Source organism: Vulpes vulpes, chromosome 2 (genome assembly GCF_048418805.1).
Source record: "Vulpes vulpes isolate BD-2025 chromosome 2, VulVul3, whole genome shotgun sequence".
Classification (NCBI taxonomy): Eukaryota; Metazoa; Chordata; class Mammalia; order Carnivora; family Canidae; genus Vulpes; species Vulpes vulpes.
This window is the reverse complement of record NC_132781.1, coordinates 72,648,917-72,793,095: the sequence shown is the minus strand read 5'-3', so window position 1 is coordinate 72,793,095 and position 144,179 is coordinate 72,648,917.

The window sequence follows — 144,179 nt, the reverse complement described above, 5'->3', positions numbered from 1 at the left end:
ATTCTCTGATTTCTCATATAACACCATGGAGAGACCCAAAATCTGTTTAACTGCTTAAAGTTAAAATCAAGATTCACACAGTGAGTTATGAAGCTGTCTATATGGGGCACTAATGAAGCTGCCAGGAAAAAAAAAAAAAAAAAACTCTTAAGTCAAATTCTCTTTTCCCTTTAAAAATAAAACTTTAAAGCTATTTACAGTTAATATTGGCAGAAACATAGGAAAAACTGACTCCGTGGTTTGCCCTTTGTGAATTTTCAGTACTAACCAGTCAAAACGGAATAAAATATTATGCAATGTTAGGACAACTCTAGTATAAACCAAGGGGCTCTTCGATTTCATTCACACAATTTCAATTTCTAGAGTCTGAGTGTTTTTCAGATACCGTGATGATAGGCCAGATTTTCTCAGTATCTAACTACTCAAAGCATTCCCTTTAAACAAGTTTGAAAGCTGCATTAACTCTCAATGCTGTAATTTCCCCAATACTACTCTAGTGGCCTAAAAGGCTATGCAGCTTTCCCATATATCTGTCTTTCTTCTTGAAGGCACAAGTCCCATCAACCTTTTAGCTGCAGGAGATTTTGCTCACGTAAATTCTCCAGGTGTTTCCCAGTTTATTGCAAATTTGTAAAAGGTCTGAGATCTATGCACATATTTCCAGCATAACTGTTGCTCAAGAGTAGGCAAGATAGTTTTTAAAAATCCAATTCGCAGTGAAAACTTTTAGAAGATTTCTCATTAGGATAATGCCTAGCTTTCTTAACAGGTTGTGTGATCATTTGTCTAGTTTGCTAAAGACTGTCTTGATTTAAGCTTATTATGTCAGCATTATCATTAATCGTGCCTCATTTACTCTTAAGATGTATCCTTATTGGGGTGAAAAATTATATGGCATCATTATATTGTGCCATAAAAGACCTGTGATGAACTGACCCTGCTTAATACTTCAGACTCATTTTCTATGTCTTCTTCTATCACTACTTCTGCCTTCCAGCAATCCAGCTAAACTTCTTGCTATTGCCTGTGAGATCTTCTCTCAACTTTGTGTATTTGTTCATAGATAGATCACCTTCCTTCATGCTCCCTTGCCAGTGGCTCACCCTTGCAAGCCTCTCTCCTTTTCATGAGATTCTTACCAGGTTTTCCAGGAGAAGCTTCTATGCCATGTCTCCCTGGAATCTTCTATCTATTTCCCTGGTTAGTGGTATTATCTTTAATAGCTCGTCCTTGCACCTTATGTATGTTCCATATCTCTCTCATGGTGCATATATTGATTTTCTATGTCTGTTTACTGGAATGTCTCTCTAGGACATAGCAAAGTTTTTGAAGTCCAGGATGTCTTTCTTTGTACCATAAGGCCCTAAGTCCTAGAATATAATTAAAGGTTATCTCATTTTATACATGAATATGAAATAAATAAAAATGGACAATTGTGTATTTTAAAATTCATAGCTGTATTATGCATTAATAATAAAAAGAGTAATCTGATTATCTAATTCTATCTAATCTTCTGAAAATAATTGCTTTTCATCAGAATTGATCCTGGCTTGCATCACTTTTAATGAACTCAATATAAACATCTGGATTTATACTATGCAATGGATACTTTAAAACATTATTACTGACTTTAAACAGGGATTTTTTCAAAACAAATTCCTTTGTTAGAATTTAAAATAGAAGCTAATTTTCAAAATGTTGACTAATATGCTATTAGCAGAATACACTCACCTTAAAATGAGACATACATATTCAAAGAGAAGTATATATTTAAGTAAATGTCAGTATTATTTTTATCCACAGAATCCACAACTCTGACCATTCATTTGTGTATAAGTCAAAATGATTTTTAGAGGATGTCTACATGGCCAACTAGCTTCATATAAGCTCTGAGAGTCATTCCAACTATCAATTGGATTGATGTTTTCCAATCAACATAGTCCATCAGTCCCCAGGAAGGCATGGTGGGCAGCTTGCTAGAGGATTAGTCTTTCCAATCACTGTGTGATTGGAAAGTTCCTTGTGTACTTTCTGTACACAAACTTAAGGGAGATGTTTTAACAATTATTATGCTTTCATAATAGCTCAGAATTGCCTGCTACTCTGAATGGTCTCATTCAGTATTTTTTCAGAATTCAAGCCTTTAAAAACTGCAACAATTAATATGAGCTGTGGAAGTCTGTGATGTGATATACCCAAGGGTTAGATACATCTATTTATCTGTATCTACATCTGTACAGGGAGATAGATCTATCTCCACCTCCTAGGATATCACATCACAGGTTCTCTCTCTCTCTCTCTCTCTATCTATCTATCTATCTATCTATATATATATATGCATATATATGAATATTTCCATATATGAATATCTCCATACAAATATCTTTGTACATGTCCACATTATAGATCCATATGTATGTCTCTGCATAGCTAATTATTTTTAAGTTCTGCTAGTTGGATATGTTTGTTTCCATTTTATGAGGGAAGAAATGAAAGCTAAGTGACAATAAGATATTTTTCCAAAGGCAGAATTAAAAAAAAATAATAAAAATCCCAGCTGAATTGGGATTCAAACTTTGTCCATCTTCATTCATGATTCTATTGTATTTTGTCAACTATGTGAATTATCTCTCCTATTTCTTATATACAAATCACTGTCTATTAATGAAGGTGAAGAAAAAAATGTCTAAATCAATTATTACTAAGTCTAGGAATTGTGTATGGACACATAAAGAATAGAGACCCTCCTACATTATAATAATATACTTGAGATATAATTAATTTTCCAGAAATATAAGGAATATTTGAAAATTGCCCTACTATCACTTTAATGTGATTCAAGAGTCTGAATAAATTATTGCTCTGTGTATTACACCAATATGCTTAGAGATTCCTGAAAAAATAATTAGATATAATTTGCTCACACAAACCCACAGCACTTTAGTGAACACGAAGACAGATTGAGGAGAACTGTAAAAACCGTAGAATATACTTAAAACAATCAGATTCATCCTTTGTTCTGGCTAGAACAATGACACTGTGTTTGAGAGTTACTCATATTAAGTGATGGAGTTTTTTAAAATATCTTTACCCTTAGCAGAATATTTCATTTTTATCCTTAGTTTCTCTTTGCTTCTTACTTACTCTTAATTTGTTTTATTGTAGAATAATTTCAAAATTACAAAAGATTGAATTCAATTCAGAGTATTCTTTTTCTGAACCATTTGAGAAAATTTGCTGAAAATAATGCTGTATCATCCTTGGGTTCTTTCATGTGGATTTCCTTAAACAAGTACAATCTCCTATGTAACCACAATTCAGCCATCAAAATGAGGAAAATATCAGTGATGCATTCCTAACACCTTATCTTAAAATTCCATTCATGTCTCTCCAATTGTGCCAATATCCTTTATCACAAAAATTCAGTTCTAACTAGTGTGCTGTATTTAATCATGTTGAGGTTCCATCAATCAGGAAAAATACTGAATTTAATAGCCTTGACACCTTTTGAAGATTATAGGCCAGTTATTTTGTAGAATGTTCTTCAATCTGGGTTTGTCCAATGTTTCCCCATGTTTAGATACAGGTTATACACCTTTCGCAGGAAGGGACTTCTTATTTCATCTTATCAGGTGGCATTGCTTCATTTTCTTGTTACTAAAGAGATCTTAGATCATTTAATTTGGTTCCTGTGAAGCTCTTCCTTCTTCTCCCCTACTATGTACCAACATCCACTGTCCTATATAGATACTCTCCTCACAGCCCTCATACTGTGACCCATCACATATAGCTGACCCCATGCGAATGCCCCCTTCACCTCAGTTGGATTCAGACCCTCTCAGCTGGGCTGCCTCACTGTATGAATGACCTTATACCTCTCAGTCTCTGGCTCCTGAAATGGCACCTCTCTTATGACATTTGCCTTTTTACCCCATTCTGGTCTACTTCAAACACTCCAAGTTGACCTGGCTACCTGCCTGGGCTTAATGCCCTGCATTGATGTTTTTAAAAATCTTTAATAGGTTTTGACATTTCACAGCAATCTATCCCCTCTATGGAAGCCCTACTTCACTCTGCTTGGATTCTGATGCTCTGAATCTGGCTATCCCCTGATCCATGAAAGCTCTCCTCACTATGCGTGGACTCCATGATCCCCTATGGGGCAACTCTCTACCATGGGGACACCCATCCCTCACTTGGGCCCTGACACCCCATTTTGAGCTACCCTACTAGTCAGATGCTCGCTCTCACTCTCTCTCTCAAGCCAAGCCAGCTGCCTTTCTTATGTATTATTCTCCTTGACACAATAAAGCTCCAACACCTTGCATGACAGTCCCTGTATTGTCACCCTCATCACCCTTCTCAGGCTTTTACACTCTCTGCCAGCCCTTCTTCCTTGCATATTGGATGCTATTCTTATCCTATTCAAGATCTAGCTGCTTGTGCTGGGCAGCCATCTTATATGAATATCCTTTCATGATGCACAGGCTCTGCTACTGTCTACTAGGCTGCCTCTTGTGTGGGACGGCTTGCACACTAACTTATGCTCTGATACCCCATGCCAAGCTGTGCTTCAATCCCCTTTAGAGACCCTTTCTCAGCCTGCCTGTACTCTGACACTCAGCTTTGGACCACCCTGCTCCCCATACCTGCATGCAGTAATGCTTACTTTATTCCATCTAATTCTTTTGGATTGAATTGTTGGGAAGGGAAGGGAAGGGAAGAGGAAGAAGAAAGGGATTAATGCTCACTTCTAATTTATTTATTTATGTTATATCTTACTTAAATGCATAAAATAACTTAAACCTTGCTTTAAAATTACTCTTGGGGAAAAATAAAGAAAATAAACAACTTAGTTTTAAGTGAGCTATATATAGACTCAAATGCATTACCATGATGTTCAACAATTTGTGTCAGAAAAACCTATTTATCAGAATAATGCCTTACAAATTTATAGCTCCAAAGATGATTCAGATTTAAGTAAGGTTCTCTTGGATAGAGGCCAGTTTTCCTTTTAAATCTCTTCGAACCCTTACCTCAAATTTCTTAAGAAAGTCACAAGTTCAACTTCCACTTCACAGTATTTACTCATGTGACACTGACAAGAACTACTGATTTAAGAGCAAAGAGCAGTAATAAGCAGAATGAAATAATTAGTGATAAGCAGAAAAAGATAATTATCCCGAACATTTCAAATATCATCTCTTTCAAAAGCTACTGGATCAAATGCTAATTTTTTTGAAAAAATTAAGTTTGCATTTTATCCACTTGCAGAAAGAATATAGGCCCATTAAGTGTCATTCTATAATGGAAATGAAAGGTCATAACTAAATTGGAGACAGGCTTTTATCCGTTAATGTGCAGATAGCAGCAGCACCTGCTCCATCACTGCTATGAATCAGCATGAGGAATTCCCATTAGACTGAAATGACAGCAGATTCCAATCAACATGTTGAGACCTATCCACAAATTTTATGTATTTTTGTGCAGAGAAGGAGTAAATGTTTAGGAAAATAACTTGAATTCTAAGAATACTAAGAATTCTACTTGTGAGATCACAACTGTCTCCTCTCAACTCTCCACTGATGAATATAGACTGTCCCTATTTCAGCTCCTTCCTTCTCCTTCTTCTATAAGCATGTACCAATATACTTTCCTTAGAAACAAACTGTTATGTTTATTTATTGGTTCAGAACAAACCACTCTAAAGCTTAGTGGTTAAAAGTGACAAAAGATGCAGTGCTTACTCTTTTTTTGAAATTAAATGCACACTCTTACATTGTGCTCTCATTCTAATTTTTTAGGATTAACTCTGAGGATGATCTCAAATTTTATACTCTAACTTTGGGCTCTCTTCCAAGTTTGATTCATATTCCAATGTCACACTGAGACTGTCACTGTCCTCCTGTCACCACCCTTCTGGGATTCTGTACTTTCCTTAATTCTGTGCTCTCTTATTAATGACATTAAATCTACCAACTGCTCAAGCCAGAAATTCCATCACTTCCATTCTCACAACTGATCAGTCACCAACGCCTCAAGACCTTAAAAGGCTTCTAAAAATATACCTGTTCTTCTATATTTTACATATGTGTCCTGGCCAATTGGCTCCTCTTGTCAGTTGGAAAACTTCCTAGCTGATCCCTGTGTCTACTACCTTCTAAAATCTACTATCCACTACTATCCACTGAAATCTACTATCCACTATAAATACCCTTAAAACATAATTCTCATTGTTTTAACTGCTACAAGTTTACAAAGGTAGCTTTAAAAAGTAAGCCTAGGGATCCCTGGGTGGCGCAGCGGTTTAGCACCTGCCTTTAGCCCAGGGCGCGATCCTGGAGACCCGGGATCGAATCCCACGTCGGGCTCCCGGTGCATGGAGCCTGCTTCTCCCTCTGCCTGTGTCTCTGCCTCTCTCTCTCTCTGTGACTATCATAAATAAACAAAAATTAAAAAAAAAAAAAAGTAAGCCTAGAAGACTTGGCGTCACATGGATACTCTGCTATCTATGATAGTTAATCTTTCATTCCCTGTGGCTCTTCTACCTCCTGCTAGACATGCACCCTAATCAAGGTGCAGTGGGTAACAAGCTTCATTCCTTTCCCCAATCTCATCCATCAAAGAGAACCAAAAGGACTTTTTTTTTTTTAATTTACTAGAAATAACTTTGGTGCTTCTTTAACACTTCTGTAATGATTTTTTTACAACATTTATTAGTCTGTCTTGTATTAAATTTACTTCTTACTATGACTTTCTCATTAGTATTATTATTATTTTATCTCTATAACTTTCCCCTCAAGCCTCTATAATGGTGAATCAGTCATCTCAGATGTTCAATATATATTAAATTATAAAATGTGATTATAGGATTTATGACAAAGGTGACCATGCATTGGGATGTGGAATGGATTGACTTTTTAGTAAGTGGCACAAAGCAAATAGGTGTTCATGTAAAAAAAAAAAAAAAAAAAAAGAAAGAAAAACAGTCTTCACCTTCACTTCTACTTCATTATATAAACAGCAAATAATTTGTTTTTTTATAATAAATTTATTTTTTATTGGTGTTCAATTTACCAACATACAGAATAACACTGAGTGCTCATCCCGTCAAGTGCCCCCATCAGTGCCCGTCACCCATTCACCCCCACCCCCCGCCCTCCTCTCCTTCTACCACCCCTAGTTTGTTTCCCAGAGTTAGGAGTCTTTATGTTCTGTCTCCCTTTCTGATATTTCCCACACATTTCTTCTCCCTTCCCTTATATTCCCTTTCACTATTTTTTATATTCCCCAAAAGAATGAAACCATATGATGATTGTCCTTCTCCGATTGACTTACTTCACTCAGCATGATACCCTCCAGTTCCATCTACGTTGAAGCAAATGGTGGGTATTTGTCGTTTCTAATGGCTGAGTAATATTCCATAGACTGCAGATCTCAGGGTAAGAGTAAAATAATAGGCTTAAAAAAGAAAGCACTGGAGAAAATCTGCATAATCATAAAGTAGGCAAAGATATATTACACTATGCAATAAACACTATCCATAGAGATTATAAAATTATATATTGAGCTGTGAAAAAAACACTATTAAGACCATGAAAAGGTAAGTAATAGACATGGAGATGATTTTTGCAATCCATGCATCTGATAAAGGATTTTATCCTGAATATATAAAAAACTATACTACGAATTTAGCTAAGAAAAAAAGAAAAAAAACAGCCAAACTAATAGAAGAGTAGATAAACTACTTGAATAGGTATTTCATAAACCAGGATATCCTAAGAGGGCTGGGACTGAGTTTTATTGTGCATTGTAGGTATCCACAAGACTATGGTTCAAAATACCAAGTTTAGATGAGGTAGAAAAAAGAAGACCCCCCCCCCCAAAAAAAAGGAAAAAGAAAAAAAAGAAGGCTCATGTATACTGCTAAAGGGACTATAAAATCATCAGCCATTTTGAAAAAAAACTGTTGGTGATGTTTTTAAAATGGCACTATAGGCAAGCTGTAGTGCCCAGAAATTCTACTTCTAGGTATATACCTAACAAATATCACCAGAAGACTGGCATAAAAATGTTCACAAACAGCACTCACAGTAGTCCCAATCTTGAGTTTACCCAAATTCCCACTGGTGAAACTGAGATATATTGTGGTATAATCTCACAGTTAAAAGACATACACCAATGACAATGAAAAATCACATCTACACACAACAATACGGATGAATCTTAAGAACAAAGAAGAATGAAATAAGCCAAAGAGGAACTTGTGTGATTCAATCTGTGTAAAATTCAGAAACAAGAAAAATTATGCTTTTATTATATGTCCAGAGTTTGGTTACCTTTGGGGGAAGGTTTGTAACTAGAAAGTGGCATGAGTAACCTTCTGGGATACTAGTAATATTCTGTATTGCTTTAATTTTAGGTGTTTTTTATTTTTGTTTTTCATCTGTGTACACATTACACGGATGTGTTCAGTTTTCAAAAATTCATAGGTATATACTCTTACAATTTTTGTGTCTTTTAATATGTATGCTTTACCATAAAAAACATTTTAACATTTTACAAAAAGTTTTGCCTGCATGAACATGATTATCTAAAATATATAAATAGATATTGATCTGAAAACTATTCTACTATAATTACAAATTTTAGCTATATGGTTGCAGTAAGAATTAGGAAAGTGGAAATAGTGAAGAGTTCTGGGAGAACTGGAACGTCATTCTAAATACTTGAGATGTATATTAACTCTATGGGATGTTTTACCTTCCAGAAGAATGAGGCTATATTCCTGTCCTTTAGTTAATTGTATCTATACTGCAAGCCTAAAAAATAAATTGATTTGAAGTCTTAATCTCAATGTCCGTTAGTGACCTAAAGAATATATAATATACTCTAGTTACTTTACATATTGCTTTTAACCTTAATTTCGTGTTTGAACCTTAAAAATATTATCTATTGATTGATAACATAGACTGGAATTTGACCAATAACCAGGAAAATCTTGACAATTTTTTTTTTTAGAAAATAAATAATGAGTACATGAATTTATCTACTGTCATTTTAATCTTCGTTTTAAAGATTTCTTGAATTGGAATTTGTTGACCTCTTCCATCTAAATATCAGTTAAACTTTCTTTTAAAAAAAAAAAAAAAGGAGGGGGATCCCTGGGTGACCCAGCGGTTTGGCGCCTGCCTTCAGCCTAGGGCGTGATCCTGGAGTCCTGGGATCCAGTCCCACCTCGGGCTCCCTGCATGGAGCCTGCTTCTCCCTCTGCCTGTGTCTCTGCCTCTCTCTCTCTCTGTGTGTCTCTCATGAATATGATACACACATACATTTCTTTAAAAAAAAGTATGTGTGTATCACACATTTTTTTAAAGATTTTATTTATTTATTCATGAGAGACACAGAGAAAGAGAGGCAGAGACACCGGCAGAGGCAGAAACAGGTTCTCCTCAGGAACCTGGTGCGGGACTTGATTCTTGGACCTTGGATCACCCCTGAGCTGAAGGCAGACTCTCAACTGCTGAGCTACTCAGGCATCCCAAACTTTCTAACTTTATAGTGAATTTGTATAAAAAGTAAGATAACATAGTGACAAGTTAGGGTAAATATACCCCATGCTTTAATCTCCATACATCCTATTGGCACATCACAATGAAATGTAAGAAAAGGCGTTCAGAATCAAGGAAAGACAGATATAATTAGTAATAATAAAATATAAGAAGTACCATTAAAATATATCCTTAAAACAAGAAATTAAGTTTTATACATAATCAATAGATTGGCAGTATACAGTGAAATCGAAAGTTCAGAGAATTACTTTTTCTTATAATCCCTGAATGTAATTTTTCTCAATTTTTTGACCCTCAAAAATATATTTTTTTAATTTTCTACTTTTGATCATCTTTTTTTTCTATTAGTTTCAGAGCCACTAAAAAAGCGGATTTATTTATAAGGGACATATTAATGTCCCTTATAAAGGAAGTTTCCAAAGAAAGTAAAGATTCTTTTCCATCTAGAAGTCAAGTGGATAAGTAATATATTTATTCTAGTATATAATTTGGTTCTAAGAATTCTTATAATCTAGAAGATTGGGTTTTGGAGGAAGAGAGGGAGATAAGTTTTAACCAGTTTAACTTCTCCAGATAAACTTACAATGTTCTGGATCTCTGTATGCCTCAGAGAGTTGTATAAGCTCACAAGTTTCTGTGTCTGTGCAGTGTGTGTGTGTGTGTGTGTGTGTGTGTGCATACACATATACTTCATGCATTTATCCAAATACCTATGTAACTACTAGTGTAATATCCATATCCTTTAGAAATGGAGAGAATCCTTTCTTTATCATTTGCCCTTTTGATGATACAGCCTGGAAAATATTCCTTAGCGTATGCCTAAAACAGAAATGATGGACAAAATGTAAAAAAAACTAACAATCATTTCTGATTAGTAAACCTTTAAATTTTAGTCCCAGGTTAGCTGATAGGATATTAAGTGTGGCTAACTCAGAACTCTGTTTATAAAAATTTTCTTCCCATTTTCCATCCAAACAAAATTCACTTGCTACTTTTACCAAATTTTACCTTAGATTATAGATTCAAAGTTAGTGAAAGCAAATTCCAGTGGAAACACAAAGTATTTGTGTGACCATGGGAAAGTAGTTTAATTGCTCTGAATGGATGTATATGGTTAGCCCTATGCTAAGCATTTAACACCACTGAACTTCATTTTTTTAATCTATAAAATGTTAATAGTAACAATTAGGATGTAAAAACTTTTTAGAGTTCAAAATCAACATTATCAAGGTAGCTATTATTATTAATATATTTAGCCTTTAAATATTTTCTCTTGTTTATTCTTCATAGGCATATGAAATATATAAGAGAATGACTAAGAAAATGAATGAATTGGGGCACCTGGTGGCTCAGTTGGTTAAGCATATGCCTTCTACTCAGGTCATGATTTCAGGGTCCTGGGAGAGAGTCTACTTCTCCCTCTCCCTCTGGCTTGCTTGCTCTCTATCTCTCAGATAAATAAAATCATAAAAAGTAAAATGAATAAATATAAAGTACACATTTAAGAAATTATAGGGTGTTACTAAATATCCTGTTTTCTTCCCTTCATCCTATTATTCAAAATACTGAGTACTTATCAATTTTTAGCTATTATGCCCATACTCTAGTACTATTAAGATAAAAATAAAAATTCCAAGTCTAATAGGGAAAGCAGACAAGTCAACTAAATGTTGTAATGCACTACAATACTCGTTATGATAGAAATATATGTGAATGGCATGGCCATGGAGTAGAAAGATCTGAAATAGTGAAAGAGAAGTGAGTCATCAGGGAAGGTTTCTCAGAGGATGAAAGGCCTCAGAAAGCAAGTATGGGTTTGGATGTTATTTGAATGTGTAACAATGATGCAAACCTGCAGTGGTTTAAGTGTAGAGAAAAACTGGATAAGTGGCACTGGATTTGGTCTTCTGCTGTATGAGGATTGGTGAGAAATGTCAATGGGAACATCAACAGATGTCAAGTCCTTTAGAGCATCTTTTCTCTCATGCTAAAAAGTTTGTGAATTCTTCGCTAGGTAGTAGGGACCCTTAGAGAAGATTGAATCATTGGGTGATATGATCACATATGCTTTTTTTTCTTTTTAATGGAAGAAGGGTTTATGGTCAGAGAGAGAGAGAGAGAGAGAGAAGGAGAGAATCTTAAGCAGGCTCCGTGCGCAGCACAGACCCCAAAGCAGGGCTCATTCTCATGTCCCTGAGAACACAACCTGAGCCAAAATCAATAATTGGACACTTAACCAACTGAGACATTTAGGCACCCTGATCATATATGCATTTTTAAATAAGATACATCGTAGGCAAAAAAGTTCTAGAATTTGTAGATGTATAAATCCTTTAATAATGTATATGTGTGGGGATCCCTGGGTGGCTCAGCAGTTTAGTACCTGCTTTTGGCCCAGGGCGTGATCCAGGAGTCCTGGGACCAAGTTCCACATCGGGCTCCCTGCATGGAGCCTGCTTTTTCCTCTGCCTGTCTCTCTGTCTCTCTCTCCCTCTCTCTGTGCATCTCAATGAATAAATTAAATCTTAAAAAAATGTATATGTGTTACCAAATCATCACATACACTTTAAATATCTTACAATTGGATTGTCAATTATACCTCAATAAAGCTAAAAAATACAAGGGTTTAAACAAATGCTGTTTTAATGGAAATTGCTACAAGGCATTGACAGTTTTGTTAGGGAATTAGACATTAACATTAAGCAGAAAATAAGGATTAAGCAAATTATTAAAGAAGATTGTCCAAGTTATTAGATTCCCATAGCTGAAAGAAATTAAAGAAGCAAGATAGAAACAAAAAATAATAAATATAACACTAATCATAATTGATTTTTTCCTTAATGAATGAATACCTGTTTTACCATTGGATTAATAATAAACCATAGATGGCAATCATGGACTTAGTGTACAACTCTCTTGAATATCCTGTTGTGTTAAAAATGTAAATATGTAACTAATATTACAAGCACTTATACGCCATATGTTCTCCCTACTGAGAATTCAAAATAAGAAAAGTATTGCCTTGATCTCTGCAGAACAAACTTTTGTCTACATGATGGATGAGAAATAGTTGCCTCTTGAATAGTTCATCTTAAATTAGTTCATCTTAAATTGGTGAACTAATTGTATTCTCTGTAAAATTACAGCTCCTGCTCCAAATAATATTAGTCAATTTAAATGAGTAGATTTTTGTCCTTTCTGACTCTTAAGAGAATAAAATCAGTCTTTTCAGATAGAAAGATAATGCAAATATAATGGTGAAACACTAGAAATATATTGAGAAGTTTTCCTGTTTTACATGTTCAGAAAAAAAATCTAAACAATCACTTGCTTTCCAGAACTCCTTCATTATTTTTGAAAAATTGTAAATTGGTGACTGTGTGGTAAAATCATTTACAATATACAATACACAAATGTTAGGCTGTGGAAGAGTAAGAATGGAATAAAATCATCTAGTATGCTAAGAATGACATGAAACTTAAATTATTTCCCTCACCTCCCTTTGAAACGAGATCACAAAAGGTTGTGGAAAGCCATGGAAAATACTAAAATACAGATCAGCAGAGCTGAGACATGACAAGTAAGAGGCAGATTAAATGATATCTTTGAAAAGGCCAGTTCTTTTAACAAAATCAGACCATACAGTCATCTGGTTTCATATAGATATTTGAATAAGGAGTCAAAAAAAAAAAAAAAAAAAAAGAAAGAAAAGAAAAAGAAAAACAAAGAAAGAAAAAAAGAAGTCCAAACCATTAGCTTATTCAGGCTTTCAATTTTTTACAGCTTGTTGAGTATAAATTACATATTTGCTGCTTTAGTTTGTACTTCTCTAATAATAAGTGCAAATTTGAGGTTGCATATTTTATGTCCTTTAACTTGAACTTCTGTGAATTGTTTAGTAATATCCTTATAATTTTTTGGTTTTGCCTTCTTCTTAAAAATACATGATTTTTTTAAAATATTATAGATGGTAATTCTTTTTTTCTATCATCTACATTACACATTTTCCCCAATCTTATCCTACCTTATTTTCTTTGCTATATATTTAAACATAAAACTTTTTTTTTCATTTTAGTCATAGATGAATACTTTTTACTTTATAAATTCAGGGTCTAACTTTGAGATAACTTGTCCAAATATAAGCACCCCAATTTTCTCTTTATATTTATATTTAATACTCAAGAATTTAATTCTAAGTGGGCTTACATCGATATTTTCCATCTGATTAATCAGTGTTCCAGCACAAATTATCTCAAATCCATCCTCCGCCTATTGAATTAAATTACATACATGCACATATGGATATATATGTATGTCAAGTTTTCTGAGATATATTTCTCAATTCCTTAGCATGTTCTGCTGACATGCTAAATATTTGACTTTTCTATAAAAATGCAATTTTGATCAGATTAAACAGGCTTTTTCATTTTCCTCTTTTTCTCCTCTTTTTGTGGTTCTTCTTCATCACAAATTTTTCCATAAAAAATTTTAAATGTTCATGGACATAGCTCTATGATCATCTATTTGGATGTCTTTCAATGATACATTTTAAATCAGCTTTCTAAATCCCTTGATAGTGGTTGTCCTAAATAAGTTTTCCATTTCTTGTGTTAATTTCATTTATTATCATTTTGTTAGGAAGCCAACTTTTCCATTAGTTTTTCTAATTCCTTGCTGTAGTGGATATCTGTGCTGCTCCAACCAGTCCTCTTATTCAGGGACAACAAAATTATCCAGCACCTTCTAAAAATTGACAGATATTTTCTTCAGTATGCATTGCCTTCAGACACAGGAAGCTGTCTTGCTGAAGTTTATGTTTCTTCTTATGAATTGATGGATGACAAGTACTGGGTTGAAGCAAGGAAACAAAGTCTTAGCCCCTTTGTGTTAGTTTGGACAATTCCAAAGGATCCTCCCAGATTTGTAGCCCCACATAAGATTGGCTTCAGCCTCAGTGGCAACTGCATTATGGTTCAGCTTCTCCTTCTTTCCGCTTTCTCCTACGTTCCCCACTTCCTTGCACTTATATGTTCCAAGACACACTTAAATGAAGCACCTATGCACAACTTCAATCCCAGGGAATTTAGTCTGATGCATTTGGAACCTGGAATGGTCCTGAAAAGTAGAATATAATATGGGATTTTGAAGATAGATCACTAACTCCCCATTTTGCAGTGAGGATCTCATCTTGATAAGTGGAGGAGAAATCACACCCAACGACTGTTAAAACTTTTATCAGTGGTGATGGGATAATAGCATAAAGAGATGTACCAATTGGTACAATGTTAATAGCCCTTGATAGGCATCAGGGGAAATGCTACCTATAAGGAAAATTGACATGAAAGTGATTGTTGCCAAGCAACACAGATTTATTGGAAATTATCACCAATTCAAGCCAAAATGTGAAAGAACAAGAGCCCGTTGGCAGCCATAAAGGAAATCCCAATCTCCTGCAGAAAAGAAAGCTAGGCTCAGGATTAAAATCTAAATGTAATAGATCTTTAGAGAATTAAGAATTCTCAGTCCTGACAGCTGATGTCAAAATCTAGATCTAACAGAGAAGGGGTGAAACATTAAACTTCAGTTAGAGATATCTGTTAATATCCAAAGGAGAACCTTAACCTCACAGATTACCCAGGAACAGATAGGCCTGCAGATATGGCTCACTATCCCTTTGAAAGATAGTAGTATTTCCCTACACACATATCTTGCTACTTAAAGGTTATGAGTTAGGGTACCACAAGAAAATTATTTTTAGAAACAAATGAAAGACATTATACGATTGAAACATATCATTAAACGAGTGAAAGGTATTATACGAAAATTTCTGTTAACTTCTTGGCACCTACTTCCACTTCCTTTTCTGGAAACCAGAATCATAGCAAGTTTCAAATACTTTCAATGCCTTTCTCAGGCTATACCAGGCCTACTAAGTGGGGTTATGCACTGAATTTTTGAGATAGCTGCAGGATCTTGCTCAAGTATTCCAGTAGGAGAAGAGAAATAATATATGGGACTAGATCCTAATGTTGCTGCCTCAAAAAGTAGGGAGGAATCAAGATGGATAAGAAAGAGCTTATTGATAAGAGAACATCATCCCATGGAACAGGATTTGGTGCTTTGTCAAGGACAAATAGTGTTTGCAAGATGACAAGATAGATCTTTGGAACTTGGAAAAAATATAGAACATACTAAGTAAAGATGAAATATTAAGTGTAGTGGTAGATAGTAGAAGATGGAATCCAAAGCTCAGAGAGGCGAGCATACCAGAATAGGTACACTCTGGAAGGCTGGGAAAATGATCAGCTGTCAAAGCTCTCTAAGAGAAAGGAAAAGACCATCTGTTTACCACCATGGTAAGGAATATATAAGTATCATTGAGTACCTCTCTGGAGGCCATGGCTAATAATAGGAGATGCTTTTATAAAACAGGATGTCCTGATAGCAAAGAAATGATAAGACCCTAAATAACAGAAGGCAGGTGGTGGCACTTATCTATCAGAAGCAAAATGATTACAAATATTATAATAAACAGCAAAATCAGAGGGTAGCCATTGGGGGCTGTCATGCAGAAAGACATCAAATCATTAAAAGGACATGGCAATCCCCCAAGGCAAGACAGATGGGCAGCCAACAAGAGGGCTGTTTACTTTATATAATGAAAAAACATCAAGGATGAATGATCAGGAAACTGAAAACTCCAGTGAAAAGTCATTGTCTCTGGCTATGTTTTTAGATCTGAGTTATTTCTCCAACCTGGAACCCTTTGGACTAAACAGGCCCCTTTGAGGAAGTACCCTGCAATACCATGGCATATGCATTGAGAAGTTGTTGCCTTTGTCTTTCCACAAAGGGAATTATGGAAATTTACTCAGGTATTAGGGAAAAAGAGAATACTCAAATCTTTCAGAAATTATTAGGTGAAGATACTGCTTTGACATTGTTACCTAGGACTCACAGTGACATTTGGATCCCCTACTAGATTTGTGTCATATATCAACATATGAAAGCCACCCACTCATTTTCTCTCCTTTCCCTTTATTCTCTTTCACTAATTTTTATGTTCCCCAAATGAATGAGACCATATAATGTTTGTCCTTTTCCAACTGACTTACTTCACTCAGCATAATACCCTCCAGGTCCCTCCACGTCAAAGCAAATGGTGGATATTTGTCATTTCTAACGGCTGAGTAATATCTCATTGTATACATAGACACATCTTCTCTATCCATTCATCTGTTGATGGACACCGAGGCTCCTTCCACAGTTTGGCTACTGTGGACATTGCTGCTATAAACATCCGGGTGCAGGTGTCCCGGCGTTTCACTGCATCTGTATCTTTAGGGTAAATCCCCAGCAAGCAATTGCTGAATCGTAGGGCAGATCTATTTTTAACTCTGAGGAACCTCTACACAGTTTTCCAGAGTGGCTGTACCAGATCACATTCCCACCAACAGTGCAAGAGGGAATGCTACAGAATTTTTGAAAAAAAAGTTTCTGTTTTGCTCCTCTGCTTATTAACATATTAATCCTTTGACTTTATTTTTTTCATCTTTTTAACTTCAAGGCTCTGATCTAGTTTACTTTTATATCCATGAAATACGCAAAATTATATGTAATTATAAATTTATACTCCCAAATCATTTTAGAAAACTGGGACAAAAATTCCCCAGGAGGAATTTTCAGACAATTAAAGCATTAAAGAATCATAATTTAATATTAGGGAAAGGATGAGAGGTCTAAACATATGCATAATATTCAGAATGTGCTGATTCATTTTCTCTTAGCTTGTTAAAATTTTTCATGGTTTATATTTCTATGTTAAGTAAAATCTTGAAAATCATCTTCCACTTATTTCTCTATCCAGTTCGCTCTTATTTCTATGTTCAGAATAGTTATATAAGAGTTTGGCTATATTTACTTATTCAAGATAAAATACTAAGTGATCAAATAAGTACTGAAATAAAGGATGGATTATGAAATGAATGCCATTTGTTTGTAAGTCGGTATTAACAAAGTTAATTTTATTTTTACTACAAGAGTATTAGAAATGAGCCTACTTGTTACTATTAGCAAATAGTTACTTGCAATTAAATTGAATAGTAAGTTAACGGTGTGCTAGGTTTAGTGAATGTAGTATTCTCTATCTATGCACAGTATTGAATTTTTCTGATTATAAAGTAATATGAGCTAATTGGAGAAGTGGACACTATGGAAAATATACCAAGTATAAAAATTAATCAGAACCTATGGACCATCTTAATAAATATTTTGGCATTTTTCCCCAGTGTTTGTATTTGTGTGCATGTGTATATGTCTGTGTATATACAGTACTTTGCATCTTCTTTTAAGCATTAGATTATGAGCATCATATCCTGTCTTTAAACACTATTTGAAAATATAATTACAGGAACATCTGGGTGGCTCAGCAGTTGGGCATCTGCCTTCAACTCAGGGCGTGATCTTGGAGTCCCACATCAGGCTCCATGCAGCCTGCTTCTCCCTCTGCCTGTGTCTCTGCCTCTCTCTGTGTCTTTCATGAATAAATAAATAATTTTTTTAAAAAAATATATATAATTATATTAGAGGAGTGAAAATATATGATACCATAATGATGAACACATGTTATTATCCATTTGCCCAAATCTATGAAATATACAACACCAAGAGTAAACCCTTGTGCAACTATGGGTTTTGGCTGATTATGATATATCAATGTAGTTTCATCAGTTGTGATACAAATGCATGACTCTGGTGAGAATGTTGATAATGGAGAGGCCAAGCATGTGTGAACCCAGGGGTATATGAGAAGTCTCTCTACATTTTCTTCAATTTTCCTGTGAATCTTAAAATTCTCTAAAAAAAAAATTAAAATAATAATAATAAATTTTACCTAGTTAAATAATTTATACTTTAAACATATTTAGATTGTTTTCATAATTTTATTTATTTTACCTATTATATATACCTATTATATATAGGTATTTAAATTTTTTCTTGGCATTCTGTTTATATCTTTATAATCATATACTTCAAGAAATAATACTTTTCATGTGACAAATATATAGAAGTGGAATAAATGAACCCCAAATGAATCAGGTAGATACTTTGACCACATTACAGAAACATGCTGCAAACGTGTTCTAGAAAATAATTCAACCAGTTATCTCCCAAAAAAAGAAGTTTCAGAATTATGTGGGATTAGGGTAAAATACCATGAAGTTTTCTCCTCCGCTTTTATGTATTATATGGCCTATGTCTGCCCACCAGGCTGGCTTTGTTCCCAGCCTGGCTTCTATCAGGATTTTAAGAAGACTGCTAGCGACAAATAAGGTAATGTGCTTTCTTGTTCATGCCCAAAAGAAGACAGATCCCAAATCATTCAAGCTAAGTCATATTTTTTACTCCTGAACCAATAACATTTACCAGAAGGAAGGCCTAGAGGTTGTTGATGACCACAACAACATAAAAAGAGAGAATTATAATCACAGATTTTGCACAAACAGATCCCACTGCCTGAGCACTTTTTCCCAAGGCTGTCACATTTCCTCCTCTGTATTACTCAGATATGGATTTATTTGTTACCCATTAAAATTGGTATTTCTACAACTTCTTTTCTAGGTGTCCTACCACAACTAACATTTCATGTTATATTGATTTTCATAACGCATTGCTCTTTAAATTCACATTATTTATTACTGTATGTACATATTTATTTTCCATTTTATTTACTAGGTTGAAAGCACTCTGTATATATCCCTTCTACCAGAATCCAAGCAGCTTAAGATATCTTTGCCTTGATAATTGCTGCATTTCTGGCTTCTGACACATGGAAGAAGCTCAAAAGATACTTTCAGAAAGATAGAAATTAAAAAAAAAAAAGGCATGCCAAAAGGAGTAGAAGGAGAGAAGGAAGTGGGAAGGGAGAGAGAAAAGAAGGAAAGAAGGAGGAAAAGAGAAGAAAATGTAAGGAAAGTTAAATGCATGAGTAACATCAAGACAATTCTACTTCTCTGGCTTTCATCTAACTGGCCATATTAGTACCTCTAATGTTATTATAATGGTTCATTTTATGTGTCAACTCTACTAGGCTAAAGATATCCAGATAGCTTATAAAAAATTATTTCTTGGAGTTTTTGTGAGCATATTTCTGGAAGAGAGCAACATTTGAATCAGTTAACCGTGTAAACAAGATCCTTTTCACCAATGTTTGGGGGTGGGGGAAGACTTATTCGATCTAATGAGGGCCAAAATAGAACAAAAAGACAGAGGAAGGGTGAATTTTGTCATGTTGAGCTGCAGTATCCATCTTCTCCTGCCCTGAAACACTGGAGCTTCTGATTCTTGGGCCTTCAAATTCCAAAGCTGACACTAGCACCCCTCCTTCACTTCCCACCCAGGTTTCTAGGCCTTCAGCTGGATTGAATTATATTAACTGTTTTCCTGATTCTCCAGTTGTAGATGGCATATCATGGCATATCTCAGCCTCCATAATTGCATGAGCCAAATCTCATAATAGATCTCTTTTATATATATCACTATTGGTTTTATTTCTCTGGTTCTGGTTATCTGGATTTTTACAGCTGTCTATTGCTGTATAACAAATTATTCCAAGACTCATTAGCTGTAGGCAACAAACACATTTATTATCTCAATAGATTTCTGAAGCTCAGGAATCTAGAGTCAGTTTAGCTTGCTGTTTCTGGCTCAAAATCTCTCTTCAGATCTCTTTGACTCTGAGTCAAATTGTCAGTTGAGATTGTAGTTATTTATCTAAAGATTTTATTTATTTATTTATTTGAGAGAGAGAGAGCAAGCTCAAGTGCACAAGTAGGGGGAGGGGCAAAGGGAGAAGGAGAAGCAGACTCAGGGAGTCTGATCAGAAGCTCAATCCTAGGACCCTGGGATGAAGACCTAAGCCAAAGGCAGATGCTTAACTGACTGAGTCACCCAGGTGCCCTGAGATTGTAATTATTTAAAGGCTTGCTTGGGACTTAGGGAACTGATTCCAAGCTCACCATATGGCTATTGATAAAAGACTTCAGTATCCTACTATATGGGGTTTCCATAGAACTTCTCATAATGTGGGATGCCTGGTGGCTCAGTGATTGAGCGTCTGCTTTCCACTCTAGGTTTGATCCCAGAGTTCCAGGATGCAGCCCCACATCAGGCTCCCTGAGAGGAGCCTGCTTCTCCCTCTGCCTATGTCTCTGCCTCTCTTTCTGTGTCTCTCATGAATAAATAAATAAATAATCTTAAAAAAAAAAAAAAAAAGAAAAGGACTTCTCATAATGTGACAAATGGATTCCCCCCAGAAATGTAATCCAAGAAAGAAAAAAAGCAAGTTACCAAGACAAAAGACAAGGTGACTTTTATAACCTAATTTCAGAAGTGACATAACATCACATCTTTACATTGTATTATTCTTACAGACAAACCATAGGAAGATGTGATAGAGGAATACACAAGAGTATGTGTACATAGAGGTGGGGATCATTGAGAATAATCATGAAAGTTAATACCACAATATACTCTCTGCTTCCCAATGATCCTTCTTAATTGATACTAAGTCCCACAAGAGAGTAATCCTATTTTAAGGTCAATTCAATGCCCTGAATCCTGTCATCAAATCAAGTCAAGGGTCAGATGTAGCTTTTTTGTTTTTTGGATTTTTTCTTTAAGATTTTATTTATTTATTCATAGAGACAGAGAGAGAGAGGCAGAGACACAGGCAGAGGGAGAAGCAGGCTCCATGCAGGGAGCCTGACGTGGGACTCGATCCCAGGTCTCCAGGATCACGCCCTGGGCTGCAGGCGGCGCTAAACCGCTGCGCCACCGGGGCTGCCTAATGTAGCTTTTTTGATATAGTCTCTCAAGTGTAGTTCTTTAGATAAACTTCCTCTCATTTTGTAAACCTAGGAACTAGGGAGACAATACACCACACACACACACACACACACACACACACACACACACACCACAAACATATCACAGTAAAATAGGCCTAGGATTTTCTCCAGAAATATTCCTATCTAAAAAAAGAAGAAAATGATAGGCATATAGGAATAACTTATCCATAGCAGATTTGAAATCTAGCTAGGAAACTTTTGGATACTCCTTAATGAAAACTCGATCATTCTTCAGCTCAGGAGTTATTTTCTATGGCTGTTAGTTCACATTCTAGAGGGATGTATCCTTTTTTTTTTTTTTCTTAAAAAATAGCACATGTATGGAGGTAGTTTTCTGACATGCTAGTAGAATTCAGGGCTTGCAACAGCTCCTTTTCCATTTGTGCCCTCCTATCTGTGCCTTTCAGTCCAGGCTGGTGGTGTTTCTGCTGATATAATTCTTCTAAAAACTTCTCAGGTATTCTGGAAGTCTTACTGGTATTCATTCCATTTGACAAACCCACATCCACAAATCAACTTTTGCCTTCTTCTGTGATAGCTGAAGGATAGCACCCTTAAGCATCTTAGAAGAGCTATTGTTTAACTGAGAGACCCATCAAGCATATCTTTAAAATCCTTTAAAGGGTGTTTTCTGTTTCAATGCTCTAAGGTACCATCTTTGATCATTCTGAGATTTGAACAAAGGATTTTACAGTCACATCCTCATCTCATCTTTAAACTACAGTTTTCGAAGAGTGTCTTGAATTTAATCTTTGCTTCAAAACAATTTGTTATTTTCAGCATCATTTGCCATCTGTAGAGGTTGAGAATTTTTAGAACCATCAAGTCCTGTTTCCTCTCTGCTTAACAGTCTTTCTCTCAATTTATCTCTCTCATCTCACACTTTCCTCGAAGCAGCATAAAGAATCTAGGCAGTATACCTTCAATTCAACACTGCTTAGAAAACTATTTAGTCAGGGGGCATCAGCTGGTTAAGTGTCTTCCTTGGGCTCAGATCATGATTTCTGCATCCTGGAATGGAGCCCCACACTGGCTCCCCACTCTGCAGGGAGTATGCTTTTCCCTCTCCCTCTGCCTCTCCCCCTACTTGTATACCTGTGCTCATTCTCTTTTTCTCAAATAATAATAATAATAAAAAACCCTTAGTCAGATTGCCCTGTTAATAAGGCACATTTTCTATCTTATTAATTCATGGAGGCAAAAGATGGCTAAAATTTCTGCTACTATTTTAGCAGTGATACCCTTTCTGGAGTTTTTAAGGTGATTTTCTTTACCTTCCGGTAAGCTCATACTGGCCACCTTATCAAAGACTATGAGGCTTCTAGTAACAATTTTTTCAAGGTACTTTAGCCTTCAACTTACCCTGTTCTTACATGGCTGCCCAGTTGCAAGGAGACACCTACATTTTAGTTTTAATTATGACAGTACTCTAATCTTGGTACCAAACTTTGTATCAGTTAACTATTTCTAAATAAACTCCAAAACTTCATGGCAAAAAATTTACAAATATCCATATTTTACAATTTAAATGGGTTAGAAATCTGGGCACAACTTCACTGGCCATGTTTGATTCAAGGCCTCTCAGGCAGTAGCATTCAGTTGAGGCTCCAGTTCCCTGTAAGGAGTTGACCAGAGAGTATGCTTGTAAACTCATTCATACAATTGTTTGCTGACCTTGTCACTTGCTATAGGGCCTTCTCAACAGATTGACTTACAACATGGGACTGGGGTTCTCCTAGGGTGAATGATTTCAAAAGAAAATGAGAGTATTTAGGATGGGAGTCACATTTTTTAAAATAAATTAATTTCAGAAATTACATTCAATTTCTTCTGCTATATAATATTCATAAAAGTCAGTCAATAAACTTTTACTCAGTGGAAGGTATTATATATCTTTTACTTAGTGGAAGGTATATATATCAGTGGAAGGTATTATATATTATATATATATATATAAAACAGGAGGGGATACCCTTGGGTGCCATCTTAGTGGCTGTCTACCACAGAACTTATCCAGTTTAACGATGGTCCAGGAGGAGGTACAAACAAGATATGCACAGTTCAAGAGTCTCATGGGACAAAAAGGTTAAGAATGAGCAGCTAGATATTTGGGGTAGGGGGAATTTTCCTTTTGTTCTACACATATGCTTTAAAAGTTTCTTCTTTGTTTTAAACTCCTATAGTGTCTTTATTTGTGTGAGAAACGTAAGTGTCCTAGGAATAGCTCCTGAAGTTAGCCCTGAAAGCAATCTAAAATATCCCGGGAAGTCAAATACAGAGATGGTCTTTGCAATTTTCAGTTGTGTTAGCACCTAAGAATGCAATTTCTATTGTAATTATCATTTATTTAATGTCAATATTCACAAAACACTTCTGAACTTCATATCCTTATATTTTACTCTATGGGATTTAAGACAAAATATAAAACGTACATCTCTGACTTTTTGCATTCTAATATGTTTACTCTTTGTTCACAGCATGACCTGTGCCATTGTGTTTTTTATGTTGTTTCCTCAGCCTGGAATTCTCCCCACACTTGCCACATAATATCACATCCTACCTGCCCCCAAATTTTGTACATAGGTAACTCTACTAATCTAACTTCTGCTCATCCTTTAATCTTTATTTTAAACATGATTTCCCTTGGATCCTAATCTGTGGGAACATTGCTAAAGAGCATCCTTAGAGATAACTGAAAAGGCTTTGAGTTGTTTTTCTTAAATGAGCTTATAAATACATACTAGAGGACTCTTTAGAATCTACCACAACCCTAGAGAACTTTATTACTTTTTGTTTGGTTATAATATTTCTTTTCTCATTCTGGTTGCTCATGTATTTCCTCAACTTATAGAAAGCAATCATTCTTCGTCTTTTTTTTGCCAATATTAGAATGATGGAAACGTCATGTTGTTTGCTTTTATCCCAGTCTTCTTCGAATGCCATTATTTGTGCCAACTGTAGGCAAACAAGAAAGACTTAACTGCTAATTTGCATTCAAATAAGCTAAAATCCAAATATTTGTTTATTCTGAAATTTACCAAAAATCTGTGTCAAATAAATGCAATAGAATTTCAAGAAAGCAATGAAGAAAAGAACTGTAATTTCTCAGTAGACATAAGTCCAGACTTACATGTAGTATTTACTAATATTTACTTACATTTAGTATTTACCATTAAACTCACCTGGCCCAGGTTTTCTCACACAGTAAGGATACTCTGAACACATACATACATATTACAGTGGTTTGTCCAACAAGGTCCGAGAATTTAAGCATAGTGACCAGGTAAAATGTTCTCCTTTTACAAATGTATCTATGTGGGAGGACTTTCTTGAAGTCCTAGTTATAGCAGTAACTCCTTCCCATCCTAAAAAAATATGACTACGCCTATATAAGGAATGACATGTGAGAATGCCACGTTACCCAAGAAACTGATAAACATTTGACTAATTGTGAACATGGATGACCTGCTGTGAATAAATGAAGTTTGATTTCACCCATTCATTCAGATCCACTGTTAGAAAGTGACAGGGAGCTACTCATATATCCAATGTGATTATAATCTGATAATTTACTATGATTAGGAGACACAAATAGTGGTCCTTTAACCAACATCAAAATATATGTAAAACAAATGTTAACCTAAGTAAGTATACTAGCCGCGATAGAATGCATTTATATCTGAGTCAAAATGGGCTAGTAAATGAAAAATTCAGTTATAGCAACTGATAGAGAAGGACTGGAGCTGTGCCCAAAGTTTCATATTGTGTGACTGCCAGGAATGAGGGCTGGGGAAAGGAAATAGGGAGGGGTTGGGATTTCTGAAAATGCTAACAACATCTGCAAATAGGCAAAAAATACAATATTTTTAGGTGCTTAATGCACTCATATATGGTGTAATTATGAGTATCTGCAATGAATGGCCATATGCAACTCATTAATGAACTGAAATGTATTAGAAAAAAGATAATAATTTTCTGTTGTTTTCAACAGAGCATGCATTTTTCCCCATAGTTGTATCTAAGAATATCTCAAATAAAACTTATAGCACTCTTGAGTCCTGAGAAGCAGATTAAAATAAGTCAATATGTTGTGTATAAACTTCAGAATTATCTTAAACAGTTATTTATAGCCTCTAATACAATGAATTGCTCAGTGCTTGTCAAGACCTGATAATTATTAAGGAAATTAAATATGATATAAGAAGACTAATGAAAATGGCAAGAATAACTATTGGGATGAAGTAAGCAGTATCAGACTTAAGTCGTCAGCACATCACATATCTTTTTGGAAGAATACCATAAATCAGTGGCCCATACTATGACATAATTAAAGCCAGAGACATTGATGGAAAAACACTCCCCCTCCAAGCCTTGTAGGCCCTGTCAGAACACAAAGAAAGCCAGACAAGCAGTGCTTCAAATATTTATATGATAGCAAAACTATGAATAATAAAATCAGACATGGAATGTAGCAAATTTCCCTAATTTCAAATTTTTATTTTTGCCTTTATCTGCATAAAGTATCTATATTATAGAAGTATTTTAACTTCAGTGCAAATGTCTTTTTGCAGGAAAATTTGAAAGGATATTTAGCATAATTTTGAAATATTTAGTACTTCTTTGAAAATAAGAACTCCATATCTAAAGGGGAAAGGAGAAAAAATGAGTGGGAAATATCAGAAAGGGAGACAGAACATGAGAGACTCCTAACTCTGGGAAACGAACTAGGGGTGGGGGAAGGGAACGTGGGCGGGGGTGGGGGTGACTGGGTGACGGGCGCTGAGGAGGGTATTTGATGGAATGAGCACTGAGTGTTATTCTATATGTTGGCAAATTGAACACAATAAAAAATAAATTTACAAAAAAAAGAACCCCATATTCTTCTCCTTCCATATAACTTTTCATATTTTTTACTTGCCATAATTAGTTGTTTAAAAATTCTTATCATTTATGTTGTATATGTAATAATTATTATCATACATTATTAGGTTACCACATAAGAGTTATAAAACTTTTAAAATTTATGTTAACTCTTTTTTCTTGAGTGAATTTTTAAAAAAATAGCTCAACTCCTACTTTACCAGGATATTTAGGTTAAATGATCTGCAACATCTTGAAAACACAATCATATACATTACTATCTATACTCAAACTTTACAGTGAAGTCATATGTCAGGAGCAAGAGAAAATGATATAACTTAAGTATTGGATGTTGATTCTGGTATAGCAGAGAACACATATGACCCAGGAACAATTATAATTTTTGTCAGTCAATAAATGAGACAAACAACTAATGCCTTTGTAGTAGTCCATAAATTTAGAAACTGCTGATCTTATTAGAAATTTGCTGATAATATTGAGGAAGTATCTTCAAAGTAAATGAAGGAAAGTATCGGGAGGTCATTGTTTTAATTAGTACTACGTGAAAAAAAAATCTTTGAGGTAGGAAAGTACAAATTAAATGGAAGCTGTTCTCAGAGTTGCTTAAATTCTGCAAAGCTCTCAATGCTACACACTAGTGTCCTAATTGTGATTGGGTAAAATAATCTTAATTTAATGGAATGGGGACATATTTGGATGGACCATGAAGTATGCCATATGTTAACTAAGTTTTCATTATCAGTTTCTTTTAGATTCACCAGAAACATTTTCTTTAAACATACTCTTGGCTTGCAAAGCATGAATTTCCAGTTAGTTGTCAGTTTTATGGCTTACTGAAGTGGGAGTTTTTTCCGATAACAGTGGCATCAAGGCAAACTGACACAAACCAAATGCACAAAGAGAATGAATGAGCATAGATCTATATGTTGGTCTTCTACATCCATTAAAAATAATAAGAAAATATCATTAACTATTTAAATTTTTCTGCTATCTCAAGAATTCTTGGTTTGCAGAAATTTTTAATCTAATATAAAAATATATTTTTTTGCTTGATATCTTAGAAGTCTTAGACTGGTAGAAATATATAATTTGAGATAAAGAATACAAATTATTTTGTTTAACTAAAAGTGACTGTGTAGTCCTCTGACATAGGGAGAAAGCCATTAATTAGAAAGAAGCCATGTACAGAGAAAAAAATTAATTTAAATATAATTTAAAATTGAGAAACTAATATTAAAGACTAATAAGGGCATAAAAATGAATTTACATTATATGCATAAAATTAATTCCATTTCAATTTATTCCAAGTAATGAATGAATGTATAAAGAAGTTAAAGCTAAATAAGAAATGGTTACATTTTCTCAAACATTGAGATGACATTGAGTTTATTTATAGTTTAGGAAAATATTTTAAGAAATTATTAACTTTTCAGTGCCATAGGAGACACTATTTGTGACTTTAACCACAGGCCTCCCTAGTCCATATTCCTAAGCTTGCAGGAACTTAGTGTTGCTCAGGTGTCAGGCACAAATGAGTTCAGAGAAGACGAGATCTTACCCAGTCTTGGGGAAAAAAATCATAATTAGTCTACGACACTCATTGCAATATCACACCTTTTGGAAATAGTTGCTCATCCTCAAAGTCTTTATTTTGATGTAATTGTCTGTTGGAGGATAAGTGTCATTTGGGATTCATTTGACCAAAACATCCACATAAAGAAATACTGAATGTGTTTGTTCACTTTAGACACATTATCTTTTCCACTTCTCAGACTCTTGTTTCTTACTTCTTCCATTTCAACTGTAATCTAGCTGGATTCCCAGTATCTCTCTTATTCCACTAAAATTCATCGTCTTTACAGTTGACTGAGCAAGATATTAAAAATGCAAATCTGATCATGTCAATCCCCTGCTAGAATTCATTCAGTCACTCTCCAATTATCTACAAGACCCAATCTTCACCTTTTGAAAGGAAATCCTCTAATACTCCTCCCCCCCCCCCCAGGATGGTCAAAACACCCATTTTCTACTATACACATCAAAGTATGTGACTTCTCAGGAGAATGAGTCTCTTGACTACTGAGGTAATTTATTTATTTCTCTATGTTCAGTACACAGGCAGCACATATAACATAAAGGAAACATTAATACTTGCAGAATAGTGGAATTAATGATGTGGCTATAATTATTTAAAGGGAGCTACTAACTTCCATTGTGAAGGTTTAAATAGATCTCCAATCAACAAGAAAAACAGATTTTGTGACACATCATTTGTCACAGCATGCAGTATCATCTATGTCTGTGCTACGGTACTTTAAAATCATTTCACACTCAATTCTGAAGGCAATTTGAGCATTATCCAACTTATTGTGAAACTGTAAGGGAAGATCTTGAGCTTCAGAGATTTTGACTCCCTTCAGAGACATGAGAATCAGAAAGGAAATGGTTACCTTTCATCATACTTTTCTACACTTTCTTTGCTAATATAACTATCTCATAAGTGTTAGCTTCTTAATATATTTTGGCCAATTTTTGTTGAATTTTTGAGATACTTGTACTGTGCTTCATTTTGTCTTATGCACCTAAACCTGAAATATATCCTATATTCCAAAGAAATTACATCATCTGTACTACTCTTTCTCCTAACTAGAAAAAAAAAAAAAAATATATATATATATATATATATCTTTAAGTTCTCCATAGATTGTACAGACATCATGGAAAAAAGAGGTAGCAAAATACTAAAATACAGTGAGTCACTGTTTTTAGAGAATACAGTAAAAGGAAACAAAGTTACCTGTCTTCAGAACAATTACTTATTACCTGTGTCACTATGCATCTTTTAGTGTTGGTTATTCATTTTTCATGTACTTCCACTAACTGTTTTTCAAGATTGTCTTATGATTTCTAAGTAAAATTTAATGGTATTTTACTTTAATCTAATTATAAGTGCAAATTTCAGTGAGTTTTTATAAAATAAACACACTAGAGAAACCACCATTATGATAAAATATTTGAATGTTGGCAGCCCTCAAGAAGACCCTTTGTGTTTTTTGGAGAGTTATTACTACACACAAAAGTAAATACTTGCCTGATTTTTATCACCATGGATTAGTTGACATATTTTTGAACTATAAATAAATGAAATCCTACGTTATGTCATACTTTACGTCTGATTTCAACAACTTAATATTACCTGGCAAGATTTATATAGATCATTAAAGGTTGCAACATTTTTTCTCATTTCTGTATAGTATGCATTGCCTAACGATAACACAATTTGTTTATTCATTTCACTTTGAATGTCTCTTTCCATTGTATCTAGATTGAGGCTAATATGAGTAATCCAATTATAAACATTCTAAAACATGCACACACAGATTTTAGTTTAAGATTGGACTTATTGGGTCATAGGGAATTCATACATCTAGTGTAATAGAAAAAGATAAAGAAACTACACAAAGCAGTTTGTGTCAATTTTAACACGATGTATATAAATATTCAATTTATTCTACATTTTGATAACAATGGCAAAGCTTCCTTTTAAAATTATAGCCCTTCCTTTTAAGGTAACAATCCAATGTGGTTTTAATTTGCATTTCCCTGGTAACAGTTGTGGTTGAACAAAATATCACACGTTCACTGCCCATTTGAATTTTTTTTTTTTTTGGCTATTTGAATATTATCTTTTCAAATATATAAGTGCCTGGTCAACCTCTTCCCTATTTTTGTTGGATTTGCTTTCCTTTTGATATTGATATGTGGTAGTCTCTTATGTTTTCTGTATTTGAATCATTTGTCAGATGTATGTTTTAGAAATTATTATTGTGATTCTTCGATTTGCATTTTCACACTTAATGATAAAAAATCATAGGTTAAATATATTTCAATGTATCTTTCTTTTTCTTTATAGTCAATACTCTTTTGTCCTGTTTAAGAAATCTTCGCCTTCTCAAGGACATAAAGATATGCATGCACCTATGTTTTATTATCAGTTTTTTTTCTTTCCAATTTATACGTACTACCTATTTAATATATATGTACTCAATGGTACAAAGTAGAACAGGCATAGAATATGATAGCCACAGTCACTACATTTATTTAAATTAAAATTAATTAAAATTAAACATTCAGTCTTCCTGCCTAATTTTTCTAAATATGAAGTACTTCACAACAGTATGTGGCTAAAGGTACCATATCAAGGAGATGTAGAATGTTTCCATCATCAGAGTTTTAGGACTGTTTGTAAAGAGTCACTCCCCCCCATAAATATTTAATCAGTCCAACACCATTTATTAAAAACAGTATTCTTCCTAAGTTCACTTATGATGGATATTTGTCACAAAACACCTGTCAATATATGTGTAAGTTTATTCTTGGGTTCTCTATTGTGTTCAACTAAAATATTGTCTATTCTTATGATAAGACCACATTCTGTTTATTACATAACTTATTTTAATATCTCTGTTAGTATAAAGTTTCCAAATGTGTTTGTTTTCAAGATAGTCTGGGTATTCTTAGCCTCCTGCATTTCCACAAACACAGGACATTTGCCTCTCTCTACAATCACCCACAGAAAAACTGTTTGGGTTTTGCTGGGGATTGCAGTTAATCTAAAGATCAATTTGAGAATAATTAACATCTTATAGTATTTCATTTTTCCAACCCATGGACTTTTCTTGCCTCTGATCTTGAAGGAAAGTTTAGTGGTTTTTTGTTTTCTGTTTTTTTGTTGTTGTTGTTGTTGTTGTTGTTGTTGTTGTTTTGCCACTAAACATTGTAACCGACACTGGAATTACTCTGTCCTTGTCCTACAGTCCTTACCTTAGCATAGTGGTCCATTGGAATTCCAACAGCCAATATCTGTATAGTTAATAGGGAGGGTTTTTCTATTAAAAGTTGCCAAGCCTCCCCATTTGGTAGGTTTCCAAATGCAGGAAATTAACACCTCAAGGAAGAAGCCCTTTAACCACTTACTGAATCACAGTGGTATATAAATACTCCTTTTCCCTGAGGCATGTGTTTGAAGCATTTCCCAGAGTTTCCCCTGTTGAATAAAGCTTCAAATACCCATGTAGTAGCCAGTTCAAAAATATCTTTCTGGAGTTCCTTCCCTGTATTGATCTCCCTCATTCTTACTGGTGTTCACTACAACACCAAGTAAGTAAATAAACTACTTCCCATTTACCTCTGCTTTTGGTTCTGAAGCAGTGCAAACCAGGGGAAGTGAGATTTTTTTCCTCCTATTTTTTAATAGATTTAAGAAATGTCCTTTCTATTCTTACTTGTTAAAGAATTGCTTACATTCAGAGATCTTAAGCTTAAATGCTTTCCTCCTTTTTATCCTGTCAATTTAGTAAATTACTTTGATTAATTTTCAAATAGCCAGGTAAATTTGTATTTCTGGAATAAATGCAAGCTGGCCATCAGGCATTCATTACTTAATAAATCACATATTTGGGTTTGCTAATATTTTCTTAGGGACTTTTGGTTCTGTGTTGAAAAGATATGTCTGTAACTTCCTCCTTGCAATGTTTCCTTTTTTTTTATTTTTCCTTCTTGTCAATGAAAGATCGCACCAAATGAAAAAAAAAAAAAAAAAAAAAAAAAAAGCAAGGAAGACATTGCTCAAGGCTACTTCCATAGAGGAAATTGAACTCAACTCCATGAAATAAAAGGAACAAGAGTTTCTAAGTACCAGTGCATTAGTAAAAGTGTACCGGAAGACATCAGAGAGACTGGTCAATATGACTAGACTATCTTGTTTACTAAATTGGTATTGAAGATAGGCTCCTATAGACCCTGCTATAGACCCTGGGAGTTAGGGGCATTATCTTTCTTGATGATTTTTTTTTTATGATTTTGTTTTAAAGGAATGTCTCCCAGGTCCTTTGGAAAGACATCCCTGTGCTATAAACTGACAATAGGCTGGGAGAAGATTTGCATTTTAAAGGGACAGAGAAAGGACTGGCAATGGCCAGTTTTCTAAAGTACATTTTCTAAGGGAGAGAGCCTTCAAGAAGAAACCTATTTAATGTTTAGTTAAGCTGAAGGGACAATGGAAACTTCAGGTTTAGAAACTTCTCAGATTCTTGCCCTATGTGTCTCTTCTTTTGACTGGTACTAATTTGTATCTTTTTGCTATAATACAAGTATAATAATTAGCATATCTTATTCTTTGGTTCTGTGAGCCCCTCTACAAAACTGAAGATCATTCTGGTTCCTTCAAATTTTCAGATGGAATCGGAAGTCTTGAACAGACTAGATAACCTGGAGCATTGTTGCCTTACTTAGCCATGAGTTTAGCTAGTTCCAAATATTCAGATTAATCAAGTATTTTCATTCCACCCACCTTTATTAATATATTCATTTTCATTCTTTTAACTTTTCTTTTAGTGATTACCCTAGACTTTATAATGTGCATCACTGACTAATCGGAGTATTCTTTTTACATCGGGTCTATTAGTGATGAGTACTTCATTTATGCTTCACATTTGAATATATCTTCAGAATGTGAAAATATAGGTGGATCTGATTTTCTAACACTATTTGAAACATTGATATACCAATTGTCTGGATTACATTTTTTTTCTTTTGAAAAATCAGCTACATTATAATTCCTGCTTATTTGATTGTAGTATGTTTTTATTTCTGGCTTCATTTAAATGATTCTCTTGTCTTTCATTTCCATGTTTCATATGGTATGCCTCAATACCATTATGTACTAAAACTGCAGTAGGTGACTGATGTCTGCCTTCTGTGACTGGCTCGTGTGATCTAAAGGAGGTATCAAAAACAGGAAGAAGCAGAATATAGTTAAGCAGAGGCATGCAAGTAATATTTTTAAACAATCAGATACAACAGAAACATAATGTATTAAGATGACCTAACGGTCTTTCTTGAGTCTATGTGAAAATCAGAAAACCCTAATTTTTATAACAAATTATACCTTGTGACGCACGGGTATTTGAAGTGTTATTTTCAAGCATTTATAGTCCTTTTCCCCTTTTGTATAGGTAATCCCCTGTAGCTAACAAGCTTTGGAGCAGTTTTTCAGAGCAATCTGAAGTACTGTCTCCCAGACTACAGTCTTTGGTAAGACAATGAATAAAGGATTTATTAATCTACTTTGAGGTTGTCTTTCTTTCGGTCAACATTGTTTTTGTTGTAATTTTATTGCTCAAATTTGTAGTTCTTTTTATATCTGTGGATTGATATTTTTGTTTACTTTGAAATATTTTCAGCTATCACAACAAATATTGTTACTTCCTCATTTTTCCATTGTTCTTCCTATTTGGGGACCCCAAATACTTATAAGTTTTTTTTTTTTTTTACATATAAGCTTTTATCAAATTCCTATATACATCCCTTATATTCCTTTTGATATTTCCTATTTTTCCCCCTTCTGATCTATTTTTCAATTCATTGGTTTTCTCTATAAAAGGTAAAATACACACCAATTAAGGAGATAAGGCCTTTCAGGCTATGAGACAGAGAGCACATTCATTAATGAGGATCATCTCAATCAAAGGAGGAGGAACCAGAGCGTTTTAGAGACTAATTTACAAAGGAAGTCATCAGCGAGTCTTATAGGCAGAAGAGTGGTAGCTTTATGTGAGTCAATGAGAAAAATTGAGGTTGGGTCTTGGGATATATGAAAACACAGTGGTTCTCTTTCATTTGCCTCTCCTCAGAACACAAAAGTACAGTGAGATTTTTCAATTTTCACCAGTTTCTGGGAACATTGGACTTCCATAAACTTCAACCCTGTCATCTCTAGCCATGTTTAATAGACTTGATAAACTCATATATTAAATTGATTTTATCTACATTGTTTCCCAGTCCTAGTGTACGTATTTGGTTTTTAAGTAGATTTCAGTTTTCTAGTGAAATATGGCATTTTGTCATTTGTTTTCTTGAACATTTTAACCATAGCAATTTCAAAGTGTCTGTTATAATATTAAAGAGGAGCAAAATTTATCACCCCAACATATACCTCTTTGGCATATTGATTATCTTAAGTTGGTTATTTTTAAGAAAGAGCAGGCACAGGTGAAACTTTGAAACCTAAGAAATCACTTTTTTATAAGAAAAGTATTTATAAAAGAATTCTCCATTTGTAAAAGTGTCTGTCTTCCTCTCTATCCCAAAAAAAGAAGAATGACTCAACTCTTACAGAGTATTATTAATAGAGAAGACATGGACTTAAATCTACTTAACAACCATACCCTGTTTACTGTGCTTTTCTTGGTAACCTCCCATAACTGACTCTGCATTCACATTATCTTCCTTTGCCTCTAGCTGAAAATAGTATTTAAGGTAATGGCCATTTTGGAGAGTTACTCAGTTTACCTTGGCTTCTCCCTTGTATGCAGGGGGTATATATATTATTTAGACTTTTGCTTTTATCCTATTAATCTGTCTTATATCAATTTAATTATTAGACCAGCCAAAGAACCTAGAAGGGAGGAAGAGAAAACATTTCAAACTATATTTTCTATGGCTAGGTTTCTATTTTCTTTTTTTTTTCTTCATGGTACTTTCTTGGTGTGGTTGGTAATATTTTATTGACTTTAGAAAAAATAATGAAAGGCTCTTTAGGAAAATATTGTCATCCCTATCCTCTTTGACAATGAGTATGGAGAGACTGCCTGTGTCAAGGTAGATGTCCCATCTTTACAAGACTCACTGTACCTTTATTTTGTTTCAGTATCTTCAGAAAGCTTCAGGTTTTTACTATGGCCTCTCTTTCTTGACCTCCAGATCAAATCATAAGGCTCCTAACACTTCTCTGCACTTTTAATTTACTGTCTCCTTAGATCCTTCACCTTCTGTTTTTCACAGATTCTCCATTACTGCCTTCCTTGATTGAGCCTCCCTTCTTGCAAGGATCTTGGTTCTGGAGCATTGGGTGCTTTGTCACCTTATGATGCTATGAACTAAAACTTTTTCTATATTAATTTACGACTACTCTTGTTATTCTTGGCAGAAGCAATGCCTACTACAAGCTACTCCATCATAGCCAACAGAGGAAATCTGCTTTCACTTTTTTTTTTTTTTGCTACTTTCCTTAGTTTAAACAGAATTGTCTAAAAAATATTTCAGAGATATATTGACCTGCAATTTGTTTTTACTATAGTCGTGAATAACTCTTGATGATTGTGCTCAAGCAGATTCATTAAAATCTCAAATTGTATTCAATCTTAAAAAATAATCTGCAGAATCATATGATTTTTTTAATAACGTGATTTAAAAAAAAAAAGCAAACTGCTGGCCTGAGAACAACAATGTCTTTTTATAGTGTATGGTTGTTTTCATTGGGTTATTACTGCTTCTACCCATGAGTAGAACTATTATGTGTTTTGAATAATTAAAAAAGATCTGTTGCTTGTTGATTTTGGATTAGTTTGCCTGACATATTGAATTAAATATTCAGTTAGTGAATGACATATGGCATTTTTTAACTGAAACATGGCAAATATGGCTTTCTTGGTGCACAGACCTTGTTTTTGACCAATTTTATAAGCTGTGCAGGATGAGTGAATTCAAGAATAGATTGTTCAAGATTTATAAATCATATACATTCAATGATTGTCTTTTGCCACAAAGTAAATCTAGACTCAAGGATAATAAATATTTATGAAGATGAAACCTTTTCAGAATTCTAAACTTAGAAGCCATATGCTGGCTAACTGTCTCATTGTAACTTTCTTCTGTCTTTGTTAGTTTGATATTTCCAGTTTACAACATTTTTCATGGCTCCTCACTAGCTCAATTTTATCTCTTGCTGTCAATAAGACCTGACACATGAAAAATGCACACCACTGTGATATACATCAATGCATTAACTAATCCACCATGTATCTTAACATTATTATACCTTTATGTTAAATAAATAAAATTTTATGTGTGATTCCTATTCTTAGAGAATTTAGTATAAAATTTTATCTTTAACACTTGGGTATTTCCCCATATTTCAGTTTGTCTAAAGTTTGTCTTTCCTCAAAAAAAGAGTGGAAACACAATCAGTAGAATCATTAAATGTCATTTCATGTAAATAGGTGGAAACTGATTAAGAGTGAAGATAATTTGAAAAAAAAATTTTTTCTCATCTTTTTGGTAAAACTCCATTGGTAATGATGATGGGAAATACTAGATAGAGTCAAGAATGATTCTGAAGATGGGGCAATGATCTACATTTTAAACTCTTTGAAGGTAAGGATTTTGACTACAGATCTTCCTCATATTTTTCATGTAGCCTTATGCTTTGTGCATACTAGAAGCTCAAATATATGTTTCATATTTATGAATTGATGTTTCATCAGATGTCCTTAAAACTTAGCTATAACAGACACAATAAAGGTAAGTGGTGGGCAGCCTGGGTGGCTCAGTGGTTTAGCGCTGCCTTTGGTCCTGGGCCTGATCCTGGAGTCCCAGGATTGAGTCCCATGTCAGGTTCCCTGCATGGAGCCTGCTTCTCCCTCTGCCTGTGTCTCTGCTTCTCTGTGTGTGTGTGTCTCTCATGGATAAATAAATAAAATCTTTAAAAAAAAAAAAGAACAATTGGTTCTCCAATACTCCTCACTAGAAGGGAAATGATTTTTGAGCTTACTTGGTTTCTATTCTTCCTGACTTACTCATAGGAATCTTACTTCCAATGTGGTAACTTTGTATTGTGTCAATTTTGCTAACTTCATTTCTCAGATTTCCCTTTCTCAAATGGTTCTGGGTGTAGTCAGCCATAAGAGAAACTTGTGGAGTTTGGGAGGCCAAGACCAAAATGAATATCTGGAAGGCCAAGACCAAAATGAATAGCTGCCTTTTTTTTTTTTTTTTTTAATATTCTGAAGGTCAAAGTAGAGCCAAGGCCTTTAACAGGTCATGTAAATTTGTTGGTACAAAGAAGCAGTTGAGCCCTCGGCTTGTGAGGTTCTTGATAGATCTTATGCTTCAGCCTCTGCACATCATGGCCATGCCACATGTGCAGCTCATTGGTAAAGTATGCCCAGATTACAGCATAGATTTCTCGTGTCATTAAAACTGGAAACAGAAGCAATGAGCAGCAGAGGTGGGTTTTACTTTGTTTTTAATCAGTTTCATCTTGTTCCCATGGATTCCTGTATATCTCATAGGTTCCTCATTATCCTTATCAACTAAAGTTTGTCTTTCCTCACAAATTGACATCCAATATTTCTTTCCATATCCTGACTTTGATTTCAAGTCTGACATCAGTTGTAGAAGCAACAGCTTTAAATAAACCACATAATCTTCTCTGATAATTATGTAGAGGCTAATCCTTATAATAAGTCACTTACTCTATATCACTCATCATGGTTCTTATTCTCTGATCAAACCTGAAGTCATACAGAATTGGATGCCACAAGTGGTGTAAAGGGATCAGGACCTTAAGAATTAGTTCTCTGAATTCGTTCTAGGTTATACAGAGTTGTTTCTTTGGTCTAGTTTTGAAAACATTAATGACAGTTTCAAGTAGTAATTGGGTTGGTGGTAATTCATGGCATACCCTAACAAAGAGTTATTTACGTTACCATCTGGAGATATCTGTAATCAAGTGCTTCAGAAGGCAAGTCTTTGGATGGCTATGTAGTTGCTGTCACTGAATTCAGTAGTAAAAATAAGAGAATGCAAGGGGGTTGGTTGGTTTCTAAATATACTAGTGCTTTGGGGAAATAAACTGACAAACTTAGTACTAAAATCTCCTCTCAATTTTGGGTCCAGGTAAGAGACTTGAACACTTCTATTATGTCCTAAAATGAAACCCTTGTGTTTCTACCCACAGAATTATGATTTTTAAAAGCCAAACTGAAGTCTTATCCTACAAGTGAGTAAATGACAATGCAAATTACATTTGTAACATCATGGGTATTTTTTAAATCAAAATTAAAGCATTTATTTGGAAGAATAGGGACCCTCAAAATTGGTATGGATCCTTATGAGCATAGTCTGTTGAAGCTGGGGACTTTGACCTCATAAATTATCCTGGAATGCTTTTACCATTAAAAATGGATTTATCTTCCTTATCAAGAGGTAAGTTTTTCTTTGCTTGAATAACCTGTAATGGCCTCTTCTGAAGTATTTGAGTTGTAGGAAACTGTGGATACTCCTTAGTAACTATTCCATCACCGCTTATTGTTTCTGAACTTATAATTAGATTCAAGTCCTGGCAGGGCAGAAGAGGTGAACCCAAAAGTATGACACATGTGAAGGTACAATAAGCATCAAAAGAATTGTAAGACTTTAGCTAATTTGTATTAGCAGAAATTCTGAGAATATGCATGGGGAAATTCTGAACCTATACCAGTATATAAACAGAGTGGAATAAATATAATGTTGGACCGGGATGAATTCTTTCATATGAACATAATAAAGCAGAGATTCTGTTTTAACATATTATGATGGGCTAAGAACAGTTTTAGCATTGTTCTTAGGAGAGCAAAACAGATCAAGACAGAGAACCAAAGGAGATGAAATGCTAGAACTTCCTTGGTATAGTATAGAAGGTATCTAAGCACATAGGATGTTTGAAAAGCTATAATGAGTTAGTCATATAAGGCTTATTTATAAATTCTCCAACCTTATACTAACTGCTTTCACTGAGAGGATACAGAGGAGGCTCCCTTTATCAAGATGGTAAGAAATACATATATGAAAGAAACTTCAGAAATCTTAAGAGTTCTTTGGTGTCTGTTCTTTGTAAGCAGAAGCTAGAGGAGCTGTGACTGCTCTGAAGGTTTGTCAGGTGCAATTGCAGTTCTACATATTGCTGTGGATCTGCTGGGTCACCTTGTTGCCATGGAACTGCAGCCGGGCCTGAAGTTCCTCCAGTTGCCCTGAATCACATCATTCAAGTTCTTCAAGTCTGAGCCAAGTGGGCATGTCATTTCTTGGTAAAGCTTTTCTGCCTATCATTGTTATTATTGAGATTTGAGTGAGTCAGAGAAAGATGTGGTTTCCAGTTTGAACTTCTTAGTTCCAAATGTCAGTGTCTTCCTGAGCTCCCTTACTTTGTGTCCATCTTTTCCGACCAGCTGCCAGATAGCTGACTTCCATCCACATCAGACACAAAAACATCAATCTTACATACAGACTTTAACTAGCTCCAAAAATTTTATAAGGTCTCATTTCTACTACAAATTTCTTCTACATCATTTGTGATTATTCCAATTCTCTGATATACCCTTACTGAGCCTCCTTCTATAACGCCGAAATACAGGGATTATACAACACACCTTCTCTTCACCATCTATAATTATAATGTTAAAATATTATCAGGGTGCTTCAGTGGTTCAGTCGGTTAAGCATCCAACTCTTGATATTGGCTCAGGTCATGATCTCAGGGTTATGGGATCTAGCTCCCATGTTGGGCTTCACACTCAGGGGTGAGTCTATTTCTCTCTCCCTGTCTCTCCCCACACTCACATGCTCGTGCTCTCTCTCTTTCTCTAAAGTAAATAAATAAATCTTAAAAAATTAACATTATGTAATAATTACACCTAAAATAATCAATAGTTTATTTCTGTCTCTGTGAATGTGTTCTTGTCTCTAAATGCAATCAGAAAATGTGGCTGAATCTATTCCAAAATAAGAACTATAACTAGGAGGAGTTGCTGCTCATGTTAGAGCAAAATGTCTCTTTGGGGCAAAAGTAATGAATAGGAATTCTTGATCACTTTTAGTTTTATAGGCAGTGATGATTAGGAGTCATCTTTATACATACAGATGTCCATTTTATGGGTAAGTATGTATGAAGTGTTATATTTGAAAAGCAATTTGATGAAGATAAAACATCATTTCTATTCTGTAAAGCCCAATGAAAAAACAGAAATGTGACCAGGAATATATTTGGATATGGCACAATTGATAATTATTGTTCTCCATCTTTTGCCCATGATCATATACCAAATGATGACAGGTTAAAGTTCTTAAAACTACTGGAATTGGGAAGGCAAAGAAGGGAAAGGTTAAGGTGTGGACTGGAATGCAATGCTGGTTGGGAAAACTGCAGGAAACCTCTTTTTGGGAAACTGGGAAATCAAGTGTGGATCCTTACTTCCTCAATTTTCACCTAGTCATTTCTCCTTGGATAGGCTAATTACAATTATTGCCAACTAAATGGGAACTCCCAGAATTTGTTTCTACTATCTAGAATTCTAATTAATCATAGACCTAAACTTGTTCCCACTCCTATTGAAACCAGATTAGATAACTACAACCAAGTGTTGCCAAAACACAACCAGAACAAGGAGAAATTTGGATTGTTCAGCTGTTGTTCCCTTACTTACCTCTTAGTAAGCTACCTGTGTAGACTCATGCAAGTTAATGAATTAAGGTCCAGTAATCTGAACCCAAATTTTCCAAACATTTTTTGCATTATGATTGTGGTTCTTTGTAGTTGATTGATCCCTTCTCTTGGGCATAATCTTGGATTACCAAAAGGACTTGGCCATTTAATATACTGAGTCAATAGAAAAAAGAACAAAATAGTGGATGCTAAAAGTTTCTCTCATCCCATCTCACTCTTCTTCCTGGGAAAAAGATAATTTACCTCCACAAGGGTAAAAATGGACTTGCTCCAAAAGCATCAATCATTACTGAAAAATAATTGCCATGAGTGGTTACAGAACCTACTTGAGGTTTCCTGACCACAGAAGACCTTAGCTGGGGAGGCAAAAAGATTTAACATTAAATCATGGTAAAATTTTTAAATTTTAAATCATTACATAGGACTGCACATTTTAAATTGCTAAATTGTGATAATGTTTTCAATTTAAAATTGCTGTAAGACTTTCTTTTCCTTTAGAATCACCAGATAATTACTGATGCTTCCTGACATTTTACCCAAGAGCAGGGAAAAAATAATTCCCTGAAGTAAATATTTTATAATATCCCCCAAGCCATTCTTACTTAAAGTCCTGGTTAACTGTTAAATATAAACCCATTTTTATTTTAAAAAAAAAGTATGTAATTTTACATGCATGCATACATGTATATATCTGTATCTATATCCATATATAGAGATTTGCATACACACAAATAGATCTATATATATATATACTCCCTCCTTCTCTCTCTCTCTCTATATATATATATCTGAGATATAAATATACATATTTATACATTCTCAGTTGAATAGCTAAATATTCTTTGAAATTTTTTCCAATTTATTTAGAACAGCATAGTGTTTAAAAGCTCAGATTCTAGTAACAGAGATTCTGGTTTTGAATACTAACTCCACAATTGAGTGAAGTCACTTAAGTTACTTAACTTCTCCATGCCTCAGTCTACTCATCTGCATGTTGGGGATAATAATAGTGACTATTTCATAAAGTAGTTGTGAAGACTTTAGGAGTTAATTAATTTAAGATCTGAGAACAAGTACCTGTCACATATTAAACTCTGTATGTGCAACCCTGTTTTATCTGAATTTTTATGTTTTTTTCCCTATAAAATAAAACGAATTTCATTACATATTTTTTTAAATTACATATTTTTTTTAAATGAGGGATTGTAGATTTGGTTCACAAAAAAAGGAAATTAGTGCAATTTCTTTGCAATGTTTAACTATATCTCTATTGTTCAAATTTGCAAGAAATGCTTCCTAAAATGGTGGATACCTAAATAACCCCCTAGTCTGCAATATTGGCTGTGCTAATAAACCAATTGGTCTCTCAACTGACACACTTTGAATTTGAATAACATTTTACACAGGAATTTGATTTTCCCAGTAATATATCTAGATAAAGAAGTTATTTGACATTGCATAAGTTACAAGTGAAACAATTACATAACTGAAAAGATCAGTGTTAAGACAAATTGCATCTGAATGAGAAGATAGCATCAACCTGAAAGATGTTTTATCCCTTAATAGACTTAACAGTGAAAAATTATTTTGGGAAAGAAAGATACAAATTATTAGTTCTACTTTGAATGCCTTTTACCGAGAGGAATAAAACAAGGTAGAAAAAGAACAGGTATAAAAATTTAGAAGAAATACCCTTTTTGGATTTTGTATCTTTGAAATTAGATTAATCATCTTTAGTATTAGTTACCATTATAAATAATAAATCTACAAGAACTAGAATGTGAATAATTTAAAAATATAGAAAGATTTAGGTATAGTTATCATATATTTGTAGATTTCTCAATATTGTTTTATCTATTCCTATATAGTCAGCTAACTGAAATCCATAAAACTACATTACAAAGGTAGATTCTATTAATTAGAAATTCATATACAAATATAATGTATCTATTGAATTCTATTATTAAGCTACACAGTAAGGGAAAGAAAGTATGGAAAAAATAATGAAGTCATCTACATATAAGAGTATGTTTCACTGGTTTCTTTTTTTCTCTGAATAAAAATTAGAAAATCAGGTCACTGTGTGTGTGTGTATCTGTGTGTGTGTTTCACTTACATAATCTTATACACTCCAGCTAGAAGTAGTTTGCTTAAAATTTCCTGTCCATCTAATAAATCCATAATACATTCTCTTCTCTATCTCAGAATAAATGAAATGTACTATGTGAGATCAATTTTATTCATTGGAAGGGGAGAATATGTAATTTACAACATTCACCAGCCAGTTGGGTTCCATTGTAGGAAGGAGTAGGAAAAATTATAGTCAAAAATTCCTTCCTCCATATTATTTCTGTTAATAAATATGGTTTAAACACTTGACTCATTTTTCTAAGGAAAAATCATTTTACATGAGATTAAAATTGCAATTCAAAATATTAGAAAAAAGCAGCACAAAGATTTTAACCTATAATTTCATTATGTAATACAAGGATAATAGAAGTCAGTGAAATTAAATGATGGATTTGCCTTAAGATTAAATGAGTTCCTGACATTAATCTTTATTACCATGGCTGATGGTAAATTATCAATTCCAAGGACTCTTTTTATTGGACATAATTATTCAGATTTACCAAGTGTTTCTAAAGAAGTTATCAAATAACTTGTTCAACCTCACTGTTGTAAATAATTAGGACAGGATAGTTTTCAGCCAAGGAAATATAAAAAAAACAAACAGAGCACACAGGAATGTCTGACAAGGTAATATGCCCATCAAATCTATAAACTTTTCTGAGGCACTGAAAAATTTCTATTGTCAGCACGGTAGTCTCTATTATGTCTATATATAGATATAACATTACTTTAAGAATGAATAGATCAAAACACATATCTAAGATATGCTTTCTTAATAGTGGAATTAGAGCTAATAGAATTGAAATATTTTTGAAGTAAATAGTGTTAAAATGGACAACTCAATAGAATTTGAATAGAAAAAAAAATGCATTATTTTCTTTTCCTCTTGCCCATAAAAATAGATTTCAAGTTTTTGGAAAATTAATCTTACAAATAAAGTTTGTCGTTGACAAGTATTCTGGTAACAACATGCCCTCTTGCATTCATCCTATCTCCACAGCCTAAGAAAAAAATGGATATGACTTTCTGCCTACATATACAGAAACATCATGATCTTTAGAATAAAAGCATGAACATACACAGGCACTGTGAAAATTTGTGGCAGATGAAAACAAAACGACCCGAGAAAAGAGGTTGAGTCAAATTATCAAATAAAAGTGAATTAATTCTGATGAGGTTAATTTTAATGATTGAATATTACTAACAAAGTGTATTTTAAGACAGGATAATTGATCCTCAAATGACTCATAATGTGTTGTTAACTTCCACAAACAAAAGCATTCTTAGATGTAAATAACTATTCCAGGTCCTGCAGAGGACCCCTTTGAGATTCTGATTCTCCAGTAAACTTTGCATCTTCTCCAGTCTGCTGTGATTTCTCAGTCCTCTGAATTCCCAAAACACTTTTTATCTTTCCCATGCACTTGTAAATGAATCATAGATGACAGGATGGCATTTATTTAAATCATGCCATACTAATTTAATTTCCTGTGTGTTCTGTTTTGCCTACTAGATATTAAACTTCCAGACGGCATGAGTTGCCTCTTACCTTTTGTATTAGGGTATCAGGGCACATATTTGGTTGCTCATGGTACTTCCCTAGCTTGTATTATACATACACCCTCGTTTTTTTCTGTATTCCTTCAAAGAGTAATGTAAAATTGAAATCAGCTGGCACCTCACTAAGTACTAAGTACTCTGGCAGTACTAATGTGTCTTAATTCCAATAACTTCAGAAAAAAAACTGCTGAATGCACATGTGTGAAAATTATTTGCCTTATTTTTAAAAAGAATTAATTAATTAATTAATTAATTATGAGAGAGTATGTGAGTGGGGGAGGAGCAGAGGGAGAGGGGCAAGTTGACTACATGCTGAGTGTGGAGCCCCATATGAGGCTTGATCTCACAATCCTGAGATCAGAATCTGAGCCGAAATCAAGAGATGGATAATCAGCCCACTCAGCTAACCAGGCACCCCTGCCTTATTTTTTAAGACAACTTGCTCATGGCATTTTATGCTCTCTCTCTTTAGCATCTCTTCTCAAATCCTATAAATTTGGGGGAAGTAGCTCAGATATTATCCTCCAGAAAGCCTTCATTAGTAATCATTTCCCTTCCCCAGCCTTTGCTAGATGCCTCTCAGATATGCTCCAGTACTTGCTGTGTATCTGATAGCAGCATCAGTCTGCGATGTGCAGTCTCTTACCCACTGTTGTGATTACTTTTCAGGCAAGACCTTCACTCCATCCTATGGCATGACACATAGTATCTGGCATTTCGGGACTATGACACCTCTGCCTAAAATGTGATTGGGGGGGCAAGATGGCAGAAGGGTAGGGTCCCCAAGTCACCTGTCCCCACCAACTTACCTAGATAATTTTCAAATCATCCTGAAAACCTATGAATTCGGCCTGAGATTTAGAGAGAAGAGCGGGAACGCCATAGAGAGAAGGGTTTTCCCTTCTAACAAGGTAGGAAGACGGGGGGGAAACTAAATAAATAAATAAGAATGAAGTGGGGGAGCCCCCGCTGCGAGGAGCCGGGCTAAGGGAGCTTAGAAAGCCTCCAGGACAGGAAAGCCCAGTCCCGGAGAAGCAGCAACTTTTAAAAACCTGCACCGGATTCTTCCCGGAGGGATAGGCGCTGGCAGGGACCTGGCTGCACCCCGCGGCCAGCTGGAGAGGGCGGGGGCTGGGTGGGCCTCGGGGAGGAGCCGGGGGTCGGGCGGGGGCTCCGGGGGGGGGGCTGCACCTGCTGCCTTCGGAGCCGCACCCCGGGAGCGCGATGCCCGTGGGCAGGCCCCGACCCCAGGGCTCCGGGGACACGGCCGGGACCCTGCTCCCCCAGGGGCAGGCGGAGGCGGGGAGGGCCCAGGACAGCGAGGACGCTCCTGCCCCGGGGCCCCCAGCTGTGCAGGGCAGCGCCCCCCGCCCCGGGAGCACCCAGGCCCCTGCGGACGGGAGACTGCGGTGGTTCCTGGGGAGCTGACTCCAGGGCTGGGGACCTGGTCGCCGCCGGTGGTGGTGTCCCTCCTGGGGTCACCCTGTGCCTGGGGGGGCGGGACCGCCAGGGAACAGGGGCCTCACGGGGTGAACAGCTCCCACTGGGCCTTGCACCTGGTGGGGGGGGGGGGGCAGCTCCCTCAGGTGCACACACCTGAGAACCAGCACAGCAGCCCCTGCCCCAGAAGACCAGCTGGAAGGACAGGGGAAGAGCAAGTTCTGGACCGGGCAGTGCTGGGAAGCTCCAGGGAAGTCGAGGGATTTCAGTATATAGAACAGAGGGTACCCCTCCTGTTTTCTGCTTTTTTGGGGGGGGAGGGGGAGGGTGTTTGTTTTATCTTTTTTCTTTTTTCTCTTCTTTTTTCCTTCGTTTTCCCAGTACAACACGTTTTTAGCCCCTCCGCACTGAGCAAAACGACTAGAAAGAAGAACTCACCACAAAAGAACGAATCAGAAACAATACTCTCTCCTACACAGTTATAGAATTTGGATTACAATTCGATGCCAGAAAACCAATTCAGAAGCATGATTATAAAGCTACTAGTGGCTTTGGAAAAAAGCATAAAGGATTCAAGAGACTTCATGACTGCAGAATTTAGATCTAATCAGGCCAAAATTAAAAATCAATTGAATGAGATGCAATCCGAACTGGAGGTCCTAACGACAAGGGTTAATGAGGTAGAATGAGTGAGTGACCTAGAAGACAAGTTGATGGCAAAGAAGGAAGCTGAAGAAAAAAGAGAAAAACAATTAAAAGACCATGAGGGAAGGTTAAGATAAATAAATGACAGCCTCAGAAGGAAAAATCTACATTTAATTGGGGTTCCAGAGGGCGCCAAAAGGGACAGAGGTCCAGAAAGTGTATTTGAACAAATCATAGCTGAGAACTTCCCTAACTTGGGAAGGGAAACAGGCATTCAGATCTAGGAGATAGAGAGATCCCCCCTAAAATCAATAAAAACCTTTCAACACCTGGACATTTAATACTGAAACTTGCAAATTCCAAAGATAAAGAGAAAATCCATAAAGTAACAAGAGACAAGAGATCCTTAACATGTATGGGGAGAAATAGTAGATCAACAGCAGACTTCTACACAGAGGCCTGGCAGGCCAGAAGGGGCTAGCAGGATATAGTTAGGGTCCTAAATGAGAACCAGGAGCCAAGAATACTCTATCCAGCAAGGCTCTCATTCAGAATAGAAGGAGAGATAAAGAGCTTCCAGATAGGCAGAAACTGAAAGAATATGGGACCACCCAACCAACTCTGCTAGAATATTAAGGGGGTCTCTGTAAAAGAAAGGGGAAGCCCAAAGAAATAAGCCACAAAAACAGGGACTGAATAGGTATTATGATGACACTAAATTTATATCTTTCAATAGTATGTGAACGGGCTTAATGATCCCATCAAAACACGCAGGGTTTCAGACTGCATAAAAAAGCAAGACCCATCTATTTGCTGTCTACAAGAGACTCATTTTAGACCTAAGGACACCTACAGCCTGAAAATGAAAGGTTGGAGAACCATCTACCATTCAAATGGTACTCAAAAGAAAGCAGGGGTAGCCATCCTCATATCAGATAAATTAAAGTTTATTCCGAAGACTGTAGTAAGAGATGAAGAGGGACACTCTATTATACTTAAAGGATCTATCCAACAAGAGGACCTAACAATCATGAATATTTATGCCTCTAATGTGGAAGCTGCCAAGTATATCAATCAATTAATAACCAAAGTTAAGACATACTTAGATAATAATACACTTATACTGGCAGATTTTAACGCGGCACTTTCTGCAAATGACAGATCTTCTAAGCACAACATCTCCAAAGAAACTAGAGATTTAAATGATACCCAGGACCAGATGGATTTCACAGATACTTACAGAACTTTACATCCAAACTCAACTGAATACATATTCTTCTCAAGTGCACATGGAACTTTCTCCAGAATATACCACATGGGTCACAAATCAGGCCTCAACCAATACCAAAAGATTGGGATGGTGCCCTGCATATTTTCAGGCCATAATGCTTTGAAACTAGAACTAAACCATAAGAAGAAGTTTGGAAGGAATTCAAACACATGGAGGTTAAAGACCATCCTGCTAAAAGATGAAATGGTCAACCAGGAAAATTGAGAAGAATTAAAAAAATCATGGAAACTAATGAGAATGAAGATATAACTGTTCAAAATCCTTGGGATATGGCAAAAACAGTCCTGAGAGGGAAATACATCGCAAAACAAACATCCCTCAAAAAATTGGAAAAAACTCAAATGCACAAGCTAACATTGCATTTAAAGGAACTGGAGAAAGAACAGCAAATAAAACCTACACCCAGAAGAAGAAGAGAGTTAATAAAGATTTGAGCAGAACTCAATGAAATGAATTAGAGACCAGAAGAACTGTAGAACAGATCAACAAAACTAGGATTTGGTACTTTGAAAGAATTAATAAGATAGATAAACCATTAGCCAGACTTATTAAAAACAAAAGAGAAAAGATTCTACTTAATAAAATCACGAATGAAAAAGGAGAGAGACACAACCAATAACAAGGAAATACAAACGATTTTAAAAACACATTATGAGCAGCTACACGCCAATACATTAGACAGTCTAGAAGAAATGGATACCTTTCTGGAAAACCACAAACTACCAAAACTGGAACAGGAAGAAATAGAAATCCTGAACAGACCAACAACCAGGGAGGAAATGGAAACAGTCATCCCAAACCTCCCAAGACACAAAAGTCTGGGGCCAGATGGCTTCCCAGGGGAATTCTATCAAATATTTAAAGAAGACACAATACCTATTCTACTAAAGCTGTTCCAAAAGATAGAAAGGGATGGAATACTTCCAAACTTGTTCTATGAGGCCAGCATCACCTTAATTCCAAAACCAGACAAAGACCCCACCAAAAAGGAGAATTACAGACCAATATCCCTGATGAACATGGATGCAAAAATTCTCAACAAGATACTAGCCAATAGGAACAACAGTATGTTAAGAAGATTATTCACCATGACCAAGTGGGATTTATCCCCAGATGCAAGGCTGGTTCAACACTCATAAAGCAATCAATATGATAGATCATATCAACAAGAGAAAAAACAAGAACCATATCCTCACAATAGATGCAGAGAAAGCATTTGACAAAATACAGCATCCATTCCTGATCCAAACTATTCAGAGTGTAGGGATACAAGGAACATTCTTCAGTATCTTAAAAGCCATCCTGAAAAGCCCACAGCAAATATCATTCTCAATGGGGAAACACTGGAAGCCTTTCCCCTAAGACCGGGAACAGGAACACAGCAGGGATGTCCACTCTCACCACTGCTTTCCAACATAGTACTAGAAGTCCTAGCCTCAGCAATCAGGCAACTAAAAGAAATAAAAGGCATTTAAATTGGCAAAGAACAAGTCAAACTCTCCCTTTTCGCAGATGACATGGTACTGTACATAGAAAATGCAAAAGACTCCACCCCAAGATTGCTAGAACTCATACAGCAATTTGCCAGCGTGGCAGGATACAAAATCAATGCCCAGAAATCAGTGGCATTTCTCTACACTAACAATGAGACTGAAGAAAGAGAAATTAAGGAGTCAATCCCATTTACAATTGCACCCAAAAGCATAAGATACCTAGGAATAAATCTAACCAAAGAGGTAAAGGATCTATACCCTAAAAACTACAGAACACTTGTGAAAGGAATGGAGGAAGAGAGAAAGAGATGGAAAAATATTCCATGCTCATGGATTGGAAGAATTAATATTGTGAAAATGTCAATGTTACCCAGCGCAATTTACACATGTAATGCAATCTCTATCCAAATACCATGGTCTTTCTTCAGAGAGTTGGAACAAATCATCTTAAGATTTGTGTGGAATCAGAAAAGACCTCAAATAGCCAGAGGAATATTAAAAAAGAAAACCATTAGCTGGGGGCATCACAGTGCCAGATTTCAGGTCGCACTACGAAGCTGTGGTCATCAATACAGTGTGGTCCTGGCACAAAAACAGACACATAGATCAATGGAACAGAACAGAGAATCCAGAAATGGGCCCTCAACTCTATAGTCATCTAATATTCGATAAAGGAGGAAAGAGTATCCATTAGAAGAAAGACAGTCTCTTCAATAAATGGTGCTGGGAAAATTGGACATCCACATGCAGAAGAATGAAACTAGACCACTCTCTTGCACCATACACAAAGATAAACTAAAAAATGGATGAAAGATCTAAATGTGAGACAAGATTCCATCAAAATCCTAGAGGAGAACACAGGCAACACCCTTTTTGAACTTGGCCACAGCAACTTCTTGCAAGATACATCCATGAAGGCAAGGGAAACAAAAGCAAAAATGAATTATTGGGACTTCATCAAGATAAGAAGCTTTTGCACAGCAAAGGATGCAGTCAACAAAACTCAAAGACAACCTACAGAATGGGAGAAAATACTTGCAAATGAGGTATCAGATAAAGGGCTAGTTTCCAAGATCTATAAAGAACTTATTAAACTCAACAGTAAAGAAACAAACAATCCAATAATGAACTGGGCAAAAGACATGAACAGAAATCTCACAGAGGAAGACATAGACATGGCCACCAAGCACATGAGAACATGCTCCACATCACAGGCCATCAGGGAAATACCAGTGAAAGCCACAATGAGATACCACCTCACACCAGTGATAATGGGGAAAATTAACAAGACAGAAAACAACAAATGTTGGAGAGGATGTGGAGAAAAAGGAACCCTCTTGCACTGTTGGTGGGAATGTGAACTGGTGCAGCCACTCTGGAAAACTGTGTGGAGGTTCCTCAAAGAGTTTAAAATAGACCTGCCCTACGACCCAGGAATTGCACTGCTGTGAATTTACCCCAAAGATACAGATGCAGTGAAACGCCGGGACACCTGCACCCCGATGTTTCTAGCAGCAATGTCCACAATAGCCAAACTGTGGAAGGAGCCTCGGTGTCCATCGACAGATGAATGGATAAGGAAGATGTGGTCTATGTATACAATGGAATATTCCTCAGCCATTAGAAATGACAAATACCAACTATGTGTTTCGACGTGGAGGGACCTGGAGGGTATTATGCTGAGTGAAATAAGTCAATCGGGAAAGGACAAACATTATATGGTCTCATTCTTTTGGGGAATATAAAAAGTAGTGAAAGAGAATAAAGGGGAAAGGAGAGAATATGAGTGGGAAATATCAGTGAGGGTGATGGAACATAAGAGACTCCTAACTCTGGGAAATGAACAAGGAATAGTGGAAGGGAGGTGGGAGAGGGGTTGGGGTGACTGGGTGATGAGCACTGAGGGGGGCACTTGGCGGGGTGAGCACTGGGTGTTATGCTATAAGTTGGCAAATTGAACTCCAATAAAAAAAATAAAACAATTAAAAATAAAAAAAGGATTATAAGATTGCCAATGGCAAAAAAAAAAGAATTCACACAATTTAATATTAGAAAACAACCAATCTAATTTAAAAATGATCATAGGACCTGAAAAAGACATTTCTCCAAAAAGAGATACTGATGGCCCACAGCTCCATGAGAAGATATTCAACATCACTAAATCATTAGGGAAATACAAATCAAAACGACAATGAAGTATTTCCTCACACCAGTCACCATGGTAGTATGTATGCATGTATGTATGTATGTATGTATTTACTTTTAAAGATTTTCTTTATTTATTCATGACAGACACAGAGAAAGAGGCAGAGACACAGGCAGAGGGAGAAGCAGGCTCCCCGCAGGGAGCCTGATGTGGGACTCAATCCAGGACCCTGGGTCACTCCCTGAGCCAAAGGCAAAAGCTCAACTGCTGAGTCACCCAGGTGTCCACACAGTGGTAGTATTTAAAAGACAAGAAATAACAAGTGTTTAGTTGTAGAAAAAAACGAAACTTTGTGCACTGTAAGCAGAAATGCAAAGTGGTGCAGCCAAGGTCAAAAATAGCATGGAGTTTTCTCAAAAAAATTTTTTTTTTCAAAAATAGAAGTACTGTATGATCCTGTCATTTGACTTTTGGTTATTTATATGAAGAAAACAAAAACACTAGAGACTCCTGGGTGGCTCAGTGGTTGAGCGTCTGCTTTTGGCTCAGGGCGAGATCGAGGGTCTTGGGATTGAGCCCGGTATCAGACTCCCTGCATGGAGCCTGCTTCTCCCTCTGCCGGTGTCTCTGCCTCTTTCTCTGTCTCTCATGAATAAATAAATAAGATCTTTAAAAAAGAAAAAGAAAACAAAAACACTAATTTGAAAAGATATATGCACCTTTATGTTTATAGCACTGTTATTTACAGTAGCCAAAAATTCCAAGCTCAGCTATCACACACCAACAAGGTAAGCCAGCAGATCAGCAACAAAATGCACAAGCTTCAGTAGCATCTAGCACCTAAATCAATCCTCAGTACATAACAGCCTTGGTCAACTTAACCAACTTTAGCCCAGCATCATATGGAAGGCCATTCTGGAAAATATAGTTCAAGTTTACCAATATTGATACAGAACAAAACCAATACTGCCCACCTCTTGGCAACCTGAAATTCATAACCATCACTATTTTTACTTGAAATAAGGACATAGCAAAATCTTGCTTCTGCATAGTGTCTTACAACCTAAATAAAATGAAAAACACCACAGTCTCCCCAAACAAATATACACTCTTTTTATCCATGATCAGTCTGCTTCTACTTGAGTTGCATTCTCCTTTAATAAACTGTACCTAAAATACACATATATAAGGTTGACTACTATTAATATCTTATAGCAGGTAGGGAATGAATATTTTTAGAAAGTGGTAAAGTAGTTATTTAATATATGCTGAAATGTTTTGAGATCCTCTGCATTGAAAAACCATAAAATATTTCTGAACAAAGATAAATGAACTTCTTTCACCTACTTCGGGTTTTTCACATCTGGCTTTTTACTCTCACATGACCACAAGAGCTCTTGACATGATATTTGACTTGATTGACTGACTTTTTAACTTTCAGGATGCTGCAAAAATATAATTCTTCAGATATATCATTTCTAATAATAGATTTAAGTACCCTGCCCCTCAAATTACATTTTCTCATTAAGCTCTGCCTTTACATTTATCCTAAGTTGTAATTATATTTATTCCTATATTGTCTTGCATAATTTCTCAAAGTTGAATGTAATTTTCATGGAATTAAAAAGAATACTTTTGGGGGCACGTGGGTGGCTTAGTGGTTGAGTGTCTGCCTTTGGCTCAGGTCGTGATCCGGAGTCCTGGGATCAAGTCCCACATCAGACACCGTGTGGGAAGCCTGCTTTCCCCTCTGCCTATGTCTCTGCCCCTCTCTCTGTCTCTCATGAGTAAATCAAAAAAATCTTAAAAATGATAATAATATTTTTCTGGTTATATATAGTTATACACAAAGGCTGAAACATATTAGGCTTGCAAATATTTGCTGAAAGAATGAAGCCAAACTCTTCTTCTCAATTCATCTTATTTTTTTCATATATTACAAGCTTAAAATCTATTCACTTAAGACATACGTTTCATGACTTCTCCTCACTTACCTTCTGATTTTAAAGACTTTAAGACTTTTTTTTTTTTTTAAGACTTTAAGACTTAATGATTCATCCTCACTCCCTTTTATGTTTCATTTCTCATCTTCTCTCTGCCATTGTCTTAGTTCAGACCTCATTACTTCACTCCCATTTTATTAAGTACACTATGTAGCAAGAAACTCTTCACATACTTTCATCTAGTGTTGCATCATCCAATGGGTAAGCTGTGGATACCACAAAAAAGCAATAAGCAATAATAAAGTTTTTTTTTTAAGGATGAAAGCATTTTCTATATTTCTATTTGATGTGTTTGTACATTAGGCACAAAATGTTTTAATTATCATTTTTTTAAAGATTTTATTTGAGAGAGAGACAGAGACAGAGAGCAAGAGTACGGGGAGGGGCAGAGGGATAGAGAAGGAAATAAGCAGACTCCTTGCTGAGAGCAGAGCTCTATGACTATGGGGCTCAACCCCAGGACCCTAAGATCATGACCTGAGCTGAAGTCAGATGTTTAACAGATTAAGACACTCAGACCTTTGCTTACCAATTTTTGGAATATAATATAATAATTAAGACCGTGTTGTCAATAGTTACATTGTCATAAGTTGAGGTCGTGATTCTGCCTTCTAATAATTGTAGCGTCCTTTGGATCCTCATAAATTAATCCATGTAAAACATTTAGAAGAGTGCAAAGTGCACATAGTAAGTGTTCCGTAAGTTTTGCCTACATTTATTTATAATTATCTTTTTATTTATTTTATTTTATTTTTTAGTTCCTAGGATTTTACTTCCACCTTGTATGTCATGGCCATATCTTATAAAATAGTCCCTTGGTAGGGTCTCACAACATTCAGAAATTACCTCTTTCATATTCTATTGCAGTTATCTCTTTATTTATTTGAATCTCCATTAGATATGAAAACCTCAAAAGTAGAGATTCTCACTTCAATCAGGTACTGTTTCAAAAATGAAACTTTGCAATTTCATCCCACTTGTAACTAGCAATTTCACTGATAGTACATCAGGCAGGACTAAAGGAATCCTGACATGTAGGATGAAAAAAAATTAAAGAGATAAATAGCATCTAGAATTGATCCAATTTAGAAAAGATAATCCATTTAGAAATTGAAGACCATATTAATAAATACTTAATTCTGGAAAGAAGTTAAGCAAAAGGTTAGGAAAAAAAGATATAGTAAGGGAGGTGCTCATATAATCTGCTAAATAAGAATGTGTTGTTTCAGTTCTGTATCTGTCCTACCTGTCCACTCTTTGGCTTACCATGATTGCTCAGTACGTTCTCTCCAGCTTTGGATGCCCTGAAGTATTAAAAAGCATGTCATGTGTGCAGTAGATGTTCATTAATGTTCATCAATTTTGGGAACTGGGGGCAGCCCCAGTGGCTCAGCAGTTTAGCGCTGCCTTCAGCCCGGGCCTGACCCTGGAGACCTGGCATCAAGTCCCACATCGGGCTCCCTGCATGGAGCCTGCTTCTCCCTCTGCATGTGTCTCTGCCTCTCTCTCTCTCTCTCTCTCTCTCTCTCTCTGTCTCTCATGAATAAATAAATAAAATCTTTAAAAAAATTTTTTGGGAACTGTGTTATTAAGCGGAATTGTTCTTTCTCTAGTCATTAATTCCTATCCATAATAAAATAGGAAATGAATTTAAACCTTTAAAGGTGTGTATCTCATATATGTAATAAAGTTTATGGTCCATCATTAATTCTTTCACATTTACTCTGCTGCTTCTTCATGTAAGTTGCCATCTTTAGTTATTGCATTTGATAATGAAGATTCATGTCAAAATTTATAAACAAATCTGAATTTAGTAAAAAAATATTGGCAGCAGTTTTGAGCTGATTTTTTTCATGGAAAATGTAAATTCATATAAGCCATATGAAATAATTTAACATTAAAAAAATAACATAATGAGCTATAACATAATGAATAATATGTTGATATATAAATACTTCTAGTAAATTATTTTTGAAAAAATAAATATTAACCATAATTATAGGTTTTAATTTATTTAGAGTATGCTGACTTTTGACAAATATAGGACATTATACATTTCTTCTCATTTTTTCCTTGAGCTAGCAAGCAAGTATAGTTTTTGTGTTATATTGTTTATTATCTATAGCTTACTACTGGTTGTATTTATTTATTTTACTGGTTGTATTTAAAGCTTCATGACTTAACCAAAGTTACAGAATATATCAGTAAAGGAACTATGATTAAAATAGTAGGCTTTTATAAATGGAAGCCTGTGTTTAATGTTTACCTTAAAGTATACATAATCTAAATCCATTATTCATCCATAAATCCTGAAGAAGAGAAAAAAATATTCTCCAGATACTTTCAGAGTAATTTACAGAGGGTTTTGAAATTTACAGAGTTTTCAGTAATTAAGTGCAGATGACTGTCCTGTATTTATCTTCATTAGTCATCTTTAATGCTAAAATACTTTCACTAGGGACACATTTTGGGGCACACAAACCCTAGGAACCCTTTAAAACCTAGGAACACAATTTGGATGGAGACATGGTTACTTGTCTCAAGATCTGAGCTGAAAAATAAGCCAAAAGAAACATTATTCACATTGAGTAAAAATGGTGCATGTAGATGTATCTATGCAAAGTGTAAGTGAAAGAAGAAATGAGCTTGCCAAGATGCTGATGGTCTAGATGATATAACTAATGAGTTTTTTCTGCACTCCTGGAAAAGGAAGTGTTAAGAGAAAAAAAAGAAAAGATTTTATTTTAGTCTAGAAAAATGATATGATAAAAGCCACAAAGACAAGTTTGCACTGTCCCTAGTCTGTGCTGAAAAGAGTATGAATATTAATTTTGATGTAATAAAATTTGGAGTAGTATAGAGGGAGATAAGATTGGCAGGGTAAACAAGAAACACATATTTAAAAACCTCAAAAATTGTTAGAAAAAATACTTTAGCAATGTACTGAAAAAGTCAAAGATTGACATGAGCCAAGCAATGTTTTAGAGAAAACACCAGTAAAAAGTGTGTTAGATGCTTGACATGCCTGAATGGCTCAGTTGGTTTAGCATCAGACTCTTAACTTGGGCTCATTGTCATTGGATCAAGACCAGGCTCTAGCTCTGTGGGGAATCTACTTGAAGATTCTCTTCCTATGTCCCTGCCCCTCTTGTGTGCTCTCTTTCCCTCTCTCTTTCTCCATTAAATAAACAAACAAACAAATAAATAAATCCTTTTTTTAAAAAGTGTGTTAGATGCTAAAATTATTCTGAAAGTTTTAAAAAGTGTATAAGGAAAGGATGCTAGCTGAACTGGATGGGAAAAGTTGGAGTCAGGACTAAGTCATTAAAATAGGCTTATAGATAATGACAGAAGTCTATGCAATAAGGATGAGAAAATAATCCGTAGATATACTGAATAAGAGACAATGCCTTATTCTATATTAGGGTGAGTGAAATAAAAATAATCTATCCTTTTGAGGCTGGGTAACTAGTAATGGGTATGTCAACATAGAATCTGGATTGTGGAAGATGACAAATTGAGGTGATCCTAAGGCACTCAGGTAAAATATAAAGTTGGTGAATGACATTAAGTTATCTCCAAAGAGGTAAGATATCAAGTCATACAAATCAGTTGGCTTTATAGTGCCACATATACCAATGCAAGGAGAACAAAGTGTATCGGATACCTTTCCTTGAGTTCTACATCTACATCACTAGTTCAGTGATTTTTCTGAATTATTGGCAAATGTGACTACTCCTTCATTCCTTATATCATAATTTCATATCTTTCTAATCCACAAAATTTGCTAGATCATATCAATAGGCTCTCCAAAGCTAATTAAATTATGCATCTATTTTAACATTAGATAAAATAGGACTCTTTCACTGATTGTATATATTTTCTCAGCTACTCAAAATGATTGTAGTAGGTAGAAATTATTTTACAATATTTCAGTTCAATATTCCACTTCAAATATTAATTTTAGTAAGGGTTAGTAAGATCAAGCACAAGTAATGCTAGAAACCTAAAATAGACATGAAGTATTGTTGTATTGCTCTTCTTGAACTTCATAAATATGTCTTAATACTACATTTCTCTTCATGTATTCTGAATCTCCTTTACATATTATAATCAGTAGTTCCTAGAGGGCGTGTACCAAGTCTTAGTCTTATAAATTTCCAATTATTAATACAATACCTGTAAAAGAGTGGTCAATCAGCTTTTTTCTTTTTGATAATAAATTATGAATGACAGGGTGGTTAAAAAATCAGAGTAATATTCTGAAATCCTCACATAAGCAATTGTGGTTGAGGAAGACACTATTTTTAGTCCTAGTCAGAGTGCTTTAAGTTTTCTAGCTTAATTTTCCTTGAACCATCGTGTCTCCAATACTAAATGATGTTAACCTTGATTTGGAATATTGTTTATCTTTTTACTTGCCTCCCTATGTTTGTTTGTTTGCTTGCTTTTGCCTCCCTCTGTTCTAATACCCTTGTGAAGTAGTAAGAGAAACACATGCATCACAATCTTGAATGCTTTTGAGTCAGTGCTAAAGATTGTAAACTGCCAACAAAGTTGAAAAGATTAAAATGAGAGAATATCTCCTGGGATAAAACAAAAACAAAAACAAAAACAAAACCCAACCAACCAATCAACCAACAAAAAACACCTGGAAAGTGGCATTATCCAATCTCTCCTGATAATATTCCTCTCACTCTGCCACTACATATATGTAATGGATGTTAAATCAGAAAGAGGTGGTGCTTGAGAGAAGCTTATTTAACATTCTTTATGAAGGAAAGTCTTCTGAGCTAAGTTTTGGGGGAAAAAAACAAACAAACAACAAAAACAAACTTCACACACATTTGAGACAGGTGTAGGGCCTTAGATTGCTCATGATCTCTGAAGGTCTATTGCTGTAAAAGGACAATAAAACCATCTATACTAACAATTGCTAGGTTGAGTTTAATTCTAATATATTTTTAGATTTAAAATGATCACAATTAAAAAAGAAAGTGACAAAATAGTGACAATATTTCTATTACCAAGAACCATAAATATTGATAGAGTGGATAGATAAATGATGTGCAGGCATATGAGGAAGGTGGTGTTATCTTGCAATTAAATAATCTGAATTTTATGGGTATTCAAAAAACAATGCTTCAGAATCATAGCATGGAAAAAACAACCTCTTTCTGAGTTATCTTTATAGTTCTAGATACATTTAATTTAAAACACTGAAACCACTCAGACTGGTAAAAAAGAGAAAATTAATTAATTCATATTTGTAAATTCCTACCATATACTAAGTTATTTAGACATTTGATAACATAGCCTCATGTAATGACTCAAAAACATGTAAATTACACAATTTTTATGATTGCCAATATATTGGCTGCATCTCCACGGAAATTAATTTAGCCAATAACAATGTCGTCTAAGAAATTTCATTTTAAATAATCCAATCAATGGAGATTCCATTTTAGAATTTTTAAAATTGTTATAGTTATCTGATAATTCACAAAAAAGTAATATAGAGGCTTTCAAAATCCTGGACTCAATTTAAATTACTAAAAATTTTAGGCTATCTTCTGAAGCATTTTAACTACTTTATACAATTTATATTAAGAGAGATAGCAGTTTTTAGTTGCATTGAGATTGTAGAAAATAACTAATATATTTTAAATAAACAGAGAAGGACCTTTTTACCTAAAGAGATATTATTTTAACTTCATATTTAGAGGCTAAATGTCACTTATTTACACTTAGACAAAAAAGTTAAAAAAATATAGATAGGTTGGAGTACTTAAGGTTCTCTTTAAACTCTTGCAACAAGATGCAAATTACTTTATTCTATGGTTCACCAAAATCATGTATCTCTTAATTAACAGAAAGCAAAAACAGGATTGGTTACTCTGTTCAAAAAAGCAAATGAAGAATTTTCTCTATTTGAACATTAAATTGAGATGTTCTATTTAAATAATGCTTTTTTCACAGACAGCTCAAAGCAGTTTACGTGTGCTGTCATCACATATTTTAGACTTTCCATTAATTAGGTAGGACATGCACCTATTATTTCAAGTTGCTACCTGGGTAAGAAAGGACACTGTCATTGGTAATAATATCACAACTGGTCCATTCTTGTGTAGAAATTATTCTGGTGTAAAAACACATTTATTTTGTCCCTTTGCAACATGAGTATTTTCATGTTATTCATCATATGGTTCCCTTAATTTACTAGGGGTATGTTTATTTTTTAAGATATTAAATACCATGTCTTCCTGCTGAAGACTGTAATCACTAAAAGAGTTCATTCAAGCCATAAATTGCTTATTTGTAAGCAAATAGAGCAAATTCATGATTTCAGTTACCGCTTTGGAATACAAACTAAATTGAACTCATAAAATTTTCTGCTTCCTATAAAATAGAGCAGTATAAGGTTATTGAGCTGTAAGTAAAAAAATACTATCAAGGAAACTTAGTGCAAAACGTATTCCCTATGCATATGCACATCTGCCTCCACATAAAACAGAGATTTAGAGAAGAGGGAGACTTGATAGTGTCGTATATTTATGAAAAGAATATTGAAGATCAAAACATAACTGGGGAGGGTGGTTCAAGATGGCAGGGTAGCAAGACTCATCTCACATCAATGAATAGATCATCCAGACAGAAGATCAATAAGAAAACATAGTGCTTAAATAACACAGTAGATCAGATGGACTTAATAGATATATACAGAACATTCTATCCCAAAGGAATAGAATACAAAATCTTCTTAGCCATGGGACTTTCCTCAGGATAGATTATATGTTAGGCCACAAAATAAGTCTCAATAAATTTTAATAATACTTAAATCACATCAAATATATTTTCAGAACATAATGGTATGAAACTGGAAATCAATCACAAAAACTGAAAAAAAATCATAATATGTGAGATTAAATTACATGCAACAAACAGTGTGTCAGTGAAGAAATCAAAGGAGAAATTTAAAAAAATGCTTTGAGACAGGTGAAAATGAAAATATAACATACCAAAATCCATGAGGTGCAGCAAAGGCAGTTCGAAGAGGGAAGTTTATAGCAATAGAGGCCTATCCCAAGAACAAGAAAAATTTCAAACAATCGAACTTTACACAAAATGGAACTAGAAAAAGAACAAACAAAACCCAAAATTAGTTGTATGAAAGAAAAAGAAAAAGAAAATAAATGGATTTGAGACTAAAAAAATCAATAAAATAGATCAATGAAACTAGTTCTTTGAAAACATAAAATTGATAAACTTTTCACTTGACTCAGTAAGAAATAGACATTTCTCCAAAGAAGTCATACAGGGGGTCAACAGACACATAAGAAGATGTTCAACATCACTAGTTATCAAGGAAATGCAAATCAAAACCACAATGAGATATCACCACTTATCAGTCAGAATGGCTAGTATGAAAAAGATAAGAAATAACGAATTTTGTGAACATGTGGAGAAAAGGGAATCCTTGTGCATTGTTGATGGGAATGTAAATTGGTGCAGCCACAATGAAAACAAAATAGGGGATCCCTGGGTGGCGCAGCAGTTTGGCGCCTGCCTTTGGCCCAGGGCGCGATCCTGGAGACCCGGGATCGAGTCCCACATCGGGCTCCCGGTGCATGGAGCCTGCTTGTCCCTCTGCCTGTGTCTCTGCCTCTCTCTCTCTCTCTCTGTGTGTGACTATCATAAATAAATAAAAATTAAAAAAAAATAGGTATCTCTCAAAATAATTTTAAAACCTAAAACTCAACTCAGCTCAGCAGTTGAGCTCTGCCTTTGGCTCAGGATGTGATCCCTGGGTCTGAGATTGAGTCCCACATTGGGTTTCTCCCTCTGCCTGTGTCTCTGCCTCTGTGTGTTTGTGTGTGTGTGTGTGTGTGTGTGTGTGTGTGTGTGATAAATAAATAAATAAGGATATTTTAAAAAAACAAATAAAACCCTTATTCAGATAAGTAATACATTAAAAAATAAAAATAATATAAAAATTAAAAACAAAACAAAGAAACAAAAAGCAGAATTAGATCCATAAATTAACACAAAGAATAAACTGATGATTGTCAAAGGGGGAAAGAGTGAGAGATGGGTAAATGGATGAAGGGGAGTGGGAGATACAGGCTTCCAGTCACAGAATGAATGTCATGAGGCTAAAAAGTACAGCACAGAGAGTATAGTCAAAGATATTATACTAGTGTTCCATGGCAGCCCCTGGGTGGCTCAGTCGGTTAAGTGTCAGATTCTTGATTTTGCTTCAGGTCACAATCTCAGGGTTGTTGGATGGAGCCCTGAGTTGGGCTCAGCACTGAGCATGGAGCCTGTTTAAGATTATCTTTCTCTGTCCCTCTCATCTCCCCCCAACCCTGCTCCCAATCTCTCTCTCTCTCTCAAAAAAAAAAAATGGCATTGTATGGTGGCAGATGGTAGCCACACTTGTGTGAGCATAACAAGGTATAGAATTGTCAAACCACCAAAGTGTGGTTTCAAAGTGTCAAACACACCAGGTGTGTCAAACCACACCTGCAACTAATGTAGCACAGTGTATCAATATAATTCAATAGAGATAGAGAAAAAAAATGGTAGTGGTATTAAATCCACCATTAGATTTGTAGCATGACTCCTGGTTTTACTGTTTTCCCCGCCTTCTGATATTTGCTATAGCAACTTTTGTTACTGTTTGTTTGTTTGTTTGTTTGTTTGTTTGTTCCTATTTTTAGTTGCCACTGTTCATTCCAGAGAGGAAAAATGATGGAGAAATTCTGTGGATACCTAATATATTCTTCCTCTTATGAAGACATCTGATGAAAAGACATTTGTTTACTCGCTATATTCATTCAATAGACTGAAAAGTGTCTCTCCTCTGCTTCTAACGTCTATTTTCCTATGCAGAAAGTTCAATACCTCTCCGTCTCCAACCCATCTCTCACTCTGCATAAGAGGTGATGGGAAAACATGCCAAATTGGTAACGCTTGGAGAACAAGTTGGTCACATTCGGTCTACCCTCCGCCTTTCTTATCCATGGCTCCAGCCTGCTTGCAGAGAAGAAAACTATTCTCCTTTCAGACAAGCCCTTACCCACCCTTGACATCTACCCTCGCACACAGGAGACTTCACTGGTCTAGCAGTCCCTGTGATTCTGTGAGTGAATTTACATACTTGTAGCGTGTAGTAGGCACTTAATCACATTACAAGCCCTTTCTCTAGTATTTTAGCATCCACAATTGTTGACATTATAACCCAACTTTAACCCTTGTATTCCTTTCCATACTGTTATTTACTCAAATACCCATTGATTCCAAGTGTGTTGTGTTAGGAATCACAGAACATGATAGGTATTGTGTTAAACATCACAAAACGTATGAAAATTATTATAGACCATTTAGTGTGCATTTGATAAAATTCTAATAATCAGACACTGTGTTAGATATAGATAGATAGATACATGCCGAGATAGTTGAATGAGTGAATTAGATCCCTAATCACATTTTATTTTTATTTTATTTTTATTTTTTTATTGGAGTTCGATTTGGCAACATGTGTAACACCCAGTGCTCATCCTGCCAAGTGCCGCCCTCAGTGCTCATCACCCAGTCACCCCAACCCGCGGCCAACTTCCCTTTCCACTATTCCTTGTTCGTTTCCCAGATTTAGGAGTCTCTTATGTTCCATCACCCTCACTGATATTTCCCACTCATATTCTCTCCTTTTTCCTTTATTCTCTTTCACTACTTTTTATATTCCCCAAAGGACTGATACCATATAATGTTTGTCCTTCTCCTATTGAGTTATTCACTCAGCATAATACCCTCCAGTTCCATCAACATTGAAGCAAATGGTGGGTATTTTGATAGGGGTTGCATTAAATGTGTAAATTGCCCTGGGTAGCATTGACATTTTCACAATATTAATTCTTCCAATCCATGAGCATGGAATATTTTTCCATCTCTTTCTCTCTTCCTCCATTCCTTTCACAAGTGTTCTGTAGTTTTTAGGGTATAGATCCTTTACCTCTTTGGTTAGGTTTAGTCCTAGGTATCTTATGCTTTTGGGTACAATTGTAAATGGGATTGACTCCTTAATTTCTCTTTCTGCAGTCTCATTGTTAGTGTAGAGAAATGCCACTGACTTCTGGGCATTGATTTTCTATCTGCCACACTGACGAATTGCTGTATGAGTTCTAGCAATCTTGGGGTGGAGTCTTTTGGGTTCTCTATGTACAGTATCATGTCATCTGCAAAAAGGGAGAGTTTGACTTGTTCTTTGCCAATTTGAATGCCTTTTATTTCTTTTAGTTGTCTGATTGCTGAGGCGAGGACTTCTAGTACTATGTTGGAAAGCAGTGGTGAGAGTGGACATCCCTGCCGTGTTCCTGATCTTAGGGGAAAGGCTCCCAGTGTTTCCCCATTGAGAATGATATTTGCTGTGGGCTTTTCAGGATGGCTTTTAAAATGCTGAAGAATGTTCCTTGTATCCCTACACTCTGAAGAGTTTTGATCAGGAATGGATGCTGTATTTTGTCAAATGCTTTCTCTGCCTCTATTGAGAGGATCATATGGTTATTGTTTTTTCTCTTGTTGATATGATCTATCACGTTGATTGCTTTATGAGTGTTGAACCAGCCTTGCATCTGGGGATAAATCCCACTTGGTCATGGTGAATAATCTTCTTAGCGTACGGTTGGATTCTATTGGCTAGTATTTTGCTGAGAATTTTTGCATCTGTGTTCATCAGGGATATTGGTCTATAATTCTCCTTTTTGGTGGGGTCTTTGTCTGGTTTTGGAATTAAGGTGATGCTGGCCTCATAGAATGAGTTTGGAAGTATTCCATCTCTTTATATCTTTTGGAACAGTTTTAGTAGAATAGGTATGGTTTCTTCTTTAAATGTTTGATAGAAGTCCCCTGGGAAGCCATCTGGCCCTGGACTTTTGTGTCTTGGGAGGTTTTTGATGACTGCTTCAATTTCCTCCCTGGTTATTGGCCTGTTCAGGTTTTCTATTTCTTCCTGTTCCAGTTTTGGTAGTTTGTGGTTTTCCAGAAAGGCCTCCATTTCTTCTAGATTGCCTAATGTATTGGCGTGTAGCTGCTCATAATGTGTTTTTAAAATCGTTTGTATTTCCTTGTTATTGGTTGTGTCTCTCTCCTTTTTCATTCGTGATTTTATTAAGTAGAATCTTTTCTCTTTTGTTTTTAATAAGGCTGGCTAATGGTTTATCTATCTTATTAATTCTTTCAAAGAACCAACTCCTGGTTTTGTTGATCTGTTCTACAGTTCTTCTGGTCTCTATTTCATTTCATTGAGTTCTGCTCGAATATTTATTAACTCTCTTCTTCTGCTGGGTGTAGGTTTTATTTGCTGTTCTTTCTCCAGTTCCTTTAAGTGCAAAGTTAGCTTGTGCATTTGAGTTTTTTCCAATTTTTTGAGGGATGTTTGTTTTGCGATGTATTTCCCCCTCAGAACTGCTTTTGTCACATCCCAAAGATCTTGAACAGTTGTATCTTCATTCTCATTAGTTTCCATGAATCTTTTAAATTCTTCTCAATTTTCCTGGTTGACTCATCTTTTAGCAGGATGATCTTTAACCTCCATGTGTTTGGATTCCTTCTAAACTTCTTCTTGTTGTTTAGTTCTAGCTTCAAAGCTTTATGGTCTGAAAATATGCAGAGCACCATCCTAATCTTTTGGTATTGGTTGAGGCCTGATTTGTGACCCATGTGGTGTATTCTGGAGAAAGTTCCATGTGCACTTGAGAAGAATGTGTATTCATTTGAGTTTGGATGCAAAGTTCTGTAAGTATCTGTGAAATCCATCTGGTCCTGGGTATCATTTAAAGCTCTCATTTCTTTGGAGATGTTGTGCTTAGAAGATCTGTCAATTGTAGAAAGTGCTATATTCAAGTCTATTCAGTCCCTATTTTTGTGGATTGTTTCCTTGTACTTCCTCTTTCTTTTACAGTGTCCCCCTTAATATTTCTTGGAAAGCTGGTTTGGTGGTCCCATATTCTTTCAGTTCCTGCCTTTCTTGGAAGCTCTTTATCTCTCCTTCTATTCTGAATGAGAGCCTTGCTGGATAGAGTATTCTTGGCTGCATGTTCTTCTTATTTAGGACCCTGAATATATCCTGCCAGCCCTTTCTGGCCTGCCAGGTCTCTGTGGAGGGGTCTGCTGTTATTCTAATGCTTCTCCCCATAAAAGTTAGGGATTTCTTGTCTCTTGCTGCTTTAAGGATCTTCTCTTTATCTTTGGAATTTGCAAGTTTCACTATTAAATGTTGAGGTGTTGAGCGGTTTTTATTGATTTTATGGGGGGATTTCTCTATCTCCTAGATCTGAATGCCTGTTTCCCTTCCCAAGTTAGGGAAGTTCTCAGTTATGATTTGTTCAAATACACTTTCTCGACCTCTGTCCCTTTCAGCACCTTCTGGAACCCCAATTAAACCTAGATTTTTCCTTCTGAGGTTGTCATTTATTTCCCTTAACTATCCTCATGATCTTTTAATTGTTTTTCTCTTTTTTCCTCAGTTTCCTTCCTTGCCATCAACTTGTCCTCTATGTCACTCACTCATTCTTCTACATCATTAACCCTCGTCGTCAGGACCTCCAGGTTGCATTGCATCTCATTTAATTGATTTTTAATTTTGGCCTGATTAGATCTAAATTCTGCAGTCATGAAGTCTCTTGAATCCTTTATTCTTTTTTCTAGAGCCACTAGTAGCTTTATAATTGTGCTTCTGAATTGGCTTTCTGACACTGAATTATAATCCAAATTCTGTAACTCTGTGGGAGAGAGGACTGTTTCTGATTATTTCTTTTTAGGTGAGTTTTTCCTTCTAGTCATTTTGCTCAGTGCAGAGTGGCCAAAAACAAGTTGTACTGGAAAAAAGGAGAAAAACATAGAAAAAAAAAAAAGGAAAAAAAGGGGGGGGGGGGGGGACAAACAGAAAACAAAAACCAAGGGGGAGTGTCCTCTGATTCTATATACTGTAAATCCCTGGACTTCCGCTGGAACTTTCTAGCGCTGCTTTGTGAATAACTTGTTTTTCCCCTGTCCTTCTAGCTGGTCTTCTGGCGGGAGGGTGTGATTCTCAGGTGTGTGCACCTGGGGGAGCTGCCTAGCTCCCTGCCAGGTCCACAGCTCAGTGGGAGCTGTTTATCCTGTGAGGCCCCTGCTCAGTCCCAGGCACAAGGTGACACCAAGAGGATAACAACAGTGGCGGTGGCCAGCTCTCCAGCCCTGGAGTCAGCTCCCGCAGTAACTACCACAGCTCCCAGTCTGCAGGGGCCTGGGTGCTCCCAGGGCGTGGGTGCTGACCTGCACAGCTCGGGGCCGCCCGGCAGCAGGAGCGTCCTCGCTGTCCTGTGTCCTCCTGGCCTCTGCCTGTTCCGGCGGGACCGTCGGATCTTGGGCTGTGTCCCCGGCACCCTGGGCTCCTGGGCCGTGCAGCCCCCTCCCCAGGAGCCTCTGCCTGAGCCCCTCGGAGCTGCTCAGCTCCGCCGGGCGCACTCCAGCCCTTTAGGGAAGTCCGCCGAGGGGTGTGGCGAGCTCTCCCCAGGGCGCAGGTGTCTGTTAGTGTCCCAGGGAGCCCGAGGGCATCCCCGCCCTCCTGGGTCCTGCTCCAACTCCCTGCGGGCCCCTTTCCACCCGAGAAGGTTGGTGCAGCTCCTGCTTCTCCGGCCGGGGCTCTCCTGTCCTGGGGACACTCGCCCCGGCCTTACCCCGGCTGCTCGCGGGGCCCCTCCCCCTTGGATGCTTTTTATTTTTTAATTTTTTTTCCAACTTCCTATCTTGATAGAAGTGCAGGCTCTTCTCACTGTAGCATTCCAGCTGTTCTCTTTAAATCTCAGACCGAATTCGTAAGTTTTCAGGATGATTTGAAAGTTATCTAGGTGAGTTAGTGGAGACAGGTGACCTGGGGACCCTGGTCCTCCGCCGTCTTGCCCCGCCTCCCCTGTGTGAATTCTTTATATATCTTAGATATTAACACCTTTTTGGTTATATCATTTGCAAATATCTTCTCTTGTTAAATACATTGCCTTTTGTTTTGTCCATAGTTTCCTTCACACTGTGCAAAACCTTTTTGTTTTGATAAAGTCCCATTTGTTCATTTTTGTTCTTATTGCCTTCGCTTGAGGAGACAGATCCAAAATATATTGCTCAGATCAGTATCCAGGGTTTTACTGCCTATGTTTCCTGCTAGCAACTTAATGGTGTCTGGTATTACATTTAAGTCTTTAATGCATTTTTATTCAATTTTTGTATATGGTACAACAAAGTGGTCCAGCTTCATTCTTTTGCATGCAGTTGGCTAATTTTTCCAGCACGATTTGTTGAAGAGACTCTTTTCCACATTGTATACTCTTGCTTCTTTTTTTGAAAATTAATTGGCCATATAAGCATGAGTTTATTTCTGGACCCTATGCTGTTCCATTGATACATGTATCTGATTATGTTCCCCTACCATACTGTTTTGATTACTATAACTTTAAAGTATATTTTGAAATCAGGGAGCTTGATACTTCCAGCTTTGCTCTTCTTTCTCAAGATTGCTTTGGCTATTTCAGATCTTTATTAGTTCCATGCAAACTTTAGAATTGTTTATTCCAGTTCTGTGAAATACACCATTAGTATTTCAACAGAGGTTGCATTGAATTTGTAGATTGCATTGGGTCATTTAATTTTTTGTATTTATTTTGGGTTCATTTTTCATATCTCTTTCTAGCTTCTATAGGTAGGAACTTAGGTCATTGATCTTATACCTTTATTCATTTTTTATATAATCATTGTTTGAAGTAAAACATTTCCTTTGAACTCTGCTTTAGTTGCATACTATAATTTTGATATATTGTATTGTTATTATTATTGACTTAATATTTCATAATTTCCAATGTGCTTGGGTAATTATCCCCAGGTCAAGGACTGTGGCAATATTGGGACTTACCTAATAAGTGTTCTTCTCTCAGGAATCATTGTCCTCCCCCATTAGATGTTCAAAGTCTGAAAACAGGGCCCCATTTGCACTTTATTCAAGGTCATAGCTGTTTATGACAGTTTGACCATTTTTTTACTAGCTCTCCTATCATATGAGAAAGGATTAATCCCCTGATGAATGACTTTCCATCATGAAGAAAAAAAAATTCATAGAACAATTTGAAAAGATGGAAAAGACATTTTGGCAAGTTGAGAGAATAAACAAGTAGTGAAACTTCTACAAGATAGTTTTCAGATATATAGAGTATAATACTTTTTCTATTGATTTTGAAAATAGCAAACACAATATCTTGTCATATATGGCCTTTATCATGTTGAAGTATGTTTTCTCTACACCCAGGTTTCTGAGTTTTTAGCAATTCCGATCCTCATTCTTAAAAATGCAATCTAGAGAAAGTATTTTGAGGACATCAGAGAAAATTTGAGTATAGATTTGATATTAGAAAATATGGAATTATTGCTATAATTTTGGCATCTGCATGTTGTTGAACTTTTAGGTGATGCACACTGAAAAAAAACTGAATAGTCAGGCTGTCAATAAGCTACTTTCAAAGTGATTCAGATATTGGTGTATATGTGTATGTATATGTGAAATATAAATCAACTATGGAATAATGGTAACACATTTTTTTCAAGGTGGAGGGCAAATGAGCCTTGGTTGTAATTTTTTCTACATTCTAAAACATCTTTAATAAAATATTGTGAAAAGGCACCATGGAAAATAAATTGAAGACTTCAATTTTGTTTCTAATAGTTACTAATCTATCTCACTGCCTACCACAGTCTTCCCAGTAAGTGCTCAGTAAATACTCAATGAACAAAGAATATTACTGAATTAATCAATAGTTATCATTCTCTCATGTGACTGGGAGAGTAAGTATTAAAATAAACTGTGTTTCACCATCTAAAAATTACACAATAAGCCAAATTTAAAAAATAGAACCATATTTTACTACATATATGTAATATATGAATATTTTTTGTTATAAATTTTACTATTCCTTATCATTACAATAACAGCTACTTTATTTTCATCATATAATCCAGTCTCTACAAAAATTTCTAATATATTTAGGTCATTTTTCACATTTGAAGTAACTAAGGTAAAACAGAAATGAAATAACTTGCTTTAACACCCCCTGGTTAGTAAATGGAAAAAAGACTTGAACCAAACAGTTTTTACTTTGTTGATATTGTCCTTTTTATCATATCATGTTGCTTCTTTCTAATGTCTCTGGTTTTTTTTTTTTTTTTTGGAAACCAAGTAAATGCTGCTCTCAAACAGTGCTTGACTATAAACTTACAGAAAAAAATACATTCTTATTTACTCTTGACAGGAGAAATGTGTTTGAGTATTTTAGATACAAATCATTATTTAGTTGTGGCTCCTATGCTGGAGTAGTCAGTGTCAACAGAGTCTACAATTACTTTTCCCATTTACCTCATTTGACTGACAGTAATTGAGTTTGTGAATGCTTAGAAATATTATATCTGTGTAAGGGGCCTCTATAGCTCCACTTTGCTTGAAGTCTCCTCCTATTGCTCTGGATGATAGAAGTTAAAGTGGTTTTTGATGTTGTTTTTGTTCTTTTATATATAATTTTTGTTTTTAATTCTTTGAGGTTTATTTTAAGGAAAATTTTAAAAATGACTTCATTTTATTTTTTTTATATTTTATTTATTTATTCATGAGAGACACACACAGAGAGGCAGAGACACAGACAGAGGGAGAAGCAGGCTCCATGCAGGGAGCCTGATGTGGGACTCGATTCTGGATCATGCCCTGAGCCAAAGGCAGACAATCAACCGCTGAGCCACCCAGGTGTCCCTAATTTAAGGAAATTAATAGCATTTACAGGGACACTATTATGAGTGGACAATCAGGATTACAATGATTCATTTTAAATCAGGAGCGGAAAATAATATAATTCTCCAAAAATTCTTATATACATGTAGTATTACATAATAGGGATTAGAGAACCACAACTACAAGGAAAAACAATACAGAGCATCTTGAAAGGGAAAGGGACTCTTCACACAGTGAGCAAGATTTTTTGATTTACAGCTATAACAATTTCAGTGTCATAGTGCAAATATTTTCCCCCTGTGGACATTTAGACAACTGCATTTTATAGAATAATGAATAAATTCATTGTCCATTGGCACATTCATAATTATTTTTTAAATATTTTTTTAATTAATTCATGAAAGACAGAGAGAGAGGCAGAGATATAGGCAGAGGGAGAAGCAGACTCTATGCATTGAGCCCAATGTGGGACTCGATCCCAGAACCCATGCCCTGAGCTAAAGACAGACACTCAACCACTGAGCCACCCAGGCATCCCTGCACATTCATAATTAAAGGGCAACTTCAGATACATTTTTCATGAGTCACTTTCTGTCCCCACCTTTTGTTACTCATCATTCTAAAAAGGGTGACACTTAAACAGAGTCTACTCAAAGTTAAAGGAGTCAGACTCCCGTCACAAGCTTAAAGGGAGCTCAGATATCCCACTACTTAAAGATCACTTAAAGAACCTCTGGCAAATTGAAATATTGAGAACATTGGAAGTGTAAATATACATTTAAATTTGGGTATATATTTTTCCTGTCTTTTATAATTTCTCAAAATGTGTGCTCTAATAACTGGTATAAGATTAGGTAATTGATGAAAAATGTCATTCTAAGGAAAATGGTCATATAAATAAAACAATAGATATGTCATATACCCTCATATTCTAATCATTTATGCTATAGAAAGTCTGTACATATTTTTTGTATAAAAATATAAATATAGTTTATATGGCAAGAGAGCCCAGTGTTTCATATAATTATGTCGTTATTAACTCACATTGATTCCTAAACTAAATAGTTTCCTTGTTACTTAGTCCCATACAATTTTGTATGTCTTCATAGATTGTGAACATCAACTGTTATTAAATTTTGTTAATTTGTATTTATGTCTCCCTAGACTCTAGCTCTTTGAGACCGTGAATGACATATTCAAAGATCTCAATCTTTAGCACAGGGCTTAGCACAAAATCAAAGCTCAATAAATGTTTGTTGAATGAATGAACAAATGAATGAATCTGTAGAAATCTCACCCGAGAAGAAAAAGAGAAAAAATACTTTTAGGGAAAATCACTAAAATCGTGAATATTTTTGTTTATGCCCAAATTCTTCCCATTTATAATAAATGAACATTTATTTTCCCTTTATTCTCATAATAAGTGTTCAAAAAGTAACAGATCTCTTCCAACTGGACATTGTCTTTATAGGAGACAGCTAAACACACTCTGTTGCCTATGTTTGTATATAAACTTTTATTGGAAAAGACGTAGGCCCACTTGTTTACTTATTATCTATAGCTGCTTTTTGTAATGGTAGCTGCAAGAGGGCCTGTCTCACCCTCAAAACCTGAAATATTTTATGGTCTTTAAAAAAAGTTTTCTGACCCTTTTAGTATATGCTAGCTACATGTTGAGATAATATTTATAAGCTAGCAATTCAAAATTTTGTCAAATTCTCCCAAGTTCTTTCTAAGAGCTGTGAATTATTTAATTTTACTAGTAGATCTTTTAAATAAATGCTACTCCAAAATAACATTCTCAATGCAGTGTTCTATATGTTAATTAATGACATTAATATCCTGATCCTAAGCAATTTCTTAAAAAGTGAATCATTTGCCAGAAACTGTCATTCTACCCTTGACTAAGAAATTTAGTTTTAAAAATAACAAAACTGAAAAAGTGACAATCACATGCATAAAGATGTTAGTTGTAATAACACTAATAATCATCATGCATTAAGGTATGCACTACATACAGTAATGATGTATTTACTTAATCAAATATTTACTTAATCAAATACCATGTAATTAAAAACCTGCAAATTACATAACTAACTGGGTGACAGTATTGGATAACCTCATAACTGAAGGGAAAAAGACAAAAATGTATCTATAGTCACTATGTATATGAAGGGAGAAGGATGGAAAAGCTATTAAAGGATAATGGATTTGTTTTCTCATTGGCATTTAGTGTTTTTACTTGCCATTTTGTTTTGTTCTCATACAGTAATTTTTTCAAGATTGAAACCTACCACTTTATGTTACTGTTTCTTTAAAGGTGATATGAAAGTAAACAAGGTATATACAAAATTATTCTTATAGTTGAGTTTGGAAAACTACCTGTACATGAATTATTGGAAGATCTCAACCAAGGTAAAAAAAAAAAAAAAATCATGGGGCTGGAAGAAAGAGCTGATCTCACTTATATTACAAAAGAAAAAAAATGAAAAAAAAAAATGAAACCATAAATATGGTCAAGTCACCTGCCTGAAAAAGCATTACTTATTTGTAGCTAAAGTTGAAATACACCTGAGGTTTCCTATACCCTTCTCAGGTGTTCTTAAGTCAAACACTCTTTGCTATTTTCTTATTTCAGAAAATACATAAAGCAGAAGGAAATGTTTTAAGCTTCTTATTCAGTCTTATCGATAATGCAGAAGCAATATTTTTGGTTTCTAATTTAGCAGAAGAATGTGGATGTTATTTGCTTTATATAAATCATAAAAAATAAGCACAGAAGTCTACTCATAAGCAAAAATAAAACCATATGATCTCTTTATTTCAATTACCATATATACTTTTCAATTGTTTTGGCTTCAGAAGAGACAAATAACCTTTCAGTACCTCATTTATCCATCTACAAAGCAGAAAAGTATCCTTGTTCCCAAAAGACTGTATTAAAGAATATATAATCATATACTATACAATAGTATCAAAATTTAATCATTTAAATATCTCTAAACTTTTCATTCTTCAGGACACTAACACTAAATAAGATTAAGTGAAACGAAAAATTAAGAAATCATAGAGATAAAAAATGTAAAATATATTTTCAACATGGTCATATTTACACTTTTAATAATTCTATAATAAACACATTGAATATAGGGCATATTTAAATTTTAAAATAGTACTATTTTTGATGTCCTATATATGTATTTACCTATAATGTTCATTGATCCAAAAAGAGTTTAGGGCAGCTTGCAAGAATATGTGCACAAAAGGGGGGAAAATGCAAAGTAATGGAGGAAGAAAAGTAAAGAGGAAATAGAAACCAGAAGTGACTATTAGAACAAAAAATACTGCAAAGAGTAATGGAACATAAATTTGCTTCTGAATTCACAAGTAGCCACAGCAAAGTAGGTAATAGTTCAATTACATAAACTAAAATTTTAGCTCATAAGCTAAAAGTAAGCAGTTGCTAACAAATATAATTGTTCCTTATATGGATACCAGAATGATTCTCTCATGTTTCATTCTTGTGGAAAATGTTAATGAAATAATATCCTCAGTAGAGATCATTAAAATAAATATACAAGTAGTCTCAAAAGGTAATCCTGAATTTCCTCCTAAGTGTAAGCCCTGGTCTCACTTAATGGAAGATGCCAAAGAAGTAGACCAGATTCTAATCTTTATGACAATCTAAATTATCTACAGAGAGATTTTAGAATGTCCAGAATAAAAAATAACAGACATTTAGTTAGAAAATTGATATTGTTTCTCTTACTTGAAATTTCTATTGTAGAGAGTGGCAGTAAATTTGAGATTCTATTCTGACAGATTCTTGAAGTTTAGAAAATATCAGCTGCTAATAAATATTATTACTATGTGCCTTCAAAATGAAATAAACTGATGAAAATTTTGGCAATCTCTTACAAAATTGATCTAATGAGAGGCTTGTGACTTAATAGAAGTTCACATCAACTTCTCTAAGTAGGGAATGGGTAAAATAGCCACAGGAAATTATGAGTTTATCTCAAAAAACTTTTTGTAAGTGCAAAATTTTTGTTTTGAAAATTTTAAAAAGTAGGTAACAAAATCCTCATCTTCACACAAAAATTATATGTGTAAATGCATTAATAAAATCTCTCTCAGCAAAAGGAAACTTTATAATTATTCCAGAAGGTTGTCTGGTTACAAATTTATGCCTGGTCACAGAATAAAATTGTTATATAGCATTATTAGCTATGAGCAACTAAAAGTGGTAATGAATAGGGTAGGTTTAAGAGGGGATATCATAAAGCATCTGTCCAGGGAAATGAATGAATGAATGAACACATTGTGCTTTAAATTTACAAACTTTACTCACCAAAGATTTTTTTTTTTTTTAAATAATACAACCCACAAAATGAAAATCCCCTTCCCTATGCCTAAGTATATCATAGAAAAATTTTGTTTGCTTGCTGTTTGGATTTTCTCAATATTGCAAGGACATGTCTTGCTAAAATTTCTCCAGTATTTAGAAGAAAAATATACTACTCAATGGCAATAGAAACAGGTTTGTGAAATACCTTAATGTTAGGGAATGGATTCAGAAAGTAAAAATATCTCTCTCCAGAAATTAATAAGTTTTGTCCCTGATTTGAAAGCTGGAGTATAAAATACATATGGCTGAAGAAGATGTATAAAAAAGTCTATTGCTTAAATGCACAATGTTTTTCAGATCTAAAAATATCAATGCAATAAAAGCTTCATTTCACAGATTCAAATTGCTGTGCCTACCTATTTGCAAACCCCTTCATGTTAAAATTCAAAAAGAGTGACTCTGAATGGAAACTTAATGTGTGCCGAGTAGATTCCATTATTGAGCACATAATTACCACATACAGTGCCTTGCCCAGCTAATAATGGAAGCAAACTAAATGACAGGGCTGCAGTGAGAGGTGGTCTCAATTTTAATGACTACATGCAAGAGGTTTCATAAATCTCCACTAAAATAAAAGACTAACTCCAGGAAGAAAGTGCCATTAAAGTTGGGAACTATCGGCAGGACTGATTATGAATGGATTGAACCAGAATATTCCTACGTGTCTCCTTTTAGTATTTTTACTCTTGAAGTTTAGAGAGATAGCTATTGTGTTATTTGGCCCATAACTTTGAAAAATGCAGATCCAGTTGTCATTTCACATTTAGTATACTTCTTATCTATACATATTTACCTTTATAGATCTGTATGTCAAAATTGTAATGGTATTAAATCTATACATAGTATTCTGTATTATATTACTATATCTATATTATTCAATATTCTATTATTCTAGATTCAATATATGAATATTTTATATATCTACCTTAATAGAGATTGATATAGAGATATATACACATATATTATATCCTACTTAAAATGTATATACTCCTACATACATGTATATAGATCAATTTTGTGATTTTTCTCCCCTATATATAACCAGAATGATACTTGATGTATTGTTGCATGATTATAATTTTTTTCATTTAACACATTCTTTAGAATGATGACAGACATATGTATAATCCTTGCCCCTGAAATGAATATACAGATTCAAATTCTAGGAAAAATTATGTTCATAAATTTATAGATGCAGATGTCTGGTAATTAAGGTGTTGTAATTGCCTTACAATTAAGTCTCCACTTAATAATAGAGAAGCCTTCAACTTTTTGTCACAAATAGCACAGCAATTTTCTATGGATAATATGTCTTTAGATTTCCTGAATGGACTTTTCTGCCAAAGATCAGTGCGGGGAACAGAAACCACTGTAGGCAGTTTAAACATGAAGAAATTTCATACGGGAAATCATGTGCCTGCCAAAGCATTGCCAGGGCTGAAGCAACTGTTCCTAAACTGGGGGATCCTGAAATAACTCCTGCATCTACAGAATTGACCTACTCCTAGAGCACTAACTCTGAGGTCACAACTGAAAATATGCCAGAAACAAGAATCTCTGCCATTGCTAACACAGCCCAATGCCTGGAAGCTGGAAAATGTGCTCCTGGCTTTGCTCTCCAGGGATGAGACAACAGAGGTTCAGACACTGAACCTCTCTGCTTGTTAACAAGGAAGAAAGTTGGGGTTTGGACCCCATCACACTACTGCTGGGAACCCTTACATCTCTTGAATAATAACAGCTAAAAGTCATAAAAGGATAGTTTCTGATTAATTCTTGCCTTTCAAATCGTGCTATACCTCCATGGCATCTAAATGGTGAAACCGAATTTGCATTCAGAATTTTAGCTGAAAGGGAGTCTAGTAATTACATGTTTTCAGTTTCAGCCTTATAGTGAATGAAGGTTTACATAAGATTACATAAGATATTAGATTGAATGCCTAATATGGGTTAATAAGTTCTAGTAACTGGGTTACTTCTAACCAGTATAACTCTACAAAGGAATCAAATATATCTTAAATATAATGTGACAGCATATTGTATTAATATTTACTCCCTAAAGAACATGTATATTCCCAACCCAACAGGGTATTTCTGTTCTGGCAGGAAGAACAACTATTCCAATGGAAACAAACAAACAAACAAAAAAACCATTAAAAAAAAGAAATTGAATACATTTTTGGAAAGAGATTTTATTTTTTTTATTTTTTTTAAAATTTTTATTTATTTATGATAGTCGCAGAGAGAGAGAGAGAGAGGGGCAGAGACACAGGCAGAGGGAGAAGCAGGCTCCATGCACCGGGAGCCCGACGTGGGATTCGATCCCGGGACTCCAGGATCGCGCCCTGGGCCAAAGGCAGGCGCCAAACCGCTGCGCCACCCAGGGATCCCTGGAAAGAGATTTTAAAATCAGAACAATGCAGGACTATCCTAAAAGAGTTTGATAGAAGTATATTCAGTGTATTTTGAGATAATCAGCAATTGACAGTCATGTGAAAAGTAAAAGTCAAACTCAGGCCACTCATAATTAAGATAATTTCCCAAGGTTCACTTCTTTAAACATTCATGCAGCTATGGGGGAGTATATTTTAACTAGATATTTACTATATGATAATAACATATACAACCTTGTCCTTTTAAAAAAAAAACGTTTCCATAAAAATTACTTTGCTGTTTTTTTTTCTATTGCTGCTATAGAAATTTATCGTAAATTTAGTGACTTGATATCATATGAATCTATTATCTTACAGCTCTGTAAGTTATAAGTCCAGCACACTGGGCTTACATGACGGTGAAATCAGGGTTATGTTCCCCTTTGGAATTTTAGGGGAAAATTTTTTCCTTGTGGTTTTCAGCACCTAGAAACTACCTAGAGAATTCCAGAATTCTTTGGTCTCCTTCATCTATCTTTAAAGCCAACAACTTTACATTTTTCTGTGACTTTTTTTCCTAAAGTCCTATCTCTGTCGATTTTGCCTCTCTCCTCCACTTCAAAAGACTGTGTTAACTTTGATCCCACCTGCATAATTCAGGATCATGTCCCCACCATGAGGTCCATACCTATAATCATATTTACAAAGTTTCTTTCACCAAGTAAAGAAACATAATCACAAGTTCTGGATTAGTACACAGCACATTTTGGGGCACCTGTTATTCTATCTACCACCTCTGCTAAGAGTAACAAGGATTGAAACTTTCCATGCAGAGAAAACTTTAGCTAAGATATCTTACTCTCATATTATATGTTATTATATGTATGATAAAAAGGGACACATTTTAATAGATCTTTTGGAAATATCTGAAAGTTCATAGCCTATATGTTTGTTTCACACCAAACACATGTTTAGACCAATCTAGTTGGAATACAGAAAAAGCCAGTTTATCTCACAGGAATAATTGCATGCGAAAAATAATATTTTATTTCAAAATGATTTTATTAATGTAAACTTATACACATCTGACAACTGTCTCAGAAAATTTCTGAGTACCTAAATTCTTTGTTACCGTGCAACTATAAATTAAACCTAACACTTGGGTGTATTTACGATCTATAATATAAAATGCCACCGTTACAAAATATTTAGAAATATGCCTATTATCTGTGTCAGTATTGTGGCATCCATTTGAGGATAATGACTGAATTAAAACCAACCTGAAAGTGATTTCAATTTGGAAGAAATGAATACACAAGAGGTGCAACATACAATTTAGAGGTTATAGTTTTTTGGAGTAAAAAAAGGCTTTACTGTTGACAGAAACATAACATGGGAATGTGAAGGCAGAGATTAAACAGGGACATGAAATAAGCCCTGCTTAGTATGTGTAAACGGATAAAATACAGATGTGTGACCAAAAACAGTAAAAAAAAAAAAAAAAAAAAAAAAGTATGGATACAAAGTATCCGTAGACAGTGTGCAATTCTCAGAGGAGGTGGAAGTATATGTGTGTATTCATATTCCTGTCAAAACAGATTAAGAATAGCACCACTGCCATGAGTAGACTTTCCACAGGCCTCACCAGCCTATGGGGTACCATTAACAGAAATAATTTTTATTTCTCAGGCCCCTTCCCCACTGGCTGATGTGGAACATCAGCCTCCCTTCTGGTCCCTGCTCTTTTCACCTAAAATTTCTTGGATTTCCCAGGTTGTGTCACATGTGTAACACGTCCAGACAATGTCATCCTCTGACTGCTACTGCCCCTTTTGTTAGGTACTGTTACTCCTGTTGCTCACTGAGATTCAATTTGCTGCACAAAAGCCCTCCAGAGGTACTTCTGACTTCTGGACATCGTTTCCTTCACTGGACACCACTCCATTCACTATTTCTCAGACCACACCATTGGATGCACCAGAAATAGCCATAAGCTCTTTGGTAGAACAAATGGGAGAGTGTCTCCCCATTTCTTCAGTGTCAGATTCTGTTTATAAACTACCACATTTTTGTGTCCAGGTTCTGAAATGTAGCATTTTGTTGAAATGCTTTTCTCTCTTTCCTTTTGGAGGGCAGATGTCCAAATGACCGATCTCTTTGAATTCACATTTTCTCTTCTCACTTTGTATATTCAGGCAATCTTCTTCTTTTTTTTTTTTTCCTTTCTTTCTTTTTTCTCTTCCTGCAAATTCCTAGGAGAGCCTCAAACCTCCACATGAGTGGACTTCTGCTTAGACTTCCCCACCAATTCACCCAATAGGCACAGGTACCTCTTTCTGAACAAAAAGACAAAGCCTAGATCTAAGCTGAAAGCTACATGCATTCATACACATACAACCTTCAATATTAGATCTGTTTCAGGGTACTGAAATTTTCAAAAAAGCATAAATATAAAAGATACAGGAATATTAAAACAATGGCAAGTAAACCCCATTGATCTGAAATTGAAAATATAGCACTAAATATCAAATTGATCTAGCTAGTGCTAGGGAAACTTTTAATCCAATCATATAGAGCCTACAAATCTCTTATTTCCAAGTTTGGGAGGTGTAAATATCTGCAACATGGTTCTAGGATATATTGGGTGTATCCGTGTCTGAATGAGGAAAGAACAGATCCTAAACTTAGCTTCGCTTCAACCAGACTTGAAGCATGTGCTGTTTTGTGATCCTGCTGCATTCAGCAGAATCTGTGGGCAAATTCCCAGAGTACTACTGTGGTATATGGAGTTTGTGGAATTCACTTATCTCTGTGAAGCATTCCTGCAATATATTTCCCACCTGACAATTTTCGATCCTCTCTCCTGAAGAATATGTTCTATTCATTTAAATTGAATACAAATTTTCTTTTATACATGAATTTAGAAATATCAACACTTTGACATCACCTCTCTATTCTCATAGGAAGGGCATATGTTTTGAAAATAATTAAAAAGTTGATTGGCTGTTTAACCTTAATATTTGACATATGAAATTTATATATAGCCTATGGTTTAAAAAGTTAAATCAGATATTGAGAAGAAATAAAAACTACCCTACATATGCCAGAACCTAACATCATATTTTATATATAGTAGGATAGCTTTTTAAAAAGTTTTAATTGATTATGTTGCTTTCCCTTTAAATGTTTTTTTCAGCACTTTTGTTAATATATTATTTTATCATGTTTACAGGTCAGACCAGAAACCATTATTCACTTAAAATGTAGTTAAATTGTTAAACTTTTATTGAAAATTAACAGAAAATATGTTTGCTACTCATATTCTTTATTTTATAACGTGATATATAATGATATATATTTTTATTTAATGTTAAAAAAAGCTTTTGAAAAGGCAGATTTAACTCATTTAAATAGTGAAAGTAGATAAAGATTAAAGGATCTTTACCAATAAGACCTATCACAATCTCTCTATAATACAAAAGAATAAATCTCAGTTGCAGTGAAACTCATTTGTCATTATGCCTCATTTCAATATGAAATTATTTTTTATTTTATTTGGAGAGTTTATCAAGAGTGAAAAATAGGCCAAACTGAGCTAAAATTCCATTAACATTTTGAAATAGGAGAACAGGGAAAAACAATGGGAAAATCCATATGAAATGAAATATATACAAAAAAAAAAAAGAAGAAGAAGAAGAAGAAGAAGAAGAAGAAGAAGAAGAAAAGCCAAGTAGATATGTTCTATATGCAATCTATAAGGCAATTCTTTTTCCCAGTGTAATCCATGGTCTGATATAGAGAGCTACTTGATTCTATCATGATTATGAAAATAAAGGGAAATGTATTTTTATACCTATATTTAGGTATAATATCCATATTTTTTGTTACCTCTCTTATGTTTTAGCTCTTTACATGGTGATATCATCAGTTTAGTTTTGATAATTGTTACAATAGTTGTTAAGCCTGAGTAGAGTTTTGAAAGGTAGGTAGGTGGACAGGTACAAAGTCATTGCAAATCTAATATCCCTAGCATGTTCTGATGACATTTAGTTAACAAGAAAAATCAGTGAAACTCAGAAATATACTACCAGACATATATTTATAATATAGATATTTTTAATCTTAATCTGCACTAATTTTTTTGAAGGCATAATTTTTATAAAGGGAAATTTAATTTCAGAGGTCAAACATTAATCGTTATTATAAAAAAGCAAAATAGATGTGGGAGAGAGAATATTCGTACTGAAATGTTAAAAAAAAATACACCAAAGAAATAGGAATTCCCCCTGAAACTACTGTGAAAATAAGTATTCATTTTCTAACGTTGGGGCATCACTTGAAGTTTGTCCATAGTCTTCCCTTATTCTTGTAACATCTGCCTTCTGGTATTCATTGTTTCTGATGAGAAATTAGCCATAGATTTTACTAAGGTTTACTTGTACCTGATAAATCATGAATAATTCCTTTCAATCTTGAATTCAAATTCTTCTCTTTCTTTCAACAGTTTCATTCTAGTGTGTCTAGGGTGAATATCTTTGAGTTTAGCCCATTGAGCTTTTCAGATGGGCAGATGAATACTTTTCATCAGATTTGGGGAGCTTTGGACTGTTACTTTTTTTCTTTTTTATAGATCCAGAATATATGTGCATGCCTGGAGGGCAGAGGGAGAGAGAGAGAGAGAATCCTAAACAGGCTCCACGCTTGGGGGTCCATGTCAGGACCCCAAGATCATGACCTGAGCTGAAGTCAGACATTTAACCTACTGGGCCACCCAGGTGCCTAGTATCCTCTAATTCTGTAAACACAGTTTCTGTTGATTCTTTGAACATATATATGATAGCTATTTTGAAGTTTGAACAACTTGAACAACTACAGTTTGAATAAATATATCCTCTCAAACATTCTCGTGATTCACTGTTTTTGTTTTTTTTTCCTGCATATGACCACATTCTCCTGTTTGTTGGCATGTTATTTTTATTAGTATTGTTGATAACTAGATATGTTATGTGTTTATTGATTGATAACTAGATATTTCAGATAACATATTGTAGCAACACATTATGTTTCCCTTTACAAAAATTGTTTTCTGTTGTTTATTTAGTGACTTTTCTGAACCAATTCTGCAGAAACTGTGCACTTTATAGTGTACAGCCATTAATGGTTTTGTTCATTAAATTCCTTTTTTTTTTTTTTTTTTTTTTTTTTAATGTTTAGACTAGCTTCCTTGACTGACTAGTGGGTCAGCATAGCATACTGGCTAGCCAGTGACTGGTCAGATTGGATTTAAACATTTTGAGCCAGCAAGTCTTGAGATTGAAGCATGTATTTATATTTCAGGTAGTTTACAAGTCTGACACAGCTTTTACTTTCTGCTCATGTAGGATTTCATGCTCAGTTAGAGATAAGTACATAGCTAGGACACTTTTAAGTCTCTCCTGAATAGTATACAGTCCTTTGCATGCATGAAGCCTTCCGATTCCCAAGTAATATGTGACAATTTATCAAAGCCCCTTATGACCACCTTGTTTCCCAGGTCTTCCTATTAAATTTCAAATGGCCTCTTGTTTGCCCCAACCTTTATTTAACCCTCAGGCAGCTACGTTGGCCTTTCCCAAATGCCACTGAGATTGCTATTATTATTTCAGTGGTGACTCTGGGCATGACACTTTTCCTTTCCCATATCAAAGAAGTCAGCCCTCTCTGGTGGCAGTCTTTTGGTTACTGCCACAGAATTGGTAGAGGATTATGAGGGATGGGAAGATTTTTATGTAAAAATGCCAGACGCCCACTGTTCTGAGCAAAGTTTGGTAGTTTTTCTTGAATAACTGTTTTCAATTTGTTGTATAGATTGATTTCTAGAGTTCTGAACTGGTGAATTTTGATAAGTTTGCACACTTTTCATCATTGCTTTTTGGTAAGAGGATTTGCTGACTCTTCACCATTCAAACACTTCCTGTCACATGTATTTACTTTTAAGTTCTAGAAAGCTTGATCACGTATTATCTGTTTATTTCATCTTCACATCTTTTTGCTTAAGTTAGCTTATTGTCAATTTTAAATTGCATTGTGTAGACTTTACACATTGAGACACTTTACGTTTAGAATTGCAAGCACATTTATTTTGTCATCTGCTCTGTTAATCTCATATAACTTTCTTTGGCATAAATGTGTTTTTCATTTTATGTAGTCAAATATTTAGTGATTAGTTAATGGATATTTAATTTTGTGAGATTCTTCCTTACATTAATATTAGTATATGCCTCACATTTTCCTATTTTTTTTCGTTGAAACTTGAAATTTTTTTTTTTTTCCAAAGGACAGTTTATTTAAAACAAAGGTGACCACGTGTAGGAAGGAGGGAGAACAATTCTAACATAAAAACACACAGGAAGCACCTCAAATTTTAAAAAAACGGGGGGTGCAGTGGGAATCTATTCTATGGTTAAATGCTCAGTCAATGGTATCACCATCATTTATTGATAACTTGCATGGATTCTAATGACATAATTTTTTTTTTTTTTTGTATAACAAATACATTTAAAAACTGGGTCTCTTTTCTTTGACATTAAATTATCTCTCTCTTTCCCATAGTATTTTAAGACACATTACCACATTTTGCTAATTTTTTAAGATTTCTCATTTTAAAGAGCTCGGAAATGTATACAAAATATTTAAAAAATTTATTTCAGTAATAATTCAGCAGTCATACATACATTGCAGCTTGGTCTCTTCAATGAATATCTTTTTACATCTATAAATATGTAATAATATGAGTTTCAAGCTGCATAGCATTACACTGAATGACTTGTAATAATTCTTTCAACTCTTTCCTTCTATTGGAGATTTATATTGTTTTTCAAAATTTCATTCCACAAATATCGGCACATCAATTTTTTTATTAAAAAATTTTGGACACTCTTCTAATTATCTCCTTGTCCATTTAGCATAATTGTGCTTTTAGTTCTAAAACTTTTGACATGGCTTTTGTAAAATTTATCTATAAGCAATCATATCTAAAATACCAATAATTGTCTTCCTTTCTAATAATTCTCTCATTTCCTATCCCAGTGCTACCAAAGTGATTAAAACTGTCCCAAACAATGTAGAGTGATAATGGTTGTAGTAGTCATACCTATTTTTGGTTTTGATTTAATGGAAATGATCAAGGGTTGCTTGATTATGGATTGATTACACTTTTGTGACTAGTTTTCCTAACTATATTAAGAAAATGTAGCTCTATCCCTAAGTCAGAGTGCATTTTTGTCAAGAATGTCATAGTCTTTAATGATTAATATCTATATGATTGGCAATTTTCCTTTCTCTTCCTCCTTCTCCTACTTTCTCACTTTTCAATATTATGTTAAAATTGAAATAACAGGGTTATTTACATTCAAATACTTTAGGTCACTTTGTATGCATATTTCAATTTATGAGTAAGTTTTGCCTGTATTTGTATTTGTGCATGTTTGTGTGCATATTATTGTGCATGAAAATACTGTGCGTGTCTGATGTTTGAAAGTTTGTTACGTTATTATGTTAGCTATCTAAATGGTCTTGGTACAAGTGGCTTATTACACTCTTTAACAATGCTCCACTGCTTTGAAACAGATTACTCTGCATATTTTTGGAAGATAACTTTTTGTCATTTTTTTCCCAATTGTTCCCATAAGAAGTTATCTACTTTTGTGAGTTAATGTCAATTAGATATGCTTATGAAAGCATGTATTTTGGAATGTTTCAATTTTATAGCATTAAACTGTATTTTATATTCACTCACTATTTTTTAAATATTACATTTTTAATGAGTATCTCTACTCATTATGCTGTGTTTTTACATTCACTTTAATCTTTCCACATGGCTATATATTGTATTGGTATTTTATTTTTATTTTATTGTTTTTTTTTAAACTCTTCTAAATTATTTGTGATGCTACTCATTTTATATATTTGAAATTTTAATTTTTGTATTATAGGAAAATTCTCTTTAGATTCATAAGTTTTATTTTTCTAAAGATTTTATTTATTTATTTGAGAGAGAGAGTATGATTGGGGAGGCGATGGGGAGGGAAAAGCAGACTCCCCGCTGAGCAGGGAACCCAATGCGGGGCTTGATCAGGAGCCTGGGATCAGGAACTGAGCCTAAGGTAGATATTTAATGAACTGAGCCACCCAGTCACCTCTCATCAGTTTTATTCTTAATGATTATAAGAATTATGATAGTGATGTCTTACACACTAAAAATAAGCCTTTCATATTCGTACTTAATTTCCCACTATTTAGCACTTATGCAACATACCACAATAAATTAAAAATTATTTCAATTACTTATATAATTGGTCATTGGAAAAATATGTGGAAAAAGAATTGGAAGATTAGACATTATATGGATATTGGAGACAGATCTGGAAGTGGGGGGGGACTATGTCAGTGAAAAGCATTTAAATGCTGAAATATTTATTCTTGTTGAATATAATATTTAAATAGTTATAGTTAAAAACGTTAGTATATATTGCCAGAACAAAATGACTTTGCAAGGTAAAAAGTAAATATTTTTAATCTTTGAAATTTGAATTACCTCACTTACTCCTTAATATGTTTCAGCTGATGTCTCCTGCAGGTTTTAATTGACATAATTGGATTTTAGACCCAGATAATTAATTTTCTATTCTGTGTATTCTTGCTCAATATATTTTTTTGTTTGTAACCATATTAAATAAAGGCCATTTAAACACTTTAGTGATCTCATTTATTATTCTACTTCTTTCCAACTGTTTAGTTATTGATTTTAACTATCCTTTGTTTATCAATATTAGTTCTTATATTCCTTTTGTCTATTCAAAGGTTACTATTCTGACCATTACATATCTGAGAATATTTTTTTCTCGTTCTCAACAAAAGTCACCAATTCTGTAGCCAGATGTGAAATTCCTAATGCAATTTTTGCCTTTAAAACATATTTTGTCAATGACTTTCAAACATATACTACAGAGAAATTTGATGGTTTTTTTTAAGATTTTATTTATTTATTTATTCTTAAGAGACAGACAGAGAGAGAGAGAGAGAGAGAGAGAGAGAAGCAGAGACACAGGCAGAGGGAGAAGCAGGCTCCACGCAGGGGGCTCAACATGGGACTCCATCCCAGGTCTCCAGGATCACATCCTGGGCTGAAGGCAGACGCTAAACTGCTGAGCCACCCAGGCTGCCCAATGTGATATTTTTCTTACAGTTCCATTCATCATGTACATAGTGTGAGTAGGGAGTACTGAATCACACACATATGCTTACATAACAAGGGCTAGGGGGAGATCGTTCAGTGGGAAGCATAAGCTGTATACTTTATCCTAGTTTTACTAAAGCTCACTTATTAGGTAAATCAGAAATCAGTCCAGTTAATACAAAAATGATACCAAGATTTCCGAGTTTGAGTGGTAGGCAGACTTTGAAAGTGGTTTCCATAATTTAAGCTACTCATTTTCACACCTGTGTTTCATCCCAGTTCTCAACCATGTTTTCTCCTTTTTGTTTTAGGAGAGTTTCATCTATTGTGGCTCAGCTTTTTTGAGACGGGACATTTTTCTGTTTCTGCAGCTTATCTCTCTGGCAGTCTAAATATATGTTTATCACACAGGTTAGTAGATCTATGCCTGGCCTCAAGAGTTTCTCAACCTGACTCTGTTCCCATGCATTGTGTGTCCTGTGGTTCTATATTTCCTCGAATTAAATGCATAAATGCTAGCCATATTCTACTTGTGACACTGTCATTTTTTTATAGGAGTTGGTTTCTCTGAATGTATGGGAAGTAACAGCGCAATCTGACAAGTTATAAACTCATTAATAGGCAATAGGGCAAATCTTGCTTAATTTCCCAGCTGATGTCCTACATACATCTTTGAAACATGAGGCATCTAGCTGGGCTGAAAGTGAAGACACTTCGTTTGCTTTTAGATAGGAATGCTGATTTGTTTTAGATTTATGGGTCACCTATTAAACTTTGTAACTAGATTTTTTAAATCTAGTGTCATTTGAAAAATTTCCAGATACACTTAATATATCTTAATTTATTCTATTAAGTCATTCAAAAACAAGGAGGGTGTCCCTACTACGTACTACATACAAAGAACTTGGTATTATGGATAAGATCAATACACTCATTAAAGACCTTCTGGCTTTGTTTGTTGGCAAAGACTCTGCCCCACATCACTATCAGGAGCCTCATCTACAATGTAGGGCCAGTAGAAATGTCCAGCAGCGGGTGCTTAACTAGAAGGAGGCTTTGTTCCTCCATCACTGCTGCCTCAGCTGAGATGGGGGAACAAAAGATGATGATCTGAGGAGTTCCCTGATAACACGGATTTTGGTTTTTTTGAATAGATCCTTTTGGCAAGATGTTCAAAGAGAAGCTGAAACTTAAACTTTTTGAACACGGCTTGGAGAAGTAGAGAATAAAGACTTTACAAAAGCTTCAGTATGACAAAATAGGATGTAGTCATGTTATTACAATTAAAGCACCTATGAGGTAAAGACTAGAAAGACAGGGACCACGTTATAAAACTCAAATAGATTTACATATTCTGTGCATATTATTTCTAAATGCATTATGTATATGTAAAAATAAGTTTTTAGAATTTATAAAGAAGTCATTTATACAATTCATTTAGTTCCTGCTTCTTAGTAAATTCCTTGAACAAATCAATAAATCCCACTAAAGTTCCAATTAGTGCCCACGCAGAGAGAAAAATGAAGTTAGTCTGGTTGAAAATTAAAGAAAAAGGGATATAACTTATTGGATGAGCCAATATTTATATGTGTGTGGCATACATGTGCATATTTATGATGTTTGTGTAAATGTATGTGTGTGGTACACAAATGTGTGCATATATACCTGCATATGTATCTTTATATGTATCTTTATGCAAGTTTGCATATAGACACATATAAATATATAAATAAATATACATATCTGTATATGTACAGCACAAATACATATATATGCATATATACATATACAAATAAATACACATATGTAAATAAATTAATTTGAATGGACTTTCATACCAGCAATCATAGATACAGCACGCCACTGACCTTGGATAGTTATTCTCCTATTAACATGTTACAAATAAAAATTATCAGATCCCATCCACATCTGATCTACTAAATCAGAAACTATAAGGATTGGTCCAATAATCTTTTAATAAGACTTCCAGCTGATCATATGCTATTAATTTTAAAAACCAATGACCTCAAAAATAGCATTGGTAGTGTATTTTTTATATAAGTGAAATATTGATGAAATCTTTCAGATGTGTTTTTAAATGAGGACACTTTATTAGATCATCCTGGAGCAAGATCAAGTAATTTATGAAGATTATATCCTTTGTCATTTCTAGGAGAGGACACTGGGACAAGGCAGTGCATCTTTATTAAAAAAAAAAAAAAACTAAAACTAAAATCATTTCAAAATGATTTCAAAATTATTTATATTTATTTGTGTATTCCTATAATCACCACAAAACAAGTTACCATTAATAAATAGTCTAGATTAAAAATAGACAGATAACGAGGCAGATAGAAAGTGGCAAAAGCATCTCTGCAAAAAAAATATATTTTTGTTTCAAACTAGAAAACTTTTTCCCGAAGTACTTATGTAAGATAAAAAATTAAATGTTTACATGAATAAAATACAAATCTAAGGTTCTGATATTTGCTATCAGTGGTATCAATATATTATTTTTGGAAGTATATCATATCCTGTAAAGCTAATTATAACATTTTAAAGAATATTAGTAAAATAAATGCCATGAATCCACATTCTATCCCAACACAAAACTATAGAAGAGTCATTAAAATCTGTTTGCTTCCCCCCAATCTTTTTCTATTCCTGAGAGTTAATATTCTTTTTTATTCATATTATAGAAAATGAATTTTTAAAAACCTTTTTTTTACCAAATGTTTGCTGCTAATATACAAAAAATGTAACTGGTTTTCATCAATTGACATTGTATTTTACAATCTTGCTCCATTTACATTTTTAAAGGAAATTGTATTTGGAGAAATTTATAGATTCATATGCAATTGTAAGAAATAATACAAAGAGGTTCCATATAGTTTCCCCAATGGTTCCATATTGCAAAAACTATAGTAAAATATTGCAACCGGTATACTAACATTGATAGAGCCAAGCTATAGAACACCTGCAACCCTACAATGAATTTTCATGTTTTGCTCACCTCCTAGTGTCCCATCCCCGTTTCCTTTATCCCTAGACCTCACTAATTCTCTCTCCATTTTTATACTTTTGTTATTTTAGCAATGCTACATAAGTACAATCAGACAGTACTTAATCTTTAGGAACTTTTTCTCTCAACATAAAGAGATAAAACAACATAAAACATCCAAATTTTGTACATCTCAATGGTTTGTTCCTTTTTATTGCTGCATAATATTCCCTGGGATGGATGCTCTATGATTTGCTTAACCATTCACTTTTTGAGAGACATCTGGGTTTGTTTCAGGTTATTAGGAATAAATCTGCTTTCAGTGTTTGTGTACAACCTCTTTGAACATATGTTTCCACTTATCTGGATAAATGCCCCAAAATGCATATACTGTGCTACATGGCAGTTTCAGATTTAGTTTATTTAAAAAAAAAAAATCTGCCAAAATATTTTCTGGAGTCATTCTACAATTGTACATTCTCACCAGCAATGTATGAGTGATCCGGTTTCTCTATATTTTTACCAGCATTTGCAATTGTACTTTCTTTTCCATTAAAATATAACTATTTAGCTAACTATAGAATATCTCACTTTGGCTTTATTTTTGTTAATTTTTAAAGCTTATTTATTTATAATCTCTATACCCAGCATAGACCTTGAACTCTCCACCCTGAGATCAAGAGTCACATGCTCTACCAACTAGACCAGCCAGACACCCTTCAATGTGGTTTTATTTTGAATTTTCCAAGAGCCTAATAATGTTGGACATTCTGTCAAGGGCTTATTTGCCATTTTACACAGTGAAAAGTCACTTTGTGTATTTTCCCTTTCCCAATTAGTTTTGTTTTTATTTTTTACTGTTGATTTGGGGGAGTTTTATATATATTCTGGATTCTACTCCTTTGTCAGATATGTGATCAGCAATGCATTTTTTTTTTTTTCAAATTTAGAAGTTTGGTTTTTTTTGTTTGTTTGCTTTTTTTTAAACTCTCCTCATAGGGGCTTTCACAGAGCAATAGTTTTTTTTAATTTTAATGAAATTCAAATTAATTAATTAATTTTTTCATTCTATGGATTATTCTTTTGGTGTCAAATACACAAACAAAAATTTGTTTCTATAGGTATTTTTTGTCTTAATTTATATTTGTGTATATGATTTCTAAACAATATTTCAGTGTTGATAGAGATGATTACATTTTTTAAATTTGCTTGAAGCTTACTTCATAGTTTAAATTTCATTTTCTTAATACTCTGTTTACATTTGGAAAGACATATATTCTCCCATTTATTTTGTGCATTATGTCCACTATACCATGCATTTTAATTGTGCTATGTAACTGTTTCTTAATTGATTTGATCTATACATCTGTAGAAAAACCTAAGTCTCTTATTTTGCTAAAGCATTGGTAATTTTTCTTTCCTTTGGAGAACTGACAATTTTTGCTTTCTTGTATTGAAACTTTTGGTGAATGAGTTTTCACATTCTAGTTAGTTGACTAAAGCTTTTATTAGTAAGTAATGATGCATATTATTTCTAGAAATGCTGAAATTTTCATGTTATTAGTATATATAGAACAGCTATCTGTATGCCATTTCCTTCTCATCTTTCCCAGGGCTTATAATTTTTAAAACCTCTTATTTTTTTCTGCATTCTATGTGTATTATGTTCATTCTTTAATGTCTTTGGAGTGATTGAAGTATTGGTCCCCCCTCCCCGCCTGTTCTATTTCTTTCTTTCTATCAACTTACATATGTATATTCTATTTCTATTTTGCAGGTTAGGCTAGAAATTTCCCTGTATTAAATCTATGCTATACAATATATATTTATGAGCAATACAGACCTTTGAATGCTTAAAATCTGATGACCTTCCTTCTAGTGTTTTTTTGTCCTTTTAAAATAACATAGTTTTGAGCCTATTGTTTAACTGTACTCATGCCTTTACTATTTTGTTGAACCATTAAAATTTCTTACAGCTCAGATATTCCTTCAGGGGTTACTTTTCAACTGTCTAAAGCATATTCTATATACATTCTTGTAGCAAAATTCTGTTAGTAGAAACACTTCTTAATCTTTTCCTAAAATATCTTTATCTCAAATACTAACTGATCTCAATGCTTTATTTTGTCAGGATATCTATGCTAATGGACATTTTTTTTCCAGAAACTTTATTCTCTGAGGTTTTGTTTGTTTGTTTGTTTGTTGCTATGGGTGGTAGTTTTATAAAGTATTTAGCTGATATTCTTATTTTTCTTTTAAATACTTTGTTTTTCACCTAGGGTCTTTTAGCATACTTTTTTCTGTCTTAGGCACTCCATGATTTTACCAAAATGTTCCTTGATATTCATTGCCTTTTATTTCATCTATATAGGACATATTATGTTTCCTCTATGTGTAGATTCATATCTTTCATCATATCTGAATGACACTAGCCATTTTGTAATTAAATATTCCCTGTACTTTATGTCCTTTAGTGTGTCTTTCCTGTATTGTATTTAGATGAATTTTAGATATTCTTACTCTTCCCTCATTTTTCTTCCTTTTTAGTTTTCAATTTCTAATGTTTAATGTTACCTTCAGGATAATTTATTTAATTTTGTCTTCTTGTTTACCAATTGTCTCTGCAGTTTTATCTTTTCTCTAATTGATGCATTCATTTCTAAATTATAATTAATGTAGATTCCAGTTTTAGAACTGTTACTTGGCTGTGTTCTTAAACCTGGATTATTTTTTTGTAATCAGAAATCTCTAGTACTGACATAAGTATTCTCACTAAATGAAATATATATCTAATGTGGTAGAAATTAAATTTCTGTCAATTATCCAGTTTTTTTTTTAACATGGTCAATTTTAAAGATTAAAAAATTACAGCTAAAAGAGAAAATTAGGGAAAATTAGGGAATTACATTCTTTATCTACTTTTATAGATAAAGAAACCGATATAAGTATGATTAACCTTGCAATTACTCTCAGAAATCTACATTTTCTAAAATCATTGTCCTACAAGTTGAAATAATTAGTTTGTTCCTAAAATTAAAGGTACATATATTTATTTTCTAACTTTCAGACAACATTGGCTTAATGGCCAGGATGGTCACAGTAATACCTCTTTACCCCAGTATCAAAAATAGGAGTTAGCAAAATTAATGCAAAATTTAAGTACTCTAGGTCCAAAGAATTCTGATATTAAAACTTCATGATACCACATATTGACTGAATGACCTCAGACACACATACACAGACTTCAATCTCTCTGTTGCTAGTGCTGCCGTCTCTGTCTCTCCCTATTGATCACCCTCTCTCATTTTCTCTTTTATACTCTCTCATTTCTTCATGTCTCAAATGAGAATAGTACCTACATTTAAAAATAAAGCTGATGTAAGGTTGCTGTTTTTTTAAGATTTTATTTATTTACTCATGAGAGACAAAGAGAAAGAGGCAGAGACATAGGCAGAGGGAGAAGAAGAGAAGGCTCCATGCAGGGAGCCCGATGTGGGGACTCCATTCCAGAACTCTGGATCACGACCTGAGCCAAAGGCAGACACTCAGCCGCTGAGCCACAAAACAATCCCAAAGCTGATGTAAGATTTTAAAAATATATTTAAAGTTCATTTTATTCAATAAGGAGTATCTACTACCATACTCACACAATTATTATGAACAATTGTTATGAAAAATATATTGTTTAACAACACAATACCATTTACATTAGCATCCTCCATAGGTATAAATCCAACAAAATATGTGCAGGATCTATATGAGATAAAGTATAATACTCTGGTGAATGAAAATTTTAAAAGACCTACATAAATCGTGAAATACTCCATGTTCATGGATAAGAAGACACAATAGTGTCAGGTTGTCACTTCTTCCCTCATTGACCTAGAGACTCAGTGCAATACCAATCAAAATACTAGCAAGAAATATTTTGTGGACATTGATAAAATGATTCCAACACAATATTGAAGGAAAAGAACAAAATTGGAAGACTTTGACATTACCCAACTTCAAAACTTCTTATAAAGCTACAATATCAGGATAATGTGACTCTAGAAAAACAATAGACAAATAGATCAATGGAATACAAATATAATGTCCAGAAAAAAGGCTCACCTAAATACAAGTAACTGATATTTGATAAAAGAGTAAATATAATATAATGAAACAAACATCTTTTTTTTTTTTCCAACAAATGGTGCTAGAACAACTGGACATCCACATGGAAAAAAAAAAAAAAACAAGGATCTAGACACAGATCTACATAACTCATAACTATGAATTCAAAATAGATTTCAGAACTAAATGTAAGTACAACACTATAAAACTCCTAGAAGACAATACAGGAGCAAACAAACCTAGAAAACCTTTGACTTTTCAGGTAAAGGCAATGACATTTAGATAAAACACCAAATGTATAATCCATGAAATAAGTAATTGATAAGATGGACATCAATCAAAATAAAAACTTATGCTCTGCGAAAGACAATGTCATGGAAATTAGAATACAAGCCACAGATGGGAAGAAAATATTTGCTAAAGACACATCTGATAAAGAACTCATCCAAAATATACAAGATTCTTAAAACTCAATAATAAGAAAACAACCAGATTTTTTAAAATGTGCCAGAAATCTTAACACACACCTCACTGAAAAATATATACAGATGGCACATAAGCATATGAAAAGATGTTCCACATTATCTGCCATCAGGGAAATGCAAATTAAAACAATAATGAGATACCATTACACACCTATTAGAAAGGACGAAGTCCAGAGCACTGACAACACCAAATGGTGGTCAGGATGTTGGCAACAGGAACACTTGTTCATTGTTGGTAGGAATGGAAATTGTACAGTCACTTTGGAAGATGTTTTGGTGGCTTCCTATAAAACTAAACACACTTTCCCCAAATGTATAGCAATTGCACACCTTGGTATTTATCCAGAGGAGTTGCCAGTGTACTTCCTCACAAAACACACATGGGTATGTACAGCAACTTTGTTCATAAATGCCTACACTTGAGAGCAATCAAGATGTCTTTCTGTAGGTGACTGGATAAATATATTGCAGTCTATCTAGACAGTGGAGTATTATTCAGTAGTGAAAAGAAATGAGCTACCAAGCCATGACAAATTATGGAGAAAATTTAAGTACATATTAAATAAACAAAAGAAAAGCCAATCTGAAAAGGCTATATACTATATAATTCCAACTATATGACATTCTAGAAAAGGCAAAATTATTAAGACACCTAAAAGGTCAGTGATTGCCAGGAGTTGGTGACGTGGGAGACAGGGAGGGTGTAGGAGGGATGAATAGACAGAAAACAAATGATTTTTAAGACCGTGAAAATACTCTGTATAATACCATAATGATGGGTACATGTTATGCTCCATTTGTCCAAACCTATAGAATGTACAACGATGAAACATTAAAGGAAACAGAATTTGGGGGATTATGATATGTCATGCAAGTTCATCAGCTGTAATAAATGCACCAGTCTCGTGGGATGTTAACAATGGCGGAGGCTGTGCACATGTGGGGGTACAGAGTATATGGAAGATCTCTGCACCTTCCCCTCAATTTTGCTATGAACCTGAAACAGCTCTAAAACAACAAAGTCCTAATTTAAAAAATCTGTTATTAGTACTATGATGATACAATATAAAACCAAATACATGGCGTATGAAATTTACCAAGAATAGTTAAAATTAAAATGAATTAGTTTACATTAAGTGTTTAAAATCACTTGGCTTCAATCATATTTTAATGTATTATAAGCAATCTATCCACTTAGAGCAGAAAGTATATTGGTTTTAAGTATTTTGTGTTTCATAAAAATACTTTTGCATGTGTTAAATGCACTGTTATGTTTGATATATTCTGATTATTTAAGATGCTTTACAATTATTTTATTGTGATCAAACTAGAAATAATTTAGAAAGCTGAGGGAAATCATGGAAGTCATTCTTACATCTGATTTTACTTGAGTAATAAAGCTAGAACTTTCACAACTATGTTGCCTCAGGGTATGAATGAAAAATTTGTCTTTTGTTAAAACAAGCATAAAACAAAATTACATTATGAAATTGTGTATATTAAAATACTAACTTAAAATTTAATGCAAGGTTGCAGTGCTTTCTATTCTCTCTCATTCCTTGACTTGTCATGAGTTGTGGAAATAATATCTGTTTGACTAAAGAGCGGAAGTTACAGAGAAGAAACAGCTACTATGATTCTAAATGAATTGACAAACTTGATTAAAAAATAATTTAGCACTAAACCTGTATTATGCAGTTCACTCACCTCTCTTATCAGCTAACAGGTTACATTCGTAAAATTTAATTTGTAATGTCTAAAATGACAGTGCTATTCCCCTCAATTTGAAGAGTTTCCAAATTTCCACTTGTAAATTTGACTAATATTTTCTTCACACAGAAATTGTTGTTAGGCAGAGTAAAACCCTAGCTTCCATTTTTAGCAACAATAGCATGAAGAAAGAAAGAAATACATAGAAAAAATAAATTTATTCTACTTTTTTAAAGGAAATTTATACTGTTAATGAATTAAGTTCTGTCACAAGCTAAGTCACTAAATCTTTTGGGACCCAAATAATTTACTTATCTTATTTAAAAGCCAATTGAATCATGAAATGTATCAAAAAGGGTTTGGAAGTAACACATGAGTTATATAAGTGAAAAGTGCTCTGAGTGGCAATTTTTTTTTTCAAATACAGTATATTGCTATTATGAACTCTAGGAAAATATTTCACTTGATTTTATTTTTTTCATTATTTTCATATAAGAATTTAATTTTTTTTAATATTATATTTATTTATCCATGAGAGACACAGAGAGAGAAGGAGAAAAAATAGGCAGAGGTAGAAGCAGGCTCCTGGTGGGGAGCCTGATGTGGGACTTGATCCCAGGACCCTGGGACCATGACCAGAGTCTAAGGCAGACGCTCAACCACTGAGCCACCCAGGTGCCCTGAGAATTTAAATTTTTAAATCAAAACTAATCAGATATGTTTCTTTTGCAATTATAAGCACAAGGCATCCAGTTACTATTTTTACTTTTATAGCTGGAATTAAATAATCTGTCTGATAATTTTGATTAAAACTATAAAACAGTAACATTCCTCATTTGAAATTCAGGTCTCCAAGAATCAAATTTAGTCCCGACAATTAAATGTATTCTTGATCCTTGTGTACTACAAATGATATCAAACTCCTGTCCTAGTACCAAAATACATAGATGAAATTGTTTTAATACAAGTGATAAATGATTCTTAAAATGGTACTTTCATGCCATTCTAAGCTTTTATAATTCATTTCTTTATGGCTGCCAAAAGCAATATGATCTTGGATTAACGGTGTATCCTAACAATTTTTCCTTTTGTATTTCAGTGTCATACATTCATAAAAATATTTTCACATTTTAAATTTGATTAAAATAATTATTAGGTATATGGGGCTTTCCCTTAATTTTTTTTTAATTCTTTATGATTGTACCATAAATTGTATTGCTTGTCTTTAAAATGTACTATACTTTCCTTGGAAAGAAACATCCTGTCTATTGTACTATCCTCTTTTCAGATCCTCTTGGGATGTGCACCAGCTGTGAAACAGAAGAACAAATTAGAAATGATTATAATTAGAAGATAAGCCTGCTTATAATCTCTCCCTCACTTAAGACCAAAGCTGGCACTACCATAAAATGACACCAGGAGGCCCTATTATGGGCTGTATCAAGTATACAGATTCACAAAATCTTCAAATGACTTCTAAAACTCATATTGAATTAGACATGTTTGGGTTTTTGGATATCACTTGAATTCAAGATGAGGAAGTGAGTTCACTTAAGTAATTTCTTGAGCACCTGTATATCAGTTTCTCTTTGGGAATATCATACCTAAGACTTAGAATCCATCTAAATAATCAAGCACAGATGTTATAATACACAAAGATAGTAGCCCACTTGTTTCCTTTAGGAAGTTATGGAGTTCACTAGGGCATAATAGTCATGCAGTCAGGCAAACCTAAGTAGATTAGGAAATAAAATCATCATTTACTCTCTTATTCCAGAAGCATCATTGTTCTGCTATATATACATTTCTTTTATATTTTTATACATACAGATCTTTTAAAAAAAAGTCAACTAATCTAGTTGTCCTGAAAACAAAAACATAAAAATTCTTGGTGCTTTGACTTCAATGAAAAACTTAATGGAAGAGAATTTACCAATCCGAACTCTGGCTGAATGACTGCATTTATCAAAATTCTCCTAAATGGAACACCTGGGTGTCTCAGCGGTTGAGCTTCTGCCTTCGGCTCAGGGCGTGATCCCGGGGTGTCGGGATCCAGTCCCACATCAGGCTCTTTGCATGGAGCCTGCTTCTCCCTCTGTCTATGTCTCTGCCTCTCTCTCTGTGTCTCTCATGAATAAGTAAGTAAATCTTTATAAAAAAAAAAAAAAAAGAGAGATTCTCCTAAACCAATAGGATAGGTAGGTAGATAGATGATTGATTGATTGATATGATATGATATGATGTGATATGACATGATGTAGGTATAGATAAAGACAGAAAGAGATAAAGGAGGAGGGGAGGAGTAAGAGAGAGAGAGACACGGTGACACCTAAAAAATATCTTCACAGCAACATCCTGATTGGTGTTTGAACAAACAAATGGACACTAGGGTGTAGGCAATTCGACACATAAAACTATCAATTACAGTGGTTTAGCAAACTGCAGAAAATACTTCGAGGACTATATATAAAGCCAATCCCTGCAGCATTATCTGTTAGAATACTCAAATGACACTATTCCAAAGAGCCATCAACCAATAGATCTGTTGATAATTTAAAATACAACCAACCCAAAGAAATAATAAAGAGTAGTAATAAAAAGGGGGGGAGAAGAAGCTGGTTATATAAAGATATGGGAAGATTTCCAAAAATACAGTTTTGAATAATGAGGGACAGAACAATGTGTATAGTAAGCAATGTTTTTGGACCGGGGAGAGGGTGAAAGTATTCATGCAGATGTGCTGATATGTATATAAAATCTAAGGAAGAATGTGATCAAAATATAAAAAAGGGGCCACCTGGGTGGCACAGTTGGTTGGGCTTCCAAATCTTGGTTTTGGCTCAGTAGTGATCTCATGGTCATGAGATTGAATTCCACATTTGGCTCCTCACTCAGAGCAGAGTCTGCTTGAAACTCTCTCTCCCTCTGCCCCTCCCCAGCTGCACTTTCTCTCTTTCTCTCTCAAGTAAAAAAATCTTAAAAAAAAAAAAAAAAAAAAAAAAACTTAAAATGTTTTGCTACAGTATGGTGAGGAGATGGATATATAGACACAAAGAAGATAGACAAGAGAATCAGATAATGGATAGAGGACGGAAAGAGGATAATGGATAGTGAATAATACACTAAATGAAACTATCTATTATAGATCTTGTTATATTTTTGGATTTGAAACATATGAATGTTCACTTTTTAAAGAAAATTATAAAAAGATAAATAAAAATGAGGAAGACATCTTCAAACATATTCTTTTATTTCTTCCAACAGGTGCTTAGTTTCCCTTTCATGCCTTTTGAAATAATAAGTACATACAATATGAAAGTCTGACCTCAGGCATACAATTAAAATGATGTGAAAATACCACCAAAAAATGCTTTCTTGGTTCTTGCATTTTTATAAATATTAGCATTTACTCAAAGAATAAATGCTAATTCTTAGAGACAACCAAATTCTTTATATAATCCACTTAGAGGGGTCTTTTTCTTCTTTCAGATTTTAAAATATAAGTTAATTTACTATCTATACATATATCCATTTGAAATTCTTACAAATGTAAACTTTGAGATTTATGTGACTTTTTGCTCAGTAAGTTTTAGTATAACTTATATACATGCCTATTTTTGTAAAATTATACATTTATTACCCAAATAGGTGTGTGTCTGTGTGTGCACACATCATACTCAAATGAGGGCCATAGCTTAGGTATATTAGCTGATATCAGCTTAGGTATATCAGCTTGGTTTATATGTTAGGAGCATGCTCTCATTCTTATATGCTAGAATAAGTAAAAGGATAAAACATTGCTTTGTGAGAATACTTGATCATTTTTACACCTTTTGAAAATTCTGAAAACTTCCTTTCTACATTTTATATTAAAACCTCCTTGCTTCTTGATTTTACAACCTTTTTGTGGAAAAAAATAAATATTCTTAATGCACTTGTGCTTTGATAAGTATTTTTTTTAAGATTTTATTTATTTATTCATGAGAGACAGAGAGAGAGAGAGAGGCAGAGACATAGGCAGAGGAAGAAGCAGGCTCCATGCAGGGAGCCTGATGTGGGACTCGATCCCTGGTCTCCAGGATCACGCCCTGGGCCGAAGATGATGCTATACTGCTGAGCCACCCAGCGATCTCCCCTTGTAGTGGTTTTTGAGAAGATTGTTAGTACCTTCCAAAGAACATTTAATAATCCAAATAATTTGACAGTCTTTCCGACATCAGCTTAAATTTGTAAATTTTCAATTTTATTTGCTATTATATGGGAAATATGCAGCAGATTTACTGTTTCACATCTAAAATGGATGGTTCTATTAAAATTAGACATGAATATTTGAAATGAAACAAAATGTCATTTTTGTTAATATAAATATAATAAAGGATTTTCCCAGTATAATAATATTATATTACTTATCTTATTGTTACTTTGATACAATAAATTTTAGTAATACTACCATGCTTACAACTACAGGTACAAGTCCATAGACTGATTTTAAAATTAATGTAGCGCTAAGTAATTATTCAAAAAAAAATGTTTTTGGATTCTGAAATGCTAATAAATAATCTAAGACAAAGTGTTTTTACAATAAAAGTTTCAACTGCCTGATGGTACTATTTACTTGTTCCAAATAAAACACTTAACAATTAGAAATATAAGCAGTTTCATACTCTGCTATCAATTCATTGAAGAAAAATCTGCCCTGGTGTTCATTGTAGCATCCCTCACAATACCAAAGATATGTCCACTATATGTCAACAAAGCTGGGGGAAAATTTTTTCATATTCTGTCTTCCAAGTTTCTGGATGATACTTTTAAAGGAATTTATCCCTGTTACTTTGGCCGAGTTACTAATAACCCCATAATCAAGCCATGTAAAATGAATTTATTATGCTCAAAATTCTATGAGTCATGAATTGTACAAGGCACAACAGGGATAGCTTGTCTCTCATCTGGAATATCTGGAGCTTTAGGTAGATGATTGAAAATTAGTGGCTGGAATCACAATGTCTTTTTTCCTCACAGGTCTAATGGTTGATGATGGCTATGAGGTGAGCGTCTTAGTTACACTGAATGGGACTTTACCATATGATGTCTTCACAATGGCTAATTTAGACTTCTTCATAGCATAGTAACTGGGTTCCAAAGTAGATGTCCCAAAGAGAAATGGGTGGCCAAATGGAAATTGTACTGCCATTGTTAGACTAGCCTGAAGTAACAGAGTTTCATCGTATTATCTTCATTCAGTTACAAAGTCCTTCCCAGGTTCAAGGACAGTAGGAACAGATCCCATTTTTTAATGAGGAATATCAATTTTCTATAAGAGGAGCCAGACATATTGCTGTAACCATTTTCTGAAAATACAATCTTCCACATTCCATCCTCTGGCAATAACAATGAACTCTCCTCCATACACATGGTACACTCAGATGGACATATGTTGGCAGTTTCTTGACTAATGATCAGTACGCTTGCCTGCAAATGATTCATTGTAGCTCTTGGCTCCATCTTCTGGGTTTATGGTCTATCATCTGAGTCATATTTCCTATTCCATTAAAAGAGTAGGGCATTTTGCAACTAAGCTCTTTTCCCAACATGTTTCTTACTCTTTGAAATTTGGGGGCTCAAATATCCCATTGTACTCTCCAATACAATTATTAAAAATATTTGGCATTTCTTTTAATTGATTTGTAACCGTTAGACAAAATTCCTACACCCACAAATCTCATCAAGTTCTTTATTTTGACCTCCCTTACAGATGTTCTAGGATTTCAAACTTAAATTCTGAGTCATGACTCCATGATTTTTAGAAGGCCTTTGCCTCAATGAAACATATTCTGAAGCACAACCTCACCATTTCTTTCTGGGATCCTAACAAAGAATATAATAGTCTTATCCTGGATTTGATGCTTGTCCTGGTCTTTTAATTTGGAAATACTGAAGATACTGGAAATAAGACAATTTTGTTTTCCAATCTATCATTTTTTGGCTCCTTTGTATTAACAGATCTTTCTTTAACTTATATGATCCTTCTCATAATATCTAATAAGGAGTGAGAAAATGTCAAACAGCACTTTCCACCCACTGTCTATTCTTATTGGTTAGATCATTAGGTTTATTTAATCCATTTTTAAAAATTTTCCATGTTATCACAGTCAATAGTTTGTTAAACTTTTAGTCATCACATACGAGGAACACTTTTTTAAATTTCCAATATTTTTCTCACTTTCATTTAAGTACTCCCTGACAGCCTTCTTAAGGGTTATCATGATTCACTTAATAATCTCTTCTGAACCACCATAGTTTGAAAACCTCTGACATGTTTTTAGTGTTTTTTGTTGTTGTTGTTGTTGTTATGGCACTCTACTCTGGGAAGCAAAATCTTTTTAAATTTTTCTGACTGTGTAACACATTACCACATCATCCCAAACTTAGTGGTATTAGACAACTTTTTTGTTGTTTTGATAATCCTGTGGATATGGGAATTAAGACAAGGAACAGCAGGTATGGCTTTTTGATTCATAATAGACGGGTCTCAGAAAGAAGAATGGAAACCTGGGAGCTAAATTCAGTCGTAGTTTTGTTCACTCATAACGGTAGCAGATCCTTTTCGTAAGCTGGCCATCTCAGTTTCAAACTGTGGGACTCTGTATGGACTAAGTGGGGCTTCCTTACAGTATGGTGACTGGGTTTCAAGAGCAATATTGTAGGAACACAGTGAATATCACCTGGAAGCCATCCCAATTTTTCTGACCTACATTCAGAGTTATACAGTGTAATTTCTGCTACATCGTATTCATCAAGGCAGCCAATAAGTCTTGTTCATTTTCAAGGGAAAGGGAAATAAATTCCACTATTTTTGGGGAGGTGGGATTGTTTGGGACTAGAACTATTTCCGTGTCTGTTTTTTGAAAATGACAATCTGCCATAGAATGAGATGGCAAAGTAAAACATTTACAAAAAGCCTATTATTTACAAATAGTTTGTGGATCTAAACATTTTAATTGATATAGGGGATCTCTGGGTGGCTCAGGGATTTAGCACCTGCCTTCAGCCCTGGGCATGATCCTGGAGTCCTGGGATCGAGTCCTGAGTTGGGCTCCATGCCTGGAGCCTGCATCTCCTTCTGCCTGTGTCTCTGCCTCTCTCTCTCTCTCTCTCTCTCTCTGTGTGTCTCTTATGAATAAATAAATAAAATCTTAAAAAAATAATAATTAATATATTGCAGTAAATTAGATGAAAAGATATATAAGTAGAATTTTTATCTAAACCCATGACACCAGTTTTACATATGCCAAAACAGATTTATTATTCTCAATGCATGATGTTACATAATCATTGTATTATGTTTTAACTCAAAATAGTATAGAATACAATAGTACCCTTGATGTATTTGTAGTTTAAGATGTTATTTCAAATAAAAAAGATCCTTTTGCTAAAACATTTGACAACTACTATTACATCAGAGAAAAAGGGCTTCAAATAATTGTATGTAAAAAAGAAATATGAAACTTTCAATTTGAGTCTTAGTATACTTTGTGTTAACTATCATAAAGAAAATGGCTTAGCAGCAATGTTAAAGGGGTACAAAATTTAACATTCTAAGCATATGTCAAAATAGACAAGGGAATATGTTGCTATGCTTTGAAGGTATATTTTGAAACAATGCTTTGTCACAAAGACTTAACATTCATAAATTATGGTTTTAGGTATAACCAGTAGGGACCAAGATACTGAGAGATCTCAAAACGTTATCTTATGAATCTGATGGCTCCTTCTGAAGACAAATGTAACGGATGATAAGGAATCATATGCATTAATGACAGGAAATCCTCTAGAATAATAACATCAGGAGTCTCCAATATTATATTATCACATCAGACAATGGGAAAATAATGCCACCAGTGTGAGAGTATTGGTTTCAAGAAGTAGAATAGCTATACTCACTATTCTTTGCCTCCCAACAAGCAGGGGAACATTGAAAAGTTTTTTGGTTATTGGAATAAAAATAATTTTCCTTGATAGCTGATAAGTATTCAAAGATCTATGCATAAAGGAAACATCTTAATAAATTAGACCTTAAAATTTCAGAGTTTGTAACTCAGTCTTAACTTGGCCTTTGCGTTTAACCATTTGTAAAAATATTTTATTCAACAGCTAAGAAACATCAATGTGATTATTAAAATTATGCCTATCTATGAACTAATTCATACTAACATGAAACAGGTTTTTTTGTTCTTCTCTCTTTTAGGTACTTAACTGGTAATTGAGACATAACAATGAATGAGAGAGCAATGGAGTGCTTGGACAGCATAGTAGGTTAAGTGAAGACTTGGTTTTGGCTTAGGTAGTGATCTCAGGGTCATAAGATTAAACTCTGCAATGGGCTTCATGCTCAGCATAGAGTCTACTTGAGATACTCCTCCCTCTGCTTCTGCTCCTCCCTACCATGGGCTTTCTATCTCAAATAAATAAAATAAAACTCTTTAAAAAATAGGACAGCAATGATCTCTGCTTTGGAATGATTGAAATGGAATGAATTCTTAGTGCAACGTGGACTTTCAAAGTATTTTAGGAGCCATTATCTGCATATAAGTGACTACTATATCAATTGCAACAAACACTACCCATGCTTTCTACTGTGTAACTCAAAACATTTGACAAACTTCCTCTTAAATAAATGTATTTTAACACATGTTAAACTCCCACAACACCTATATAATAGCCTTCCCATTTTTATGTTACCTAAACTTGTTTCCTTACATTTTCTCAGGAAACTGATTTCATATCCTACAGAATAACAAAGTTAAAAGGCATTTTGCCACAGTAGGGTTTAGAAACGTTGGCTTTATTGACATTTTGGACTGAATAATTTTTGGTGTGGATAGCTGTCCCGTGTACTGTAGGATGTTTAACAGTATTTGTAACCTCTCCCTACTAATAACAGCACTTTTAAACTTGTGACAACAAAAGATGTTTCCAGATATTACCAAATTTCCCTGGGGTCAAAATAATACCCTGTCTATAGTAAATACAGGTTCTTTAAAAAAGAAGTATGTGGCCCCTTCTGTGTTTGCTAAAGTAAGACTTAAGAATACAAGGAGAGATATATTCTTCATTAAATGCCACCTTTATTAAAACTGATAAGGGAAGTGTATGTAATATGAACATATAATTAAGATTTCATATTGCATTGAAAAATATGAGACTGTGAGCATGATATGGACAATATTTTTTAAATCTAGCTCAATTGGGATAATTACCTATATCTATCAGACTGACAGAGAATTAAAATGGAAATATTTTATAATTAATTAACTGATATCATCAAAACTCTATAGATAATAGGAAAAGAGATCATAAAATTAGCTAATTCAAACTTCGCCTCTTTGAAAACTTTATGGTACTTACTAGGTAAGAGGTGGGCTAAGATGAGAAAAAAGAAATGAAAGAGGAAGATCTTCAGTATGTACTGTAAGACAACTCCTATATTATAATTCAAGTATGTTTTATCACAAAACGAATCTTTAATTTAGATTTTCATATATCCATTACAAAAATAAGGAAAATAAGGGTTGTAGATTTTTAGTACCTTTTTCATGAACACATACATATATAGAAACAGAAATGTAGTATTTAAATCCAAATCCCTCTTACCCCGCATGGTACTACATTGCTTCCTTTCTTTCTACATAAAGAATATATAGAAAGTATTTTCTCTGCAAATACAGAGATACGATATAGACTGCTGTTTGTACCCATTATTCATTTTTCTCTTCTTTATTACTAGAATCCTTTGACTTTTAACTACACACATTACTTCCTTATAAAAGGCTGTACTTCTAATCCTGTATTATAGCTAAATGTTATCATGTAACATAACTAACTTTAGGGCCAAAGATGTTTGTGAAAAGGATATGGGCAAATTTAAAGTGCACTTTGGAAAGACAATATTGTTTTTTGTTTTGTTTTAAAAGATTTTATTTATTCATTCATGAGAGACACAGAGAGAGAGGCAGAAATATAGGCAGAAGGAGAAGCAGGCTCCATGCAGGGAGCCCGATGCGGGACTCAATCCCAGAACTCCAGGATCACGACCTGAGCCAAAGGCAGGTGCTCAACCGCCGAGCCACCCAGCCATCCCAAAATATAGATGTTTTATTTATTTTATTATTACTTTGTTGGCCTACAATGACTGAGAAAACTTTGGAAGTCGCTTACAGATAGTAACATTTCCCATTAGTCATGGGTTGTTTACATTTAGGCTATTATTGAGAGCATGAAAATTTAATTTACTGTACATTGAGTTTCTTTGCCACAATAACTTAGCCAGAATTCTAATGAATAGATGGGGCATCTATAAAGAAGACATGCAATACTGAGGGTTTTATTTTTTATTTTTTTGCAATACCAAGCTTATGAACAAATTGTTAAATACAAAATTTAATCCTAATATCAGATGAGCTGCATATTAAATCTATTTTTCTGATGGTATACCCCTTTTATCATTTGAATTTAGTTCCTATTTTTAAAAAATGGCAATACTCTACTTTTTATAATTCAAAAATAGTATGAAAGACTTCCACCACTATCCATCATGGAGTACTCGATACTAGATCTTTTCTTATTGCTTGGGAAAAATCTTTAAGCTGAAAGATAACAATATTAAATGGATATTAGATCCACAGGCTTAAAAGGAGAACACTAGATATGGTTAATATATGGGTAAATATAAAATCAACCACACTTTTTGTCTCTTAGTATCTTAAAAAATATGATAGGTAAAGAAAATATTAACTATATAGTTTGGGTCTTTAACGTGGGTGGATCCAATATGTACATAATAACAATAGCACAAAAATCAGAAGGGTGAAAAAAAATCAGAAGGGTGGAACAATACAGTTACAAGGGTCTTAAATTCTAACTGAGGTGATAAAACACTGACTGGAAAGTAGAAAATGATCATTAAGGATGTGTGATATAATTTCTAAAGTGACTAGAGAAAGTAATGCAAAAAGGTATAGAAAAAAGTGAATATAAAAATTAAAACGGGAGTAGGAAAAAAAATTAAGCCCCAAAGTGTTAGAGACAAGTAAAGGGCAACAAAAGCCAACAAAACAGAGAAAACATCTAGAAAAATGATCAACATACCCAAACATAATTATATTAAATATAAATGGAATGTTAATTAAAATGTAGCAATTTTCTGACAGGATTAAATTAAAAACCAAACCCTATTGACTATGTCCTAGTAGCATTCTTTAAATATGAAAACATAGACCAGTATAAAGTAAAAGTATATAAACAGAAATTCTTGCAAACATTATGAATAAGAATGAAATGGCTATAATAAGAGCAAACAAAATTTCTTTGAAGACAAAGAATAACCACACCTAAAAACTGGTATTTCATAATGATAGAAGGCTAATTCAAACATAAACTTGTCAACTATATTTCACTTACAAAATTACCATTAAAAAAGTAAAAAAAAAAAAGTATATATATCAAGCAACAATTAACAAAAGGGTGAAGTAGACAAATTCAATAATATTGTTTTGAAAGTTTAAACACTATTTTCTCATCAAATTATAGATGAACCAGAAAAGAATTTGTAAGGATGTGAAAAAATATTCATTATGAAGAGAAAAATAAGTTTATAGTGTAAAGTCCTAGCATTTACTACTCTATGCAAATGATCATTTCATACTGCCAATGTTGGGTTAATATCACCAACATGTGCATACTGATATCATGCACTGAGAGATATCCATTAATTTTGTAGTATTCCTGCTAAAAAATGCAAAGTTCAAATTTACACGAAGAAACATCATACAAACCCACACTGAGGGACATTTCTCCAAATAACTTTGTAAAACTACTGGAACGGAACCATAAAAGTCCATGAAACAAAAATGTTTCAGACTAAAAAATAATGACAAATAATCACTAAGTACAATATGTCATCCTGGAGTGGATTTGGGACAAAGATAAAACAAAATATAAGTTATATTATTGGCACAATTGATAATTGATAGTTCATTTGAATAAGTATTATTGGTTAGATAATATAATTCTGTTAATATTAAATCTTTAAATTTTAGTTGTGGTTATATAAGAAAACAGACTTATTTTTAGGAAATGTGCTCTGAGATGTTTTAGTGGTAAAGGAAAATACCATCTCCAAGTTAGTCTGAGGAGTGCATAATATCTACATTTTTAAATTATAATAAAAGGTTGCAAAATAGTATGAGAATCATACTACATGCAATATGTTATTTAATTTACTTTCAGTTCTTAAGTTAAAGACTTCACTTAAACACCCAAAATATATTTTATCTTAGCAAATTCTATAGACATAGTGAAAATAGATTAACAATGGCTTCTACTGACTTAAAGTATTAATTATTCATTGGTTATTTGGGTATTATTGAATCAGGTCAAGTTACATGTGTCAATCTTTCTCTTATTTGAATCTTTATGTTAACAATCCAGAAACAATTATGTTTTAAAGACCATGATAATCTAACCTATCCCACCTATTGTTTTCATTTAACCACTTAGTTAGAAAAATTATAATTAATTTCATTTTCAGTTCAGGGGTATGAGCCCTCTACTTTTAGATTTTTCTGTGTTCCTCTACTACATTTTACCACCTGGCTTTGGAATGTTCCTCATGAATTTATTGTTTGAATAAAATCAATTGTTTATAAAATACTTAGAGCAACACATGGAAATGGTATATGGTTTTTACATTAAATGTTAACAATAATAATAAATTCATTAATCACAGGCCAATATATGTTACTTTTGTATTTCTTTCCTCACCTTTGGCCAGCTCAGCTAATTTTATTAACAGGACCTCAGCATGTTACTTTAATCTATCTCAGTATAATTCTTCTAAACTCACATAAATCACAAATTTAGTCCCTCAAAGCTTTTAGACATCTGTATTGCCATAGTTTTCCCAATCTGAAAAAAAAAAAAAACAAACCTACTTCATTTAGCTCCCTCTGCTAGAGACAGTTTCTTAGTTTAAATAGCTCTCTGTATAACTGCTAATACATTATTTTGCTGAAAAAAATCCTATATGGAATTTTTACTAGGGTAAATTCCACCCAAAATATTTACTTTAATTTCAACAACTCCTCAATAACAATCTCAGTGATAAAGCAGTATTATTTCAATATCTATAAACACATGAAAACAATCAACATGTGAAAGAAATTTGATAAATTTAACAGGTATTATGTATGGTAGGTAGATTCCAAAAATGGTCCTCAACGATGCCTACTTCTTGATATTCACCACTCGTATATTCCCCTCTCCTTAAGTCTAGACCAGACATAGTTACTTCTAACCAATAGACTAACCCCATGGCTATAAGCCATAACTTCCATGATTAGGTTGGGAATGATTGTGGCTTTATCTAGTGCTAGCAGTCTTGCTCTATTGCTTTCTTGGCTTATACGCTTTAATGAATAAGCTACCACATTGGAGAGGTCCACCTGGCAAGGAGCTAAAGGCAGCATCAGTCCAACAAATTACCAGGAACTTATTTCTGCTAACATCCAATTCAGTTAAGCATTGAAATGACTTTGGCCCAGCCAACACTTTTATTGTAGTCCATGAGAAACCCTGAACTAGAGAACTTAGTTAACATGTATCCAGAAATTTGACCCCCAAAACTGTTAAATAATTCATGTGTATTTTTTAAGCTGTTAAATTTGGGGACAAGTTGTCATGCAGAAATAGAAAAAGAAATAGAAAGGCTGGAATTTTAGAGGTCAGGGAGTACAGTTGGATAGAGCACTGAGGGCACTGTCCTACTCCTAGAAAGAAGGCAGACGTGCAATCTGAGGATCACACAGGGTGCATGAGGAGAGACTGTTCCCTCTTCCTGGAGTGCATTGATAAAAGGTGACCTTCACACAGATGCCTCACCAGGGACAAAAGAGCCAGTGGGTGCCATTTCCCTTCTCTGCCCCTAACCATAGGCACAGAGACATCTGCTGAGGGCTAAAACCCAGACATTGGATTTTTAGCCTTCTTTGATCCAAATCCCATGCCCCTGTGCTCTGGCATAACTGCCATTCTTAGCCAAACCTGCATCCATCCCAGCCTAGTAAAACCCTCCCCCAGAAGACCAGCACGAGTCCTTGTCACACCAGTTCCCTAAAGTATTGAGTTTTAAAAGTCGGCAGGCTTGGCTGGGATAGAACCCAAAGTACATTGCTCTGCTCCAGGCAGGAAAGAAACCCAGAGACAAGGCAGCATGAAAACAGACATCTGAAAAATGCTTAGGATGCATGAGGGGAAATTAATCATTCTTCTGGGAGTGCTTTTCTGAGAGCAACAAGCATGGAGACCACTCTCCAGGGATAAAGAGCTGGCTGGCACCATTTCTCTCTCCTGCCCTCAGCATAAACCAACTTCAGGAAACAGTGCAGTGCCAACACTACTTATACCAAATCCCACTCACCTGCACTCTACTGGTACTGCTTTTCCTGAGAAGGTGTGCCTAAGGACCAGCGCAGCAGGATCCTTCCCCAAGAGGCCAGCAGAAACCCTCTTGCACACACTCTCTCGACAGACTAGAGAGTTCTACAGGGCTTCAGTTCTAATAGAAGTAGCATCGGGTCTCATTTAACAAGCAGACCAGAGCACACCTAGTTAAAACTAGCCACACTATGGCCAAGTCCAAATATCCCCCACTGCAGGCAAGGGGAGCCTGTGCAGACAACTGGCCTGAGGGAAAGTGCAGTCAAACACAGCACCAGAGTGCATGAGGCACACACCAGAGACACTCCCTGAAGCTCCAGGCCCTGGACAGTATGTGGCCTCTTCTTCATAAAGCCATTACTCTTAGGAACAGGAAACATAATAGGCTATTCTAACACAGAGAAGACAGAGATACAGATAACATGTCAGGATGGAGGAATTCATCCTAAAAGAAAAGACAAGAAAAGGCGAAGGCCAGAGATCTAATCAGAACAGATATAAGTAATATACCTGATCCAGAATTTAAAGTAACGACATAAGGATACTCACTGGGCTTGGGAAAAGCATGGAAAACATCAGGGACACCCTTACTACAGAGATAAGAGTTAAAAACAGTCAGAAATGAAAAGTGCAATAACAGATTCAAAACCAACTGGATGTAATGAGCACAAGGATGGAAGAGACAAAGGAATGAACAAATGATATAGAAGACAGAATTATGGAAAATAATAGAGCTGAACAAAAGAGAAAAGGAAGAATTAGGCATCATGAAAATAGATTCAGGGAAATCAGTGACTCCATGAAACATATTCATATGTTTCCAGAACCCATTTCAGGGGTTCTGGAAGAAAAAAGAGAGAAAAGGGGGCAGAAAGTTTGAAGAAATCATAGCTGAAAACTTCACTAATCTGGGGAAGGAAATTGACTTCCAAATCCAAGAGGCACAGAGACCTTCCATCAAAATCAACGATAGCAGTGGAATAACAAGATGTATTATAGTCAAATTTGCCAAATATAGACATAAGGAAAAAATTCTGAAAGCAGCAAAACAAAAGAAGCTCCTAATTTACAGGGGAAGACAAATAAGATTAGAAGCAGATCTCTCCCCAGAACCTTGGCAGGCCAGAAGAGAGTGGCATGATATATTCAACATGCTGAATGGGAACAATCTGTAGCCAAGAATACTCTATCTAGCAAGACTATCATTCAGAATAGAAGGAGAAATAAAGAGTTTCCCAGATAAACAAAAGCAGAAGGGAATTCTGACCATTAAATCAGCCCTGCAAGAATTATTAAAAAGCACTCACTACATGGGAAAGAAAGACCAAAAGTGAAAAAGATTAGAAAGGAACAGAGAAAATCTCCAGGAAACAACAAAACAAGTAATAAAATAACATTAAATACATATCTATCAATAATTACTTTGAATGAAAATGCATTATATGCTCCAATCAAAAGACACAGGATGTCAAAAAGGGATTAAAAAAAAAACAAGACCCATCTATATGCTGCCTACAGAAAAATCATTTTAGACCTAAAGACACCTGCGTGGGCAGCCCGGGTGGCTCAGCAGTTTAGCGCAGCCTTCAGCCCAGGGCTGAAGATCCGGGATTGAGTCCCATGTCAGGCTCCCTGCATGGAGCCTGCCTCTCCCTCTGCCTGTGTCTCTGTCTGTCTGTCTGTCTCTCTCTGTGTGTGTGTGTGTGTGTGTCTCATGAATAAATAAACAAATTCTTTAAAAATAAATAAATAAAAATAAAGACACCTGCAAAATGAAATTGGGGGGATGGAAAAGCATTTATTATGCAAATAGAAGTCAAAACAATACCAGAGTAGCCATGTTTATGTTAGACAAACTAAGTTTTAAGCCAAGGACTGTAACAAGAGCTGAAGAAGGGCACTATATCATAGTAAAGGGGACTATATAACAAGAACTAACAACTGTACATATTTAAGCCCTCAACAATAGGAGCATGCAAATATATTAAACAACCAATAATATAAAGAAACTCATAATAATATAACAATAGTAGGGGACTTTAACACCCATATCAATGGACAGATCATCTAATCAGACAATCAACAAGGAAACAATTACTTTGAATGACATACTGGACTAGGTGGACTTAACAGACATATTCAGAACATTTCATCCTGAAGCAGCAGAATGCATACTCCTTTCAAGTGCATATGGGATACTCTCCAGAATAGATCACATACTAGGTCACAAATCAAGACTTAACAAGCACAAAAAGATTGAGATCACACCATGCATATTTTCTGACCACAATACTATGACACTTGAAGTCAAACACAGGAAAAAGTTTGTAAAAACCACAAATGCATGCAGGTTAAACAGCATGCTGTTGAATAATGAATGGATCAACCATAAAATCAAAGAAGAAATTAAAAAAATGAAAACATGAAATTAAAATGACAGCCCCAAACCTTTGGGATACAGTGAAAGTGATCATACAGGGTAAGTATGGAGCAATACAGGCCTACCTCAAAAAAGTAAGAAAAATATCCAATAAGCACCCTACCTTTACACCTAAGTGAGCCAGAAAAAGAACATGTAAAGCCTACAGTGAGCAGAAGAAGGGAAATAATAAAGATTACAAATAAATAAATAAATAAATACTAAAAACAAAACACAGAACATATCAATGAAACCAGGAGCTAATTCTTTAAAATAAATTAATAAAATTGATAAATTCCCTAGCCAGACTTACCAAAAAGAACAGAGATAGGATGCAAAGAGATAAAATCATAAAAGTGAAGGGAGAAATCACAACATCACAGAAATACAAACAATTAAAGAGAATATTATGAAAAAATAATGTGTCAACAAATTGGATAGCCTGGAGGAAATGGATAAATTCCTAGAAACATATAAATTACCAAAAACTGAAAAAGGAAGAAACAGAAAACTTGAATAGACCCATAACCAGCAAAAAAAATGGAATCATTAAATCAAAAATCTCCCAACAAAAAGAAGTCCGGGGCCAGATAGCTTCCCGGGGAAACTCTACCACACCTCTAAAGAAAAGTTAATACCTATTCTCAAACTACTCCAAAAAATAGAAAAGGAAGGAAAACTTCCAAATTCATTCTATGAGGCCAACATTACCCTGATACCAAAACCAGACAAATACTCCACTAAAAAAAGAGAACTACAGGCCAATATTCCCAGTGAACAACAAACATGGATGCAAAAATTCTCAACAAAATACTAGCAAATCGAATCCAACAGTACATTAAAAGAATCATTCATCATGATCAAGTGGGATTTATTCCTGGGTTGCAAGGGTCGTTCAATATTTGCAAATCAATCAATGTGATACACTCACATTAATAAAAGAAAAGATAAGAACCATATGATCCTCTCGATAGATGAAGAAAAAGCATTTGACAAAGCGTATTTATTCATGATAAAAACCCTCAACAAAATAGGAACAGAGGGGAAATACTTCAACATCATAAAGGCCATATATGAAAACCTATGGCTAATATCCTCAGTGGGGAAAACTGAGAGCTTTTCCTCTATCGACAGGATCATGACAGGGAGGTCCATTCTCACCACTGTTATTCAACATAATTCTAGAAGCCTGGCATCAGCAATCAGACAACAAAAAGAAATAAAAGGCACCCAAATCAGCAAGAGAGAAGTCAAACTCCTGACTATTTGCAAAAGATATGATACTCCATATAGAAAACCTAAAAGATTCCACCAAAACTTTGCTAGGACCTTACACAAATTTAGTGAAGTTGCAGGATACAAAATCAATGTACAGAAATATGTTGCATTTCTATGCACCAATAATGAAGTAGCAAAAAGAAAAAAAATGTCCATTGATTAATGAATAAAGATGTGCTATAAACACACAATGGAATACTACTCAGCCATAAAAAGAATGAAACCTTGCCATTTGCAACCATGTGGATGGAGGTAGAGAGTATTGTGCTAAATGAAATGAGTCAGAGAAAGACAAATACCATATGATTTTACTCTTATGCGGAATTTAGGAAACAAAACAAATGAAGGTAGAGGGGGAAGAGAGTCAAACCAGGAAACAGACTCTTAACTACAGAGAACAAATTGAGGGCTACTGGAGGGGACAGGGGATGAGGATTAAGGAGGGCACTTGTGGGGAACACTGGGTGTTGTATATTTTTGTTTTTTTTTAAGTAGGCGCCATGCCCAGGGTGGAGCCGGATGCAGGGCTTGAACTCAGGACCCTGAGATCCAGACCTGAGCTGAGATCCAGATTCAGACTCAACCAACTGAGCCAGCAGGTGCCCTGAACACAGTGAGGTTTTTTTGTTTTGTTTTGTTTGTATTTTGTTTTTAAGATTTTTTTAAAAAATTTATTTATTCATGAGAGAGAGAGGCAGAGATACAGGCAGAGGGAGAAGCAGGCTCCATGCAGGGAGCCTGACGTGGGACCCGATCCTTGGGACTCCAGGATCACTCCCTGGGCTGAAGGCAAGCGCTAAACTGCTGAGCCACCCAGGGATCGCAACACGGTGTTTTATGTAACGGTTTAATCTTTAAATTCTACACCTATAACTAATATTACACTGTATGTTAACTAAGTGGAATTTAAATAAAAATTTGGGAAAAGGAAAAAGTGTGTTTATCCGTGAGTCTGTTTAGTTTGATCTATATTAGTCCTTTTAGAAGTTGTCTGGTGTAAAAAAAAGCACTTAATAAACACTTGGAACAGTCATTATTCTTATGTGGGATAGCAAATAGTTTCTTTTTTTTTTTTTTTTTCCTTTCACAGGAGTCAATTTCCCAGTCAGAAAAGGAGAAGCAGGTCAGGCTTCTAAGCATTCCAGGAAAGGGGAGGCAAGGAGAGAGGAGGCACAAAGGAGGGCTCCAACTGTGATGCTTGGTGTCACAGTTGTCCAGGCTATATCTGGGAGGCCCTGCCAGGGACAGTGGCACCGAGCCTGGGGACAGAGGTGACAGGCCAGGGGGCCCAGAGGACTGCCCATATCGAAGCAGTAAATGCTGACAGGCTGCACACAAGACTCTAGGCGAGCAGGCCCAGGTAGACAAGTAAGGCTCAGTTGTTGGCTTTGTCTGGTTAGGCCTGTCTGCTGGGTTGTGGGCTCAGGCGCTGCCCTCTAGAAGAAAGAAGGCAGAGGCCTGAGGACACCTGGCCTCCCAGATGGGAATGGAAGTCACATCAATTTTGACAATTTGAAAACAAAACAAAACAAAAATTTGACAATTTGGCTTTCCCCTAGCACCTGGAGTTGTCCCCACAACTGTCTTGGCCTGGGGAGAGGGCTGGTTAGTCAGTCCCTGGTGGCAGGGCAGCAGCAGCAGCACATCCCACACAACTCCTCAGGCCTCGGGACAGGGACCAGAGACCAACCACAGCACACATTCCACACGTCAAGGCAACATGGTTAGATGGTTACCCACACAGCTACAGATGAACTGACCCAGGGCAGGTGAAAGTAGGAGGGTGGCTGGTCACCAAGTGGCCTCCAATTGTCCACCCCACCCCAGAAGAAGATAAAGAAGAGGATTCAAGACAACGGCAAAGACTCTCAGGGCCCTAGGCACCCCATGATTCCCTTGGAAAAGTCAGGGCGTTGGGTGGGGGAACCCGAAGGGATATGGGAGACGAGGTGGAGGCCTGTGTTGGAAGCTCCCTCTTCCTTCCCCTTCCTCCCCCAGGAGAAGCAGTAAGACCTCGGAGGAGGCTGTCATCCCTTCCACATGGAATAGCAAGTGAGTTCTTAACTGAGGATGCAATTGTCTTAATTGTTGTGTTAGTCTGATTTTTGCCTAGTGAGCCACATAACCTTTGTGTTATTCTGGTCAGGCTTTCATAACAAAATACCGTAGAGTGGGTGATTTTAACAACAGAAATTTCGTTTCTCATAGTTCTGAAGGCTGGAAGTGTTCCATCAGGTGTCAATTTGGTCCATTTTTAACTCCTAAACCTCATGTATCAATAGATGCTACTTAGAAAACACATAATTAGTCTTGGTCAAGATTTAGGTAAGCAGCATATGACCCTTAATATTTCTCTGACCTCTTCAGTATAATTCAGCATAATTCATTTTAATGACCTCTTCACATATAGTGTAAGCAGAGAAAGTTGCTACTGACACTTTTTTTAGATAAATGAAGTAAATGAGGTACAACAAAGACTGTTTTGCCCTAACTCAAGTCAGCGTCTCCACAAGAATGTGGTTGCTTCCGAGAGGAATTACTCACGGCATGTAGAGATAATAATACATTTCTCACCAGCAGAAAAAAGCTGCCTTGCTCTTCATTCTAGGAAAATAGTATTTGAAGCTGTTATGTTTAAGTAACACAATATTTAGAATGGATTAATGTTGATTTTTTTAATGTTGATTTTTTTAAAATAGCATAGCATTTTACCAAAAATAAAAGAATTGCCATTTTAGCGTCTGAGAAATTCTCATCTAAATTTAGAGTACTGTATTCAGCAATAAATAATTGTTGTTTAGATTTCAATTCTCTAAGAGATTTCAAGTAGTAAGTAAAGTAAATAAAAAATCTCTAGGAATATAGGAGCACATTTTCATATTAAACCATTCATATTTAAGTTGTGTGGTTAAGAGGACAAAGTAGGGAAAATAACTCATCTATTCTTAACATGTGAGAATACATATTACTCATGTATACCAGATATAAAGAGAAGAAAGCAACTTTATCATATCCTATAATTTAGGAAATCTCTAAATATGTCCTCATATATTTTAGCCTATATAATATTCTATTTTAATGCCTCTTTTCTAATCCCAAACAATCTCTATATTTATAAACTCTGAATTTGATTTGTATTTTATCTTTTATTTTTTTAAATAAGTAAGGTGTTAGTTTATTTTTTTTAATATTTTATTTATTTATTCATGAGAAACACAGAGAGAGTGAGGCAGAGACATAGGCAGAGGGAGAAGCAGGTTCCATGGAGGGAGCCTGATGTGGGACTCGATCCCAGGTCTCCAGGATCACGCCCTGGGCCACAGGCAGGTGCTTAACCACTGAGCCCCCCAGGCGTCTCAGAAATCGATTTTTAAAAGTGCTTTTGAATATGTATGTGTTTGCATAATTGTTCTTTCTAAATCGTTAATGCCTTTCTCTTGTGTCTCTTATTTATGTATATGTAAATATGCATGTAAATACTTAAACAATTGATTTTAATAGTAAAGTTAACAGTACTGAATATAAAGATGTTGCTTTTATTTCACATAACTTTTTATAAATAAGTGTTTGCTAATAATATAATACACAAACATATTACTGTTACCAACAGCCACCTGTCATCATATATCTGAGAATTTCTAAGATTAAGAAAAAAAAATATTTATTTCTTTTACTATATGTATATGTGCATGCACATGTTTATTTATTTACTTTTACTATAATAAATAAAAGTTGAAGGAAAAACTATCTTATAATTCAGCAATTCCACTTCCGGGTATCTATCTGAAGGAAGTGACATTACTATATCAGAGATATCTGCACTCCCATGTTTACTGCAGCATTTCTCACAATAGCCAAGAAATGGAAACAACCTAAGGGTTTATCAAAGTGCAAATGCATAAATAAAAGGTATGTATGTACAATATTTTAAAAGATATTTATTTGTTTATCTATGTATTTATTTTAGAGAGAGAGGGAGAGGGAGAGGATCTCAAGCAGACTCCCTGATGAGCACATAGCCCAACATGGGGCTTGATCTCAAGACCCTGAGATGATGATCTGAGCAGACACTTAACTGACTGAGCCACCTAGGCGCCCCAAGTGTGTGTATAATATTATTCAGCCATGAGAAGGAAGGAAAATTCTACCATTTGTGGCAACATGGAATGACCTCGAAGACATTAGGCAAAGTGAAACAAATCAGACAAAGACAAATACTGTATGGTACCACTTTAATGTGATATCTAAAAAATACAAACTTGTAAAACCATAGTACAGCAGTGGGTAGAAGGGGCTCAGGGGCAGAAGAATAGGTGAGATGTTTTAGGGTACAAGCTGCAACTACTAGACAATGTACAGTACAGTGAATATAGACAATAAAATTGTATTATAATCATCAAACTTGCCAAGATTAGATCTGAATTATTCCCACTAAAGAAATGATAAATATGTGCCATGATACAGTGCTAGTGCTACAGTCGCATCTCTATTATAACATATGAAGAAATCTAAACAGTGTTACACGATGTTTTATGTCAGATATAGTTCAATAACAGAAAAAAATTGCTTTTATTCTAAAACCGGAAGGTGATAGGAAATTAGTTTTCTAATTTAAAGAAAAACTCCAGATTTTCCAATTAAAAACATCTCTAATTTTGAATTATTTATATATTTGTACATATTTGTGTATGTGTATGCATACCACATCATATTGTTTGATATAGATCAAACACTACTTTCCAAAAAATCGATGCTTAACATTTGATTTTCACAAAACATTCTGAATCATATGCATTATACAAATTTTTAAAATTTTCATTATTCTAGCTGCTGCCAGTCTAGTTTCTAACACCGTTTCTTTTGTGTCATTTGTATGCTCAATGTTAACAAAGAGCTGTTAAGTAGAAATACATTCTTTTACACATGAAAGGAAGATACTGAATAACATTAGTAAATACCTATGCAATAAGTTAAAAAATGATATTCTGTTAGTAACCCCACCACAGACAAAAGGAAAATAACTAATTGTTGTAGCATGGCATATTACCAATACAAAATAAAAATCTGTAAAAAATGTTTGTTTTCTAGTAGAGTTTAATACTTTTTGGTTATTGTTATACAAAGAAATCCCAGCACTAAAATACAGCAATATTTTTAAGTATATTGGATATTGAGTAACTATATCTAATGTGCTAGAGAGAGTATCACTCTCTATTCTGTATTAAAATGATTATTGCCCTCAAGATTCCAAAGAATTAATGTCATCCTTAAATTCAAGAAGAGAGTTTCGGTATTATCAACTTTATCAAAGTATAGTCTGACGATGAGTGATTTTTCTTTTGCTTTTGTTACTTGTTTTGTTATTGAGCTGCAGGGTCAACATATTTTATTCTGAATTATCAAAATATAGAGTATTGCTACATTTATAGTGAATCCAAACATTTCTGCTGCACAGCTTAAGTTTTATGAAATTTTATTCTTGGTTTTAAATATCTAGATAATTCTCCTGATTGTTCATTTACTTTATTTTCACAGGTCTTAGACATGTTCTTATATGACCAAATAATTTGTGACATGGAGAAATCAGAAAAAAATAAAAGAGAAAAGGAAAATAAAATATCCTCTGTCACCATTAAGTACTAAGGTGAACTACATATTTTCAATTTGATCAACTCCATCAATTGCAAGATGCATCATTAATTCATGTATCCCTAAAAAAGAAAAATAAACATTATCAATTAAACTATGGCATGCTACCTATAGTAGAACCAGTTTTAATTTTAGGGATGTCACAATGTTAAATATATGTACTCAGAACAAATGTAGAAATCATTCATTTGATTTTTACAGAAATACCATGTGGAATGAATTTTTAGTTCTGTTCCTAAAATGGGGAAAATTAGGGGTGCCTGGGTGGCTCGGTCAGTTAAGCATCTGATTATTGGTTTAGCTCAGGTCATGGTCTCATGGTTCCTGAGACTGAGCCCCATTACTGGCTCTGAGCTCAGTGGGACTCTGCTTGTATATTCTTTCCCTCTGCCCCATTCCCCTGCTTGTGCGCATGCTCTCCCTCTCTCTCTCCCTCTCTCTCTCTCTCTCAAATAAATCTTTAAAATAGAATAGGGAAAATTAGTACAGAACTATTAAGTAACAATGATAAGAACACACAACTAATATTTAACACTGCCAGAATTCAGAATCAAATTTGTCTGACTCTATGGGCCATTTTCTCCATACAGATTTCCACTTCTTATGAGTTCACTGCAACTTGGAATGTAATGTAATGATGATGTCCCACTGCTGTTTCACTTCTAGAATTGCCTCTCATGACTCTTATTTAATAGCTTTGTGCCACAATCTATAAAGAGACCCTGCTATAAGCAAACAATAGATTTTTAACGTATTCTTAAGTCATGATTACTAAGAAAAAGATACTACTTCTCTACTCCTAAATCTCAATAAATGTTTTTGAAATGTTCCATCTCATGATATTTATGGCAAATATAATACTTTCTACTTCATAGCTTTATAATGTTTTGATCATTTGGACAAACTGGGGACTCAACAACCAAAGCTTTTTTAACCAATAAACCACAGAATCCAATGTAGTATGACTTTGGCTTCTTTCTATGCAATGAGTTTTAGTAAATTAATGAATCAGTGAATTAGTCTTTAAGTCATTAAGGCCTTATAAATAGTCAATATTTTATACACTTAAGTGTGTATTAAGTGAGAATTGTAAACCAAGAACTAATCTAAGTGACTTTTTGACACTATTCCATTTACTTCTCACAAAAAATTACATATATATACATGCATCTGTGTGTGTATACACTCGTGTGTGTGTGTGTGTGTCCTATGGACTTTGCATAAACTTGCTTCTTTTAGTTCTAAGGTCTCAAATCCTAATCTCTATGTAGAGTGTGGTGCTCTGTCTTTTATGCTCCCATAGCACCCTGCACATATACTTATTAATGGCATTGTTAATTAGTGATATCTCCAAATTCTCTGAACTTCTTTAAAGCAGAAATAGTATCCCACTCCCACTACACGAACAGAGAGCCTAGTCTAACAGACACAAGGCATTTAGTAAATGAATGCTAAGTGGAAGAACGAAGAACTGAATGAATGGAGATCCACCTACTCATTTATAGAGGGAATTTGGTATAGTTAAACAAAAGACACTTCTTAGTCCTAAAACCAGTCATTTCTGCCTCTACTGATATATTAAAGCACTTAGGAGATACTTAGTGTTGAATTTTATTAACTTCAATTTCCGTTATACATTTTTGTGGCTTTTTTACTTGCCCAAACTGGTAGAGATTATGACTGCACCAAAGCCTGTACTGCTTTTCACTTGTCGGACCCTGGCAAATAATTTGGCCTTGTGGCTAACATCTTCCCAAGAAATTTTTTTTGAGAAAGGCTTATATTACTTTCAGGTCTGGCCCTTAAAACATCCTAAACAGCCTACTGGATCTCTTTGGCTCCCCAGTCACCCTGAGGTAGGGAATCATTGAGAGTATGGCATGAAGGCCCTGGGGGACAAAGGAGCAACAAAATGAAAGACTTCTAGCTTCCTAAGTCATTACTTACATAAGAATGACCCAGAAATGCTGTGTAAGCCAAGATAATTTTTTTCTATTTTTTATGGAAGATAGGATTAATTACTCTAATTCTGAAACAAATATCTTCAATTGCTAGACTAATTTGCTTTCTCTCTCTCTCTCTCACTCTCTCTCTCTCTCTTTTCATTTTGTTTGTTTTAGGCTAAAACCAAGAAAGTATGTAAAATTGATTCATGGTGCCTTCATCCAAATTTTTTTCTCTCAGACTTTCTGAGTCTGAGTTATGAATCTGTATAGTCTTGGACATAGTGGAGTTGTTATTAATGGAAGAGGAGAAACAGAAAAGTTTGAAACTGGCAATAGATCTTTTAATAACCAATTAAGCTTCAACATATATACTAGCCATTTGTAGACATACCAAACATGCAAAAAATTTAGGATGTTTATGTCTTGATGGGTGGTACATAAATGTATATTTAAACACATTTGTGTTCTCTCCCTGCAGTTTTGGTTTTGCTTTGTTTTGAATAGATGTACTTGAATAAATGATATAACACCGAGTTGAGAATATGAAACACATGGGAAGGAGACCACACTATAAGGAAGTCACTTATAATTTATTATCTCTAAGATCAAATACTCAACAAAGCTTGACATTTTTAATCTTCTTACAGCTTAAGATTTAACTTCCTAAACTCTAATAAGAAATCTCTCAAAGAAAAAGAGAAAATATGTATGGTTTATGATTATAATTCCCAAAAGAATCTTTAAAACCATGGTTAATTTAGGTGAATTATATTTTAAATCATTTGCTAAAATATTAAATGTTGACTCCTAAGTAAGTATTTAAAATATTACACTGAATTGGCTTTACAGGATATTTCCTCCAACTATTCCTTTCAGATAGGATTATGACAAAAGAAGAAAGTTATATCATGCTTAATTATTTGGTAAGTAATCTCAGTAAGAAGTAATATTAACATCTAATTTCTGATCTCAGATTTCTTTATTCCCTTATCTTCCTCCTAACATTTCATAGACCTCTTGGTTTGTCTGTTGCAATATATAGACAGAAAAGAATGAAGAAAGAAACAAAGAAAGAGAGAGAGGGAAAAAGAGAGGAAGTGAAAAAAGAAGGAAGGATGGATGGAGAAAAAACCTATCATTTTGGTGACTTGTACTCGGAAAAAGCAAGTGAGAGAGGAAAACCCATAGGTTTAATACAGTGGTTAAATTTGAAAATATGCAAAATCTTGGAAGATATCTAAAACAATAGAGAGCTGGACATACATTGCATGGTGCACATTTTACCTTGGCCCCAGAGATCACTGTCTGAACATGAACTGGTTCAGTTATACATTTAAAACATTAAATTCAGAAAAGGGATAATAAGTGAAACACAGCTCAAAAAGAAAAAAAAAAAAAAACCTTAAATATTACCCTAAATAAGAATGAAAAAACCTGAAAGCAATACTATTTTACTTTGTGTTTATTCTTTTTATTTAAAAAAATTATAAACACTGATCATATTGTCCAGAGATCCTTGGAAACTTGGAAACATTAGATTAATAAACCTTGAAAACAATTATGGGTTGTGGAACACCCAATCACCCAATCTCAAAGAAGCCATTTAAGTAACTTCTCTAATTATTAAGACCTTTTTCTAAAGGATAATAGACACAAATGTCTATGGTTAAATACCCCAGTTTTTTTTTTCCAAATCACTTTTAGTGGCATTTACTTACACTTTTAAAAATATCTGATTATCATTACTTGAGTCCACACAAATCTGCTAATTAGCGGTAGGATTTGGAGTGAAGCACAGTTCTGAACTCCAATCTCAGTACCATCATTGCTCTTCTCACTCCACTGCTCCGACCCTTGGCATATATACCTTGCCTTTATATCTGAATTTAATATTAAACAGAAAGGGTCAAACTTTTACGTTTCCTAATATCTAAAATACATTAAAAAGAAAATCCTGTTATGGGGATGCCTGGATGGCCCAACTGGTTGAGTGTCTGATTCTTCATTTCAATCTTAAAGCGAGAGTGAGCTCTGTGTCCACACTCAGTGCAGAGTCTGCTTAAGACTTTCTCTCTCCCTCTGCCCCTCGCCAACACATGCACACACACTCTCTCTCTCAAATAAATAAATTGTTAAAAAAAAATACTGTTATGGGCGGAATTGTGTCTCCTCAAAGTTCACGTGTTGAATGAAAGCCTAAGAATACCTAGTACCTCAGAATATACCTGTATTTGGAAATAAGGTCTTACAGATATGATTAAGTTAAAATTAAGTTGTGTTTTGCTTTGTTTTTACAGTGCTTTGTTTTTACAGTCCAATATGACTGGTATCCATAAAAGAAGCAACAATTTGGGCACATACACACAGAGACACTAGACCCACATGTACACATGTACAACCATTTGAAGACACAGCAAGAAGGTGGCCACTTGCAAGCCAAGAAGGGAAGCCCTAGAAGAAACCAACTCTGTCAATCCCTTGATGTTGGGCCTCCAGAATTGTGAAAAAATAAATCCTTGTTTTCTTTCTATTTTCTTAAAAAATACTTAAATCTTGTATTTTTTTATGGGAGCCCAAACAAGCTAATATAGATCCTAAGATTTCTGTCCTAATATTTACTCAATATTGTGGAGTAATTGTACCCAATTTTATCTCACTTGCCTAGAAGGACTGATATGAACATTTATGAGATGATTATTTAAAAATTAGGGATTCATATTAAAATCATATTAAGAGCTATTGACATGTTTTTAAACGTTCAAACTTTAATTGATCCATTGCATAGTTTTCAAAATAACAGAGTAGAGTTGATTAGAACACTGTTTAAAGATACTCCCCGCTGTCCTCACCTTCATAGAAGTACACTTCCTTGCCCGGTTAAGTTGGATTGACAACCAGGCTTTGCTTTAGCCAGTGGGATACTAACAAATGTGAAGCAAATTAAGGTTTGAACTGTGCTTGTTGAGTGGGTACTTGTGACTCTGTCTTGGCCCTGGGACATGTTTCCCCTTCAACTTGGGCCTCAGAAGGTCCTCACTTAGAGTGGACTTAAGGCCAACACAAATGGAGGAAGCAAGGCTGGTTGCCCCCCAGCCTAAGACAGGGCTTCCAGGTACGTCTAGCTAAGATGACTTGATACACAGGTGAACTGCAGATGTGTGAGAGAGAACAAATGATAGTCACTCAGTTTTGAAGATGTCTGCCGTGGAGCATTATTAGGCCGTAAATGATGTGGAAAGCATGATTGCAATAAAATAAAATAAAATAAAATAAAATAAAATAAAATAAAATAAAATAAAATAAAATAAAATAAAAAATAAAAAGCAAGTTGATTACAACATAAGTAGAACTTTTCAATAATTTTCAACAAAGTAATATAGGAAATCAGTATTCTTGTTGAAAATTTAAAATATTACTATATATTTTTAATGCCAGAAATAGAAGCTAATGCTAAAAATCTAACAGTTCTTGGGCATTTATTATGTTCTAGGCACAGTGATAATGATTGTGATAAATAAAATATTTCATTCCAGTAATGACCCCAAGGTTAAATATAATGAGTATTGTATTTTACAGATATTCATGATTTTCACAGGATCATATTGCTAGTATGTTGTGGAGTTGGAATTTAAACCCAGGAAATCAGCTTCTAATGCATGGTCTCATCTTTTTTTTTTTTTTTTTCTCCCAACCCTGGTAAAACAAAGCCTCAAAAAATTGACTTAGAGCTGTTCCTCTCTGTGGAAATCTTTACTGAAAGGTGAAAGACTTACACAATTTGAAGAGAAGACAGTATATTGGGATCTTAATTTTTATATCATATCCAAATATCAAAGATTCTCTATCACTTGAAGGTGATTTTATCAATTTAATTGCTACTCTAATATATACCGTTTTGTTTACAAAGATGTTTTCTGTACACTATACATAATAAAGATTGTGCTTTTGTTATATACCCTACCATATATGAAGAATCTGACTTATTAAAAAAAAAAAAACTTCAAAAAAATCTTACCTTTTAAAAAAGTCATATGTATGTATATATATATATACATATATATGTTAATTTATGCCTAAATAAGTTTGTGTGTATATGTGTGTGGGTGGTAAATAGATAATAAATAGATTCTTAGATTCTTATTATTAAACATGGCTTCTTACAATTTGACATAATAAGAAACAGAACTGATGGGGAATTGCCAGGCTACAACAGCTACATTAGGCCAATTATCCTAGCCAGAGCTTTGCTTTAATGCTAATATCAAGCTGATGGAAACTGAGTAAAAATATCACTTCTCTAAAGCCTTCTACATATCTCACAAGTGACCTACTCAAGAGTTATTACTGGACAGAGAAAGATGTGAGGCATGTGTGTTGATGGAAATTATTGAAGCACTGAAGTTACTTACAGAAAAAAAAAAGGTGATTAAAGAATTTTATAATATTTAAGAATGTTTTTGTAACTAGGTCTAAGAGAATCTCTCTTAGAGAGATTCCTATTAGAATCCTCTCAGATCATTAGAAAGCATTCTGGGAAGGTATAAAATATAATTGTCCTTTTGGACTAGTCCTCTATAAATTCTCCCCAATGCCCATCCCTACCTCCTGCCACCTCCAAATGTCCAGGTCCAGGTAAACAAAATACAGCTTCTAGTGAATTGGCAGGGTGTACCAAGACATACACAGATGCAATAAAATAAAATAAAATAAAATAAAATAAAATAAAATACTTATCATCTTAAAGTACAAACATGAGGAAGAAGTTCTCATACAAAATGCTAACCAAACATTAGCCAATTACAAGGCATGCCAGAAATTAAAGTCGATGCTAAAAGCAGCCAAATCAAATTAGTTTATCCTAACAGACCAGACTTGAACATTCAAAGTGAAAGAACTTCGTTTATTTTTATTGATCAATTGTGTTCACCAGAATCTGAAATCAAATATTGGCTTGGCCTGAATATAAAGACACTATCTAGTTGAATGATTTGAATGTTTCTCATTTCTCTCAATCATTTAACTTGCATTACACAAATTCATGTTATTCTCTATGATGTTGCTCAAAAGGACATAATTTTTTTTTACAGATGTATTTTTCCAGCTATGCAACATGATGGCCTCTCAGCGGCTATTGATTTACAGAAATATGTAGATAGACTAGTTGGTTTTAGGCTGTTTCCATACCTCCTTACGAAACATGGTCTAACATCTCTTTGAATTAAATGATCTTAGCCATGGTTACTCCACTTCTAGTTAGAAATATTCCATACAAATACCAAGCCTAATCATTTGCTCTAATATTGGTCAGCTGGCTGTTTTCCCAGATCGTTTAGAATTCTTATACCATTAAATTTAAAAGACTATTGATTTTCAACTTCCATAGGTCAGGTGACTTTTCAACTCTTGATTCTAAAACAGTGTCAGTACATATAGTGAGTGTATTACTAAGAAGCTGCTAAGCCTAAAAATAATACGCAACATTAAATAGGATTAATTGATATGACGATTGGTAAGGTTTCTATTTGATTTTAATGGAGTAAATACCAAATGCTTTATATGGTATTTTAATTGTGCAGTTATTACCACATTACTGAACAATCTACCCTTTTACTTTCTCATTTGAATCTCTTGTAATAATTATATATTAAACTACTCAACATTATGCATTTAGGATTATGTGAAAGAGAAAAGAAACAATATTCAACCTTATTCTATATGTAAAAGAACTAAGGTACCACTCAGGTAGGTACTTGGAATTTCTCCAAAACAGACAGCCCATCATTAGAGTCAGAAATAGTTAAGATGTATCTAAAAGGTGCATTTTCTGCTGATGATTGAACACTCTCTCAAGCTGGCGGAAACTGCCTCTGTAGATCTTGAGTCAACAGCGCTAGCTGTGTGTCAGAGTTCCAAGGGCCATTCTTCCCTTCTTTTCAGGTGAACTCTAGCACATCCCTGCATATTCATAGGCTGTAATGTATTTCTCATTCACTTTACCATTTTTGGTCTCTGGGATTTTTTTTTAATATATAAAAGGAACAGCATGACCCCATCTTAAAAATTGAAATATTCACTGATCTATGGTTATTCCTGTAATATCACAAGTGTTGGTGAATAATTCAAATTAAATAGTTTCCTATATATTCCATTTTAAAGGGACTTCATTTACTTTCTTTCAATGGTTTCCTCCTGTGCTGTTCTCACCCTGCATTATTCATATGCAACCTCACAAATTGCTTTGAGTTTGAGCAGTGCTGATATAAATCATAAGGCTATTTTCTCTGGAGGACTTCAGCCTTAAGCTCTACAACTTGTTTTAAAAATGAAAACTGTGTTCAATTAAGGTGATTTGTTTGCTTCAAAAAATTAACTATCTTATGTTGCCATTTGCAAGGAGAGAAGGCTAAAGTTACATTGCTGGGTGCTGAATAATTTTAGAAGTAATTTACTTGCTGTCTCTGGTTGTATCCTTGCATCTAGTACATCCTGTCCATTTATTTGTGGCTAGGTCATATTCTTCAGGATATAAACATAGCTATCAAAAATTCCTTTCCCAACTGTTTTACATTTTGACTTTTGGTTAGTTCCTTTGTAAACAAACTAAAATAATGTGTTCTTCTCTGCTTTCAAGTCCTTCACTGAAGGAGAGAAACAGAGTGAGAAGAAATGAATGGAAATGCAAGCAAGCTGAGAAACTAGATTCGGTGTGGAGTACAGCTATAAAAGTAGTATTTTAAGAGTGACATTACTAAAGATGGTGTAGTAGGGAATTCCATCTGTCCTTCCCCAAAAGTAACTAATAAGATGGAAGGCAACATACAGAGTGGGAAAAATATTTGCAAATCACATATCTGATAAGGTGTTGATATCTAATGCATATAAGAAACTCATACAACTTAATAGCAAAAGACAAAAAAAAAACAAAAATAAAATAAGACACCCCAATATGATTTTTTAAAAAATGGATAGAGGTCCCAAATACACATTTTTCCACAAAAGACATACAAACAGCCAATATGATGGATGAAAAAGTATTCAATATTACTAATAATCTGGGAAATGGAAGTCAAAGCCACAATGAGATATCATTTCACACCTGTTAGAGTGGTTATAATCCAAAAGACAAAGGATGGCAAATATTGGCAAGGATGTAGAGAAAAGGGGATCCTTGAACACCCTTGGTGAGGATGTAAATTGGTACAGCCCCCAGGGAAAACAGAATGGAGAGTCTTCAAAAAATTAAAAATCAGCAACTGTACTTCTAGTGCAAATTGGTAGAACTAGAAAAAGTAATAAGGACCTTATTTTCAAAGAACTGTGTTTATAGGTCTCCATACATCTGGTACCTTTCTCTGACCAGTACAAAAGATTTATTTCACCTGACTTGAAGTATTCCCAGGTCTGGGATGACTTCCCCAGTGGCTTTTGCCAGAAGCATTTAAACTAACAGATATTGGTTTCAGCAGTCTGGAATATGAACTAACACTTGGAACAAGCTTGGGTTATGCTTGAGACTCAATCCTAACTAATGGACCAAAGAAGAAATCACAAGGGAGATTAGAAAATACATTAAGACAAAAACATAACACACCAAAGTGTTTGGGATGTAGCAAAGGCAGTGCTCATTTGGAAATGTATAGCTATAAACACTTACCCTGGAAAAGAAAAAGAGAAAGATTTCAAATCAATAGGCTAACTGTACACTTTAAGGAACTAGAAAAAGAAAAGCATGGTGAAACAAAACTAGCAAAAGGACAAAGTCTGACCCTGTCTCATACCACATATAAAAATTATTAAAAATGGATCCAAGACATTAATGTGAGAGCTAAAACTATAAAACCTTTAGAAGAAAATATGGAATTCTATCTATGACCTAGGATTTAGTATTCTTATATGAGACCAAAAGCACAAGTAGAAAAAGAAAAAAATAATAAAATTTAGAACTCATAAAAGTTGAAAACAAAACTGCTCTTCAAATGACAGTATTAAGAAAGTGCAAATACAACCCAAAGAATGGGAGAAAATGTTAGCAAATCATAAAGTTAATAAAGGTCTAATATTCAAAATATATATAAAGAACTCTTACAATTCAATAACAAAAACAAATGCCTAATATGGTAAATGACTTAAATAGTACCCTAAAGAAGATCTACACATTGCCAATAAGCACATGAAAGATACTCAACATAATTAGTCATTATGGAAAAGCAAATCAATATCTCAATGAGATACCATATCACAGTGTCTAGGATTTTTTTTTTGTATTGGATAGGATGTGGAGAAATTGAAACTCATGCATTGTCATTAGGGAGGTAAAATAGCATAGCCACTCTGGACAACAGTTTGGCACTTAAAAAAAAAAGTTAAACATAGCATTACCATATGACCCAACAATCCCACTCCTAAGTTTACATTCAAGGAGTTGGAAAGAAGTATTCAAATACATATATATATATATATATATATATATATATATATATATATATACACATACAGATTTTTATAGCAGCACTACTTACATTAACCAAAAGTGCAAACAATCCATATGTCATCAACAGATGAATGGATAATTAAAATGTTGTAGATCCGTACAATGGAATATTATTCAGGCATAAAACAGAGTAAAGTATAGATACATGCTACAATACCAATGAACCTTGAAAATATTAAAGTTGATGAAAGAAATCAGACCTAAGAGTTTACATATTATACAGTTTCATTTATATTAAATATCCAGAATAGGTAAATTGATAGAGGTAGAAAGTGGACTAGCCATTGCCAATGGCTGGTGGGGTGGGGGTGGGGGGGCTGGGAAGGAAGGAGGAAGGGTAAGTGAAGAGTGTGTTTCTCCCCCTCTCTACCTCTACGCCTGCTTGTGCCCTTGCTCTCTCTGTCAAATAAATAAATAAAATCTTTAAAAAATTAAAAAATAAAATGCTTAATGGTTAACTTAATGTTGTATTAATCTTACTCAATGAAAGGTAAATAAATAAAAGTAGCATTTTATCAATATGAAGTTAAACATTTACCCAGGAAGGTCCATGACTAGTTCATCTTTGGACTGGATTTTGTGGGGAGTTAAGAGCTAAGAACCCTCAGTTCCCTGAAGGTTTCTTCTGTTAAGTCAGAGACTAAAACTTGCCTTACGTGGGAGTCCTAGGAACCATCTCATCTGAGTTTGCTTCTGTACCTAACACCTTCCTCAATTCTCTGACCAAGGAGACTATATCTGATAGAGAACTCATACTATCTAACTCGCATGTGAAATAGCCACATGGAATTCTTTGTACATGAGATTTATTTATTTCCCCATTTAATTACTCAAGCATTTACATCAGTATGGACTCCGATATTTATTTTAAACTTTAGGTTATAATCTTATACCACTTTATCATTTTGTTGCTCAAATTGTCCCAGCTTTGGCATTGGGGGCCCTTTCAATTGCCTTTTCTTTCCCTTTGATGTACCCACATCAACATACAGTTGTTTTTTGGTATCATCTTGCTTTCTGGTACTATAAGTTACTCTAGGTTCATCTCATGTATTATCTGCTTTAGTCTTAAAATCAGTCATTTTTCCAAAGAGTTATGCTTCCTTTCATTGGAGAATGTTATTAGAAATCAAGATCTGGGCTCTCATTGTGTTTGTTGCTGCTACAGTGCTGTTGCTTCCAAGCCTTTTCAGGTGACAGGACAAGGAAATGTACGTGCGTATACTACCCTGTGCACATGCACGCATATATAAATATTTCCATATGTAACCATCTGTATATCTATATTAAACATGGTTTCCTTCTGATACCTCCAACTCCATTTCATTACCCCATGGGCCACTCTAACCTCCTCTCATTCCTTATCTGGAAACCTGACTATCACCATCTGCCATTCATTTATTAGTTGTATCATGTGAATAGCAAGGATGTGTATCACATCTAGCACATGTGAATAGCAGTATCAGAGCCAATACATCATGGAAAATAGCTTTATCAACTTGACTTAAAAACCTCACTCATTTCTAAAGTTATCTAGTTTAGTATTTCTTTCCACACCCTCTTCAGTGTGGCTCAACATTTAAAACAGATTGTTGTTTCTTTCTTAATTCCAAACAAGGTTACTCCTAAGTCCTAATTTATTTTTTAAATTTTTTATATATATTAAGATTCACTCTTCATGTTCTAAAATTGTATAGGTTTTGACAAATAGAATGTCACTGATTGACTATTGCAGTATCATTTAGAACAATTTTAATTCCCTAAAAGATCTTCCGTGCTTCAAGTATTTAACCCTTACCTATTATTTCCACTAGCAACCACTAATCTGTTTACCATCTCTGTAATTTTGCCATTATTAGAATGTCATATAAACAGGATCAAATAATATATATTCTTTTCAGACTGGTTTTCTATTTATAAATATCCAATTAAGATGCATCTATATCCTTTGTAACTTAATAGCTCATTTATATTTATTAAAGAATAATATTCCATTGTATAGATATACCATGGATGTTTTTATCCATTCATTTATTGAAGGGCTTTTGGTTGCTTCCATTTTGGGTTACCTATGAATAGAGCTGATAATGACATTCATGTGAAGATTTTCAAGTGTATCTACATTTTCAAATGGTTTAAATATACAGGAAAATAATTACTTAATTATGTGGTAAGACTATGCTCAGCACTGTAATAAATTGTTAATGTCTTTCAAATGGCTTTACTAAAAAAAAAAAAATGACTTTACCATTTAGAATTACCACCATCGATAAATAAGTTTGTTACTCTTCATTCTCACTAGTAACTGGTATTACAGTTTGCTCAATATTAGTTATTTTATGGCATGTTATTTTTTAGTATGTCATGTTGTTTTAATTTGTGATTGTCTAGTTATAAATAATGTTGGTTATCTATTAATATGCATATTTGTATATCTTCTTTAATGATACATCTGTTCAGATTTTTTACAGATTTATAAATTGTGCTGTTTGTTTTGTTTTGTTGAATAATAAGAGTTCTTTATATATGGTGAATATAAGTATTAACTGTGTGCTTGTCAAATATCTTCTCCCATTACTATGGTTTATCTTTTGCTCCTCTAAACTGTGTATTTCACATAGAAGTTTTAAATCTTAATAAGTACTTTTTTTTTGATAGTGCTTTTGTGTTGTGCCTAAGAGTACATTGCAAAACATGAAGGTACTTATAGATGAAAAAATAAATAAAAATTATAGTATATTTCTCATCAGAAATTATGCAAGCAAGAAGAAAGTAAAGTGAAATATTAAAAGTGTTGAAAAAAACTACTGACCTAGAATCCTATTTATAATGGGATTTTTCTTTAATGCTGAAGGAGAAATACTTTCTCAGAGAAACTCCTTCTCACAGAAATAAAAGTTGAGGTATGCTCACCAGCAGATCTTCCCTAATCAATGTAAAAGATGTTTCAAAGAAGAAGCAAGTTATATAAATCAGAAACTTTATTTATAGTAAGGAATAAAATCAGAGAAGAAACAACTGAAAGTGAAATTCAGTCTATTTTGCCTGTTGTTAATTAACTTAAAATGTAATGATTTAAAGTAATAACGACAATGTGTAAGGTTATTATGTCATATGGATAAGTGAAATATATGATAGAATTGTCATAATGGATGAGAGGGAGGAACTGAGAATGCTTAGTCATAAGTTACTTGCACTCAACTGAAGCAGTATAGTATTATTTGAAGGTTAAATATATATTTTGAACTCCTGAGTAACTACTCACATTTTTTAAAGTTATATCTAAGTAGGATGAAAATGGAAACATGTAATATGCTGTCAATGTACCACTCCCCAGATTTATATGTTGAAGTCTAAACCCCAGTAACTCAAAATGTGACTGCATTTGGTGATAGGGCCTTTAAAAAGAAGACTAAGTTAAAATGACAGTTAGATGGGCCCTCTTTTTTTTTTTAAGTTTTTATTTATTTATTCATGAGAGACACTCAGAGAGAGAGAGAGAGAGAGAGGCAGAGACACAGGCAGAGGGAGAAGCAGGCTCCCTGCAGGGAGCCTGATGTGGGACTCCATCCCAGGCCTCTGGGATCATACCCTGAGCCAAAGGCAGATACTCAACCCCTGAGCCACCTAGCTGTCCCAGGATGAGCTCTCTTCTAACCTGACTGATGTCCTTATAAAAAGAGAGAATTTGGATGCAGAAACACAGAAGAAAAACAATGAGAACACAACAAAAAGGTGGTTCTGAAAAGGAAGGAGAGAGGCTTCAGAATAAATCAACCAATCCCATGTCTTGATCTTGAAACTTTTACTCTACAGAACTGTGAGAAGACAAATCTGTTGTTTAAGCCACCCACTTCGTGGCATTTTATTATGGTAGCCCAAGCAAACTAGTGCAATACCCAATTAAAACTAGAGAAGAGAGAGAAACAAGAAAAAAATGGTCTACATATACCAAATAAAGACAGACTGTCACAGTGGATAAAAAAAAAAAAAAAAGTAATTCCTAACTGTATGTTGTCTAAAAGAAATCCACTTTAATTATTAAGACTCAGAATAAAAAGAAAGAGATAATAGAAGATGTCATACTAACATTAATCAAAACTAATCTAGAGTAAGTTACATATAAGTAAGTTTCAAACAAAGCAGACTTCAGAAAAAGGAAAATTTTTAGGGATAAAAAGGGGCTTTACAAAATTATAATGACATCAATTCTCCAACAAGTATAACAACCCTAAATGTGTTACGCACCTAACAACAGTGTCAAATTCTGGGAGATGATACTAATAGAACTTCAAGGAGAAATATTTGATTCCATTATTATAGAAGAGATTTCAACACCCTTCTTTTAAGTAATTGATTGATCAAATAGGAAGAAAATCAATAAGGATAAAGTTGACCTGGACATCACTATCAATCACCATGACCTATTTATTTCACATTTCTTCCCAAAGTTTTGACTTCCTTTGTAAAATATACATTTTAATGTATCCGAAGACTTATGTACCTTCATTTCATTAATATATTACTTATTTGTACTTTCAGATCATTTATTAAGCTTACAAAATGATTTATAATTTCTTCTGAAATCATTCTTCACAGAGCTCCTTGATATCATGTTCTAATTTCATTTTATTGCTAAATCTTGTATTTCTAATTTTACTATTTTTTTGTATATTTTACAAGAAGATATATCTGATTAATTTAGGTGTGAAAGAATACATGGAAAATGCACTGTAGTAAAACATGCAAGTTAGAAATTTTATAATTCTGTCTTCATTCTTAAAGTTTGATTGGCTCTACACTCTAAGTTCAAAATCACTCAGTAGAACTTGGTAAACATTGTTTTATGGTATTCTAGCATCTAGTGTTGATAGTAACTGGGTCATATTAGCTTTCCTTTATTTCTATTGATTTTTAAGATTTTCTTTTGATTTTTATAACATTAAGGGTTTAAGTTAAATATGAGTTTTTACAATCATTGCATAGTATTTCACAGAGCTTTTTGAAGCAAAAAGGAAACACTTTATTCAAACCATGGGATTTTATTATTATTATTGATCTGATCCTACTCACCATGGTCTTTATTCAGTCCTCTTTGAATTCCTATTACACATGTATTGGACCTATTCATCTTATCCATATGTGCTCTAAAGGATGAGAGTTTAGAATGTTTGTTTTCCTGTAAAGTTGTGCAGATTTGTTTCCCTGCTAGATTTCTTTCCTGAATTTGGTTTCTCTAAAAAAATTACAGAACATGTAACCTCCAGTCTTCTCTCTAAAGAAGCTGTAAGGCAGTGAGGCAGGGTAGACTATTATAGCTGTAAAAGTAATTATTACTGGGTGAGGCTGAGTATTCAATTTTCTCTCCTCCTCTTTAACTTCCCCTTTCTCCTCTTCCATTTCCTTCTTTTGTCCATCTTCTTTTTTTTCTTAGTATTTCCCTTGCTTTCACCATTATTTTTTGAGAGAGCTATTAAACATATGCTCCAGGGCCCACATGGAATCAGAGGTCCTTACCATCTTATTGTAAGCAGTGTGGTCTGGGCCCTTATGAAAGAATTTAAGGTATTTTGCATATCTACTTCATATTTTTCTTGAAGTTCTCTTGGACCAGTCCCTAAGAATGAATTACTGTGTTCTATTATAGTATTTATGCACATTACTGATTATGATAATATAAACCCAGCAACTGTTCTGTATGCAGTATGGAAGGTCTTATAATTTTAGCACCATACTATGCCAAACATATCTTTTAGGGTAGTGGTTATTTTTGCCAATTATGGTTATATATCTTGCTTTTGATGATATTCACTAGAATTGGCCTCTATGTTCTCTGTATCGTACCATAAAAATCAACTTATATTTTATCTGATGTAATTCATGAAAAAAATCACAAGCAACAATATTTTCATTTTGCAGAAGGCAAGTGTAAAGACTGGTCTATCAAACATCAATCCAAAATTCATGTCCTACCAATAGAGCACTCAATTGTCCCTTTGTATTTGAGTCACTACAATGAAGCCAAAATACATTCAAAACCACTGGTGGAAAGGGTTAATTGGTCAATCTAAATTAAATATTATAATTTTTTATCTTTTTAATGACTAAATGAAGAAATCATATGCCTTTCCCCCCACTCCCCAAGTCCTAAAATCCTTCTTTCTAAATGGTCGAAGTGTGGTTGAATAAAATAATTAGGTAAAAACAAGATCATGCCTTGTGAGTTTCATCAGTTTTTAAGGCCATGTTTTCAAGTGCTGAGTGAAAGAATGGTTGAATGAAAAATGAATTAATAAAATTAGGAGTAAATACATAATTATGCAATCTGAGGACATTCCAGTAGTCCCAGTCTTCAGGAGGATGTAGAAATAAAAACCATTTGCTTGTGTAAATAAACAACTGTCATTAAAACATTCCAACAATGAAAAACAATTAGCTCAAATTAAGGTTATGTAAGGTTATGTTTGTAACCATGTGAGAGTAGAAAAGGAAATTTTATGATTATAACCACACTTGTGTAAATGATATGAAAATAATTAATGTTATATTTCATCACACCTGGGTCTAAGCAGTTGAATCTGATAAAGAGCCTAAACTCTGAGCTCACTCAATATATCATACTGTGGCTGGAAATATCTGGAGACATTTCCCTGATCAATAAATAGTGAAATTTGTTTTAATAAAATGAACACAGACCTGTGCACCCATTTTATCCTATCTGAATAGAGTTTTCCAGTCCTTAGCATTACAACCTTGACTATCATGCCCCTTTCTAGCACTTAAAAAAAAAAAAAGAAAAATCCTGTCTCTTTCTATCAAGAAACTCTCAATGAATTCTTTCACTAGAGCTGACTTATTAAACTTTGTATTTTAATTTGTGTTTTCTTTTTATTCTTTGACATCAGAAGTGATAGAAACAATTGAGTGTGTCTAATTATCGGATACAAGCCACATTTTTATTTCCACTGTTCCACTTGCCTTTTAAGACTTTATATAAAGTCATGTACTTGAATTTTTTTAGCATTGAAGTACATATATTTTCAAGGTTGTGACTTATGCCTTGGCCAGTTTTTACTCTATTTTGTGTGTGTACAATGATGCACCATCACAGTGGATTGATGTTAAATCCAAAATAGTAGACAAAGGCTTTTGACTGTTTTCTGAGGAATGAGTAGAATATAACATAATTTATGATCAGTTGAAACCAAATTGACACCTTTTGGATATTATTTCTTTCACTTTAAGTAGGCAAGTTATTTAAACTCTGTTTCAGTCAACAAATATAGCTATTATAAGAATTAAATAGGTTAATAGATGTTAAGCACTTATAATCATGCTGGGCACATAGTAAGCACTTAACAAAAGAGCTTGCTGTTGTTATTATCCTCTTGTATTAATGTAGCTTAACATATTCCCCAGTGCTTATTGCATTGCCTATTGGATAAGATCAGCCTCTTTTCATGAACTGTTAAAGTTTAAGAGCAATGAGAAATGTAAATAGGACATAGTACTCGGCACATCCTTAAACATGCAATAAATATTTGAGAAAGCAAATAATATAAGATTAACCTGAAGAAGCTTGCAATTGTTTAGAGTTAGAATAATCGCAAAGAAATGAAGGAAATGTGATGTTCATTTCTAAGACTGAGGTCCCAAAGTACAACTCAAAGAATATTTTGTTCACAAATCTACTGCGCACTAGTTTTTATTGCAAGGTGACTGACGGTGGTATTAGGTTGTGGTAGAATGGATGATATGATTTACTTTAAGCAATAACTACTTGGAGCACGGAAAAATTAACACCCAAAGGATAGACCACATTTGATTACTAGCATTATATAAGGAAACATAACTTTATTATATCTAAAATAGAAAGTAACCAATCACCTTCAGATTTTATAAGCTCCCTAATACAAAGCAGGCAAAGAGCCAAATCATGGGTGATGGGCACTGAGTGGGGCACTTGGCGGGATGAGCACTGGTGTTATGCTGTATGTTGGCAAATTGAATTCCAATAAAAAAAAATAAAAATAAAAATAAAAATAAATAAATAAATAAAAATGATATATTAAATATATATTATTTTATAGTTATTTTCATAAATTTTAGTAAGGTTAGAATCTCTGTTGTAACTTCTATTTTACAACAAAAGTAATAAAAATTCCATTGCTGAAATATTGAAACAACTCTACTCTTGCCCGGGAAAGCCCTGTACTAAGCAAGGCACTTGAAATGCACATGGTCCCAAGCTTTCTTCTTTTCATAACTGGCTCTTCTCTATATTAAAGTAAGCTATCCTCTCTGGAATTCCCTTTCTGTTTCAGATCAACCACTTTTCTGAACTAATCTCTTCATTTTTCTCCTCCTTTTCTAGTGGTGGCATATGATGATTATATGTCTGCCCCAGCTGTTTCTAATTTAATGACTCTGGTTGTCTTTGGGAAATGACTTGGCAACTTTACTCTTTTGTTTAAATGGAGGCAGAATGTTTTACTATGTAATCACTATATGTTAAACAAAGTTTCCTCATCCTACATTATGTGGATAAGGCAAACACATGTTTTCACAGTTGGATAATAAGAAGGAAGAAAGCATTAAAATTTAAAACTCTATGTCTATCCTGTGAAAGAAGAAAATAAGTTTTAAAATTCATCAAAAAGGGATCCCTGGGTGGTGCAGCGGTTTAGCCTTTGGCCCAGGGCGCAATCCTGGAGACCTGGGATCAAATCCCATGTCGGGCTCCTGGTGCATGGAGCCTGCTTCTCCCTCTCCCTGTGTCTCTGCCTCTCTGTCTCTCTCTGTGACTATCATAAATAAATAAAAATTTAAAAAAAAAATTTAAATTCATCAAAAAAAATACACACATCTAATGGAAAACAAACAAGATTTTTCCTTCTATAAATATTTTTGAGTAGTTTTTTCTACATTAATTCTAATAAATAATACCAAATATCAAATGTTTAAAAAGTTCTCTAATGATATGTGATTTTTTTTTCTCTTTAAAAATATATCAATCCATTCTGTCTCTATTCTGTGTCAATGAATAAAATGGAGTTAGGCTTTATTTAAGAAAGGAGTAGAGGCATTTTCAATATTTATTCCCCAAAATTACTCTTAGACTATAGAACTAGCAATGTGTTTTGTGAGAAGATTTATGCTCTGGATCCACTTAAATATATATTACTAATTTCAGAACTCTGTATTTTTTTTCTTCTTTTTCTTTTTTTTCTTTTTCTTTTTTTTTTTTTGGATTTTCAACCATATATTGAAATGCTACCTTTTCATCTTCTTACCTACATTTTCTGTGCTTCTGGATTTTTCACTGCTTCTTTCCTTTTGGGCATGTTACTAGTATCCACACAAGACTGCATGGATCATTCTGTTTATCCTACACAGCTCTAGGGAATATTTAACCTGTAAATGCTTTACTAAAAGCACCCTAGAGAAAGGATTGGTTGGAATTGCATCTACTCTGTAGGATTTTCCTGAGAAATAAAAGAAATAATACCTTTTTTTTCCCCTGTCCTCAAGAAGTGTATCTTTTGAGAGGCTAACAGAACTATCTATCATCTATCTATCTATCTATCATCTATCTATCTATCTATCTATCTTTGATAGGATGAAAATAAAATGGAATATAAAGGAGGAATACTAAATGAGGCTTAGGTGAGTCAGAGAAAGAAAGCTTCCCTTACTTAGCTTAATTTTTCTTTTTTTTTCCAAGAGAGGATAGACGGTACAGAGGGAAGAAAAGAGCATCTAAATTGACAAAACTCATTAGATAAGGGAAAAATATGGTATTTGTCCTATTATTCTTATACTTGGAGTAGGATTTTTTTCTCTATAAAAGAATTTAATCTAATAAATGTGGAGAGAATGATAGAAATTCACCATTTTGCAGTTACTACTGGAATAATGGATCTGGTATTAATGGCTGCACAAATCATTAGGTCAAAGACTATAAGATCAAGCTGACCGTACTCAAACACACTGGTCAAATATAACATCAATAAGAGGAGACCACTAAATATTTTGTTCCTCTCAATGTGTAAAGCATATGTACAAAAAAGAACACAGTCTCACCTAATCACAATTCTTTAAGTAAAGAAATCTAGAAAGGACATCATCCAGTCAAGCTCTGGATCTTATTTATTACCATTTTATGATAAATACCAAGACTCTGGAGCAGATAGGTGGCTCAGTCAGTTAAGCATCCAACTTTTCATTTTGGCTCACGTTATGATCTCAGAGTCCTGAAATCAAGCCCTTTGACAGGCTTTGTCCTCAGCAGGTGTCTGTCTCTCTGCCTATGCCTCTCTGTACAAGTACACATGCTCTCTCTCTCTAAAATAAATAAATAAATCATTAAATAATATATAAATTTAAATAATATATAAGTAATATTAAATAATATACAAATAACAAATATATAAATCTATAAATACATGCATACATATATACCAAACTCTGATGCCCAGTTTGGATTTGAATCCCCATTTCACCAATTCTATGTATAGACTTGAAAATTTTACTTTTCTTTTTTGTACTTTTGTGCTTATCTTTTGTACTTTAGTTTTCTGATAGTTAAAGGGAGCAATAATAGCAACTCTATTGTACAGTGTATTCTAGGGTTGTCAAGAAGTCAGTGAGATAATTTAAGTAAATGTCTTATCAAACCTATTGTCCAAAAGTAAATCTTATGATCAATAATTATTATTGCTATTGCTTTATCATTACTAAAAGTTAGCTAACCTCAGGGAATTTAGAGTCTAATTGGAGAAAGAGGAGTACATGGGCAATTTTAATAGAACAGGATGCCTCCTCTGAGAACAATAAAAGAACAAAATATAAATATACAGTGTATTCTCATTATCCTTCTCTGTATCCTCACAGTTATGAGGTTAAGGATAAGGAAAATTCACTATAGCATGAAGATTTACTAAGGAACTGACAGTTTTTTAAATTATTTTCCAGAAACTACCTCCCTCTTTTCCTTGCCAGCCACTTAACATTACCGAATATCCCTGCTGCTCTTCTCAAATTCTTTATCAATGACCCGGTTCACTTATTATAGTGTTCTGTAAACATTAGTCAATGCAATGCAAATGCAATGCAAATTAATTGGAAAGTGAAAGTGCATATCCTGCAAGAATTACATTTTCATTATGTCAATAAAATTATGTTTGTGAACCATTCTAGTCACATAAAAAGCCACTGCCAAATGAAGATCTTAAAGTTTAAGCAGTTAACAAAAGAAAGAAATATTTATAAAAGTTATATGTTAGTTATTTTTTTAAAGAATGTTTTAGAAGTCAGGATTTTAGGTAGCTCTTTGGGGAAACTGATGAAAACACTACATTTTAGTGAAAAAGATATTATCCTTTTGTAAAATAAATTGTGATAAAGGATATAATTTCACAGTATTACAAAAATCTATGCAAAAAAGTAGCAATTTTAAAATGTATTTAAGAATCAGAATACAGCTGCCTTATGTGCTGTCTTGTTAAACAAGTAGTAAGCTGAGATTTTAGTTCTTAGTTTTATTGTAATATGAATTCTTCATTATCCACCTCCAACCCCCTCACTCCACCACTGCCACTCTTCCTTATGAAAATTTGATTCCAGTTTTAAATGGATTTACTTCGTTATTTTCCTATACTAAGCATCCTTTGATAATGAGGAGCTACATGTTCCTGTTTCAGATACTATGGTAGATACAGGATCGCTTAAGAAAAGAGTTAACTCAGATTCAGAAGGATATATACAGCTTCTCAGGGAATATTTGGGTGCTGTGTTAAGGAGCTTAACCTTTAGGAGTCCATGCAGATGTATAAGCACAGGCACTGCATAATCAGATTTATATCACAGAAAGTGCATTTACACAAGACACTGTCTGTGGCTGCTTCTCAGCTCACTTCCAGTCATTGCTTTTGTGATCCCATGTAATGGAGAATACCTTACCTCAGTTTCACTCTATCACTTGTTTTCTGTGCTAGAGTTTTTCTTAAGCCATGCCTTTGGATGCCCGACACACCACTCAGTACTTATGCATGCATACACCTGGAGATTCTTTTTCTTTTCTTTTCTTTTCTTTTTTTTAAGATTTTAATTGATTTATTCATGAGAGACACAGAGAGAGAGGCAGAGAAATAGACAGAGGGAGAAGCAGAGTTCTCACAGGGAGCCTGATTCAGGACTCGATCACTGGACTGGGATCACACCATTGATCCAAAGGCAGATGCTCAACACTAAGCCACCAGGGGTCCCACACCTGGAGATTCTAGAGAGAAAATACTCCATGGACTAACACTTGGCCAGAGAATAATAACCAGTGGATACATACTCCTCTTTCTATCTTCCCAGCAGATAATTCTGAGGTCCTCAAGGCATCCCCTGGTGGTGACCAGCTAGATAACCAAACTGTGCCCTTGTTCCTCCCTGTCCTTTTTCACACTTTTCACTTGAGTTCATGTCACCAAATCACCTCCCTATGTCTGAGATCCTGTACCTGAAGGGGGCACATGGAGAGGGATAGGTCTTATTTTCTAGAACTCTAATAGAAGAGAGAAGAAAAGGTATATGGTGATTTTCATAATACAAAAAATATGATAAAAGTCTGAACAAAGTTTATAGAGCAGCTATGGAGACACAGAGTGAATTTTAAGAGGTGTTAAGGAGATGAAATCTGGGCAACTTATTAACAGATTAGATCTAAGGAGCAAGGAGAAGTATGGGGTCTAAGTGGTCTTGAAGAATGTGGAGATGGGGCTCAGTGGCTGAGCATCTGCCTTCAGCTTAGGGCCTGATCCCAGGGTCCTGGGTTTGAGTCCCTCATCAGCCTCCCCACAGGGAGACTGCTTTTCCCTCTGCCTGTGTCTCTGCCTCTCTCTGTGTGTTTCTCATGAATAAATAAAAATCTTTTAAAAAAAAGAAGAAAGGAAAGAAAGAAGAAGAAAGAAAAAGAAAGAAAGAAAGAAAGAAAGAAAGAAAGAAAGAAAGAAAGAAAGAAAGAAAGAAAGAAAGAAAGAAAGAAAAAGAAAGAATGTGGAGATGTTGGGGCACATTATGAAAAACAGGGAAGTGTACTCTGGGAAAAAGATGATGAATCAAATCTGAACACATTAATTTTGCGGTCAGTGTGTGTTATTTATGTAAAAACATCTGGATAGTAGTTGGATATGAAAATTTGGAACTCAAGTAATCTCTGGATTAGATATCTATTTAGGACACCAACATACACAGCAATTGGACCCACTAGTGCAGATAGGTCATCCAGAATATACATAGGCTAAAGTGAGCACAGAGTTGAGAATTGAAATCTGGGGGATAAAATCAGGGAGAGAAGAAGAGGCGCTGAACAATAGAATGGGATGGTATTATACGGAGTTAGATTCTTCATCAATAAAATTAAATTAAGTATCCTAAAAAAAAGTGGAGAAAAATGAAAAGAGTTTATAAATCTAAAGCAAAATTATTTAGAATTTGTGTCAAGAAAACTAAGAAATCTGCATTCGTATCATAGATGTTTTGAATAAATCCAACTGACAAAATACAGTTTTGTTTTTGTGAGCAAATTATATTTGAGCAGATAAAATATAATGCTACAATAAAGTTTAGCAGCAACAGTAGTGATTAAATACTTTATTTGATGATAGTCATTGATATGGGTTTATTATATAGCTGTGGAGGGTTTTCTTTGGTGGGTTTTAGAAGAGCTTGATGAGAATAAAGGTGAATTTTGTAGTTATGACCATGAGAAAGTCACATAAGAATGATTATAATTATATAATCACCGTGCAACCAACCTTCAGCAGTGACATGTTTGATTCCTATTTGTAGTGTACTAGAACAAGTATTTTTAATTAATCTTAAGGCAATACAATGGAAAAACCAATCCTTGCTATTATACAACATTTGTTCTGCAAGAACATTATCATTACAAAAGGAGTTTTTGTAATTGGACTATATAATTTAATTTTAATCTTTATAACTCCATAAGCATAATTTTTTAAGTATAAATACTACACTGTTTTACAATTCCAAACTTATCATGCATACTCATTGAATGTTTTGATAGCACCAATTTGAGAAAATATTATTGAGGTATAAAAAGAAGAGTAAAAAAAGTAAAGGTTTTGATCATGATGTATTGCCTTTTTTGAATGATTTGTTTTTGTCCAATATCAAAAATGTGTCAAAGCTTTTATGGTAATGCTGTTTCTTTTTAATGTGGTATTTGATATTAGTGCTAACGGACTAATTGCTAAAATCCATTTAGTGGTTTTATATCTTTAAGTTTCATAGTTTGGATCATAGCCAGGTACATATTTATCATCCGCAAAAATAAATCTTTTTTTTTTTTTAATTAAGAGTTTTCAATATTTAAATGACCACCAGGCCATG